Source organism: Mesoplodon mirus (genome assembly GCF_964341445.2).
Source record: "Mesoplodon mirus genome assembly, chromosome: 10".
Lineage (NCBI taxonomy): Eukaryota > Metazoa > Chordata > Mammalia > Artiodactyla > Ziphiidae > Mesoplodon > Mesoplodon mirus.
In genome coordinates this window covers 22461834-22606012 of record NC_138986.1, presented here as the reverse complement: position 1 = coordinate 22606012, position 144179 = coordinate 22461834, and the positions used below count along the sequence as shown (strand labels likewise).

The following is a 144179-nucleotide window of genomic DNA, read 5'->3' as shown; positions in this document are numbered from 1 at the left end:
ACCCTATGCCAAGCAACTAGCAAGGCAGGAAAACAACCCCACCCATTAGCAGAGAGGCTACCTAAAAACATAATAAGGCCATAGGCACACCAAAACACACCACCAGACGTGGACCTGTCCACCAGAAAGACAAGATCGAGCCTCAACCACCAGAACACAGGCATTAGTCCCCCCCACCAGGAAGCCTACACAACTTACTGAAACAACCTTAGCCACTGGGGACAGACACCAAAAACAACGGGAACTACGAATCTGCAGCCTGCAAAAAGGAGACCCCAAACACAGTAACATAAGCAAAATGAGAAGACAGAAAAACACACAGCAGGTGAAGGAGCAAGATAAAAACCTACCAAACCTAACAAATGAAGAGGTACGAGGCAGTCTACCTGAAAAAGAATTCAGAATAATGATAGTAAAGCTGATCCAAGATTCTATTTCCAAGATCCATAATCTTGGAAATAGAATAGACAAAATGCAAGAAACAGTTAACAAGGACCTAGAAGAACTAAAGATGAATCAAGCATCGATTAAAAACACAATAAATGAAATGAAAAATACTCTAGATGGGATCAATAGCAGAATAACTGAGGCAGAAGAACGGATAAATGAGGTGGAAGATAAAATAGTGGAAATAACTGATGCAGAGCAGAATAAAGAAAAAAGAATGAAAAGAACTGAGGACAGTCTCAGAGACCTCTGGGACAACATTAAATGCACCAACATTCGAATTATAGGGGTTCCAGAAGAAGAAGAGAAAAAGAAAGGGACTGAGAAAATATTTGAAGAGATTATAGTTGAAAACTTCCCTAATATGGGAAAGGAAATAGTTAATCAAGTCCAGGAGGCACAGGGAGTCCCATACAGAATAAATCCAAGGAGAAATATGCCAAGACACATATTAATCAAACTGTGAAAAATTAAACACAAAGAAATCATATTAAAAGCAGCAAGGGAAAAACAACAAATAACACACAAGGGAATCCCCATCAGGTTAACAGCTGATCTCTCTGCAGAAACTCTACAAGCCAGAAGGGAGTGGCAGGACATAATTAAAGTGATGAAGGAGAGAAACCTGCAACCAAGATTACTCTACCCAGCAAGGATCTCATTCAGATTTGATGGAGAAATTAAAACGTTTACAGACAAGCAAAAGCTGAGAGAGTTCAACACCACCAAACCAGCTTTACAACAAATGCTAAAGGAACTTCTCTAGGCAAGAAACACAACAGAAGGAATATACCTACAATAACGAACCCAAAGCGATTAAGGAAATGGGAATAGGAACATACATATCAATAATTACCTTAAATGTAAATGGACTAAATGCTCCCACCAAAAGACACAGATGGGCTGAATGGATACAAAAACAAGACCCATATATATGCTGTCTACAAGAGACCCACTTCAGACCTAGAGACACATACAGATTGAAAGTAAGGGTATGGAAAAAGATATTCCATGCAAATGGAAATCAAAAGAAAGCTGGAGTAGCAATTCTCATATCAGACAAAAGAGACTTTAAAATAAAGTCTACTAGAAGAGACAAAGAAGGACACTACATAATGATCAAGGGATCAATCCAAGAAAAAGATATAACAATTGTAAATATTTATGCACCCAACATAGGAGCACCTCAATACACAAGGCAAATACTAACAGCCATAAAAGGGGAAATCGACAGTAACACACTCATAGTAGGGGACTTTAACACCCCACTTTCACCAATGGACAGATCATCCAAAATGAAAATAAATAAGGAAACACAAGCTTTAAATGATACATTCAACAAGATGGACTTAGTTGATATTTATAGGACATTCCATCCAAAAACAACAGAATACACATTTTTCTCAAGTGCTCATGGAACATTCTCCAGGATAGATCATATCTTGGGTCACAAATCAAGCCTTGGTAAATTTAAGAAAATTGAAATTGTATCAAGTATCTTTTCCGACCACAATGCTATGAGACTAGACATCAATTACAGGAAAAGATCTGTAAAAAATACAAACACATGGAGGCTAAACAGTACACTACTCAATAACGAAGTGATCACTGAAGAAATCAAAGAGGAAATTAAAAAATACCTAGAAACAAATGACAATGGAGACACGACAACCCAAAACCTATGAGACGCAGCAAAAGCAGTTCTAAGGAGGAAGTTTATAGCAATACAATCCCACCTTAAGAAACAGGAAACATTTCGAGTAAACAACCTGACCCTGCACCTAAAGCAATTAGAGAAAGAAGAACAAAAAAACCCCAAAGTTAGCAGAAGGAAAGAAATCATAAAGATCAGATCAGAAATAAATGAAAAAGAAATGAAGGAAATGATAGCAAAGATCAACCAAACTCAAAGCTGGTTCTTTGAGAAGATAAACAAAATTGATAAACCATTGGCCAGACTCATCAAGAAAAGAAGGGAGAAGACTCAAATCAATAGAATTAGAAATGAAAAAGGAGAAGTAACAACTGACACTGCAGAAATACAAAAGATCATGAGAGATTACTATAAGCAACTCTATGCCAATAAAATGGACAACCAGGAAGAAATGGACAAATTCTTAGAAATGCACAACCTGCCAAGACTGACTCAGGAAGAAATAGAAAATATGAATAGACCAATCACAAGCACTGAAATTGAAACTGTGATTAAAAATCTTCCATCAAACAAAAGCCCAGGACCAGATGGCTTCACAGGCGAATTCTATCAAACATTTAGAGAAGAGCTAACACCTATCCTTCTCAAACTCTTCCAAAACATAGCAGAGGAAGGAACACTCCCAAACTCATTCTACGAGGCCACCATCACCTTGATACCAAAACCAGGCAAGGATGTCACAAAGAAAGAAAACTATAGGCCAATATCACAGATGAACATAGATGCAAAAATCCTCAACAAAATACTAGCAAACAGAATCCAACAGCACATTAAAAGGATCATACACCATGATCAAGTGGGGTTTATTCCAGGAATGCAAGGATTCTTCAATATACGCAAATCAATCAATGTGATACACCATATTAACAAGTTGAAGGAGAAAAACCATATGATCATCTCAATAGATGCAGAGAAAGCTTTTGACAAAATTCAACACCCATTTATGATAAAAACCCTGCAGAAAGTAGGCATAGAGGGAACTTTCCTCAACATAATAAAGGCCATATATGACAAACCCACAGCCAACATTGTCCTCAATGGTGAAAAACTGAAAGCATTTCCACTAAGATCAGGAACAAGACAAGGCTGCCCACTCTCACCACTCTTATTCAACATAGTTTTGGAAGTTTTAGCCACAGCAATCAGAGAAGAAAAGGAAATAAAAGGAATCCAAATTGGAAAAGAAAAAGTAAAGCTGTCACTGTTTGCAGATGACATGATACTATACATAGACAATCCAAAAGATGCTACCGAAAAACTACTAGAGCTAATCAATGAATTTGGTAAAGTAGCAGGATACAAAATTAATGTACAGAAATCTCAGGCATTCCTGTACACTAATGATGAAAAATCTGAAAATGAAATCAAGAAAACACTCCCATTTACCATTGCAACAAAAAGAATAAAATATCTAGGAATAAACCTACCTAAGGAGACAAAAGACCTGTATGCAGAAAATTATAAGACACTGATGAAAGAAATTAAAGATGATACAAATAGATGGAGAGATATACCATGCTCCTGGATTGGAAGAATCAATATTGTGAAAATGACTCTACTACCCAAAGCAATCTACAGATTCAATGCAATCCCTATCAAACTACCACTGGCATTTTTCACAGAACTAGAACAAAAAATTTCAAAATTTGTTTGGAAAAACAAAAGACCCCGAATAGCCAAAGCAATCTTGAGAACGAAAAACGGAGCTGGAGGAATCAGGCTCCCTGACTTCAGACTATACTACAAAGCTACAGTAATTAAGACAGTGTGGTACTGGCATAAAAACAGAAAGATAGATCAGTGGATCAGGATAGAAAGCCCAGAGATAAACCCACGCACATATGGCCAACTTATCTTTGATAAAGGAGGCAGGAATGTACAGTGGAGAAAGGACAGCCTCTTCAATAAGTGGTGCTGGGAAAACTGGACAGGGACATGTAAAAGTTTGAGATTAGATCATTCCCTAACACCATACACAAAAATAAGCTCAAAATGGATTAAAGACTTAAATGTAAGGCCAGAAACTATCAAACTCTTAGAGGAAAACATAGGTAGAACACTCTATGACATAAATCACAGCAAGATCCTTTTGGACCCACCTCCTAGAGAAATGGAAATAAAAACAAAGATAAACAAATGGGACCTAATGAAACTTCAAAGCTTTTGCACAGCAAAGGAAACCATAAACAAGACCAAAAGACAACCCTCAGAATGGGAGAAAATACTTGCAAATGAAGCAACTGATAAAGGATTAAGCTCCAAAATTTATAAACAGCTCATGCACCTCAATAGTAAAAAAACAAACAACCCAATCCAAAAATGGGCAGAAGACTTAAATAGGCATTTCTCCAAAGAAGATATACAGACTGCCAACAAACACATGAAAGAATGCTCAACATCATTAATCATTAGAGAAATGCAAATCAAAACTACAATGAGATATCATCTCACACCAGTCAGAATGGCCATCATCAAGAAATCTAGAAACAATAAATGCTGGAGAGGGTGTGGAGAAAAGGGAACACTCTTGCACTGCTGGTGGGAATGTGAATTGGTACAGCCACCATGGAGAACAGTATGGAGGTTCCTTAAAAAACTAAAAGTAGAACTACCATATGACCCAGCAATCCCACTACTAGGCATATACCCTGAGAAAACCATAATTCAAAAAAGAGACATGTACCAAAATGTTCATTGCAGCTCTATTCACAATAGCCCAGAGATGGAAACAACCTAAGTGTCCATCATCGGATGAATGGATAAAGATGATGTGGCACATATATACAATGGAATATTACTCAGCCATAAAAAGAAACGAAACTGAGCTATTTGTATTGAGGTGGATAGACCTAGAGTCTGTCATACAGAGTGAAGTAAGTCAGAAAGAGAAAGACAAATACCGTATGCTAACACATATATACGGAATTAAAAAAAAAAATGTCATGAAGAACCTAGGGGTAAAACGGGAATAAAGACACAGACCTACTTGAGAATGGACTTGAGGATATGGGGAGGGGGAAGGGTAAGCTGTGACAAAGCGAAAGAGAGGCATGGACATATATACACTACCAAACATAAGGTAGATAGATAGTGGGAAGCAGCCGCAGAGCATAGGGAGATCAGCTCAGTGCTTTGTGACCGCCTGGAGGGGTGGGATGGGGAGGGTGGGAGGGAGGGAGATGCATGAGGGAAGGGATGTGGGAACAGATGTATATGTATGACTGATTCACTTTGTTATAAAGCAGAAACTAATTAAAAAAATAACATAAAAAAAAGAAAAAACATTTCCAGATTCACTTGGGTTGCTGAAGGTTGTGTTTAAGAACCACAGGGAAGGAAGGCATAGGAAACCATCTTAGCAGATGTTCAGTAACTCTTGATCTCCTTACTCCTGATTCAGAGGCCTATGTCTGGTCTCAGAGAGAGCCAGAGCAATGGATCATCTGTATGCCAGATTACCATTCTCTCACTGGGTATGTCTCATATTCATGCTCCCCAAGTGTCAGAGTGGGTTTCACAAGAATGGACTTTGAGATGATGACATGTGTGCAGAAGGTTTAATGAAGAGTGCTCTCAGGAGTTGACACTGTAAGGAAATGAGGAAAGTAGGACTGAGCAGATGAAGAAACACTTGCAATGTGGTTGCAACTGAAGTCTCCATCAATCCCAAGGGTTTCTCCAGAGCTGGAGTGGCCATTTAGAGTTGTTCTGAAATAGGATGGGAGCAGGCCTTTTAGCTCTGCATCAGCCAGTTTCTGGCCACATATCCCTTCGCTCTGGGAAGGGACACAAGCTTGGGTGAGGCATTTCCCTGCAATGGAGGGCTGTGTTCGGTGAAGAATATATGCATTCCCACCAGCCAATGTTCCCAGCAGCGGGGGTATGGTGGAAAGGCAAAGGGCCATAGCGTTCACCACCCCAAGAAGAGAGCTCTGACTCAATCAGGTTACTTCCACTAAATAACAACACGTCATTAGGCATGACCTTCTCTACTATACCTACTCATGGCCAGTTTCAGCTGGTGCCCTAAGAGCTTGTTCGGTCTGTTGAAGCCAAGTAAATTGGCCTGCTTTCACCCAAAACATAAAGCAAGGATTCTAGCAAAATTGGTACTTAAATGTTTATAGACTCATCTTCAGTACAACTTCTCAATAACAATCACATCAACAACAGTAATAAAATAGTATTTTACGTTAATTTGGTACATACAGTTCTAGGTACCATGTTAAATACTTCTATTTAATCTATCTTACTTAATCTTAATTGCAACCCTATGAGATGTGTACTGTTATTTTTATATTACAGATGGAAAATTGAAACCCAGAAAAAAAGACTGACAAATGTAATTAATATCACATGACTGATAAGTCATGGAACTTAGAGTTTCACATTCCATCACTGTAAGAACTTTACTAAACTATCTACACAACTTGACTTATTACTAACCATATACTACTTGACACTTGAAAAGAACTCTGTTGACTTCTTAATTTTAAATGTAAAGTTAGATCTACTGTGTTACAAAGATTGCAAAATTGACGTTATACTTATTCAAAGCTCATATGATCTTAACTCTTTGGAACATTGTCAAGAACCATGAGACCAGTGTAAAAGGTTTTATGTTCTGGTAGAAATGGAGTAATGAGGATTGGATATTCTTTTCTACTTTCTGCATAACAACAACTAGAAAACTGGATCATAAAAGGTAACCATCATTGTAAAATATGAGATAGCCATTGGAAAACAAGCAGCACAGGACTATAATCACCGAGAAGAGGGAAGCAAACCATGGGAGACTTGAGCACAAGAACTTACTTCCTCGAGGCAGTTTTCAGGCCACTGATCAGGAAGTGGAAACCCTAATAGAGCCCAAAGTCCTCACTGAATTTAGGAACCAGAGGCAGGATCTGAGGAGGTAGAGATGGCTAGAATTTGGAGGGCAGTGTACTACCGAGGTGGGAGCTAAACAGAGAGAACTTCAGAGGTCTGCAGGGGGTTCCACTTAAGGCTTTGACTCAGTACTGATCTGCTTATGCATGAGAAGAAACTTCCCATGGCTAGAGAAAGAACCACCCACTAAGATTTAAAGTACAAACCGGGCTGAGAGTAATTTGTGTCTCCACATGAGAGTGGAAAGACCTTGTAAAGCAATGTGTACCCTGTAGAATACTTAGAAACATATTATTTGAGTTGTGAGCCTAAATACGCCATATTCTACAAGTTAATCTAAACTCAGCTTTGCAGTGCTTTGATCAGGCCTCAAGGGTATACAACTGATTCCAGTGACCTACCTGCATGCCAGAACAAATTCTAACACTATTGAAAGTATGACAATACAATACAGCAACCAACAAGTCAAGCATCCAGTATTAAAAATTATCAGTTATATAAATACCAGGAAAATATAACCCATAATGAGGAGAAAATTAATCATTAAAAAGAGACATAAAAATGACAGAAATGATGGAACTAGAAAATAGGACATTAAACAGCTATTAAAATATACTCCATCCTCAACATCACTCATCATCAGGGAAATGCAAATCATAACCAGAATGAGAAGTCACCTCACACCTGTTAGAAGGGCCATCACAAAAAGACAAGAAATAACAAGTGTTGGCAAGGATGTGGAGAAAAGGGAACACCTGTGCACTGTTGGTGGGAAAATTGGTGCAGCCTCTATGGAAAACAGTATGGAAGTTCTTCAGGAAATTAAAAATAGAACTATCACGTGATCTACCAACTTCATGTCTGGGTATTTATATGAAGGAAACAAAAACACTAACTTGAAAAGATATATGCACCCTTATGTTCACTGGATCTGTGTTTACAATAGCCAAACATGGAAACAACCTAAGTGTCCATCAGTGGATGAATGAATAAAGAAAATACAGAATATATATGCAATAGAAAACTATTCAGCCATAAAAAAAGAAGGAAATCTTGCAGTTTGTAACATGGATGGACCTTGAGGGCATTACACTAAGTGAAATAAGTCACTGAGAAAGACAAATATGATATGATCTCACTTATAACTGGAATCTAAATTTTTTTAAAAAAACTGAATTAATAGATACAGAAAACAGATTGCTAGTTGCCAGAAGTGGGACATGGGAGGTAAGTGAAATGGGTGAATGGGGTCAAAATGTACAAATTTCCAGTTATAAAATAAACAAGTCATGGGGATTTAATGTACAGAATGGTGTCTGTAGTTAATAACAATGTATTGTATATCTGAAAGTGGCTATGACAGTAAATCTCAAAAGTTTTCATCACAACAGAAAAAAATGTGTAACTATGTGTGGTGATGGATGTTGACGAGACTTGCTGTGGTGATCATTTCACAATATACAAAAATATCAAATCACTCTGCTGTATGCCTGAAACTAAAATAATGTAATGTTATTTGTCAATTAAGACAAAAAGTGAAATAAATATATATATATATTCCATCTACATTTACAAAGGTAGAGAAAAATATGAACATGATGCTCAGAGAAATGGAAGACTAAAAAATGACCCAAATAAAACCTCTACAGCAGGGCTTCCCTGGTGGCGCAGTGATTAAGAATCCGCCTGCCAGTGCAGGGGACACGGGTTCAATCCCTGGTCCGGGAAGATCCCACATGCCACGGAGCAACTAAACCCGTGCACCACAACTACTGAAGCCCGCGCACCAAAAGCCTGTGCTCCGCAACAAGAGAAGCCACTGCAAAGAGAAGCCTGCACACCGCAACGAGAGTAGCCCCCGCTCACCACAACTAGAGAAAGCCCATGCGCAGCAACAAAGATCCAACACAGCCAAAAATAAATAAAATAAAGTAAAATAAATACATTAAAAAAAAAAAACCTCTAGAGCAGGATTGGCTCTGGAAAGATTGGCAATTTTTTTCTTAAAGGGCCAGATAGTAAATATTTGGGGCTTATGGGCAATACGATCTTTACTGCAAATATTCAACTCTCACAAAAGCAACCACAGACAACACATAAATGAATGAGCATGACTACATTGCAATAAAACCTTATTTTACAAAAGGAATGGACTGATCCATGGACAACAAATAGTTCACTGACCCCTGTCCTAGAGATAAAAATATCAGAAATGAAAAATGCCCTGAATAGGATTAGCTTCAGATAAGATTCTGTACAAGATCAGGGAAATTAACATAGTGACTATTCACAATGAAACACCATGAGAACAATGATTTATAGAGAGAATCAGGTATGTTTGGCAACATATCAAGCAGTCTTGATATATATACATATTCTTAGTCCCAGAACAAGAGGTGAAGGAGAAAGAAAAAATATTTGAAGAAATAATGGCTGATTTGTTTTCCCAAATGTGTTAAAAACAAGTCTACAGATACAGAGAGCTCAACAAATTCCAAGCAAATGAAGAAACTGAGGTTTAGAGTTGTTAGATAATTTTGCCAATGTATTTTCATTACAAGCTATGATTCAAATTCATGTTTGCTGTTTAAAGAACCCGAGTTTTTACTTATTTGGTAGGCTTCCTCTCAAACTTGATAGAATGACTCTAGTCTCCATAATAAGAGCAAAGCTCATATTTATTGAGAAGCCAAATATGCATCAAGCACTGCACTCCATGTTATCGCATATATTCTCTCATCTAATTACAGTATCTCTATTAGATAAGAATAATTTTCCTCATTTTACAGATGGAAAAACTAAAACTCACAGTTAAGACAGAATGTTTAAATAACAACCAGTAACGGTAGAAAAAGACATGAACTCAGGTCTTCTGGATTTACAGGCTGTGTTCTCCTATAGAGCTTGGCTATATGGATGGAGTATCTGAAAAAAGAAATAAAGCATATGTATTATATAACTAGATACCATGTATTTTAGGAATATTTAAAATACAAACTCATTGATAAAGATGGAAAACAAGGCCTTCAATTTAACCATTAGGTCAAGTAATTACTGGCATCATAAAAATTACTGGCAATAAATCTCAGAGCTAGTACAATAGCTCCAAGTATGGTTATAAGACTTAGAATTTAAAAAAAAAAGCATAGATTGTGAAATTATTTACAAATCATAGAATCCAGTCTTTTCATTTTGGAGAAATGGAAACACACCCCAGAAGGTTAAATAACTTGCCTAAAATAACATCATTGGTTACTGACCCTTTATTCTAAGCCATTCCCAATTCCATTCCAGAAAATATAAATTATTCATGCAGAAGGATAAACCCAATTTTGGCAGGTCAGGGATTTCAATGAGATGTGAATTGGTTAAGGATTGTGATTTATGAATTGAGGCAGCTATCCAGATTGCCTTATCTCAGCTGTCCTTCTGTGAAGCACACTGTTGTGAGCACCTAAATTGACCTCTAGTCCATCCCATTCAACAGTCATTGGATAGCTCATGTGGAGGAGGGTAAATACTGTAACAGTGCAAAACTTATATAGAGATCATTTCTTCTTGTTTGACAGATATAAAATAACCCAAGATAGTTTACGACACTACTCTGAAGGATTTAATGTCATGCCTTATTTTAAGCAAGTCCTCAGCAGTATACACATCAACTACGTGCATGTATACAAATGTACGTATGTACATACATACAACACGAGCACACATGCTCTTATGTAAGCCCTATGAAGGCAGGGGCCACAACGTTCTTACATACTACCAATACCTTACACAGCAGTTGATACTGTAGGTGCTCAATATTTATTGTATGAATGAGAAAAATGTGTGAATAAGCGCAAACACATAGAAAAGCATAGATCTAGAACAATACATATAATTCAATTTTAAAGTACTAATTTAGAGCAGATTATTAAATAGTAATAATAATTAATGTATGGATTGATTTTCATGTGTAAGCTGTCATGAATAGTGCTTTTCTACACTTTGAATTTATTCAATACTGTCTTGGGTTCTGCACAGAATTAAAGGTTTATCCCCCTTCCGGGTTAGACCACAAAGGTCTTAAATGTTTTTAATCTCAGAAATTTTAGGACATCAAGAATATGTGTCAAAGATTATATGTGACCTCCAGGGTTTAGATTAGTACTGGAAGATAACAGCCATCAATAACTGCCAGCAAAAAATAAATAAATAAATAAATAAATAAATAAATAAATAAATAAATAAATAACTGCCAGCAATTTGTGTGTATGTGTATAGTAGTAGTAGCAGAAGGAGTAGTGCTAAATCCGAGCTTGCCGTCACCCCACTATCTGAAGTTAAGAGCTTTAAGCAAGTTTGAGCAAGTAAGCTGGGATGGTTGGCTCAAATTCTTGGTCATTTACTCAGGAAATTGATAGAGGTGTCCTGGTCATTTTTAAAAATCTTTGAGGCTTGGAGAGCAGAGGTAGCTTTTAATGATTAAATTTACTCAAAGCCCACTGGGGTTCAATCCCACTAGTCCTTGCTGAGCAAAAGTCCATATCTTGCCGTCTTAGTAATAGACCCTAACAGAAGAGACACGCCTCCCAAATAGATTAAACAGAGAAGAAGAGAGAGACACTGAAAATAGACATGGCATTTGCATGTTATTTATCCTTCCCTGAAACATTCTTACTCTGGCCAACTCGAAGTTTCTTTACATTGAAGAAAGTAGTGGTTCTTCCTTGTTTAAGAAAGATTATTAATATATATTAATATTATATTAATATATAATATCCTGTAGTCTCCACAACAAGGAAAAATGAATAGAAAACAATTGATGGTTCAAGCTCTCATTAAAGACAGGAGGAATAGTCCTCCAAATGCTTTAATAATCCACATGCAACAACCCTGTGAGGTAAATACTATTGTCATCCCCAGGTAAAGAAGCTGAGATTGAGATAGTAAATTTTCCTGAGATCTCAAATCTAGCCAAATGGTGAAACCAGTGTAGATTTTCTGACTCCAGAGCCCCTGATCCCAGATACCATGTGGTCATTTCGCCTTACACTGAGGCCAAATGGGAAAGAAACATTAGCTAAATTCATTCTGTGGAGTCCTTCATGTTTCTCAAGTACTCTCCCAGCATGTATTATACTTGGTTAGCTCTCTTCGTGGCCTTTCATATTCACAATGAGATCTGGCCAGGAGCATGGGATAAGGGCCAAGCTCTGCAGAACCATCCAGCTGCTATGTGCCCTGATAACTCTCTGAGCTCTTCTCAGGAGAAAATAAGAATGTCTGAGCTTATTTCCCCTTCATTCCCTGTGTTTCAGGATCCTAGCAATCAACCTATTAATATCCTCAATAATATCCTTTAGCTTGTCATTTAACAAGTAATTCGTTCACTGTCAGTCCCTACCTGGTTTTGCCACTTACTAACTGTAATTTTGGATAAATTGCTTAAACCCTCTAAGCCTCATCTGCAAAATAGATCTATAAGAGTACATACTTTACGGAGTTGTAAGAATTTAGAGAGATAATTTGTTTAAAACACTTAGTAGCAAATAGAAACCGTTGAATAAGCATAATACATTATTATTAGCTTTTAACTACAGGAGAGTTCTTTTCCCATCTCTTCTAGTCCTTCTCATGTTCCTTTCAGGGCTCAATGTAACAGCACACAAGCCTGACCTCAAACTTTAGTTCTCATAAATCGATTCTAGGATTCTCTATGAAAGAAAGTACATATCCATGATTCTCAAATTGCATTTTCAAACAGCCAAGATTCTTGAATATTAGATTTACTCAGTTTATGCCCCCAGTCATGTGGTAGATTGTAAAATTACTGCAAATTCTTCATCTTTCCACATCCATGCCACTGGAATGTGACTTCAGATCTTCCCACTAAAAGGTGGAATCTAAGTTTGCAGTGACACTTGCTTTGGCCAGTGGAATGTTAGCAATCATGAATCAAGCAGAAACTTGAAAAGCTCTTGCACATTTGGGCTTTTCCATTACTTGCTACTTTGGGAACTCTGCAATCACCACCATAATAAGAAGCCTGGGCTAGTCCCCCAAACGACAAGAAACATGTGCCATAGTCACCCTTATCACTCCACCCAAAGCCTGCCAACCACCTGACATGAGTGAAGTCATTCTAGATAATCCTCCTGGCAGCTTATCTGCATACTGACCACACATACACGTGAGAATCCAGCAGAGGTCAACTGAGCCAGCCCAGACAAGGAAAAATAATCACCCAAACCATAAGCTAAATAAGTGTTTGCTGTTTGACCATTAATTGAGTGGCTTGCTATGAAAAAAATTCTTAACTGATATAGATATTGGTACCAAGGATCAGGGACTACTATAACAAATACGTTAAAAAAACATGACATCATCTTTGGGACCAGGCAGGAGGCAGAAGGTAGAAAAGTAACAAAGAAACTATTACTAATGTCAGGGAAAGCAATGAGAAACTCTTAGTGAAGGCTGGAAAAGCAGTGAGGAAACTACTGTGACAGGCTGGAAATATGGTAACCTTTATTATATGTAGTGAGACAATTAGCACAACAGTCACCTGTAATAACTTGGAAGGTAAAAAATGTATTAATTAAATGTTGGATTTGACTAAGGAACATCCCAGAGAGAATACTAAAGGTAACAGTTTGGTACTCCTGGCCACATTTTATAAGGTATAAGAAGAGAGAGATTACCTAGTGAAGGAGCCTAGAAATGAATTTGCAAAGAAAATTTGGGGAAAATATAGAGGGATCAGGACTTGCTACACAGGAATTCCTTTCCTTTATTTTTTTTAAATCCCTAGTGTTGGCCAGTAAAACTTTCTCATGTAAAACATGGTTTGAGGGTAAAAACCAAATCATTCATGTGACTATAACAGCCTTGATAAGACCCAAATACTTAAGGCATAACTAATGATCATCTCAATCAATTAGACAAAAGTTTTCTAAAAATCTTAAAAGCATGGTCTCAGAGAAGCTTAATCCAAAAATATCAGCAAATAAATAAATAAATATCTGTAAAATAATTGTGGGTACAACATTTTTTTCCAAATTAATTGCATTAAATCTAATACATAGAAAATTCAAAAAGTGATTAAGAGACTTGTACAAGTAAAAGAACTACTAATTTCAATTAAAATAAAATAGTGGTGAAATTGTAGAAACGACTTCTGGGGCCCCAACTTTCTTCTAACAAGAAGCAGTTTGAGGAAGATAATCAGCTTCAAATATAGTCATTCTTTTAAATGCAAAAGGGAAGATATTTTCAGCCAAGGACCCACTTCCATTAAGCAGTAGAGTACACTAAACTAGGGAGTAGCTTTCAGGGAATAGTACTATACTGTAATCACGGACCTTTTCTGACTCCAGAAGAGGAAGAACTGGCAACATTTCCCCTGCAAGATTTCAAAATTGTTGTGGACCAGTGACAGTGTTGTGCCTCCTGTTGGAGTAGAAGCATCTATTGGAATCATCCTACCCCTTATCATCATTGTATATTGACTTTGTATGGAAAATAACTTTTCCTTTTGTTTCATTAGATTCTGGATCACCAAGAGTCACCTCTGAGCCACATCCAGATTTGCACATGAGACAAATCACAGAATCCTGGACTCAAACTTTAATGCTATAATTAGATGAGAGTTCTGACATCCTGGGATTAAGGTGAAGACATGTAGGAGAGATATGAATATATGTGATCATAGGGCACACTGTGGTAGAATATAAAGTTGGCCACAGATTTTTTTCTATCCTTGTACCCACAGCTCTGCAACATGACTTTGCAGGTCCATCAAGACATAGAATCTATTTCTTGAATCTGGGTTGGGATTGTAATTCATCTTGCCTAATGTAACATCAGCAAACATGAAGCAAGCAGAGGCCTAAACAATGCTTACACACTGGGGATTGCCCTCTTTTGCTGTTTGGAAACTTGCAACTATTAACATGTAAGGAAGCTCAGGTTGTCACCCTAATTAACAGCCCTACCAAGTATCATACATGTGAGGCCAACCTATCTTATCTGGTGAGTTCACCTTACATTTGGAAAGTAAAATTTGGCATACATCATTCATTTCTTAGCATCTTCCCCTTGGGAGCAGGTTGCCCACAGAGATCAATAGTTCTATTCTGCTCTTTTCATGCATAAATCTTATACAGGAGGGGGGCGCTCCATGCTGGAAAGGCAGCCATGATACAGCATTGACCTAGCCTGCACCTGTGTCTGCCTGAGAGTCATGCTTTCCCAAAGAGTTAAGCTATGTCCCTCTTCCAACCACATCTTTATGGTAGTAAGAGTGTAACAAAGGTGACATTTTGGCACCCATCTGCCTTATTCCTTTGTCTTATGATTCAGTCGGGTCATAACCCATAAGAGGAAGACCAGTATTATTTATTTTGCCTCTCATAGATCCCAACAATGGAATGATGCTGCATTTTCCTCTTCTTCACATGCAATTAAGGTTCAAGACAATTTCATTCATCTCTGGGAAAACACAGGAAGAACTCGGATGATTTTTACAAGTCTGACACTTGAATATATTTGTCTAAACAAAAACATTTACTATTGTACAATGGTAGAAGTCAAAGCAGGATTCCTCTCATGCAAATGATTGTTTTGGCTTTTGGATACCCCTTCGAAGGAATCAACACGTAGCGAACCTGGAATTCTCTTTCACAGAAGATGAGAATATATACCGATTTCTCTTACTCAACAGTTCTGAGGGGTGATTACATTGCCCATTTTTATTTTTTCCTATCCAGTACAACAGTCTGGTTCAAAAGGCCACTGCCTCTTGCTCATTGGTTATAACTACATGTGTTATGCAATCACTTCTCCACTTGCTGACAAGAGCAATGAAGTCAATTGGAGTTATCACTTTCACAGATTGCAAACAAAACAAAGATGAGAAAAGCAGGTGAAGAAATCAAGTTTGATCAACCATTAGCTGAATAGTGTTATAGGTGGCTGGAAGGTAGCAAGCAGATGTATTATCAGTTAGAAGGCAGCCACTTGTTCTTGGCCCCTGCTCCTTCTCAGTACCCATAACCATCTCTAGCAGATGATGTGTCTACTGAGGACAAAAGAAAGGGAGGGTGGGGGCTTCCCTGGTGGCGCAGTGGTTGAGAGTCTGCCTGCCGATGCAGGGGACATGGGTTCGTGCCCCAGTCCGGGAGGATCCCGCATGACGCGGAGCGGCTGGGCCCGTGAGCCATGGCCGCTGAGCCTGCGCGTCCGGAGCCTGTGCTCCGCAACGAGAGAGGCCACAGCAGTGAGAGGCCCGCGTACTGCAAAAAAAAAAAAAAAAAAAGAAAGGAAAAAAAAGAAAGGAAAGGTGGGATTATTCACAGGATTTATGCTAGATCCAGGTCTTATCTTGGTTAGCAGTATCCTATCTTTTTCCTTAGAATCAAGATCTAACTGCAGATTTTTCCATGTCTGTGGTAAGTATTCATCAAAAAGACAAAGATAGTAACACATTAGTAATATTCAGTGATGTAATAGCTATCATAACCTGCTTCACAGTTCCATAAACTTCCCAGAAATCAGTTTTATTCCATGGAAGTAAACAAGAAAGAACCAGGAATATTTCCCACATACTTATCTTTTCAGATATACCTAAAAGGAAGCCAAAAAAAAAAAAAATCACTTGACATTTCAGAGAAAATTCTAAGCTAAAGAGTCCACTGCTTTACGCACAGGCATTTCTTAGGTAACTAGAGGCACTGAGTGTCAGAACCCTTGCCGGCCTGGCCTCCTGCTTTACTGGCACTCCTGTCTGGCTGGCTGGCTATGCTGACAGTGTAAATCAAGGGATTATCAGATTGACCACATGCCCTACTCTTTTGTTTCTTTGTTTTTGTTTTGTTTGGGGAGGGAGAGAGGAAAGTTGACTGGAGCCCCAGAGATCTATGAAAAAAAAAAAAAAAGAAAAGGAGGAGGGGAGAGAAATGTGCAGTGATAAGTGCTTTCTGTTGTAAAAGTTATGACAGAAAATAAGAGTTTGATTCTGGCAGAAACAAACTGGCAATGTGGGTCAAGGATTAACCCACAGGGATGCTGGGATAACATCTCCTGAGACATGTCTCTAAATTACATCAAAAACTTCTATGAAGGATGTGTAAGTATCATACAAGCAGCAGCAACAACAATTGTATGAGTCCTATCTGTTATTTTAACCTGATTTGCATGAGTGCTGATGAATAAGGTCCTCTACATGTATGGAGAATAATATATATATCAACCATTTACTTCAACATATTCTGAATTTAAATAACTGTAACTAGAATAATTCAGGAAGTACTTTTAGCTGTTGGTGCTTTAAAGCTGATCGCTCTCTCAGTTTGATAATTGAGAAGAGAAGCTGTAATGACAACTAAATAAATATTATTTGCTTATTAAGATAGTGTGTATACTAATGAATTTAATGTTGGATTTATTATCCAATTTTTTAGAAAGGTACTAGATATACTAAGATTACCTTGATTTTATTGCAGAAGGATTACAGGGGTAAGGGATATTAATCAAATTCAAAGCTTTTTACAAGTTTCCAAAATTATTTATGTCATTAGCAACAAGTCCCTATTTGACTTGCACTTCATATTTTCAAAGTGAAAAGGGTAAGAAATCTCAAAATGCAGGATTTGAATTTGGCTTGATGATCTCTAAGTTTCTGTCTTTCTTCAAAACTTTATGAATCTTAAATTTTTTTAAATGTGATAATGAAAACATACTTTAAAATATCCCCCTTTAATATTTGTTTTCAAAAGTTTTTTTTTTTTTTCTCCTAAAACTGTAACAGATGAAGCCTCCCACTGTGATCGGTCAGTTCCACACCCTTTTCTTTGGATCGGTCCGAATGTTCTTCCTCGGGGTGTTAGGCTTTGCAGTCTATGGGAATGAGGCTTTGCACTTCAGTTGTGATCCAGACAAGAGAGAAATAAACCTCTTCTGTTACAATCAGTTCAGGCCAATCACTCCACAAGTAAGTATTTCTGTGTGCACAAATGTAAACCTTACTCCACACCAGATAAAATTGTTTTCTTTTTAAATGTAAAATAATGTCATAATAAGATGAAGAATATTCTAACAGGTATTATTTCTAGAATAATTACCTTTTAAAAATATTAGCTGTATATTTCAGGTAAATTAATTTGAGTTGGTCAAGAGTTTCTTCCAAGTCCAGCATTCTATTATCTATTGATGTTAGAATTATACTCCAGGCTTGTAATTAGAAATGGAAATTGAGTAGATACTAAAATAACATATTTCATCATTATTAGTAATTGGTAGGTGATGACAGTAAAATATGACTACTTTTCACAAATACTAAGTGTTTACAATTTTAAACTCTAAACATCTTGGTAATTAAATGAGATTATGTCCAGCATTACCACCTTCATTATATTAATTTTATCCTCATAAGACTTACAAAACTTAGAATTTTTAAATTAGCCTCTATTGAGGGTCGGTGAATTATTGGGGTTTTTTTTAGTGTATTTTTTCATTACGTGTTGACTGATTTGACTAAGATATTTCTGACATACTTTAGGTGTTCTGGGCATTACAACTAGTGATTGTCCTGGTTCCTGGAGCTATTTTTCATCTTTATGCTGCATGTAAAAGCATCAATCAAGAATGCATTCTTCAAAAGCCCATCTACACTGTGATTTATATCCTCTCTGTTTTATTAAGAATTAGTCTAGAAGTGGTAGCATTTTGGCTTCAGATTCACCTCTTTGGTTTCCAAGTAAAACCTCTCTACCTGTGTGATGCTGTGTCTCTTGGGAAAAAATTTACTACTATAAAATGCATGGTGCCAGAACACTTTGAGAAGACCGTTTTTCTTATTGCAATGTATACATTTACTGTAATTACAATAGTTTTATGTGTTGCTGAGATTTTTGAGATAATATTTAGAAGATTATGCTTTCTAATTAGGCAATGACCAAAAGGTTGATTACCTACTGTCATGCCACAATTATTTATCAACCATTTTTATTTAGTTTTATCTCATTCAGTGAGTATCTCAATTTCAAACATAAATATCTGTTCTTCAAACTAACGTCAGTGTGTCTAAAATTTATGTCTAGTATAAAATACAATACTCAGTTCTAAGGCAGGGATTCTTGAACAAAACCTTTGTTCCATTTTAATTTTGTCACACATTAGGAAACATACATGGAACTAATGTTAACTCTTTTTTTTTTTTTTTTTTTTTTTGCGGTACACGGGCCTCTCACTGTTGTGGCCTCTCCCGTTGCGGAGCACAGGCTCCGGACGCGCAGGCTCAGCAGCCATGGCTCATGGGCCCAGCCGCTCTGCAGCATGTGGGATCCTCCCGGACCGGGGCACGAACCCGTGTCCGCTGCATCGGCAGGCGGACTCTCAACCACTGCGCCACCAGGGAACCCCAACTCATTTTTAAATAGTACTTTTACAGAGTTCTTTCATATACAACATCTTAATCAATCACAGTATTTTATGGCCAGAGAAACTTTTATTAACTCTTTTACATAGAGTAGAAAAATGAGGCTCAGGGAGATTAATATATGCAATCCTAGGATTCAGCTTTCCTAACTATAAAGCTATTTCCCTTTCCATTTAACTATGCAGCATAAACTTTGAGGATGTAATTATTGTTGTATTCATGTAAAATATAACTTATTTAAGTGCAAAAGTTGTCAATTAATTATTAAAAGAGTCATTCTATAATTTGATGACTAACTTGAAGAAATGGAGCACTTACATTTTTAATATTATACTCATACTGTTTTCTTGAAATTTTTAATATTAAATGATATGGTAATGTGGCCACCAAATAAATAAAAAATGCTATGGAAAATACTGTGCATGGTTTCCTTGTTGCTTGTTGGAAAAAAAAAAACCCTCTGTGCTCATAGATATCCTACAACTATAGTTTCTATATTCAAGACTATTGAAATAGTAAGTTATATTTATATTAAGCTAGACTTCCTAAATAGCTATGAAATGATTTCAAAGGCAAGTTTTTAAACTTTTTATTTTATAAAGGAGTATAGCCGATTAACAATGTTGTGATAGTTTCAGGTGCACAGCAAAGCAACTCAGCCATACATATACATGTGTCCATTCTCCCCCAGACTCCCCTCCCATCCAGGCTACCAAGAACATTGTCAAAGGTAATTTTATATTAATTCAGTGCATTTCTTTTTATCTGCCTGTCTTACCAAGAATCATGTCCATATGATATCATTTAAAAACTTTATGTATGACTGCCTTATACTGGTGCTTTATTAGGGAAATAAGTATAGTCAGTCAAAAACTGAGGTTTTCAATTTTTTCTTAAGCATTATTCAACCTATGGTTGATATCATGAATTTCTACATTAATTTTTAAGTCATTGAGGCTTTCTCCACAGAAAAGCACAAGAAAAAATCCAATTTACCTTCATTCAACAAATAGTTGCATAGTATCGATTATTAAACATGTACCACATTAAAAGTTCAAATACAAAGATAAACAAGATGTAGTACCTTTATAAGATCATATTCTAGTGAGGGGCACAGTGACATGACAAGAGGCTAGGGGCTGTTGGAAATAGCCTCCTCTGAAGGGAAAGACTATTTGCTCATTGTTTTTGTTTAGAATTACTGGCCCTTAGTGATAATAAGCAGCAACAATGTCTAGTATGTTTTATTCTTATTTTTAAATTATCTGTAGATAATTTACCCTTTATTGCCTGTACCTAGGGTGGAATGCTCCTACCAATTCTCCCACAAACACATACATCTTCAATATGGGTCATATTTTCCTGCATCTTTAGAAGGCATGTAATTTTTTATTGGATACCAGACATTGTGTGTTTTACCTTGTCGGATGCTGAATATTTTTGTCTTCCCATAAATAATTCTTAAATTTTATTCTGGGGTACAGTTAAATTACTTGGAAACAGTTGATCCTTTGTACTTCCTTTTAAGCTTTATTAGATGGGACCAGTGTAGCCCTTACTGAAGGGCTAATTTTGCCCCGTTACTAAGGCAAAATGTTTCTGAGTGCTCTATGAGATGCCTCTTTGGTGCTTTGGAGATGGTATCTTTCCACCATTCTCAGATTCTTGAATTCCTTCCTCAAGGTGGTTGACTCATTGTCTTAGTCCATTTGGGCTGCTATTACAAAATACCTAGACTGGATAGTTTATAAACAAAAGAAATTTATTTTTCATAGGTCTGGAGGATGGAAGTCTGAGATCAAGGTGCTGGCATGTTCAGGTTCTGATGAGAGCCGTCTTCTGTGTTACAGACTTGTCATTGTATCCTCACATGGTGGAAAGAAGGCCAGAGAGCTCCCTAGGATTCCTTTTATAAGGACACTAATCTCATTCATGAGGGCTCCCTCCCCATGACCTACTTACTTCCCAAAGGTCCCACCTTCTAATACTATCACATTGGAGGTTAGGATTTCCAAAATATGAATTTTGGGGGACACAACATTCGGCCCATTGCACTCATGGTTACAACAGAAATTGCTGTAGCTACAGGAAACAGGTTTTTGCTGTGCCCAGGGAAAGAAGGGAGAAGGAGCAAAAAGACATTCTTCTTGTTTGCCTCTCAAGATTTTTCTAAGGGAAGATCATTTTTTAAAAAAATCAACAGGCTTCCCCTAATATCATTGCCCATTCACAGGCAAACAATTTGATTTATTCTTATGCTGATTCATCCTAGGACATTGTCAAAGTATGCTCCTTTTTAAGGGGATTTCTACCCTAGCTGTTGGAAAAAGTAACTATTCTCAGTTCTGTGTGAATCTTGGGTATTGTTTCTTTTAATCCTTTCAGGTAGCTCATTTTCTGCAAAGATGTTTAAAGATGTTACACTGATCAGGACTCAGTCGAAGACCCTTTACAGATCTCTGGAGCTCTCATGCTTTGTAGCTTCTCCCTCACAGTAGTCTGTCCTATGAAAACTAGCCTCTTTAGCCCTGGACTCTCTCTCCTCAACTCACAAGGAGGAAGGATAGCATTTCTAAGCCACTAGAGGAACCCTGGTCACCCCTGCTTCTTTTAAGTACCCAGTCCATATTGTTATGTGTAAAGATTCAGATCCTGTGAGAGTTGGTTTGGACAGTCTTTTCAATTCCTTAATGATCTATATTATTCTACGATTTCATTTTGTTAGTAACTATATCAGGATTGTTAGCACACAGCTGTATACTCCTGGATAATAAATGCTACATAAAAATATAGCATTTATAAAATATAAGATATTTAAATATATGTAATATAGTTTAAAATATAAAAAGTGATTTTTCTAACTAAACTGCAAATGTAGAAAAATTAATAAGAATGTCAAAGCTAAACAAATAACTAACCACTTGAAAATATATTTAAACTTATTCCATAAAAAGTTGTTGGGTCAAATAAGGTAATTCAACCAGAAGTTTTTCAGTTTGTTTATAAATGAACAACAGTCAGAATATTACATATTAAAACCTATAAGATATTGCCAAAATTGCAGTGCATGGCCAATTGACAGTGGAAAATATATTTCTTTTTTAAAAATAAACAATAAATGTAATTCAAACAGCAAATGTAAGAACTTCAAACTAAAACTAAGGAAAACAAAAATAATTTAATAAGGATAAAGACAGAAAGTAATAAATTAGAAAACAAACAGCTTACGATGGATAAATCCAAAATTGTTCTTGAAAAAACTATGTGTGGCATATCAAATCAAGTGTGGAAGTATATCCTTATAAGATTTTATAATATATATGAAGTTATATATTATCACTTGAAGTACACTGTGATAATTTAAAGATGTATACTATTAAATACAAGACAACCAGAAAAACAAAACAACAAAAGTTTAGCTACTAAACCAACAAAAGAAATTAAAACATTCAATTAATCCAAAAGATGACCAAAAAGACAAAAAGGAAAAAAAAAAAAACAGATGGGACAAATTGAAAACAATAACAAGGTAGTAGAACTAAACCTAAAAATATCAACAGTTACAATAAATATAAAGATCTTAGCAATCCAAACCAAAACAGGGATTTCTGACTGCATTTTTTTTTTTCGGTATGCGGGCCTCTCACTGTTGTGGCCTCTCCCGTTGCAGAGCACAGGCTCTGGACGCACAGGCTCAGCGGCCACGGCTTACGGGCCCAGTCGCTCCGCGGCATGTGGGATTCTCCCGGACCAGGGCACGAACCCGTGTCCCCTGCATCAACAGGCGGACTCTCAACCACTGCGCCACCAGGGAAGACCCACATTAAAAAAAAAAAAATCCAGATCAAATTATTAACAAGACCCCACTTTAAATATTTAATATTTAAAACATTTTAATATTTTTACAAATAAATAATAATAAAAGTGGAAAAAGATATATCATGCAAACAGTAAGCATCAGAGAGCTGAATTAGCTGTATTAATATGAGAAAACTCAAGAAGATTTCAGGGCAAAGAATAATGATGGGGATAAAAGAGACATTTCACAATGTCATTAGGAAGCATAACAGTTATAAATGTGTATGCCACCAGTGCCAAAATAGAAGAAGCAAAGCCTGCTAGAACTGAAAAGAGAAATAAATCCAATTATAATTAAAGATTTCAACATTCCTCATCAGAAATCAATTGACAAAGTAGAACATCAGGAAGGGAACAGAACACTTTAACATTACCAATAAGCAACTTGAACTAATTGATATTTAGAGAACACTCTTACTAGACAACAGCAGAATATACATTTTTTTCAAGTGCAAGTGTAACATTCACCAAGAAAGTTCATTTTCTGGGTCTTGATAAAGTCTCAATGACTTTGTTTAATTCACAATAGAATTAAACTAGAAATTAATAAAAATAAGATATCTGAAATATGCCCAAATATTTGAGAAACTAACAATACATTTTTATTAACCCATTGATCAAAGAAGAAATTACATGGAAAATTTTAAACTACTTTAAACACAATTTATCAAAATTTGTGGAAAGCAATTAAAACAGTTCTTGACAGCATTTTAAAAGTTCTATATATTATGTTAGAAAAAAAGAATTTTTAGCTTCCATCTCAAGAAATTATTTTAAAAAGCAGTTTAAAAACAAATTACGTAGTAGGGAAATAAAAATAAGAGCATGAAACATTGAAATAGAAAACTGAAAGACAATAGAAAAATCAATGAAAGGAGAAGCTGGTCTTTGAAAAGATTAGTAAAACTGACCAATTTCTAGCTAGACAGATTGAGATAATAAAAGAGAAAATGAAAATTACTCATATCATAAATGAAAAAAGAAAGAAACATCACAACAGAACATTTAAATGATTATAAGGAAACACCATGAATGATATTACACCAATAAGTTTGATAGTTAGATGAAATAGAAAAATTCCTTGAAAGACACATATTACTAAAAACTGACTCAACAATAAACAGAAAACATGAATATCTCTATACCTATTAAAGAAATTGAATTTAAAATCAGAAGCTTTCCCAGAAAAAAAAATCAGGCCCAGATAGCTTCATTGGTGAATTCCTTCAAATGTTTAAGAAATAATACTTCACAACCTCTTTTAGGAACTAGGAGGGACTATTTGCCATGTCATTTAACAAAGCCAGCATAACCGTGATATCAAAACTTCTTAGCAAAAATAGGCTATGTAATCCAGCAATATATATATAAAGATAATACATCATGTTCAAGTGGGGTTTATCCCAGGAATGAAAAGTTTTTTTAACAGTCGAAAACCAATTAATGTAATTCAACTAGATTAATGGAATAAAGGAGAAAAATCACCTAGTCATCCTAATAGATGCGGGTTAAAGCATTTGATTACATAACATCCATTTATAATGAAACAAACAAACAAAAACCCAAATCTCTCACTGTAAAACGGAAGTAGCTAAACTTGATAAAAAGCATCTAAAAATACCTACAGGAAATATCCTATTTAGTAGTGGAAGAATGAATAATTTCCCGTATAATCGGGAAAAAAGGTAAGGATGTGTACTTTTACCACTTTTGTTTAACATTGAACTGAAGGCCGATAAGACTAAACAAAACAAAAATTATATATATATTTAATATATACTTATTCAATAAATGCAGTAAGACAAAAAAATAGAAGATATACAGATTAGAAACGAAGAAATATTATCTTTAGTCACAGACATAATCATGTAAATAAAAAATTCTAAAGGATGTGCTAAAAGTTACTAGAATTTGTAATTAAGTTATCAAGATTAAAATTTCTGTAGAGCAATAAAAAATGAAATTTAAATTTTAAAATAAGATTTATAATATTATTCATTAAGTATGAAACAGGTAGAGATAAATTTTACAACAGATGTGCTAAACCTGTACAATGAAAACTACAAAATGGTGTTAAGAGAAATTATAGATGTTAGGGCTCCCCTGGTGGCTCAGTGATTAAGAAGCATCTGCCAATGCAGGGGACACGGGTTCGAGCCCTGGTCCGAGAAGATCCCACATGCTGCGGAGCAACTAAGCCCGTGTGCCACAATTACTGAGCCTGCGCTCTAGAGACCGTGAGCCACAGCTACTGAAGCCTGCACACCTAGAGCCCACGCTCCGCAACAAGAGAAGGCCCATGCACCGCAATGAAGAGTAGCCCCCGCTCGCTGCAAATAGAGAAAAACCCACACACAGCAATGGAGACCCAACACAGCCAAAAATAAATAAAATAAAATAAATAAATTTATTTTAAAAAAGAAATTAAAGATGTTTTAAATAGGTGGAACAATAAACCAAGTTCATGGTTTAGAGGCCTTAATCTTTTATAACTTCGGTCACTCCAAATTGATGTGTAGATCCAATACAATTCCAGTCAAAATCCCAGAAAGCTTTTGTAGAAATTCATAAGCTGCTTTTAAATTTTATATGGGATACAAAAGACCTAGAATAGCCAACATGGTTTTGAAAAAGTAAAAGTAGACGACTTACATTATCTATTCTCAAAACTTACTACAAAGTTACAATAATCAAAACAGAGTAGGGTTGGTATGCAGATAGGCATGTTGATTACAGGAACAATAGAGACCAAAAATAGTTCAGCACATATATAGTTGTTGTTTTTTTTTAAATTCTCCAATTTAATTCAATGGTGCTGGAACAACCAGATATCCATGTTGAAAAAATAAAAAGCAATTTTTTACCTCTACCCCTGTCTCAGCCATGGATGTGTAATGGACCTGACTAAGTCATTGGTCTTCTCTTTCAGTCTTCTGCTAGTAACTGCAGGGAAAAAAAACAACTCTATTTTAGGGGATGCTAAACAATCAGAATGTGAGTGTCATATACTGGAAGACAAATTTCTACCATAGAGAGTGTACCCAAAAGAGACAGCTATAGTATATACTACCCTTATTACATTGGTTGAGCCCTGTCGTTTCCCATCAAAATATTGGTGACCACAATTAGAACAGAAAGTTTTGCTGTGAGAAGACCACGAGTACACTGGAGTCCAGGGAATGGTGCAGAACATTGAACTTTTCCCACCAAAACACCAGTCAGTTCTGGTCTCTCTCCCTTTTCTTCTTCCTGTGGTTGCTCCTATCCCCTATCTCTGCCCTCCCCTAACTTGCCAAGATTCTAGTCCCAACCTGGAGGGTGATATCAGGTCCTTCAGCAACTGATCAGAGTTGGATGGAAGAGAGTTAGGTCTTTCTTCATAGCAAAATATCAGTAAATTCTTAATTGTAAATCATCAACTGGAAAAATCAACTTCATGTTGTTAATATTTACTTTGTTTACACTCATACTTACTAGCTGTGACCTGGTGCAAGTTAAATAAATTCTATGTGTCTCATTTTTCTTACCTGTAAAATAATGAAAATGATAACACCTTCTTTGCAGGGTTGTAGTAAAAATTAAATGAGTTGATTTAAAGTCACTAGAAACATGCTCGATACACAGTAGATACTTGGCAAACTGCTAACTAGTTATTATTGCTTTGTTGTGGCAGGGAAGAGGTGAAACAACTCATATTTGGTGAACTTAACTTCAGTAGCAGGAAGTGCAGTTTCTGACCAAGGCAATCAGGCTAGAGGGTCTGACTTGAAGAGAGTGGAGAAGGCTTAAAACATCAGCCATGTACTGATGATTCACTAGGGCACTGGCCCTCAAACTTGAGTTGAGATCTTGTTTCTTGGAGATGGTGTGATTCCAATGAAAACCAGTTTTAAGATGAACTCTCAAAACTGGGGAGTGAGATAAAATAAAGAAATAAAGATTAAGGTTACTGGAGGAGGTAAATAAAGTGTAAAGTCCTGATAGCATGGGCTGGAGAGGCGAGAAAAAGAACTGATGACGTCACTGATGGTAGAAGGAAAAGTTGATGCCTACCTACAATGGTATGAGTCCGCAGCATTGAGCAAGAACTACAACCTGAACGCCTTATCTGTGCATTGACAAGATAGTAACTGTCAAATGACTTTGCAAATCGCTCATTACTCTCCAGAAACAAACGATCTACAAATTATTCATTCACTAGTGTATACGCTCTCCAGCTCAGAACAAAAGCTCAATTTTCTTTAAGCTTAATGTGTTAGTATTTATGTTGAAAAAATATCTGGTTGTTTTATCCAATGTGCCCATACAGAAGAGTGTAATTTAAAACTGAAACACATCATCTCTCATCTTACGCAAGAATTAAATTTAAAGTTTCTGAAATTAGAAAAGCTTCTATGGACGCTATTAATATAATCTGAGGTACTGGAAACGATAATTCCTGAAGGATACCAAAGGCAATTCATGTCTTTACCTTTTCTCCCAATCGACAAACATTATTTTCTTTTTGTTTTTCCCTTTCTACCCATCCTTCAGCCACAAAAGGCGGGTAGAGGCTGGAAACAGAAGAGAAATAAAACAAAATCTCTTCTCCCTCCGGCCAGCGGCCAGCAGGGAGCGCTGGTGCCATAGGCGGTATCACAGCCAAGCTGCTCCACCCACTCTGGGCTCTATAGTTGCTACGAGCCAGGAGCGCTGAGGTTGTCCCTGCTGGGAACCCGTAGTTGCCTCGATCTCGCGGAGCAACGGGAAAATGGGCGGGATTTGCCTGCGCGTTAGTGCGCGCACCCTCCCAGACGGAAGCGGAAGTGTCGGCAGCCGGCGAGTAAAAAGGGCTTATTCCTGGAGTGGAGATGGCGGCGCTTGCCCCGCTGCCTGTGCTGCCCCCGCTGCCCCCACAGTTTAAGAGCATACAGCATCATCTGAGGACGGCTCAGGAGCATGACAAGCGGGACCCTGTGGTGGCCTATTACTGTGAGTCTTTCCGAGTCGCCGCGGCCCTACTTACCCTCCGGGGCCCACACACCGCCCCCTGGTTCTTAAGGCAGGCCCCGCTCCCCTAGCTTTAGATCTGAGCTTTGACCTCTGACCTGCCCTGGGAATCCCTTGGGGCCCCTCCCTCCTCAGGGATCTCCACCTCTCTCCGCCCCCTCGAATGCCCCAGAAAGGCAAAACTTCACAAGGACCATGGTGTCCACCACCTATCCAGTCTTGTGCTTAAATATTTTTAAACAGAATACTTGGTCTCATGAACTCCGGAACACATTGTTCTAAGGGTTTTTTTTTTTCTGCGTGTACACACAAGAGCCTCCTGTTGCCACCAGGGAATCCTGATAATAACCTGGGTAGTTAAGTAATTGAGTTGGAGCTAAAACGAAGGTAAGTGTCACAAAGACAGTAGTGATGTGGACAAAAGGAAGATTGACTAGTTGAAACTATAGTAATAAGTGCAGGTGAATTAGGACAACATGCAAGCCCATTCAAAAATTCATAAAGAGAGAGTAGCTGCTACAAAACAAGTACTTGGATTTGTCCATTCCCCCTTCTGCATTCAAACTACCCTGTCCCACCAATGAGAATTTATAGTCTTGATTTTGAATAATACCTGGGGTTGAGACATTTGGTAGCAATAGTCTCACTTTGGTTGACTGTGATGCTTATAATCCACAGGTGATGAAAAACACAGATTAAATTTGTTGACACTTTTTCCTTTGCAGTGAAGAGGGTAGGTCCGGTAAACTTTATTTCCTATTCCATACTCTAATGTTACTGCAAATAAAACATGTGACTAAGCAACTATAAAGCTTCTGAAAAGGATTTTTAGCCTTGAGAAGCTCAATATAATGTGTCCTCTATTATGGACGTTTTAAGATTATCTAAAAAATGGTCCACTGTCATCCCTGCCATACTCCAGGTGACCCCATTTTCATTTCTCAAATTGCAAGGCCCTTTCAAACCTCCACGTTCTTCACTGTCTTGGACCGTCTTCCTTTTTTCTCCAATTGGCAAACTCTTTATGATTCAGGGTCTAACTCAAATGGCACCACTTCTGTGGGCAGTAAGTTGATTACTCTCAAGGCTTTACCTCAGCTTGTTCAAATCGTAACAGCATTTTCCCATTATACTTGTTTTTGAGGTTCCTCAAGTAGGGACCATTAGTCTTTCATTCAGCTTGTATTTATTGAGATTCTACCTGTATGAGCCTTACCAGACACTGTGACTACAGTTCCTGCATTCATGGAACTTACATACTATGGGGTGGGGAGATTAAGCAATAAAATGAGTATATTATATAGAATATTAGAAGGTTACAAAGAAAAATAAAGCAGGGAATGTATAGGGAGTACCAGGAGTAGGGTGGTAGGAAGTGAGGAAGGGATTTCATTTTTAGACTGGTCAGGGAGAGCTTCACTGGGTTTACATCTGAGCAAGACTTGAAAGGAGTGAAAGGCAGGCTTTGCATCACCGGGGAAAGAGTACTCTCCATAGAGGGGGAAACAAGCACAAAAGTCTTGCTTGAAGGAGGATCAAGGTGACCGTTGTAACGAGTGATAGAGCAAGGAGAAAAACGATGTGATTAAAGTCAAAGAGGTTATCTCTTATAACAATGAAATAGGAACCCTTGATTCTGTGTAAAGCTAATCCCTGTTTATGGGTTTTGTATTATATACCTTTGTGACTGCCCAGAGACCCTTTATTTCCCGTGTCATTATCTTCCCTCTTTTGGTATTTCTTTCTAAACTTGCCCCAGTTTCCTTTATTTAAAAAATAAAAGGAGCTCTCACTGTGACATTCCTCTAAAGTTGCAGTCCTGTCTGCCCAGCCTCAAAGATAAGCTTGAAATAATTGTCTGTAGTTGTCTTTACATCCTTATCTCATAGAACTTTTTCAGCCCATTGCGGTCTGGTTTTCATGCCCATTATTTCACTGTAATTGCTCTCAGCAGGGTCATGAGCAAACATTTCTATTGCTAAATCCAGGTGACACTTAAAAAATATTTTTGTTATGAAACATATGCATGTTAAAGAACATATATAGGGGCTTCCCTGGTGGCGCGGTGGTTGGGGGTCCGCCTGCCGATGCAGGGGACGCGGGTTCGTGCCCCGGTTTGGGAGGATCCCGCATGCCGCGGAGCGGCTGGGCCCGTGAGCCGTGGCCGCTGGGCCTGCGCGTCCGGAGCCTGCGCTCCGCAGCGGGGGAGGCCATAGCGGTGAGAGGCCTGCGTACCGCAAAAAAAAAAAAAAAAAAAAAAAGAACATATATAATGTATGTAAGGAACAGTAAAATGAATGCTAATGTACTCAACCATATTTGCTGCTATTAGACTTAAATTTTTGCTGATCTGACGAGTGTGAAATGATGTCTCATTCGAGTGAAATTTGCAATTCACTGAGCCTTAATAAAGTTGAGCATCTTTTCATATTTTAATTAACCATTTGTGATTTCCTTTTGAAATACCTATTTATTGCTTTTGACCGTTTTTCTATTTCATTGTCTTTTCTTAATAATCTATCTACTGATCCTTTGGTATATGCGTTGTGATTGTCTTCTCCAAGTTTATAGTTTGATTTTTCACTCGATTTATGAAATCCTTTGATGTGCAAAAGTCTTTAATTTTAAAATATGGCCAGTTTATTAATCTCTTCCTTATGGTTCATGTTCTGATTTTCTAGGCCTTGATTTCTTTTTGTGTACCTTATTTGGCACTTTGGCTTCCTGAGTTTGTAGGTTGGTGTCTTTCATTAAATTTAGAAAATTTTCTACTATCATCTGTTCAAGTACTGCTTCTCTGCTATCTCTATTCTCTCCTGCAGTTTTAATTAGGTATGTGTTGCATTTTTCTCCTTTAGCTTCTTTGTCTCTTAATGCTTTCATAGTTTGTATCCATTTTCTTTCTGTGCTACATTCTGTATAATTTCTTTAGGTCTGTGTTCACCTCCACATATCCTATTGTAGAACCCATCTGTTGAGTTTCTATTTCCATTTTTTATTTCTAGATGTTCTCATTTTGTTTTTAAATCAGCTAGCCATTTCTGATAATCTTTTGTTAACTGTGTTTTTAAAACACTCTTACTTCTTTAAATGCTTTAAAAAATATTTACGTTTATATTTGCTGTCTGATAATTCCTGTGCATGTTATATTTTAGGTGTGATTCTGCTGTCTAACAGAAGATGGCTCATGATGACTTTTCTCCTTGTAATTTATGCTCTAGACGTACTAAACCAGTGTTCTTCAAACTTCAGTATGCAAATAATTCTACAGGAATCATTTTCACAATTCTCAACTTCTGTATGTTTCTTTCCTGACAAACTTCCTTTGGTCAAGGTAGCAAAGTAGTATGCTTCTTTTTTTTTTTAATCATCTCCTGTTCTCAATTGCCCTTCTCCTACTTTAAAGAAGAAGGACATACTCTGATGCCTCATTATCATTTTTATGGTGTATTTCCCTGGAGGAGAAGGTGGAAAATACTCCAGGGTGTCCAGAAAAAAGGGACAATTCAAATAAATGACTGGTATTAGTGAAACCTCCATTAATTAAGGTATTAGGTAGAGCTTCCTATCTTTCTCTGTCTTATTTGGAAGAAAACCAGTCAGAGCAAAGAATAAGCTTTTATTTTAAAATGCTGGGCATGAGAAAGAAAGGATGTCAAAGGAACATTCTAACATATAACTTTTTATAAGGGGAGCAGTCAATAATGAAACTCAGAAGAAGAAGAAGGAATTGTTCTTAGCTATTAGCAGCCATTGTTTGGTCATTTTGGATTTTATCCAGAGGAGTGCAGAGGGACAGTGTGCGACCAGGATCAAGTGCAAGATGGTGTGGAGAGGGTTAGCTGTGGGGACAAGGACATGAACGTAGCACAGTGGAAACTTCTTTGTATTTCAGAGTCTCTTACACTTGTATGTATATATATTAAGGGTAACATCTCATGTTCAAAATTGGCCTGTGTTGAGGTGTTCTGAAGTTTCAAAATGGTAAGAGTTTTCATTATATGACCTTACCTTTTTGTTCTCTGTTCCTTACTAAAGTGTCATTCCGGAGGTACGAAACAAAAGGGAAATGATGAAGTGGGGCAGTGCCTTACTTCATCCAAGTCACAAGCTCATGTAAAGGTCTGTAGGTTATCAAAATTTTAGAATTAGAATTCAGAAATGAGATGGGGCTTGTGGGGACGTGTGAACATATTTATTCAAATTAGAGAAGTCATATTTTTCTGAAAAAAGTAAACCTCCAGTGGCTGATTGGTTTGGCTTTAACAACTGGTTTTGTCATTTATGTAAAATGGTGGACATTCTCCTTAAATGAGGTAAATCTTTAGCTCTGAAGTGTTTTGTTTTTTCAGAAATACATTTAAAACAAGTGACAAAATTAAAATATTAAAAAAAAAATTTTTCCTGCCAGCGGATGTTGAAATGAACAGTATTTCCGTTTTCCCAATCCTGTGTCACTGTCTTAGGATAAAAAGAAGCCTTTGAAAGAAAATGTTGAATCTTTCTTTATAAGATCTTTTCTGAATACTTCACAGGAATTGAGAAAATGAATACTCTAATGATGGGGTGACAGATTCTTTTCTAGTCTTAAAACAAATTTTGAGGCAGACCTAATTAAAATGTCAGCTAAGAGAGATTATTAACAATATTATTTGATAAGTGATGATGTGGTTTTTAGCCTATAACCCAGAAGGAATTTAAAGAATTCAGTGATTTTGCTGTGACAGAGCTTCCATTCTCATCTGCTGCTTTATATGAATGAATTTTCTCCCTTGTTAGAGTCATAAAAATGAAAGTAGGAATAGAACCAGTACTCTACCCTGGTTCATTATGAGGATAAATCATATTAATTCATAGATAGGCAGTTTAACTCATTATTTGATGCATTTCCAAGAAAATTGTACTATTTATACTTAATGATTATTAAAATAAATAATCATGTTGTCTTGATCAATTATACATAATAATAATTGCCAAAACTCAGTTCCAGAAGAAATATTTTAACACATAGTACCTTCTCTCACAGGAAATTTTGTCAAAATTTCAATTTTTATATCCTTTCTGTTGCAGAGCAGTATGATAGGATAATCAAGTAGGACTTTTAAGCATACAAATACATTTTTTATAATAAAATTCTATAGGATAAGTAAATAGAAATATGGGTTAAAAGAAAATACAACAGTGTATTATTTCTGACTCTTAAAAAAAGAGCTTTTTGTATCTTAAAATAGATTATAATAGATACCAAATTGCTATGGTATTTACAGTTGAAAGAGTGATATAATTTTTAGATGTCAATATTTGATGTAGTACAGAAATTACATTTTTTTACCTGTTTAAACTTCTGATGAAAAGTGGTAGATGTCAACTGAAAAATGTGTGAAGGGATACATTTCTATAAACTTAGAGCAAATGAAAATATTCTAAATCCCTAGAGCAAGGAAGAATTTTTTGTGAGAAAAAAATTCAAGATTATTTTGCTAAAGTACTTGCCGATTTATAAAAGTTCCATATTCTCTTATTTCTGAGGCTTTATATATGTTGCTCTCTGCTTGGAATCCCCTCTGACTTCCTCTTAATCTAACTAATTTATGCTTACGGACTCAGTACTTTTTGCAGATTGGTTTTCCTGACCTCATAGAATGGTCTAGAAATTGTTTCACATATGTCCCTCATCTTGATCACGTTGTGTTATAACACTGTTATCTTTCTGTCTCCTGGATTCTCCTGGAAGACAGGGATTGGTACCTTTTTTTCACCTGGCACATAATTGGCATTCATAAATATTTAATGAAAGCCATTGTTCTAAATATTATGAATATTCCATTCTTACTAGAATGTAAGCTCTGTGAGAGCAAGAAGTATGTCTTAGTTGAATCTCTTAACTCCTAATACAGTACCTAAGCCATGGTGGATAATTTAAATTATGTAATTTACATGTAATATCTGTTGATTGAATTAATGAACTATACGGTAATTCTTAGTTTTTTCACATGCTCTTACTCTACAGTAAGGAAACGTAATGAAAAGAATTTCAAAACACAGTATTTTATGACTTGTGGGTATTAGATTAAGTCATAGATATGTCATAGGATGTGCTCATTGTGCCTTCTCCTTTCCAGTATTTTGTGATTTCCAAAAATGATTTATATCTGGCCTTAATGGGAATACTCTAGTGTTTTATCTTTTTTTTTTTTTTTTTTTTGCGTTTCGCGGGCCTCTCACTGTTGTGGCCTCTCCCATTGCGGAGCACAGGCTACGGATGCGCAGGCTCAGCAGCCATGGCTCCCAGGCCTAGCCACTCTGCGGCATGTGGGATCTTCCCGGACTGGGGCACGAACCCATGTCCCCTGCATCGGCAGGTGGACTCTCAACCACTGCGCCACCAGGGAAGCCCCTGTTTTATCATTTTTTAAATTGTTACCTTAATATTCCTACATTTCTTAATTGATCTTTTATTTTCTTTTTAAGTCAGGAATGAGTGTTGAAACACTATAGATCAAATTATTTTTTGACTAATATGCTTAGTGTTTACTTCTCTGAACCTTTTAATGTAGTAAGTAATAACAAATTATTAAATTTACTCATATTTGGAACATCTCATTCCTGGAAAGAATTCCATTAGATTTTTTTTATTAAACTTTTTTTTTTTTTTTTTTTTTTTTTTTTTTTTGTTGTTGTACGCGGGCCTCTCACTGCTGTGGCCTCTCCCGTTGCGGAGCACAGGCTCCGGACACACAGGCTCCGCGGCCATGGCTCGCGGGCCCAGCCGCTCCGCGGCATGTGGGATCTTCCGGGATCGGGGCACGAACCCGTGTCCCCTGCATCGGCAGGCGGACTCTCAACCACTGCGCCACCAGGGAAGCCCTATTAAACTTTTTATTAAACTTTTTATTAAACTTTTTATTAAACTTTTTATTTTGAGATAATTGTAGATCCACATACAGTTGTGAGAAATAATACAGAAGATCCTGTGTGCCTTTTACCCATTGTGCCCCAATGGTAATATCTTGCAAAAATATATATCTTGCAAAATTATACCAGAATATTGACATTGACACAATCCACTAATCTGATTCAGACTTCCCTAGTTTTCCATGTATTCATTTGCGTGTGCGTTTTTAGTTCTAAATAGTTTTGTCAGGTGTAGGTTCATGTATCCATCACCATAGTGAAGATAGCAGTTTCCTAAGAAGAATCCTTCATGTTACCCTGTTATAGCCAGAACTTTATGTTTTGGGGGGAAGTTATTTCTTATATTTGTCAATTTCTTACATTTAAAAAATTCGACTTAAGCTAATATTGATGTATTAAAGTCTTCTAGAATATCTTTCATATCTGTCAGATTTTCAAATTTATTAGTTAAAAATTACAAATTTAACCTTCCCATCCTTTCCTCATACCTGTCACAATCAACCAGTCATCAAATGTTTAAAATTTTACTTATCTCCTTAGTTTGTCTGATATCATCCCTTCACCTTATATCTAAGCTATTGACGTAGCTTCCTACCTTCTACTTCAAGCAGGTAATCCCTGTTGCTGCTAAAAAGTTCTGCTTTAAATGTTTAGTGGAAAAAAACACAGAATAAAAGAATGATAAAGTTAACTAAATATTTAGGAATTATATGTGACACAAACAGTACAATTTATAAAGACATTGCATTAGGAAAAAATATTTCCAATAGATGAGAGACAAAGGGCCAATATCCCTGATATATAAAACACTCACATAAATCCATTTAAACAAAAACAAAACTAAGATCCCCATAGATAAATGGACAAAGAATATGTATGTACTACTAAAGGAGAGAATACTAGTTATTAACATTCAGGTAAGTTAAAATGGCATACCTTTTTTGGACTATAAAGTTATAACTCAGTGCAAATGAGTATATGGTGAAATTTTCATTGACATGGCTGTGTGAGTTGATTCATAGTTTTAGAAAGCATTTTGTCAGAGTGTATGGAATTGTGAAACTATCTGATGTTCAGTAATTCCAGTTTTGAAAAGCTTGTGCTTAGGAAATAATCACTAATATATTAAGAACTTTATGCAGAATTCTCTGAATGATTATTTATACATTTGTGGCAAGCTCAAAACAACCTAAATATATATCATTGTGGAAATGGTTAAGTAAGTTATGGTATATCCATTAGATAGAAAGTGATGTAATCATCTAAAAATTAGAAAGCATCTTTTGTAACATGGGAGAAAATTGATATAAAAATACAGGATATAAAATTATATATATACTACGATTTGAACTTTCTTATATGTACATACATACATACACTTGGAGAAGAAATTGTAGCTTTTAGGTTTATGTATGGTTTTCTTTTGATTGTCTTTTTTTTTTAATGTTTTCTGTTCTGTAAGTGGGCATGTCTCGTAAATACTAAAAAACAAAAGCTTTATTAAAAGCAAAAATTTTTTAAAGGTACTTGTGGTAGCTCCATCTGACTATCAGAAAAAAATATAAGTGCCTTTAGGAACCACTTACGATTTGAATGTGGCATCATCTTTTGTAGTTTTAATCAAACTGAATTTCATTCTGTTTCTAGAACCTTACTGGATTTCTGTTGTCTCCAAGCCTTCCAACGTTTTCTCTCTCCCTTGGTCCCTCTTCCCTTCCCTACCATCCCCGCTTCATTTTTATCCTTTGGATACTAGCTTGAATGTCACTTTTTCTGGGAGACCTCTTAAACTCCCTAGTTTTAAGGTGCATCATCTCTGTGTCCTCATTATGCCTGTATGGCTTTACCTAATTGCTTTTCATTTGCCTATTGTGTTTTCTAGGTGGTAAACTTAAGAAGGCTGCACCCTGCTGGGAGCTCTTTATTCATTTACTGTACCAGGTAGTGCTAGGCCACTAGACATATTTACACAATAAAGAATAAGTGCTCCAAAAATGTTAAATTGATCTGAATTTTAAGGCAACTATGGTCCCTACAGGGAACTTTGGCCTTACAGCTGTCACTGAATAAAGAGGCCAGATGACTAACATTTATGTAGCTCTTGGCATTAATAACAATACTTTTCTTCAGGGCGTCTGATTTGAACCTTATAGTTATCCTGGTCCTTTTATTAGTAAGTGATGGAGCCAGGACCTGAATGACAGATACTAGATGAGAAATGGTTATATGTAAAATTGTTGATAGTAGGTAGTAATTAGAATACCACTTACAGAGTGAAGGTAAAGGGACTAGTTAAATTGGTGAAAAAGAAAGGGGGAGCCAATGCAGTAATCTGGAAGATTCCTAGTAAGTGGAGGGTAGAAATGGAGGACAGGCTTGATGTTATTAACATATCTCTGAGCTCTGTATGTCTTTCTCTTGTTTTTTTTCCTTAATGAAGCCAGAAAATACTTGAGTCTCTACTAAGCATGGGCACCATATGATAACTATTTTGATTCTGTGAAGTTTGGTGTTGTGGATAAAAGTAGAAAGATTCCTTCCTTATAAATTTGCTTAAGTAACTAAATACATAAAGTTTCAAGTTTGTTTTTTTAAAGTTTCCTCTAGGGGGTGATATTGTACAGTCAATAGACATTCAGTGAAAGTGTACAAGTGTTCTTTCAGAGTCATGTTTATGTGATCATAGGAAAATTAAATGTAGTTTTCAGGAAGTTGTAAATACGTATGGTATATTTCATATACAAGATGTTATAAGATGCACAAGTGTAAATTTTTAATTTAGTTTAAATAAAGGCTGGAAAATATTGGATTTTTTGCTTGCTGGTGGATATTAGGATTAATAATCAGTTGCCTGTTATTTTTTTGTTGTTACACAGAAATTGGATTTTTTTAATGACAGATAAGCTTAACTAAGCCAATGAAAATAAGCAGTGGCTTTTTTTTTTTTTTTTTTTTTTTTTTGCTGATTTCTGAACCTGTAACAATTAATTTGAGCCCATCATAGTCCTCTAAGTACTTATCATTTTTTATTATAAGCTGACTCGGGATACTTTACTGTAGCAATGACAGGTTAATAAATTTGCACAGAAAGTTGGACTACTGGCTTATCCATTAGTACTCCATTCTTTTTGTTTTTGCAAATATATATGCGGACATGCATTTTATATCGTAAAATAGTCGTTTTAATAATTACTCTTTTTTGTTGTTGTTGTTGTTCTTGTTGTACAGGGGCCTCTCACTGTTGTGGCCTCTCCTGTTGCGGAGCACAGGCTCCGGATGTGCAGGCTCAGTGGCCATGGCTCACGGGCCCAGCCGCTCCGCGGCATGTGGGATCTTCCCAGACCGGGGCACGAACCCGTGTCCCCTGCATCAGCAGGTGGACGCTCAACCACTGCGCCACCAGGGAAGCCCAATAATTACTCCTTTTTTGAGTAAAGTAAATCATTTTGGTTTTAGACTCTTTCAACCTGTTTCTAAGGTTGAGGGGACAGGATCAGCGTAGTCAAGTAACTTGTCCTTATCTGTCATTGTCTTATGTTTGGCACCCATGCAAGTTTAAATCATCTTTGATAAGATTCCTTTTCTTAATGACAGTTATGATTGTTCAAAGTGAAAGCTTACATCCTCTGAGCAGCACAGGTTTCAGTGCTTGATAAATTCTCACTTTAATTCAATTCATCATGTATTTTTCTGTGGCTTGCCCAGGTTTTTTGGTTTTTAGGTGTTTTTTAATCCCAGTTAATTGTTTCTCTTTGGAAACACTTTGGAGTCCATTGTACCTCCACTGTGGGCTTATTAGATATTCCTCTTTGTTTTAATTTTTTTAATGGTTGCTCTAGCATTTACAGTAACTTATCACAGTCTACTATCATATAACACCTCACATATAAGTTAAGAACTTCGCTTTCTTTTGTCCTGTCCTTTGCCTGTAGTTGTTATGCGTTTTATTTATACATATACCATAAACCCTAGAATATATTTTTTATTTTTTAACCATCCTTTTTAGAAAGGTTCATAAAATGAGGAAATACAATTTTTAATATATTCCCACATAATTACCATTTTTAGCACTCTTCATTCCTTTGTGTAGATCGTTTTAAATCTGGTATCATTTTCTTTCCTGTTGAAAAGTTTATCATTTCATTTGTAGGATTGCCACCAATTCTTTCAGCTTCTCTTTTGTGAAACAAGCTTTTATTTCATTCTCATTTTTGAAAGATATTTTTGCTGGTTAAAAAATTTTAATTTGTCAATTGTTTTTGCCACACCTCCCCACCTTTGGAGGGGAGGATTCCAATTACATGTATGTTAGAGCACTTGGTGTTTTCCCACACCTCACTGAAACTCCGGTTTTGTTTTTGTTTCTCTTTTCAATCCTTTTTCTCCCTGCTTTAAGTAGTTCCTATTGCTGTGTTCTGAATTTCACTAATTTTTTCTTTTATGGTGTCTAAACTACTATTAATCCTGTCCGGTAAATTTTTTATTTCAGATAGTGTATTTTTCATCTCTGGATGGTCCATTTGTGTTCCTTTGTGTATGTTCCATTTCTCTACGCGTTTTATTCAGGGTTTCCATTAAATATACTTTATAATAGTTCCCCAGTATTTTAATGTCATTGTCTGCTATTTCCATTATTTTGTCATTGTTTTATCTTATCTTATTGTTTTATCTTACGTTCACATTCTTCTGCTATTGCCATCATTAGTCATTCTTTTTTTTTTTTTTCTTTTGCGACATGTGGGCCTCTCACTGTTGTGGCCTCCCCGTTGCAAAGCAAAGGCTCTGGACGCGCAGTCTCAGCTGCCATGGCTCATGGGCCCAGCCACTCTGTGGCATGTGGGATCTTCCAGGACCGGAGCACAAACCCGTGTCCCCTGCATCGGCAGGCGGACTCTCAACCACTGCGCCACCAGGGACGCCCCCATTAGTCATTCTTGATTGGTTGCAGGACAGAGTGAATTTTAAGTACTTGAATGTCTGTTCTTGAAGGGATTTAATGTGACCAACAATTAAGTTAATCACTGTTCAGTTAGATTCTTTTGTGCTTTGTTTTGTTTGTTTTTAGCTTTGTGGAGCAGGTCTAAAGTAGTCTTTGCTTTAGGGACAGGTTAATCCTATCACTAAAGCATATCCCTTTGGGGGTCTCTACTGAATATCCTGGGTAAGCATCTGGGGCTCTCCACTCCTTTTGGTTGGAACTTGAATACATCCCAGCCCTGTGTGTGCTCTGGGGACAACCCAGCTCACAGCTTCTGCTCATTCTTTGGCCGTGTGGAGTTTTCTCCTTCACATGCACTATGGTAGGGTTCTCCTGAGCCTCAAGTTTACCCCTACACAGATTTCTGGATTTCTTTTCTTCATAGCTTCATCCTGTTCAGAACTCTGCCCCTCAACTTACAGCTGCCTCAGTCTCGGTGAACTCCAGTCTGTTTTCTCAACTCAGCTAGAGGACTGTGCTCTGCTTTGTACTCCCCTCCTGCTCCTTAGACTGGGATGTACCTCCAGGCAGAATGCTAGGCTGATATTGGTGTCACTTCATATATTTCCTTTCTTCAGATGTCTTGGTCTTACCATGTTTGTTTCCATTGTCTGAAAACTTGTTTTGTATATTTTGTCTAGTTTTTTGGTTGTTTACAGTGGGATAGCAAATCTCACTACTCCATGTGGTCAGAATTAGAATCTGTGTTCTCATTTTAGTAATCAAATCATCACTTAGTGTTCGCTAAGTACCAGCATGTTCTTTTAGTAGGAATTCAGAAATAGCTTTTTCTTAAAGCTACTGTATTATGACAGAAGCTCTAAAAAATTTGTTTAAGAAGGAATGAGTGAAGTAAATACCCTTTATTAATATATATTCATTCATACTTTGTTTTTATTCTTTGATTTGGAAGTCCATTCACAAAAGATAATAAAATCCCTGCTTTCACAAAATCAGGGATTTATAATATACTTATGAGTAGAGTAATATATTCAGTTCTATTTATTGGAATAAAATTTGCCTTTATACATCAGTGTATAGCATAATGATTCCTATTTGAGTGCTACATTAATTTAACCTATTAACTCTTAACCTATTAACCTATTAACAATTGCTTTTATATACCTTTTGTGTGTTTATATCATGCATTTCATATTTTTAGATTTCTCATGTATAAGCAAGGGTGTGTTAGAATGTTAATGTTTAGATTTAATGTTCATACCTTCAGGATTAGTAAATGTTTTTCTCCTAAATGTTTCACATTAAAGTTAGGTTGGAAAGTATTTAATCCTTTTGCAAATATGCCTCATTACTCATCTTCAAATAATATTTATTCATAAAAAATAAACATATTTCCCTGATGAAATAAATCAAATATATTTTCTTATACATGATTCTAGCTACATATTTATTCTGTTTCAGTAGGTAACTTTCCATGTTAGACATTAATTTTTCGTCGTACTGCTGCTGCTACAATGAATTACTTGTCCTGAACAGAGTTCTAGATGAAAGTGATGCTTTTTTCCATCCATTATGAAAAGGATCTTGTTGGTGTGTTTATTAATTTTCATAAATAGATTTAATGTCTTTTCACTTTTATTAATATTAGAAAGTGTATCTTGTGATACAGCTTAAGAATTGTAAACCATGTAAGATATTCAAAAATGTAAAAGGCCAACTTTTATCCTAAATCTTTCTGGGTCTGAGATGATTCTTTCCAGTCCTTCAATTAAAGGTGTTGCTTTATAATGATGTCCTTGTAATTGCAAAGACTGAATATGCATGTAAGCCAAGAAAAGAATGCATGTAAGTGAAACCATTAAACTGTATTGTCATTAAACTATATTTTGAGTATCAGCCATTTGTATTAAGGTTAACTTTTAAAGAACAAGAAGCTGACATTTGTTTATATTTGTGTTGTGAGGGAGATTGATGATGGTCGTGGTGATAGTGAATTGGGAATAATTTGATTTTTGCTTCAAAGGAGATACAGATAATCTTCATCGCTTGGTAGCAAGAAATTACTGATTAATTTTCTGCATGTTTGCTTAATGGGCTGTTACCTATGCTGGATAGCCATTTATGCCCAAAGTTGGTCCACTAAGTAGCTAACTACACTCCATAGATGGTAGGATTCATATATTGTTCACTACTTTGATAAAGTAAGGAGAAAGACCTCCTAGGGAAATGAAACTGTCAGTACTGTATTTCCTCACATTATTGTGTTATTGTGTTGACTAATAGTATATATAGATATCGAGTAATTAATTAATGTCTACTAAATTTTCTGTGTGTGTGTTTGGGTGAGGTTTTGTTTGAAAGATGTTTGAAAAAGTCATTTGAGAGGTTGGGAAGGTAAGGAAATCAGTCTTACACAGTTAATATAAAATGTCTTCAGAGAATGGAGAAAACAGGAGAGAAGATGGTAAACAAAATAGAGAACTTTAATATTTTCAAACCAAATGTTTCACATAGGATGCAAAATGTTGGCACATCATAAAAATATGGATGTTTAAACAACTGTAGCTTGTGCTCAGTTTATAGTGATGGAAAGTGTATTTTACTTTGGTAAATGTATAATTGAAATATTCAATTATAACAAAAGGTATTAAGCTCATTTGAGGTTGATAATTAGGGTATTTATAGTGATGCTGATCTGCCCGTGGTCTCTGTTGCTAGTATGTAGGCATAGGGAGAGAGGATAGTTGGGCTTATATATGAGTGTGCTTTTGCCAGAGGAATGTAATGAAAAGATTCAGGGATAGGAGATAGGACAATAAAGTTCAAGAAAAATCTATCATAAAATCAAAGCCGGTTGCAGAGGGAAGTTAAAGGAGAAAAGACTGGTTGTAATGAAGAAGTAGGGCAACACCAGTGAACTGGAGGAGGCCTGTTGTAACAAGCAGAGTTTAAAATTGGAAGAAAAGGAATTATGCTTAGAGTGAGTGCTTGATATACTGATATTGACAGTACAGCAGTTTGAGATGGTAATTTAGTTATGGGGTGACTGGCATGTAAAGGAGAGTATGTACAGTTATTGGAGATCATTGTATGCATAAGAAATAGATTTGCTTTTTCATCACAGAAAATTCAAAATTACGATTGCTAAGTAAAATAAGGATTTATTCCCTCATTTAAAGCAAAGTCTGATGTTGGCAGTACCCAGTACCAGTGTGCCAATTCCATGAAGTCATCAGGGACCCAAGCTCTTTCTAATTTCAAGTCTACAAACTAGCACGATTACCAAGGTCGCCTTGTGGTCCAAGATATCTGCTAAAGTTTCAGTCATCCCATTTCTATTCTTGGCAGCAGGGAGGAGAAAGGGGAAGGAGTCAGTAAGGTCTTTCCCCTGCTGTCATTCCCCCTTTTAAGGTCCAGAAGTCTCTCCCAACAGTTTCTGTTTATATGATATTTGTCTTAGGTAATAACATGGCCATATTTTGCTTTGAGGAATACTGGGAAATATACTGTTTTGGCAAGCCACATTACAACTCCCTAATAATGTGTAGGTATCTAGTTTGTAAAGAACACGGGGAGAAAGGATGCAGGTAGACAGCTAGCAGTCTTTGCCAGAAGTATTGATTATCCATGTGAACAGCGAAATTTTCAAGATAGTGGAAAGACAAGGAAAGACCCTGAGGTCCATGGGCAATTACAAGCATAACAATCCAATGGAAGAGAGTGGATGAGCCCTAGACCAGCGTATTTAGAAAACATTGAGAGAATACTGTAATAGTGGGATGCAAAGAGAAAACCAATCATACCTGCCAATTCTCTTTTTCTATTCTCTTATGCACTAGAAGGAATGTAAGAGAATTAAAACTCATTACTTGAGAGGACTGCAAATAAAATGATTTCTTCAAGTGACATTCAGGTTTTAATTAAGACAAAGAGGAAGAAGGAATCTGAGGAGAGGTAGGGGAGTTTGCTGATTCTGAAACAGTAGTTCCAGGGAATATGGTAGAAGGAACAGGGCTGTGTGGAGAAAATACAGTATACAGTTGAGAAGAGCAAGGATGCAGTGAGCAGTGATTCTTAACCTTTTGCTCATCTACCCACAAGTTAAAAATAATTAAACACAAATCTCCAATATTATGTAATTATTTATAAATAACTTTTCTGTATTGATGTACTAATACTATATATGTATTATAAAAATACTATATGTGTTATAAAAGATATGTAAAAATAGGAACTTATAAAGAATGAGATAGATGTATCAATAGAAATGCTGATATCTTCTTCCCCACACTCCTGCCAATCCCTGGGATCTTAGAGGTCTCAAAGGCTGCAGCCTCAGTATAGCTTAGGGTGGGGACTATTAGGGGAAATAGGAGCAGCCTAGCACAGAATTGATCCCTACACTCAACTAAAAGCCTTCCCCTTAAAAATAAGAGCAAGGGGCTTCCCTGGTGGCGCAGTGGTTGAGAGTCTGCCTGCCGATGCAGGGGACACCGGTTTGTGCCCCGGTCCGGGAGGATCCCACATGCCGTGAACCATGGCCGCTGAGCCTGCGCGGCCGGGGCCTGTGCTCCGCAACGGGAGAGGCCACAACAGTGAGAGGCAGAGCAAGAACACTTAAAATTCTTCAGAAAAATATTTGTAATACTGTAAGACATAGTAAGATTAAATATGGAGGAAAAAATCATATTATCAGTTACAGGTATTATCATGTGAGATGACATTTAATCTGTGATCTCAGTGAAATCAAATAGCCAAGACATATAAAAAGCAAAAACATATTAAGGAACCACAAATCATTAGAGAAAGGAAGGATTATTTATTGAGTGTATTTGAGACAGATGCCAGTAACTGAGGTGGATGCATGTTATTAAAAGTTAAATTCAAAAAGGAATTTAACTGGAAAAATCATAACTGAATATCCAGTTTCTTAGAGATAAAAGAGCTTTCCAAGCTTAGAATTGATCAGGGGAAAAAATCGCTTTGGGTACATAAATATTTTAAGCTTCTGTGTTTTAAAACAATATTCAAAAATTGAAAGATGGCACAATATTTGCAGCCAATATGTTTATTTTCCAAAGAGCTCATGTGATGCACTTTTAATTAAAAAAAAAAAATGCAACAAAAATGCTGGAAGACCAGAACAACTCACAGAGAGGAGGTGTTGGGAGTTCAGTCACAATTATAACAACAAAAGCTGACTAAAACAGGTACAGAGCTTGAACAACTCAAGAGATATGACTGGTTTGAAGAGGGGAGGGTGTTCAGCCATGCTTTAAAAAGCGTGGAGTGGGGAGAGGTGATTAGAACCTGGTACTCAAATGGGTAAACGACCTGGACATGTTGTTAAATATGACTGGTTAAAAGAAAGAGAAAAAGACAAAATTTAGTCACACTTGTGATTAAAGCGATGGATAATAAGTGCTTTTTTTGCTTCTCAGAATTTTTTTTTTTTGTCAGAGTGATATCCAGTGCTGGTTACTGTGCAGTGAAAATGAAAGCATCGTGCTTTTTACACTGTAAGTCAGTGTAAATCTATACAGTACTTTTAGAACTCCATTTTTTTCCTCTCATTAATACCTAGATAGATCAAACCCTTAAATTTGATATGGAAATAAATGCGTTAATTAATTAAGCTTAAAGCTCTATATCATGAGATAGCTCTAAAAGCCTAAGCCTTCAAAAGTAGTTCCCTCAGATACAGCTATTGAAATTAAAAATACATGCAGAATACGTAACTGTATTATTTGTATATTAATACATCTTTAAAGAAGATATGATTGGGTTGACATAATTGAATTGGAAATCCTGAGAGTAGCTAACATACCAAACCATGTTCTAAAGCTGCAGTAAATAAAGCAATGATAGACCAGTAGACTAACAAATAACAAAGCAAGATAGACAATATAAAGAATTAGGCCCTTTTATCCCATGAAAACTTAATATATGCTAATGAATGATAAAAGTGGCATTTAAATCAGTGGGGCAGAATGCGCTATTCTTTCATTCATGTATTTATCTATTCAGAAAATGTTTATGGAAGGCCAGGCACTATCCCAGATGCCAGGGATACATCAAACCAAGTAGACTACAATCGCCATTTTCGTGGAGCTTAAGTTGGAGTTGTAGTAGAATCAGAGGATAAAAAAATTGAAGATGATTACCTGCTGAGGAGAAAAAAAGGAAGGAAGGGGGATAGTGTTCACAAGATTCCATTTGGTGGGGGAAACATGATCTCCCTCCTTCCTACTGTATAAAGAACTGCCAAACAGCAATTTGTTAAAAAGCAAACAACCCAACAGAAAATTTGGCAGATTTTTTTCCTTTTATTTTGATAGCTATTCCTAATTCATAAAGGAGGATACAGAGCTATCCAGTAAATCTCTAATACCTTTTGAATAGTGAAAATGCAGAATCAAACAGTGAGATAACACAGTTCTGAGATTGATAAGTTTAATATCAATTTTTAATTTAATATCAATTTTTTGTGAGTTTAGGAGAAATGGGTGCTTGCATGTGTTATAGATATAACTGCATAGTTGTAATTCGTTTTGGAAGACAGTTTTAAGAGTACCTCTTAAAGTGGGAAAGGTACTACATACACTATGAGCCAGCAATTCTCATTCTTGGTATCTCCCTCAGGGAACTCTTGAATGTGTGCTCAAGAAGGTCTGGTAAGCGCAACATGGTTTGTAATGATGAAAATCTGAGAACTACCCAAATGTGCTTTAGTTTGTTGTGGCCATAGTGTGGAGCACTGTAGTGCTACAGAGATCTCCTTAGCGTATTGTTGAATGTAAGAGGTTAATTATAGGCAATATATGTACATACCAGTGGTAACAACAAGTACCACCAAACTTTACAGCTCTTACCACTGGGAAAGCTATTAGGATTGTGGTAGCAGAGAGGTTTTTAGCTTCAGCCTTATCTCTAATATTTCTATTTTTTTAAAGAGATGGTATACCTATTTTTATTTCTATATATAAAAATGACCAAAAAAATTCTCCCTGTTAGCCTCAGCTCGAGTGGCATTTCCCATTGTCCCAGCCCATATTGTGGATTTTATCAGAATTACTTATCTTGCCCTTGGCAAGTGCTCCTGTACATGTGGTTGTTTTTCTGAATGCCCTCACTTACCTATTAAATTGCAGGTCCCTTTGACAGCTTAGGACTTAGTCCTTTTATTTTTTAAACATAATGCCAAAAGAGAAGGCCTTATTTCATAAAAACTTGTTATCATCATCATTCATCTTGCATTCTTTGGATAATATTTTTGTGTTCTTTATATTTGTGAATAAGAGCCATAGTAAATCAAAGTTTTATTTCTAAATTCACTTAAAATTTGAACTATTAATTAGACAAAACATATTTTAAACATTCAGTCCTGGAAATTGTTCAAATCGTATTTTTCTTTGTAGGTCGTTTGTATGCGATGCAAACGGGAATGAAGATTGATAGTAAAACTCCTGAATGTCGTAAATTTTTATCAAAGCTAATGGATCAGTTAGAAGCTGTAAGTTGAACACTGAAAATTTATTTTCTGATTAATGTTTAAAATGCCGTTTTATTTCATTTGTGCGTTGTCATTTTAGTTCTTCCTGTTGGCAGCAATCAGCAATGTCATAGCTGAGGAAAAATGAGACACATTTTTTTTTTCATTTACATCATACTGCTTAGGGAGTTGTAAGTAGGTATAAGTCGGTTTCAATATCTTTACATATACATTATATCTTGTTCCAGGTTACTGTAGATGACCTTTGAGTCATTCTTTCGTATGACAAACCCTTTCTAACCTTCCTTCATGCAGTCACATGGATGATTGATTTGGGAATTCTTAAATGGCTCTTGTAATAATGAAATCGGGGACTTCCTTGGTGGTCCAGTGGTTAAAACTTTGCACTTCCCCTGCAGGGGGTGCGTGTTCGATCCCTGGTTGGGGAACTGCGATCCCACATGCTGTGAGGCATGGCAAAAAAGAAAAAAAAAAAGAAAGAAACGGGCTATTTATTTAGTGAAAAGGACCATGAAGGAAGTTGCCTGTTGTTTCTTCCTCCTACTCTTGGTCCCATAACAAGATACTCTTATGGTCTAGGCATTTTCCTCTGCTAGCAGAAATGTGGTAGGTGACTAATAAGTCATCTTGAACTATGATAGAACTTCACAGGTTATGTAGAAGCACGAATCCAGGGAAAATTGAAGGATTTGATTGGGTGTCAGTGCATCAGGAAGTCAGCGTTAAACCATAGTAACCTTACTTAGTAAGCAGGGCTCCACCCTGTGCCTCCCATGCCCAGCCATCCCAGTTTCTTTTTTAACAATGTCAAGGTTTACTTCTCATTAATGCATCTCCTCCGAGGCAGTTATATTCATAGCTGTGACTTACTTTTTATTTGCTTATTTGGTTATGTGACCTGCTCAAGAGAATTAGAATCCTAAATGTTTATTTGATCAGTTGCATTATTTTGTTTAGAGAAACAAAATTCAGACATATTAAAAATCAATACACTTATACCAGTCAGCCCAGAACTCTTTTTAAATGTTGAAAGTTATTCAGATCAAAGCCTACTTGTATTAAGCAGCCATGGGCAATAGTGTTCTCTCTAACTTCGTATGGGTGCCTGGCCTTCTGACCCAGAATCCTGTCATCTGCTACTATTAACCATCCAAGGTAGCCTGGTGGCACCACTGATGACAACTCAGCTGCCCTTGGAGTCTGTCTGGCCTTCTACTTCTAACACTGCTTCTGTGGATGCAGGAAGAATTTGAGTACCCTTCTTTTGGAGGGTGGGGTTAGGAGACGGGAGGAAGAATGTGTCTGACACGCAGCAATACATCTGTACAATACTGTCTCTTACAGACATTTTATATAGAATATATCTCTTTATTAATTTTACAGCTTAACAGTAATAGCTAAAATAACAATAGCTTATGGATAAGACAAAACTCAAACAGTTCTTTATAATATGCAAAATGTAAAATCACAGTTATAAAGAACTTACCAGGAATTTATTATTATCTACGTTAAATAACAAGGAAGTTCATTCCATGGTGAGAACATATCTGCTTGTGCTATAATGTTTATATTTATAGTTGGAACACTTCAAGTATATTATGTCTTTGCTGCCAGATATTTTATGCTGAAGGCGAGATGAAATGACATGCTCCCACTAAATTTTTCTCGAAATAAATTGCCTCTACAATTAAATCATTTCACAGTGTGGATACAGTAAACCAGTGTTATATGTGGGGCTTTTTTTCTGTTTTTGTTCAGGATAAACGTGCCCAGATGTCCTTAAATTCCAGTATTCAAACTCTTCTGGGCCTTAATTATGAGAATATGTACTTTGCTGATTTTATGAAAAATCCTCTTGCTTTCTCTAAATTTAATTTGTTATTTTATAATGTTCTTTGAAAAAAGCAATTTTTAAACAGTAGTGTGGTACTCAGATCTAATATTGCAGAAGGTCATTTTACTCCAATGTGGCAGTCTGAGTAAAATGTAGGAATTCAGTTTGTTGTTTTTAAGATACTTTAAATTATTGTATGTGTAGGAAAGGGATGTACTGACTGGAAATTTACATGGTTGTAAATTGTGTTGATTTGAGATATATATTTGTCTAAATTTTTAAAACTTCCGTAATCCTATTCTAAGTTTGTTTTCTTATACTTTACTTAGAATTAGATCTCTAGTGCAATGTGCTCTGAGAGATACTTTTTTAGGATATAATGATCTTTCTCATTGTATTTTTCTACACTTGATAGAAGAAATTGAAATAGGAATAAATTAAAAATTTAAATTATGCATGGTTAGGAAAGAATTTCTTAATCCCATTTTTAGGATACTTGTTAGTACATTTGAAATATTTGTCTGATGCTTTACATAGATAGTTGGATGTTTTTTATTCTTGATTATTTTGATATTTAGAGCTAAGTTATACTTTCACATTATCATGAGTGTCTTTCTTCAAAATTTTGTGAATGTTGGATTTGATTATTGGGAATTTTTATACTTAAGTATACACTTCTGTGAGCCCAGAATCATAAGTTCTGTATCTCATTTTATTTTAGCTTAAGAAACAGTTGGGTGATAATGAAGCTGTTACTCAAGAAATAGTTGGTTCTGCCCATTTGGAGAATTATGCTTTGAAAATGTTTTTGTATGCAGATAATGAAGATCGTGCTGGACGATTTCACAAGTAAGTAAAGATAGATAAAATAAAAATTATAGGTTTAGTTACTGTATAACCAGAATTTATCCAGTTTTCTCTTGATTACTCTCAGACTTCCTGATTAACGATTTAGATTTTTTTTTTTGAATCTCAGAATGAGTTTGGGTTACAAGAGTGATCCTGGCTTTTTAGAGAAAATGGCTAAATGAAGAACACCCAGAGCAGATTCATTTTCTTAGTAAATATACCCTAACTAGCCATTTAGTAAAATCTGTGTTGATTTTAGCCAAAAACAGCCTGGTCCAATGATACTGATTTTAAAAATTCCCACCCCTACCGATTCAAATGATTTGTCATTATTATAATAAGACTTAAATACAGAGAAATACACATGGCTTGATATGGATTCAGATAGTACTGTCATTACATTTTCTAAAATCAGACACATACTATGAAACCTTGTTGTAGCATATTCACCTGTTATATGTGTTGTAACTTTCTCCTAATAACAGATTACAGAAGGAGCTCCATTGTACTCTTGAAATCTGATTTTATTTAAAACATTAATTTCAGAGTGCTTTTATAAACATTGGAAGTTTTTGTCTTATAGCTACAAGACTAATTCTTACATTTTTCATTTGAATTAGATGAACTTTTCTTTTCTCTTCCAGAAACATGATCAAGTCCTTCTATACTGCAAGTCTTTTAATAGATGTCATAACAGTGTTTGGAGAACTCACTGATGAAGTGAGTGTACATTCTTTATTGTCTTATTAGCTGGAGATCAGTATTGTTGCTTTTTATTAGTCTTATTATTGCATTGTTTATTTAGAGCAGCATGTCCATCAGAAATGTAGTATAAGCAAAACGTGTAATTTTAAATTGTCTACTAGCCACATTTTAAAAAGTGAAAACAAAAGATGGAATTATTTTTAATGATAAACGTTTTTTTTTTTGTAATAAGTTCTTTAAATCCAGCATGTATTTTATACTTAATGAGTACATAGCTACTGTATTGGTCCCTGAACCCCAGGATCAGAGTTTGATTTTATTAAGTGTTTAAGTATTACTAATCCTGGATGCTGTTAAATTTCTGTACTGTTATTTGGTAGACATTACTGGAGGCAGAGACTTTTTAGTGCTGTTTTTTTCCTATTTTGTTTCTAGCCAGAAATATTATTGTTAAAGATTTGTCTCTATTGTAAAATACATATAGAACTAGATATTTTACAAGATACTTCCTATGCATTTTATCAGTTTGTTTCTCATAACCACTCTAAGATAAGTAGAGCACATATTCATTTTATATATGAGCAAACTGAGGCTAAGTGACAAACTTGTTGACGTGAGTTCGGTGTTGTTTTCACTGTAGCAGGCTTTACCATTGACATGGAAAATGTGTTTTCTGAGAGGGGAGATATTAATCTAGAAAGAGAACAAAAGAGAGAGAGAGGGCAAGGAAGAAGGGAGGGAAGGAGGGAGGGAGGAAGAGAGGAGAAAAGAGAGTTACAAATGAGACTGATAGAGGCATGTCATATTAGTGATTTGAGATCTATGAAGACCACTGCTTTCTATGAAATGATTTTTTCAAAATGGTGAGCAGCTCAGTGTATCATTCCAAACAAAACAAAGGACAATCTATCTATGAGATATTTTACATGTTCGTAAAACAGTACATCAAAACTGTGCAATAAATGCTTTGTTTATATGTAAAATGTAGTTAAGCTCTAGGCCTGATGATCATAAGCTGAGTTTTTGAGTTGGCAGAGGTGTACAGGACATTTCAAAATTGTGCCAAATGAGGGACACTTTTTTATTGTGTGTGACTGTCCCTTTTCTTTCAAAACATCATCCTGTCTCTTGCCCACACAGCATTCCCCAGTCAGATGACTAGAAACCACCAACAGATATTTCCAAACACCCGCGAGGGTATGGGGCAATGCCCAGTGAGAGCCACTGCTGTTAACTTTTCTTGAAATAGAGAAATATAAGAGAAAACTGAGGCCTGGAGTGTGAAAACCACAAATGCTTCTCACTTTTTTGCATTTTAGAGGCCCTGTGGATCCACTCTTTAGCTCCCTTTCTACTCCTGTCTCCTGTTACTACGGATCTGGATTTTTTTCCTGTTTTACTAGTATGGGGCTCTATACTAAACAGGACATACAGAGGACCTAGAGGTGATTTAATCATGACATTATGGAAAACTGTAGATAGGTAGTCAGGTTTTGGCGAGTACCAGGTGGCTGAAGGAGAATAATGAGACCAGATTAGAAAAGTAAGTCATAAGCCAGATCAGACAGATGATAAAAGGCCTGGCGTCTTCAATTAGGGGATTTATTGAATAAAGAATTATGCTTTGGGGTGCTTGGTATGATAAGACTCTATAGAATGAACTGGGGTAGGAAAGAACTACAAGTCATTTGGCAAAAGAACTAGTTAATGATTACTGTGGAACTTCGTACAAAGTGGGTTGTCATTGACCTGAGGAAAAATAATATGTTTAGACTTAAATTGTAAAGTGTGAGGTGCAGGTATAGCCTACAAAAATAAATCACCACAAGACACTTGGAAAGAAAAAGACAAGAAATATGCAAAATAGAGATGAAAGTTCAAGTTAGGAGATTAGACAAACCCTCAGGTAAGAAGATAGTTTTGAAAGAAAGAGAAGATGATCAGGTAAACATCCTGATAAACACCTGTATTTAAAAGGCTAGAGGAAGAAGTGAATAAAGAAACACAATTAGAGAAGTGGATAGAAATGTAAGATATCAGAAGAGAAGGTCATGATAAGGCACAGTAGCAGATAAGTTTGCCAGATACTTCTGAGATGGCTTTTCTTGCCTCTCCTACTTCTTACTTAGAGGAGCTGCTTTTGCCCACATATCTCAGAAGCAAGCACACAGTTCTTTTAAGTTATAACTGCTAACAGTGGGGAACCCAGATAAAAGGTAAAGTAATAGATACAGGAAAAAGAACAAAATGTCCAGAAGTCTTAAGTGAGTAATGTAGGTTTGGTTTTGTTTGTTTTTGTTTTTGTTTTACTTAAGGGACACATAAATACCTCCACACATAATTAACATGTCATTCATCTGCATTTCAGAAGGAAAAAAAATCTAAGTTTACATATAGGTATCCTTAACAAAGAACAGCTTTCTTAGTTATTTGAACATAGTAGCTAAGGCAAGGACTCTTAATGGGACAAATGAGAGGGCTTCAAAAGGAGTTGGGGGAGAGATGTTTATATACTGAGGATACTAAAGACTACATGTAGCCCAAGAGTGAAAGAGACATTTTTCCAAAATGTTTACACTCTTTTCTTTCCCTGTCTAGTCACCCAACCTGCTACCTAAGTTTTTCTGCCTTGCATTGGCATTAAAGTAGGAAATAGCATCTGTGTTGGTGGTTAAGGGATCCAGAGAGCAGGAGGGGTCTGAAATGGTATGGAAAAAAGAAATTAGGCATTGTAAGGCCAGCATGGAAAGGACGTCCCTATAATTATTTGATTGGGCTGAGGTTTATTCTTTGGGCCTTTATGTAAATCCTGCATTTTAAATTAGAAGATGTATGTACACACATTTAGTGTGTAATTGTATGTGGGTGCTCTTCACTAACTTACATATGTTTGTTATAACATGCAAAGTTTATACATCCAGTGAAAGTTGTATATATCAAAAGTTATAATTTGTTGGGCATACAATACTGACATTTCTCATACCCATTATTATACAGTGATCTTATCCTTATATAACTAGTGAACTGGTTTTTGGCCATTGAACTAAGGTTGACTAAATAAAGGCAGCCGACAAGGAAAGTGAAATACTGGCAAGACTGTTCATACACCAATAACATAATCCCCCAGCCAGGCAGTTTGATCAGCCTAGTTTCAAATTCTATTTTCCCTTAATTTTAATTCTGGTTTTTGTTCCATCATTTTCCATTTCTAGAAGTGGCATATTCATCATTATCACTGAGATACAGATTTTTCAAAATAATGATTTAAAATGTCATAACTTTAAATAATGCTCCACTTGAGTGGAATAGGGAGGAATACACTCTAGCTGTGACTTTCGCAGCTCCTACCAAAACAGATAAGCAAAGTATCATCGGCGTCAACCCTCTCTGGTAGGTCCTCATTGTTGTCTGAGGAAATCTAAGGCTTGTATTTCTTTACTTGTGATTTAAGCACTCTATGCCTAAAACAAGACACAAACTAGCAGAACATTTCTTATTTCACAGTAACTATTAAAAACATGACATGTTTTAAAAGCTGGGTATAACTGGTTACTCAAAGCATTGTAACTCATTCCCTCCTTTCCACTTTCACTTTAGTTTCATCCTATACTTTGAAAACACTAGCAGAGACAAAGACAGGAAACAGAAAGGTGGGAAAAGAATAAGTTTAAGGATTTCAGGTAGGGAGATTTTTTTTTTTTTAATATGTACTCCTGTAAGTATATTTCAGGAATTGCTGTTTCTTATTTGTTCATTTATAAAGGAAATGTGGTGGTGTTATTACCTGCATAATATCCCATAGCTTTTTAATAAAGCTGGAACTTTCTTCAAAAAGAGTTGTTTCCCTTGCTTCTCAAAGAATGCTGTATGAGAAACATTAAAGTCTACAATAACAGAAAATGAAGAAGGGAAAGGCATTATAATTATCTTATAGTTTTTATTTGTGTATTTTAAAATTATCTTTTAATTTTATCATCTTTATAATCAAGATAATGGGGTTTTTTTAATTATATTTTTTAAAGTTTAAAAAATGGCGTGGTTTTTTCCTGTCAGTCCTGAAAACTTATTTAAAAGAACAGCAACAGTGGTTGTCAGCGCCAAGCCTAAACTCCAAAGCAAGAGGTCATTTTACATCTCAGGACTTGGTTTTTCTTCTGTAAAATGGGAAGCCTAGTCAAGCAGATCTCTGAGGTCCTTTGCAGCTCTACCAGTCTATGATTATATGTTCCATGCATGCAAGAAGAGATGGGAAAAGGAGAATAAAAAGCAAAGATGAAAAAGCAGACAGAAAAAGAAAAGGAGAGAAGCAAAAATAGTTTTAGATTAGAAGCTCCAAAAGGAGGGATGAAAAATTACCCATTTAAGTTATATAAATGATAACGAAAAGTAGAGCCACCAGAAACTATTGACAGCCAAGCACTAATTTCTAGTAGGAAGAAAGGAGAAGAAACATGACATGGCAATGTAGGGGCTGTCAGTGTAGGGAGGGAGCAAGACGAACATCTGGGGCCTTCTTATGGCATTTGTACGTAAAGATGTTGAGTCTTCTAGTTAAATTCCTTTTATTTAACTTTCCAGCCATTTTTTTTAAAGGTCGTTGGTTCACAAGCTACACTACTGCAGTTTACCTAATTAATTTTCCTATTTTAGGCTCTTTTACCCTGGAACCTATTCTCCTCTGTCATTGTTTTATTGAAGAACCTAACAGGGACTTTTCCTTTCCTGGCTTTGCAAGTCCAGACTCCTTCTTGTGCTACTTCTTACCAGTCCCATTGTATGTTTGTCAGACCATTCTGCTTACCTCCCGCACTCAGCTCTCACTGTTGTAAACTTTGGATTTTTAGCCTGCTTTGTCTAAGTCTTACCTTCTCTTCGAGTCTTAGCTCCATTATTCTAGCCCTTATATGCATTTCTCCATTCTCTCAACTCATTTAGGATCTTAACTTTATGAATGTTACACTATAAATGTGTTGACTTAAGATTTTGGGGTTTTTTTAATTATTTTAATTTTTAATTTTGTATTTTAAAGCAAGCGATGTTCAAAATATATATATAGGTTATTTTTCTACTTTAACATCTTGTGTTAACTACTTATGGCCAGTATTGATAGGCTTTCTTTTATCATATTTTAGATCTATTTCACTTCTAGCAGTGTTTGAGGAGCAGATACCATTTTGCCTTTATCTGTTGAGTTTCTGCTAATTTGGGGGAATCAAATGAATATGGTATGTTTTCCTGCCCTCACAAGGTTTGTGTTCCAACTTGGAAAGGGAAGCAGAATAACTGAGTATGATGATATATGGTGTAGTAATGACAAAATACAGTGACGCGATCCAATCCTACCATTTGCCTGGCACTGTGCTTAGACACTTTAGATATATCTTGTTTCACTTTCACAACCCTGAATTACTGTGAGAAAACAGAATCAGAAAATAAAAGTTCCTTGTCCCCAGATGCTATGGCCCTGAACAGTATTAACAAACTCTGTGTAATAAAGGTCTAGCATTTTTTTCTTCTTAATTCCCATTCTGTTGCAAGCTGATTGTTTTGTAAAATATAAATAATGATTAACTAGAAAAATAAAACCTTAAAAAGACATATAAAGTACAAGCCTAATTTGCTGTAAGTTTCCCAAATGCTGTCAATTTCTGTACTGTCTTGCCACAAAAGTGGTAAACAGTTTGCAGGCCAGCTCTGGTTCTGGGACCATATTTTGATTGGCACTGATCTACATCCCTCTATGGGAGCTCCCAGAGAATCCTGTTTGTATCTCAATCAGGGACTCTCCCTACTCGAAAAACAGGGCTGCAATATAACTGGAATAATAATGTACATGAATAACTGTCTGCAAAGGAGGTAGTCTATTTAAGGTATCCATTTGCACTGTAAGGTTCAGAATTAAGCAATATCTTCTTGCTAGCCTAGAAAACCATGGTAGATCAGGAGAAATTCATCTACTTACAAAATTGTGTTTTGTACATACACCATACCTTAAGTTTTCATGCTCTCACTGTACACTGAAAGTCTCATTCTTAGTAATTGTAATAATAAATAGAAAGATATGAGGGTAGTATTGTCTGTCTTATTAGAGTAGGAATTTCATGTATCTTGTATTCATTTCTGTATAATAATTGCCAAGAACGGTGTCTTGTACATGATCTTCAAATAGTTGTAAATGAATGAAGTATTTTTGCATGCAATGTTAGTATAATGTGGTTCAGAATACTGCAGGCATTGGCCTCAAAATCCCATATGCCACTTCATAACTGTGTGACTTTGGGTAAGTTATTTGACTTATGTAACCCTGTTCCCACATCTGTAAGATGAAGAAAATTGTAACAGCTACTTCTTCAAGGTGTTTTGGATTTTAAATGAGAAAATACATGTAAAGCCTTTAACAAAGTACCTAGCATATAGTAAACGCTTAAAAAACATTAATTTTGCTTTTATTAGTTGATGGATAATGTTCTAATATCCTGTATTTAGAGAGGACATCCACGTAAAATACATGAAAATTTTAATGGAAACTATCCTCATCTACTCAATCTTATATATTAAGATAAATTTATTCAGAAATAGGCATATTATATATTATTACTACTATATTTGGAGGTCCAGCGTGTACAATTGGAGTCTCACAAAAGAGACTAGAAAGAAAATGTTGAAGAAATGACCATAGATTTTCTAAATTGGGTGAAAAAAACAGTTATGGAGCCAAGAAGCTCAGTGAACCTCAAGTAAAATAAATGCAGAGAAACCATACCTGAGAGCATTTACTGGTTGTGATAGTCCAACCAGTAAAGTTCAGTGATGGAAGAGGAAATCTTGAAGGAGCTGTCTTGGGAAACGACACATTACGCACAAGGTAACAATGCTTTGAAGGATGGCTGGCTTCTCATTTTTTAAAAAAGTTGTGGCAAGAAGATAATGAAATTGGCATATTTAAAGTACTGAAAGAAAAAGCAAACAAGCAAAAGAACCTGACAGCTCAGACTTCTCTGTAGAGCAAAGCTACCCTTCAAATAATGAAGGTAAAATAAAAGACATTTTTAGATAAATTAGTTCATTACTAGCAGATCTGCACTAAAGATCTAAAGAACTAAAGAACAGCAGAAAGGAGGTTTTTCAGGCTGAAAGAAAATGATACCAGATGACAACTTGGATTTATAGGAAGGAATAAAGTACACTGATACAGTGTGTAAGTAAATACATTAAAAACTATATATTTCCTCTTTTATTTGTTTCTTTAAAAAAATATATATGCCATTTAAGTAAAACTTATTGTAACTATACATATATATTTGGTAAACCACCCCCAAAAAAAGGCAGGGAAAGGGAACAGAGAGAAACAGAAGCAGATAAGACTAATATAAAACAAATAGCAAATTTTAGGCCTACATACAGCTGTATCAGTACATACTATAAATGTAAATGGAGTAACACTCCGATTTAAAAGTAGAAAGCAAGTCCCAACTGTATACTATTTATAAGAGACATCCTTTAAATACAGAGACACAGATATTTTGAAAATGAAAAGATGAAAAAATATTCAATGCAAATACTAAGTTAGCAAAATCTGAGGTGGCCATATTAATATTAGATAAAGTAAACTTTAAGATGATGTTTTACCAGAGGTAAAATGGGACATTTTGTTATCAAGAAGATATTACAGTTCATTAAAAAGTTACCACAGTTATAAATGTCTATGTACCTAATAGCAGTTTTAAACTTTATGAAACAAAACGTGATAAAAATAAAAGAAAATACAGAAAAAAAGTCATAATAGTGGTTGGAGATTTTAACACCCCCTCTCAGTCATTTGTAGGATAAATAGTTTAAAAGCAGTAAAATTATCTAAAATGAATAAAGACTGCCCACATCAAATATTGGCTAGAATGTGTGAAAACAAGAGCTTTCGTACATCGCTTGGTGAAAATGTTAGATGTCATAACCAGTTTGGGAAGAGATTTGGCAGATTTTTATGAAGTTAAACATACACCTACCTTTTTACCCAGCAATTCCTTGGTGTTTATCCAAGAGAAATGAAAACATATGTCCAGAAAAGACTTGTTCAGGAGTGCTCATAGCAACTTTATTCATGATATCCCAAAGCTGTGTAAACAGCCCAGATGTCCACCAGCAGAGGAACTGATAAATAAATTGTGCTGTTACTAAGGTATAAAAAGAGGCTACTGATATACCCTAAAACATGGATCAATTTTGTAGACATGTTGAGCAAAAAAAGACCCAAAAGAATACAAACTATATGATTCCCTTCATATAAAGTACTACAATAGACAACTTGATTCTAGTGAAGAAAATTAGGAGTTTTTTGGTGTATGGCAAGGAGAAATTGATCCGGAAAGGGATATAAAGGAGCTTCCTGGGGAACTAGAAATGTTGTATGTTGATAGGAGTATGTTTTACACAGGTAGATCTTTTTGTCAAAACTCAAACTATACACTTAAGATTTATACATCTCAAGGTATATCAGTTTTACTGCAAAAAAAGTTAAATATTGAACTGTTGTTTGTAGGTTTAGTTTTTCTTGATGATATTAGTTGGCAATTCTAAAACTGCGTACTCTATATTCGAGGATTGTGCAAATGAGTAAATATATTGAGGGAGCCAGATTTCTCACTTCTGGGGAAAGAAGTTACAGTGGAGGGTGGGAGAAGACTAGATTGTATTATAGTGTTGGATTGGAGTTGGAGATGTCCATATTAACTCATGCTTTTAAATATACAAATAAGGCAAAATAGATATATTTCTATAAACAGTATGTATGTATACTATAAATGTGTGCATATACAGTATATGCATGTATTTGTATATACAGCATATATACATAGGTGTGTGTGCACATGCACATAAAACATAGTTCCTATATCTCTGTACTGAAAACCTAGAAGCAATGATGCATCAGTAACAGTGAGCACCTCTAGTGCCTGATTTTGGGTTCTAAATACCCCTCATCTATAAAAGGAACCAGGACTCTTATAGGGCTGGGTATCTAGGGCTGGGTAAGGGAAAGTATTAAATGAAGCTGGACCTTCTTACTGTGCCAGAAAATAAAGAAATGGTTCACATAATCACAGGAACATGTCAGAAGGATCCAGAAGCCAACTTGAAAGGGTTCCCACTGTCAGCATCAGGGACAGTTTGACTATCGAAATATGAATGATATTAATAGGTAATGCACTGAATAAAATAAGAATTCATTGGTCCCTACTGAAACATACAATGGAATAAATAAATGAATGAATAAATAAATAATGGAAGGACGGAGAAAGCTCCTTACAGTAGCGTTCTAACTAATAAATAGAGAAATGACAATGAAGTTGGAAATCATTAATGGGATTTAAAACTAGTGGGCAGAAAATTTGGTGACGAGCAGGATATTTACATTAGTCTCTAAATGTCTCCCCTCAGATTGCTTATTAATTTTAAAGGGGAAAATAGTAAGCCAGTAATGGAAAAACCTGTCTGACACCACTTTAACCAACTCGTCAAACCTAACACAAGCAATATTGGGACCAGCTGATATTATGTGGCTCCTAATAAGATGAAGTGAGAAAGGCAAATATCACTTCAGTGCAAATCCTGTGGAAAATGCATAATCTGAACCTAATCATGAGGAAACATCAGACAAATCCAAACTGAAATGTCAAGGTCAAGAAACACTAACAAAGGCTGTTCCAGATTAAGGGCTAAAAAGATAATGACAACTAAATAATGTATGCTTTTTAAGTTAAATAGACCCAGGGGAGGAACTACCAAGGACATCATTGGGCCAATTTACAGAATTTATTGGGACTGTGGATCAAACAGTATTCTTGTGTAAGTGTTAAATTTCCTGATTTTAATAACGATTGTGTGTGAGATTGTCCTTGATCTTAAAAAATGATTAATGAAAGGGTAAGGGGGCAGAGTGACTTCCAACTTACTCTTAATTGGTACAGAAAAAAATGCAGTAAACATTTTACATATTAATATGTGCATAGTAAGTCCATGCATATATGAGTAGATTGATAATACAAAATGTAAACAATTGGGTGATCTGAGTGAAAGGTACTGTGTACTAGTTTTAAAACTTTTCTCCAAGCTTGATGAAATTATATAAAGTTCTTTCACAAAACTATATATGTATATTTTTTCCCCCCAAAAGATAGCATTGGCTTCTTTTCTTGCCCTGGTGGATTAAGTTTTAAATAGTTAATGTTCATACCTTCTTTGGATATCTTTCAGCTAATTGGAGTGTACCTTTCAAATATTATAGAAATAGAGTAAATTTAAGTATTTGTGTATTATAGTTAAGACTTTTTGGTACAGTTTTACTCTCATTTTTAAAATTTGTTTTATAAAATTCTAGTTGCTTTGAAAAATATAAAGGTATAAAAATTTTGAATAAGTCTCCAGGAAATACATGTTATTTGTGATAACACTTTAATATTTGAATCATGATAGTAAGTTTGTTGAATATGTATTTTTAAAGTGTTTCTCATTGTGCTATGTCCAGTGTTCCTGGGAGTTATATAGAGCCCTTGTTGTTTGTGTAATATACTTGGGATAATTGAGGGCCTAAGAGTATAAATGTGTTATCTGTGATGTTACCACCAACTTAGAGATTCTTATTTTCTTTTGTGTTACTAATTACTTTGAAATGTTATGAAAGCTGTGGCTTCTCTCCCATGCATATGTGTATTGCTTTTTTTTCATATAATTCAGGGGGTTTCAAGGACACCCTTCACCCTATCCACTGACCCCTCCCTGCAAGCTTAAGTGAAACTGTGTACTGAAGTTTAATGTTCACATTTATTCGTTGGCAAAAAGTGTTTCACTCCAGTTCAGTGTTTTTCTTAGTGCTGTTCTAGGACAGCCAGCTTCAGAATCGTTTGTGGTACTTGATGTAAAAAAAAAAAAGGATTCCAGAATCTACTGTCCATTCATTCATTCACCAAATATTTGTTAATGTCTACTACATGCTAAACACTGTTCTAGGCAGTAGTAATACAGCAGTGGATTAAATCCCTGCCCTTGTGGTAATCACATTCCTCTGGTGAAGACAGACAATAAGCAAATAAACACATAAAATGTATAGTATATCATGATAAATATCATGGTAGGGATCCCATGGTAGGGATAGGAAGGTCAATTTAAATAAGGTATCTGGGGAATGTCTCACTAAGAAGGCAACATTTTAGCAAAGCCCTGAAGAAGTAAGGGAGTGAATCATACAGATGTTCCAGGAAGAGACAAGAGAAAGTGCAAAGATTTGTGAACAGCACAGTTACCTGTTGAAGTTCAAGACATAGCAAGGAATACAACGTGGCTGAATCTAGAGTGAGGAAAATGCTGGCAGGTGACGGTGGGGTAGGGGAGTTCAAATAGAGTTGACAGGATTTGACTGCTATCTTTAAAGTGTTATTACTTGCATTATAATGGACAAGGGTGGAAATAGGGGCACCGTTAGTATATTATTAATAATCAAAGTGAGGGCAGTGGTGGCTCAGACCAGAAATTGCAATAGAAGACATGGTGAGAAACTGGATACATTTTGAATGTAGAACTGACAGAATTTAAGATTCATTGGTAGAATATGAGAGAAATAGAGGGCTCAAAAATGACTTCAAAGGTTGGGGCTTGAACAACTACAAGACATTTACTGACGTGGAGGAACGAATTGAGTAGCGGGAAGATCTGAAATCGGTTTTGAACTCTGGATGTTTTGAGCTATCAGATGTACAAGTGAAATACTGAGTTGAATGTATACAGCCTGAAGTTCAGAAGAGAGGTCTGAGCATTTGGGAGTTGACCGCACAGTATTTAAAGCCATTAGACTGGAAGAGGTCGTCAAGGTAAAGTGTTGAAAACAAGATGAGAAGTCTAAGAACTGAAGTCTGTGGCACTCCCCACCCTGGAGATGAGAAAGAATCACTGTGAAGGTCTGAAAAGGAACACCCAGTGAGGCAAAACCAGAAGACCTTGATAACCAGGAAAGCAAGTGAAAAGGGGGTTGCGAGGAGGAGGGAGTACTCAACTTTCCACCTTAATGGGGACAAGTAAGATGACATCTAAGCTTTGGATTTAGCAAGAGAAGTAATCCGTAACCTTGACAGAAACAGTTGCAGTGCATGCTAGGGATAAAAACTTGACTAGGATGGGTTCAAGAGGAAGAATTGGAGACAGCTAATGTAAAGCATTCTCTAACACACCATTGTAAAGCAATTATACTCCAATAAAGATGTAAAAAATAAAAAATAAAGTATTCTCTTTCAAGGTGGCTTTTTGGTATGCTAATGGAGAATGATTTATATCAGGTTTTCTGTAATTTGGGCCAGGAATTTTTTTTTTCATGTGGACCGTTTTTTTTAAGTCTTTATTGAATTTGTTACAATATTGCTTCTGTTTTATGTTTTGTTTTTTTGGCCGTGAGGCATGTGGGATCTTAGCTTCCCAACCAGGGATCAGACCCGCACCCCCTGCATTGGAAGGTGAAGTCTTAACCACTGGATCACCAGGGAAGTCCCAGGAATTTATTTTTTTATTACACCCTAATATGATTCTTACATGCACCAGGTTTGAGAACCCCTGTTTTAACGCATGATTGGTGTTTGCTGGCCAGTCATTCTTCAGTGTAGCAAGTGCAAATGATTTAAAAATTTAATGAAAATTCTTATTTAACCACTGCTGACTTAGTGGCTAAAATTTGCAGTTGTCAGTGACTCTCATCAATCCAGTTACAAAACAGGAACATAGAGGCCAGGGACAAAAGTAAAAGTTCTTTTTGTAATTCCTGTTTCCCAGAAAGGATGTCTAATCAGCCAAAAGAAGTTAAAAGATTTCAAAAATATTGACATCTTGAAATTCTCCTCTTCAAATATTATTTAATATTTAGCATCCTTTATTTGAAAGAAAACAATGAAAAGGTGAATTAGTTTTGAGTTACAACTGCCAAAATCTGCTCAAAATTTAAGCACCAGTTTCTAGGGGTGTCTTGGAAATAGTGTGGAATAAAAATCAAGCTGTTGTGTTGATTTATCTGCTTTGGGGAAATTTTTTTTTCTTTTTTTTGGTACGTGGGCCTCTCACTGTTGTGGCCTCTCCCATTGCGGAGCACAGGCTCCGGACGTGCAGGCTCAGCAGCTATGGCTCACAGGCCCAGCTGCTCCGTGGCATGTGGGATCTTCCCGGACCAGGGCACGAACCCGTGTCCCCCACATCGGCAGGCAGACTCTCAACCACTGCGCCACCAGGGAAGCCCTGGGGAAATTTTTTTTAATGTATTTATTAAAATGAACCCATTTCAGGTTAGAGTAATGTTTTTTTAAACTTCACATACTAATGAGGAACCCAACGTGGTTTAAATGTCTCTACACTGTTCGTACTATGAAATTAGGAATGAAGGAACCTTCTAAAGTCATTACAATATGACTTACCCAATTAAGTCTTTAGACAATGTTAAATTATTTCAGACGAAAGAAAATCTGTCTCATTTTTAAAAGACTCCAAAAGAAGGTAACTTAAACTTTCCTAAGCAATTTATTCATTTACTTTCAAAATGATTCTCTTTATATTTAAAGTACCATTTAAAAGCCCATTTTCTGGTTCTGAAGAACCTAGGAGCAGGACAGGAATAAAGACTTAGTTGTAGAGAATGGACTTGAGGACACGGGTAGGGGGAAGGGTAAGCTGGGACGAAGTGAGAGAGTGGCATGGACATATATACACTACCTAATGTAAAATAGATAGCTAGTGGGAAGCAGCCGCATAGCACAGGGAGATCAGCTCAGTGCTTTGCGACCACCTAGAGGGGTGGGATATGGAGGGTGGGAGGGAGACGCAAGAGGGAGGGGATATGGGGATATATGTATACGTATATCTGATTCCCTTTGTTATACAGCAGAAACTAACACACCATTGTAAAGCAATTATACTCCAATAAAGGTGTTAAAAAATAATGTTAAAAACACACTTTCCCTTATTGTATACATTGCTGTCTAAATTGCAAATTGCAGTTTGCTAATTGTAGCTTACCAGAACAGCCCTAAATTGAATGGCTAGGTTGATTACTAGTGTGACATGGGGTAAGTCATTTTACTTTTGTAATGCCACTTCCTCATCTCTATAATGTTGGGACTATAGAATCCTAAGAGAAAAAGATGAAGAAAATATTATGGACTTCAGATAATACAGGTGTCACATTTAGTGATGGAAGTTATTGCCTGGCTTTCACATTGGACTCCAAAACTCATGCCTAACTTGTTCATCCCATTACCTCTAGCACTTAGCATGGTGCCTGACTTGAGTAAATGATATATAGCTGTTGACTTGCTGGGAGTCAGGGTAGCTCATATGGGAATAAACATTTGAACTGAACCTAAGAGAAGAGGAGACTTTTGGCAGAAGAGGAGACCGTATGAGACAAAGAGAATAGCACGAGAAAGACTGCAGGTGAGGTAGAATCCCAGCTGGATTGAGGGAGATGGTAGGAAATGAGACTGAAGCCATGGCCACAATGTAGAAGGCCTTGAATGCCAGGTTAATCTATATTTACATTGAGTCAGTCTTTTAATGTCTCAGAGTCTTACTGTGAGTAAAACATGACCTGCCTAAATTTCAAGGTTGTGGTAAGGACCAGGTAAGGGGAAGTGGAGCAAAATATAATTGTACCTGGAAGAAAATGAGAATCAACGTATGGAACTTTTTAAAAAATGGAATATATGAGAGGATTGTTTTAGAAGAGAAGAGAAGTTAAATATACAAATTCAGTAATTTGAAGGGTTACTTTTTCTTTAGGTTTCTGTATATTGTACTACTTATCTATAGTAGTATGTAGAGAATCTCACATTACAGAATACTCAACTAAGTATTTGGACTGTATGCAGTACTTGTAGTTATTGATGACTTAGTGGATCTTTACAAAAGGCAAATTACAGTTGTTTTCAACATAATAAAGCGATGTGTTCTCTCCAACTTTAATGTGCATACAGGTCACCTGGGGGGTCTTGATGCAGTGCAGATTGTGGTTCAGGAAGTCTGGAGTGGGCTATAGAAGAGTCTGCATTTCTAACAAGCTCCCAGGTGTTAGCACTGCCACTGGTCCATGATTACAATAAAGGTCAAATGAAAATATAAACTGAAAATCAGTAGTCCATCCTAAATTCTAACAGATTTTACTCTTGTATTTTTAAAGCAAATTTTTGTCTTATTCTATAGCATGTAGCGTAAATTTTAAGTCAGGAAAGAAGAAGAGGCAACTAGCAGATTCTTCACTGATTTTCCATTTCTCTTTACAGCAACCCAGTGATGTATTATTTTCCCCTTTTTAGAACCGAGGTAACTGAGATTTAGAGCTGGTAAATAACATAAGTTAAAAGGTCAAGTTTGTGTAGCTGTCAGTCTAATGTTCATGTGTTTGCTGTAACCACTACAGCATCTTAGTTTTTTGTTTGTTTGTTTTCATATATTTGTACAGATTAATTTTTCCCTCTTTAGTGAAAATCGTTTAGTATGTTGTTATTTTATGTTTAATTTTAAATTCAATTTAGCCTATTTCTGTCCTGTGCATAAAAGTTGCAAGTTTTGCTGAAAGGACACTCCTATAGTTCCTTTGTAGACCTCTTCTGAAACATAAAACCACAAAAGAGAACTAGTTATGTGTCTTGAGGAAGATGGCTTTTCATGAAGTCTGTCAAGCCCTAGGCAGTTGGTAGAATCCTGTGATAAGGTGGGGAGATTGCCAGAATATGTCAGAGCTGTACCGTGCAAAAATAGGTTTTATCACAGAAGTATGATGTAGGTCATCAGAATGTATATTTTTATTTGACTTTTTTACTGCAGTCTAACATTGACATAAAAATATTTCTTTTAGAATGTGAAACACAGAAAGTATGCAAGGTGGAAGGCAACATATATTCACAATTGTTTAAAGAATGGAGAGACTCCTCAAGCAGGGCCTGTTGGGATTGAGGAAGATAATGGTATGTATTTATCTAAGTAAAATGATTTAGTAGAATCATAATTGCTCAATATATTATTATTCAGAGTTTTTAGAAGGAGTGATACAATTTTGTTTCCTTCATCAGGTCCAAAATCACGTGTAAAATTATAAACTTAGGGACAAGTGAAAAATTAAGGCCAAACTGTTCTAATATCTGTCTGTGTCAACTGCTCTGTCTCTGGCCTCTAATCAGATTTCTTTCCTACGTGGGACAGGCAATCCTTTTTTAATCTGTAAAATGTTTCCAAACTACAAAGAACACTGAATTTATTTTGTATATACCTGAGGTGGGTTTTTTGGGGAGGGGGGCAGGTAATACTTTAACATGGTTAAAAATTTATACAGTATATAAGAAATAAGAAGTGAAATTCTCCTTCCCACCACACCCTTTATCTTCCCAGATTCTACTGAAACCCAAATAAGTAAATGTTTTAGTGTTTTGTGTATTTTTACAGAGATTATTTTTTATAAATTACTAGTAAATAGGAATATATACCCTCACTTTTTTTCACACAATTGGTAATACACACACTGTTCTACATCTGGTTGGTTGGTTTATTTATTCATTCATTTGGAGGACTATTTAGAATTTTATAATACCACTCAGTAAAAAAGCAACACTACAGTTCTACATATAAATACTATGTATAAACTGTTTTTGCAGCTCTTCTCCTAGAGAAGCAAGCTTTTATGCGTTATTTCAAATGAATTTTTTGCTATCTATTCCTGAAGGACACTTCCTGATATATCCTTGTTTAATCTTGAGGTAGCCTTTTTCACATAGAATGCTTCTTGCAGTCATATAATAAATGCCTTGCATTCATATAATGCCTTAAAGCTTGCAGATCATTTTCATGTATCTCATACCCTCAGAAATCTCCAAGAGACAGTTGATGTTATTTCTGTTTTACAGAAGAGGAAATTGAGGTTCTGGGTTTTGGCCTGCCTAATGTCATAGAACCACAGAAAAGGAGAACCAGAAGTTAAATTATACTCAAAGTCCTTTGTTCTTTTTACTAACACTATAGCATGAATACTGTAATATTAAGTTGTTATTAACTGTTTAAAGTTAACTATTCTAAGACATGGTTAAGTTTTGGAGTTATTTACATCATGGCGGTGAAATTGGATTTTTTCAAGTGTATTGCTACAACCTTATTTTTCACTTTTTCATTTAATATTTTGGAATGTTTTACATACTTCCTTCGCTGCTTTAATACTGACCACAATCAGGCATGTTTTATGTTAGTCCTACTGTTTACAAAACCATTAGTCACTTCCAGTTTTCCAAAAGAAAAGATCCAAGGTCCTTAGCCTACCAAGCAAGACTCACCACGATCTGGCACTGACCAGTTTTATTTCCTACTCCTATCTCCTATGGTCTTAGTCCTCTAGGGCTGCCATAGCAAAATACCATAGACAGGGTGGCTTAAACAAAAGGCATTTATTTTCTCACAGTTCTGGAGGCTGGAAAATCCAAGATCAAGGTCCAGCAGAGTTTGGTTTCTGGTGAAGATCTAATTCCTGGCTTTCAGAGGACCACCTTCTTTCTGTTCTCATATGGTGGAGTGTCAAGGAGAGGGGGCAGAAGAGGGGGAGAGGCACAGATCATTCCTGTTGGATTAGGGCTCCTCCCTTATGACCTCATTTAACCTGTAGTTACCTCTAAAAACCCTGTCTCCAGATACCGTCACATTGGGGGTTACGGCTTCATCATACGAATTTTGGGGGGACAGTTCAGTCCATAACACCTATATAAACCCTTTATTACATCCATAGAAGTTAACAGCAAGAAAGTACCTTTTTCTCTTTCTTTAATTAAAACCATTTCTCCCTCCTAAAATGTTCATCTTTCTTTACCTGTCTGAATCCTGCCTATCTGTAAAAGTCTTCCTTCATGTGAATTTCTGCAGAGCTATTTTATGTATGTATGTATAGTTTCTTATAAAATATATATTGTTTAATAAAGTGAGTATTTTCATAATTTATGATAATATTTATAATTTATAGAGCACATGCTAGGTGTTAGGCACTGTGATAGACATTTTACATATATTATCTAATTTAGTCCCCATATAATTCTGTTGGTAGCTGGGCATCCTTATCCAAGTTCTAATGACTAGTTAATGGAACCTAGGATTTGAACCCAAATCTTTGTAATTCTAACGTCTATGTTAGATGTCATAACATCTAACAGTGTCTGCTCAGAAATGGCTTACAGCTCTAAAAGAGGATGTTATTAAATCTGAATATGTATGCAAAAACTCTTCCTTAAAACTGATTTTTCTTTTTCTCAATGTAGCATTATATTCTCTTGTGTTTTTTAATTGTATAAGATATTCTCGATGTAAAAGATATTGTTTAATAAAAGTCTAATTTTCTGTCATTCTGGAATTCTAGTAAAGCTAGTAAAAAATAATAGATACTATACCTTAGTTAATTTAGAGTAAGAAAAAAAAGAAGTATACTTAATTTTTGAAAACAGTACTGTGTCACCGTATTGTCAGAAAATACTTAAGCCATATGATTGATACAAAGAAGTGTTCTAGAAAAAAATTTAGGCTCAACTGAAGGGATATGTGTTAACATTCAAACTCTAAGTTTCCATATCCACTTGATTTCAGTATCTGCAAAATGGTATTGTTTTTAGGTGATCAATAATAACCTATACCCCAGCAATAAAAAAATAAAAACTAATGAAGGTGGTAATTGTTTCTTTCAAATTTCTAGTGATTTAAAGTTTCCTTCTTTTGGAAAAGCCTGAGGTATAGTTAACATCAACATTTTTTAGTCTCAGTAAATATTTGTTATTAAGATTGTTGGTTAGATAATATGGGAGATATAAAATAAGTCAATACATGGTTAATCTAAAACTTAAAGTGTCATAATCTAGTGTTAATGTCACAACTTTTAACAGTATCTCCTTGGAAATGGCTTACGGTTCTACAAGAAGGTATAACTTTACATATATAAATTTTTTTGAAGTATTTGAAAATAAATTGGAGATATGCTCTTTTACTCGAAAAGTACTTCATTCAGCTTTGATTAGTTGATTCAGTAATGCCCTCTGTAGCTTTTTTTTTCCTCCTCCAAGATCCAGCCTGGGTTCATGCACTGCATCTAGTTGTCATGTCCCTTTAGTTCCTTATTAATCTGAAATGGTTCCTCAGCCTATCTAGGTGTTTCTTCCCTTGACGTTTTTGAAGAGTACAAGCTAGTTTTAGACTGTCTCTCAGTTTGGGTTTGACTGATTTTGCCTCATAGTTCTATTAAGGTTGTGCATTTTTAGCAGAAATACACCCCAGTGATATAGATTTCTCTCTACCCCATATTGGAAGTATGATTCTGTTGAAATATTGGTGATATTAACTGATCACTCATACAACGTGGTATCATCTACATCATTCCACTTTAAAATTATTTTTTCCTTTGTTATTAATAAGTAGTTTGTGGAAGTTACTTTGAAACCATGTAAGTATTCTATTTTTTATGACACTTTATCCACTATGTTTAGCATCTCCTGATGATTTTCTAATACCATCCTTCCTTATGTATTAATTGGCATTATACTGTAAGGAAGAGCTTTTTGTGTTTCCTCCATTTGTATATTTATTCATTTAATTATGTTAGTATGTGATCATGAATTTATATGCAGTGATTATAACCCAGTACTATCCATTCTTATTATAATGGTCAAATTGTGCCAGAATCATACAGTGGGAGTTTTCCAAACTGGCTTATGTGTCTTTTTTTATATATTCCTATCCTTCTTGGAGATTTGAACTTCCTTCCTTGCTTTCTAACACTTCAGAATGCTCCAAGTACATCTAGTTCTTTCTTTGCCCCAGCCCCTAGAATGAGCCTTTCTTTAAAGAGCTCTGAGTCCTTTTTTAGTGAAGAATGATATTTAGAAGCCAAGTCCTGGGCACTAGCTGTACTCATTGTTACTGGTATATCATTGCTTCTGGTCCCTGTCAGAAGACAGAACAAGAAAGTATTCATTCATTCTTCAGCACTACAAATCCTTATCTTTAACTTATTCACTCATTTGTTCATGTCTGGAAAACATGATAGAGTCAGAATCGTTAATTCATACCACTGTAAAAAGCAAACATACAAATTAGTTTCCTGTTTGCTTAGTTATTATTTTTTTAATGTAAAACCTCATGCATCTTAAATATGTAATGCAATGACTTGACACACAGCTCTCTAAATATAGAACATTTCCATTACCCCTAGAAATTACCTTGTACTCCTTCCCAGTCTATTCCCACCTTGAGAAGCAAATGATTTTGTTGTTTGTTTAACCAAAAACTAGTTTTGCCTGTTCTAGAGCTTTGTATAAATGGAGTCATAATGTCAAATGAGCCCAGCATTTTTCTCTAAGCATTATATCTGTGAGATACACCCATGTGTTATTTATCAGTAGTACATTCTTTCTTACTGCTGAGTAGTACTTCATTGTATGGATACCACAATTTGTTTATCACTTCATCTGCTAGTGGACATTATTGTTGTTTACAATTTGAGGTTATGATGAATCAAGCTTCTTGACATTGAAATACATATATTTTTCAGACATATTTCACATGCTATATGTGAACACATGGCATATTGTCAATTCCTCTGGGTCAATAGCTACAGCAGAATTGCTGTTTAATTTTTAAGAAACTCACAAACCATTTTCTGAAGTTAGTGTACCATTTATACTCTCAGCAGCAGTGTATTAGTTTCTGTTGCTCTGTATCCTTGCTTACACTTGGTATTGTTGGTAGTATGTTTAAATATAGCCATTCTGACCCATGTGTAAGGGTTCTACATTGTGATTTAAGGTACATTTTCCCAGTGACTGTGATACTGAGCTCTGCGTGTATTGGCTTTTTATATATATTTATGAAGTATCTGTTTAAATCTTTTACCCATTTTTTGTGGTAAAATAGACATATACTATAAAATTTACAATTTTAACCATCTAAAATGTACAGTTGACTGTCATTAAGTACATTCAGACTGTTTAGCCTGTAACCACCGTCCATCTCCAGAATGATCTTCATCTTCTCAAACTGAAATTCTGTGTCCATTAAACAATAACTCCCCTTTACTCCCACCATCCCCAGCCCCTGGTAACCACCTTTCTCTTTTCTGCCTCCATGAATTGACTACTCTAGGTAACTCATCTGAGTGGAATCATACAGTATCTGTCCTTTTGTGACTGGCTTTCTTTTAGCATAATGTCCTGCAGGTTCATCCATGTTGTAGGATGTGTTGGAATTTCATTTCAAAGCCTGAATAATACTCCATTGTATGTATATACCACATTTTGGTTATCAGTCATTCATTGATGGGTATTTTGGTTGTCTCTATCTTTTGGCTATTGTGAATAATGCTGCTATGAATATTGATGTATTTGCCCATTTTTAATGGGTTGTTTGTCTTTTTATTATTGAGTTGTTTAAAATTATGAATAAAAGCCCTTTGTCAAATACATGTTTTGCAGATATTTACTCCCAAATATTTATTCTGTTGCTTGCCTTCTTATTTTCTTAACTATCTTTTGATTACCAAAAAGTCTTTAATCCTGATGAAGTATAATTTGTAATGTTTAAAATTTTATGGCTATTGTGTCCTAAGAAATCTTTACCTGGACTTCCCTGGTGGCTCAGTGGTTAAGAATCCACCTGCCAATGTAGGGGACACAGATCGATCCCTGGTCCGGGAAGATCCCACATGCCGCGGAGCAACTAAGCCCATGTGCCATAACTACTGAAGCCTGCGCTTCTTGAGCCCGTGCTCCACAAAAGAGAAGCCACCGCAATGAGAAGCCCACAAACCACAACGAAGAGTAGTCCCCGCTCGCCGCAGCTAGAGAAAGCCCACGCACAGCAACAAAGACCCAACGCAGCCAAAAAATATATAAAAGTAAATAAATAAAAATTAAATTAAAAAAAGAAATCTTTACCTAACTCAACCTCAAAAATTCTCTCTCATGTTTTTAATCTAGAAGATTTTAGTTTGAGCTTTTACTTTTAGACCTTGATTAGATCTTAAATTTTTTTTTTTTTTTTTTTTTTTTTTTGCGGTACGCGGGCCTCCCACCGCTGCGGCCTCTCCCGTTGCGGAGCACAGGCTCCGGACGCGCAGGCTCAGCGGCCATGGCCCACGGGCCCAGCCGCTCCGCGGCATGCGGGACCCTCCCAGACCGGGGCATGAACCCATGTCTCCTGCACCGGCAGGCGGACTCCCAACCATTGCGCCACCAGGGAAGCCCTCAGATCTTAAATTTTTTGTGCATAGGGTGTAAGGTAGGAAATCAGGATTCTTTCCTCCATAAGGATGTCCTGTTATTCCAGCATCATTTGTTACACACTTTCCTTTCCTTCTTGAATTTCTTTAGTTCCTTTGTCAAAAATTCATTAACCATGTAAGTGTGATTTTATTTCTGAACTCTTTTCAGTGGCATTGATGTATTTTTCTGGCCTGTACCAATATCACACTGCCTTCCTCCTTGTTATAGTAAATCTTGGAGTCAGACTATTTAAGTCCTCCAACTCTTCTCTTCTTTTTCAAGATTTTCTTAGCCATTCTATGTCCTTTGAGTTTCCACATAAATTTTAGAATAGGTTTCCCAGTTTCCATTAACAAAAAGCCTACTGGAATTAGGATCAATATTGCATTGAATTTATAGATCAATTTAGGGAGAATTCATATCTCAACAAAATTGAGTCTTTCAATATATGAACATATCTTTCCATTTGTTAAGCCTTTGTTAATTTCTATCAGCAGTATTTTGTATTTTTCAGAGTAGAGATTTTGTACCTCTTTTGTTAAATTAAGTATTTTATGAAAATGAATGAAAAGTTCTCTTATAAGTGGAATTATTTTAATTTCATTTTCCAATGTTTACTTTTAGTGTATGAAATACAAATTGATTTTTGTATAATCTTACGTCTTGCAACCTTGCTACATTGACATGAGTCTTGATGGTAGTTCTGTAGATTCTTTGGGAGTTTCTATGTAGATAATCATCTCATCTGCAAGGAGAGAGTTTTGCTGCTGCTTTTCCAATCTTCATGCCTTTTCTTTCTTTTTCTTGTCTGTTGCACCAGTCATGATAAATATGTGCATTGTTTTGGTTTGGTTTTTTTGCCCTTCTGATACTGAAGGATTCCCTTTATTTTCCTAGGGTGCTGAAAACTTTTGTCATAAATGGATGTTAAATTTTTTTAAATACTTTTTATGCATTTATTGAAATTATACTGTTTTTTCTCTTACATTCTATTAATATGAGTTACACTGATCGATTTTCAAATGTTAAATCAACCCTACACTCCTTGGTGAACCCCACTTGGTCATGAGGTATATTATCCCTTTAATATATGGCTAGATTTGATTCTGATGTTAAGGAGTTTTGTGACCATGTTCAAATCTTTGTGAGTTTTGCTAACCAAGGTTACACTGGCTTCAGAAAACAAGTTGACAGTGATTTTTCTTCCTGTTTTCTTAAAGTGTTTGCATGAGATTGGTATTATTTCTTACATAGAATTCACCACTTATTGAGGCTAGGTGTTTTCTTTGTAAGAATGTTTATAGCTATGAATTCAGTTTCTTTAATAGATATAGACCTATTCAGATGATCTTTTTCTTGGGTGAGTTTTGATAGTTAGTGTCTCTGTTTCATGATGATAATGATCCTGCAGACATTAAAAGGATGAAGACATTTCACTTAGGTTTTCCAGTTTATTGGCTTAATATTTCTTTGTTGTCCTCATTATCCCTTAATGTCTGTAGGATTGGTATTGATATAACCTCTTTAATTCTTTTTTTTTTTCCTTCTTCTTTTGCGGTACGCAGGCCTCTCACTGTTGTGGCCTCTCCTGTTGCAGAGCACAGGCTCCGGACGTGCAGGCTCAGCAGCCATGGCTCATGGGCCTAGCCGCTCCGCGGCATGTGGGATCTTCCCGGACTGGGGCACGAACCCGTGTCCCCTGCATCGGCAGGCGGACTCTCAACCAGTGTGCCACCAGAGAAGCCCTCTTTAATTCTTAATATTTGTAGTATCTATTTCCTTTTTTTTCTAATCCATATTATTTTCAATATTTTTTATTGTTTCAACAAATGCTCTTCTAAGATTTTTTGTCTTATTTTCTATTTCCTTTATATTTGCTCTTATTTTTTTCCTTCTCTGTACTTGAAATTTAATTTGCCTTTTTTTTTTTTAAGCTTCTTAAGGAGAAAATGTAGACTTTTTGAAATTTTAAGCCTTTTTTTGGGAATTCCCTGGCAGTCCAGTGGTTAGGACTCAGTGCTTTCACTGCGGGGGCCCAGGTTTGATCCCTAGTTAGGGAACTAAGATCCTGCAAGCCTCGCAGTGTAGCCAAAGAAAAAATAAATAAGCCTCTCTTTTTTTCTAATATAAACATTTAAAACTATCAGTTTTCTTCTAGGCACTGATTTAATGTCATCCCACAAATTGTGATATCATTTAATTCAAAATAATTTCTATGTTCTTTGTGATTTCTTTTTTGGGGAATGGATTATTTAGAAGTATACTGTTTAATTTTAAAATATTTGGGCTTTTCTAGCTGTCTAAATTTAATTCTGTTTTGGTCAGGGAACATTTTTTTGTAAGTTTTCAGTATTTCAAAGTTCATTAAGATTTATTTCGTGGCCCAAAATATTATCTGTCTTGGTGAATGTTGCATGTACATTTGAAAAGAATGTATTCTGCATTTATTAGATGTGGTGTTCTGTGAATATGAATTATATAAGGGTATATTTTAGTTAATATTTTAATTGATATTTTATTCTCCAACTATGGGGATTTTACTAGTTCTGTCAGCTTTTTTTTCACTAGAAACTTTATTTTATTAGGCACATACACTTTTACAATAGCTTTTTTTATATATATGTATATTTATTTATTTATTTTTGGCTACGTTGGATCTTCATTGCTGCACGTGGGCTTTCTCTAATTGTGGCGGGTGGGGGCTACTTTTCATTGCGGTGCTCATTGTGTTGCGCCGGCTTCTTATTGTGGTGGCTTCTCTTGTTGCAGAGCAAGGACTCTAGGTGCGTGGGCTTCAGTAGGTGTGGCATGCAGGCTCAGTAGTTTTGGCTCGTGGGCTCTAGTGCTCAGGCTCAGTAGTTGTGGCGCATGGGCTTAGTTGCGCCGCGGCGTGTGGGCTTAGTTGCGCTGCGGCGTGTGGGATCTTCCCGGACCAGGGCTCGAACCTGTGTCCCCTGCATTGGCAGGTGGATTCTTAACCACTGCACCACCAGGGAAGCCCTACAATTGCTTTTTTTTTAAATTGACCTAACCTTTTTATCATTATGAAACATCCAATTATATCTCTGCTAATATTCCTTGACATGAATTCTGTTTTGTCTGTTACTGAAATTAGCCACTTTCAGCTTTTGCCTCTTGATATTTACATGGTATGTATTTTCATCCTTTCAGTTTAAACGTATCTGAGTCTTAAAGCACATAAGTGTGTCTTTTATTTTTCAGTCTTTCAACATCAGCCTTCAAAATAGTGTTTAGCCATTTACATTTCATGTAATTATTACTATATTTAAGCCTACTGTTTTAGCCATTTGTTTTCTCTTAGTCCCATCTGCTTCTGTTCCCTCTTACAGTTTTCTTTTCTCTGGTGAATTTTTCTTCTTTCATTCATTATGACTACATTTTTCTCTGTGGCCTTGAATGCATTTATAGTACCTGCTTTAAAGTTATTTTCTGCTAATTTCAGTATCTGGGGCATGCTGGGGTCTTTTTTTTTTTTTCCTCTCATCGCGGTACGCAGGCCTCTCACTGCTGTGGCCTCTCCCGTTGCAGAGCACAGGCTCCAGACGCGTAGGCTCAGCGGCCATGGCTCACGGGCCCAGCCGCTCCGCGGCATGTGGGATCCTCCCGGACCGGGGCACAAACCCGCGTCCCCTTCATCAGCAGGCGGACTCTCAACCACTGTGCCACCAAGGAAGTCCTGGGGTCTTTTTCTATAGGCTCTCTTTTTCTACTGACTCTGGTCACATTTTCTTCCCCCCTGCCCCCATATTTCTAATAATTTTTATTATTGATAACATCTTGTAGCTTTGCATTCAGTTATCTTCCTCTGCAAAGTCTTGATTCTTGTTCTAGCAGACGGTTAACTTGCCTGAACTCAAACACTGCCCCTCTTTTCTTTCAGCTTTAAGGCTGTTGCTTTCTTCAGGCCCCTTAGAATCTTCCCTGAGTGTGCGTGCATAGTTCAGGGCCATATAGGTATTTAGTTGAAGTTCGTACACACATTTCAAGGCTCACTTCTCTGCAACTCTTTCTTTTGCATAGACTTTTGGGTGCCCTCAGGTGAAAAACCACATGAAAGCAGACTTTACCTGGTGAGATTTCCTCTCTCAAGGGCCATCTTCACTTTAATTTCTACCAGCTTTTGATCACTTGCCAGTATCTTTAAAAAGTGTTGGGGGTTTGTTTGTTTGTTTGTTTGTTTGTTTGTTTTTTCCTTCCCAGGATGTACTAGTGTTAGAGTTCTCTAATATGGGAGAAAATGATATATATATAAAGTATACTTACATCTACAACTTTACTTAGTAAAATTCCCAAAAGTGGCTCCCTTATTACTTCTTTCTACATAGACAGCTCAATGTGAAATTTTATTCCTTTGTTTTTGTTTATTAATTTGTTGAACAACACACAGGTAATCATTTAATAGCTAGTAAACAATAAATATTGAGTAAAAGAGCTGTCAGAGAGTAAAGTTCTTATGGAGAGCATAAATGTGACATGTTTTGCCAAAAATGTCCTCCATTTTTCATAAATTTAAAGAATGGGTTTAAAGAAAATTTATTTTTAAGAAAAATATAATATATGCAAAGATGTTACAGAGTTGGAAAGTATTAATTTAAAGAAATGTTGATCATACTGCCAGGCACAACTAAGTGTTTTAAGGAAAGGAAAAAAATTAAAACAATTATTTTAAGAGAAGCTGCTTATCAATTGCATTAAATAGAATTACATTCAAATGTCTGTCACGTCCGTATAGCAAAATAAGAATATTTGGCATTTCTATTTCAAAATACAGATCTTCCTCAACTTACAATGGGGTTATATCCTGATAACCCATCATAAATTTGAAATGTAATTTGAAAATATATTTAATACACCTACCCTACTGAACATCATAGCTTAGCCTAGCCTACATTAAAAGTGCTCAGAACACTTACAGTAGCCCACAGTTGGGCAAAGTCATCTAACACAAAGCCTGTTTTATAATAAAGTGTTGAATATCTCATGTAATTTACTGAATAGTGTGCTGAAAGTGAAAAACAAAATGGTTATAAGTGTATCGGTTTTTTACCCTTGTGATTGCGTGGCTGACTGGGAGCTGTGGCTGCAGCTGCCCAGCATCACAGAGAGTACTATACCGCATATCGCTAGCCTGGGAAAAGATCAAAGTTCAAAGTGTGGTTTCTACTGAGTTCCTATCACTTTTGCACCATCGTACAAAAACCCCGTGAATCAGGGACTGTGTGGACCTCATTTAACATTGCATGTATATTATATAATAGATGTTGAGGAAAATGAAGACGCTGGAACAGCCTCTCTGCCCAGTCAGCCACCTCAGTCGTCATCTTCAACGTATGACCCAAGCAACATGCCATCGAGCAGCTATACTGGAATACAGATTCCTCCCGGTGCCCACGCTCCAGCTAATACCCCAGCAGAAGTGCCTCATAGCACAGGTAGGAAGTTGAAGCTTAACGAGTGTGAACTCTCCTTTCATAAATAACAACTGCACTTCTCGTATGTGTGTCTCATAATGATGGTCCTAAAGCGTGATAAGATCTTTTAAGTTCCACTTGAACCCACCAAAAAATTACATCCTTTTTGTTGAAGTTTTAATATTAGTTGTATTTTAATTTTTTAAGAAATGACAAAATATATTTATGTGCAATTGATTACTGTTGACCTTATGTTTTATTAGTAAGTAAAGTTCCTGTGCTTTTCGTGTGTGTGGCTGTTTTCTTTTTCTTCACCTCCCTTTCTTTCCCCTTCACTGTTCAAGAATAGCACTGAGGTGAGTGGGGCTTATTATAGGATGTGTCTGTCAAGTTCCCACTGTGATCGCAAGATTCATTTTTCTTGACTTATTCCCTTAGGACCCTGTCTCCGCCCTCAACATGGGTATTATTGATGAAGGAGCAAGCTTTGAGGCACAGAATCTCAATAGCAGTGGATTCACAGACAAGTGAAAGGAGGGGGGTTGGGGTTTGTTTGGTTGGTTTTTTAATATTACAAACGTGTCTAAAAATAAACCACAGAAGTGATGCCTGCTATCTTTGAATAAATTAGTACTATATGTCTGTGTTTTCATAGAAAAAAGATCTGACAAAACTAGTCTCCAGGGATAAGTCAATGTCATAAGATAAACTTTTGAAAGTTTCAGATACTCTTGTTTACTTGTATTGTTGACAAAGCATCACCCTTACTTCCAAATAGAGGGGCATTTAAAACCATAGTTTAAATAAATCTTAAATTTAATTAATTGTAATTTTTTTTCCAAAAATTGTTTTTAAACTTTTATCTCAGCATAAGGGTAATCTATGGTAGTAACCTATATATTTCAAAATATTTAATTAATAGAATAAAAGTTGTCTTTGTGCCTTGATTTCTACTATTGCGGTTATTCACCATTACTTCATTGACTTTCAAATTTTCAGCCTCAGTTTACCCAAACCATTTAGGTTATTTTGCATGAGTTGAACAACATTTAAGAGTTTTCTGTTTTGACCCTTGTAGCAGCAATTATGATTAGTTTCTTTCCTCCTATCTTAAAGCTTTCAACTTCATATCATCTACAAATAATGCAAACATTTTTGTAAGCATGTTGATGAACATGATAATTTTAACACTGATCTCTTTAGTATCATCATTCTGTATACTTTACCCTGCCTGACTTTTCATTGCTTTAAGGTCTATGTGATGGAATTAATAGGCCAATTTCCATTAGTTTTGCAAGTAAAATTTCATGGAACACTGTTTTTAATATTTTATTATCTTTTGGGAATATTCAGTATTTCCAGGGTAAAATGAAGTAAGCAAAACCAGCTACATATTTAGATGTATTTGCCTTTGATAAATACTGCTCAAGTTATACTATTGGTAGTAAATTTAAAAACTGACCAAGAGCCTCCAACACAAGCATCCTTACAGAAGGGTGAAGTGAGAATAACATACACTTGGGAGTCACATAGTATTAGTTATTAGTTTCTACTCCTTGCTAAACCACAAACTCAACTGTTACTCAGTTTCTGACTGAGGTTTTTCCCTCTTTTAAAATGAAATTAATCATACTTCTCATAGTTGTTTCATTAAAAGGGAAGAAGTATGAAAATTGACTACTATTCCTAACACAAAATCAGTGTTCAGCAAATTAGCTTCCTTTTCCTTTTTTTTTTCTTTTTCTTTTCCCATATATTTTATTACAGAATATTGAGTAGAGTTTCTTTTGCTATACAGTAGGCCCTTGTTGGTTATCTTTTTTTTTAACATCTTCATTGGAGTATAATTGCTTTACAATGTTGTGTTAATTTCTGCTGTATAACAAAGTGAATCAGCTATATGTATATATATACATCCCGATATCCCCTCCCTCTTGCATCTCCCTCCCACCCTCCCTATCCCACCCCTCTAGGTGGTCACAAAGCACCTTGGTGATCTCCCTGTGCTATGAGGCTGCTTCCCACTAGCTATCTGCTTCCCACTAGCTATCTGCTTTATGTTTGGTAGTGCATATATGTCAGTGCTGCTCTCTCACTTTGGCCCAGCTTACCCTTCCCTCTCCCTGTGTCCTCAAGTTCGTTCTCTACGTCCACATCTTTATTCCTTTCCTGCCCCTAGGTTCATCAGAACCATTATTTTTTTCTTAGATTCCATATATATGTATTAACATACGGTATTTATTTTTCTCTTTCTCACTTCACTCTGTATGACAGACTCAGGGTCCATCCACCTCACTACAAATAACTCAATTTCGTTTCTTTTTATGGCTGAGTAATATTCCATTGTATATATGTGCCACATCTTCTTTATCCATTCATCTGTCGATGGACACTTAGGTTGCTTCCGTGTCCTGGCTATAGTAAATAGTGCTGCAATGAACATTGTGATACATGACTCTTTTTGAATTATGGTTTTCTCAGGGTATAGACCAATAGTGGGATTGCTGGGTCATATGGTAGTTCTATTTTTAGTTTTTTAAGGAACCTCCATACTGTTCTCCATAGAGGCTTTATCAATTTACATTCCCACCAACAGTGCAAGAGGGTTTCCTTTTCTCCACACCTCTCCAGCATTTATTGTTTGTAGATTTTTTGATGATGGCCATTCTGACCGGTGTGAGGTGATACCTCATTGTGGTTTTGATTTGCATTTCTCTAATGATAGTGATGTTGAGCATCCTTTCATGTGTTTGTTGGCAATCTGTATATCTTCTTTGGAGAAATGTCTGTTTAGGTCTTCTGCCCATTTTTGGATTGGGTTGATTGTTTCTTTGATATTGAGCTGCATGAGCTGCGTGTATATTTTGGAGATTAATCCTTTGTCATTTGCTTCGTTTGCAAATATTTTCTCCCGTTGTGAGGGTTGTCTTTGTCTTGTTTATGGTTTCCTTTGCTGTACAAAAGCTTTTAAATTTCATTAGGTCCCATTTGTTTAGTTTTGTTTTTATTTCCATTTTTGCATCTATGTTCATCAGTGATATTGGTCTGTAATTTTCTTTTTTTTGTGACATCTTTGTCTGGTTTTGGTTTCAGGGTGATGGTGGCCTCATAGAATGAGTTTGGGAGCGTTCCTCTCTCTGCTATATTTTGGAAGGGTTTGAGAAGCATAGGTGTTAGCCCTTCTCTAAATGTTTGATAGAATTCACCTGTGAAGCCATCTAGTCCTGGAGTTTTGTTTGTTGGAAGATTTTTAATCACAGTTTCAATTTCAGTGCTTGTGATTGGTCTGTTTATATTTTCTATCTCTTCCTGGTTCAGTCTTGGAAGGTTGCGCTTTTCTAAGAATTTGTCTGTTTCTTCCAGGTTGTCCATTTTCTGGGCATATAATTGCTTGTAGTAATCTCTCATGATCCTCTGTATTTCTACAGTGTCAGTTGTTACTTCTCCTTTTTCATTTCTAATTCTGTTGATTTGAGTCTTCTCCCTTTTTTTCTTGATGAGTCTGGCTAATGGTTTATCAATTTTGTTTGTCTTCTCAAAGAACCAGGGTTTAGTTTTATTGATCTTTGCTATTGTTTTCTTCATTTCTTTTTTATTTATTTCTGATCTGATCTTTATGATTTCTTCTGCTAACTTTTGGGTTTTTTTGTCCTTCTTTCTCTAATTGCTTTAGTTGTAAGTTTAGGTTGTTTATTTGAGATTTTTCTTGTTTTGAGGTAGGATTGTATTTCTATTGACTTCCCTCTGAGAACTGCTTTTGCTGCATCCCATAGGTTTTGGGTGGTTGTGTTTTCTTTGTCATTCGTTTCTAGGTATTTTTTCATTTCCTCTTTGATTTCTTCAGTGATCTCTTGGTTATTGAGTAGTGTATTGTTTAGCCTCCATGAGTTTGTATTTTTTACAGATTTTTTTCCTCTAATTGATATCTAGTCTTCTAGCGTTGTGGTCGGAAAAGATACCTGATATGATTTCAATTTTCTTATATTTACCAAGGCTTGATTTGTGACCCAAGATATGGTCTATCCTGGAGAATGTTCCATGAGCACTTGAGAAGAAAGTGTATTCTGTTGCTTTTGGATGGAATGTCCTATAAATATCAGTTAAGTCCATCTTGTTTAATGTGTCATTTAAAGCTTGTGTTTCCTTATTTTCATTTTGGATGATCTGTCCATTGGTGAAAGTGGTGTGTTAAAGTCCCCTACTATTATTGTGTTCCTGTTGATTTCCCCTTTTATGGCATTTATGGTTAGCATTTGCCTTATGTATTGAGGTGCTCCTATGTTGGGTGCATAAATATTTACCATTGTTATATCTTCTTCTTGGATTGATCCCTTGATCATTATGCAGTGTCCTTCTTTGTCTCTTGTAATAGTCTTTATTTTAAAGTCTATTTTGTGTGATATGAGAATTGCTACTCCAGCTTTGATTTCCATTTGCATGGAATATCTTTTTCCATCCCCTCACTTTCTGTCTGTATGTTCCCTAGGTCTGAAATGGGTCTCTTGTAGACAGCATATATATGGGTCTTGTTTTTGTATTCATTGAGCCAGTCTGTGTCTTTTGGTTGGAGCATTTAATCCATTTCAATTTAAGGTACTTATCGATATGTATGTTACTGTTCCCATTTTCTTAATTTGGGGGGGTTTGTTATTGTAGGCCTTTTCCTTCTCTTGTGTTTCCTGCCTAGAGAAGTTCCTTTAGCATTTGTTGTAAAGCTGGTTTGGTGGTGCTGAATTCTCTTACCTTTTGCTTGCTGTAAAGGTTTTAATTTCTCCATCGAATCTGAATGAGATCCTTGCTGGATAGAGTAACCTTGGTTGTAGGTTTTTCCCTTTCTTCATTCTAAATATGTCCTGCCACACCCTTCTGGCTTGCAGAGTTTCTGCTGAAAGATCAGCTGTTAACTGTATGGGGATTCCCTTGTATGTTATTTGTTGCTTTTCTCTTGCTGCTTTTCATATTTTTTTCTTTGTATTTAATTTTTGATAGTTTGAGTAATATGTGTCTGACATGTTTCCCTTTGGGTTTATCATATATGGCACTCTTTGCACTTCCTGGATTTGAATGACTGTCTCCTTTCCCATGTTAGGGAAGTTTTTGAGTATAATCTCTTCAAATATTTTCTCAGACCATTTCTTTTTCTCTTCTTCTTCTGGGACCCCTATAATTCGAATGTTGATACATTTAATTTTGTCCCAGAGGTCTCTGAGACTGTCCTGAATTCTCTTCATTCTTTTTTCTTTATTCTGCTCCCTGGCAGTTATTTCCACCATTTTATCTTCCAGCTCACTTATCCGTTCTTCTGCCTCAGTTATTCTGCTATTCATTCCTTCTAGAGTATTTTAAATTTCAGTTATTGTGTTGTTCATCACTGTTTGTTTGCTCTTTAGTTCTTCTAGATCCTTGTTAAATGTTTCTTGTATTTTCTCCATTCTGTTTCCCAGATTTTGGGTCATGTTTACTATGATTACTATGAATTCTTTTTCAGGTAGGTTGCCTAATCATCTTCATTTATTTGGTCTTGTAGGTTTTTACCTTGCTTCTTCATCTGTAACATATATTTTTGTCGTTTCCAATTAAAAACATTTTTTTGATGGGTGGGGCTTTATTCCTGTCTTACTGGTTGTTTGGCCTGAGGCATCCAGCACTGGAGTTTGCAGGCAGTTGGATAGAGCTGGGTCTTGGTGCTGAGAGGAGGACCTCTGGGAGGCCTTACTCCGATTAATATTCCCTGGGATCTGAGGTTCTCTGTTAGTCCCGTGGGTTGGACTTGGAGCTCCCACCACAGGAGCTGGGGCCTGACCTCCAGCCTGGGAGTGAAGATCCGGCAAGCTGCGTGGCACAGCAAAAAAAAAAAAAGAAAGAAAGAAAAAAAAAAGGGGGGGGGTGGGGGGGAACAAGCCAAAGGGAGAGAACAATAACAAACTATAAAGAATAAAATAAATTTAGAAAAATTAAAGCTTTATTAGGAAAAATAGAAATGTAAATGAATCAACAACAGTGAATCCACAAGGTAAAATAGAACCCCAATCTAAAAGAGGGGGAAAAAAAAAAAGCCTTTGTATGGGGCAGAATTTAGGCGGGGGTGGAACTTAGGCAGGGGTGGGGTTTAGGGTGGGGTGGGGCCTAGGCGGGTGGGGGGTGACATTTGAGCGTGGGGCGGGGCCTCTGCTCAGTACCCAGCTGGAAAAGGCCCTGGGGACGGGGCCTCTGCTTAGGACCTGAAGGGAAGGCGAGAGGCAGCATGTACAAAGGAGGGCCTCTGGAGTGTGGAGTTCCGGAGTTTGGAGGTAGGGCCTGGGTGAGGGTGTGGGAGTGGGGCTCGGGCTCCACACGGCAGGAGGTTGGCTCTGAGGGCAGAGGATTAGGCCCAATAGCCCAGCAGGCTCCCCGGTAGCTAAGTGGACAGGGAAAGCGCTGGCCCCATTCCCTTCTTTTCCTCAGAGCGCCCCCTCTGCCTTCCCCCGCCAGGGTCTCCCCCATCCCCACGGGACCTCTAACCGTGTGTGGGTCACTGGGTGTAGGAACTCCTCCCCTCCCTCAGCCACCCCTCAGGGGTGCTGGTTCCTGAGGTCCAGCCTTTACTTTTGCTCCCCCTTCCTTCCCTCCCGCTCCCTCAGGACCCGCATGGCTGGAGGGGGCCTTGGTGGGCAGAGGATCAGGCCCAGCATCTCAGCAGGTTCCTGGGGGCCCAAGTGGGCAGGGGAAACCTGGCCACGCTCCCTTTTGATCCTCTGCCCTCCCAGTGGTTCCCCAGTTTCCCCCTTCGGGCATGGGATCCCTTCCCCTCCCCCAGCCCCCCCCCCGCCAGGGGTGCCAGTCCCTCCCACATCCACTTCTCCTCCCCCTTCACTCCCCCCCCCACTCCCCACGTCCTATCCGGTCGCTGGGGGTTCCTCCCGTCCCCTTAGGTGTCCATGGTCCTCCACAGGTGCCTGGTACATGCCTTAGTTATGCTTCCTTTTTTTTTAATGTTCCTTCCTATTTCTGTGCCAAAGGGTATTTAATAGCAAGTTAATGAACACTTTAAATCATTTTGTGAATCAAGAAAAGTGTCACTGTTAGGGTAAGACATTGACCTTACAAAAAGATTGCCTAAGGGGTATTGCTCAGACAGTGTATCTTAGGGCAGAGTTGTGGTTATAGGTCCATATACATATATTTTATATGTAGGCATATTGTATGTATATACGAGAGGGAAAATATGCTTGTAGTAGGAGGGTTGTAATAGGTTGAACCAAACAAAGTGTCTTTTTGTACAACAAAAGTGATAAAATATTAGTAGTTTCATATGTTCAAGCTAATAGACTCCTGCTCAGAATATCCACACATAGAGATAGATAGCAGGAGGTAGTCTTCTATTTCTGTTAGGAAGTTTTCTGGCATGAGCAGTTCATTTTGATCCATTTAAATCTGGCATGAGCCTTATTTTTTTTTTTCACTCTCATGTTCTTCAGAGTGGGACATAAAACTAAAAACTTTGGAACTGCTTTAGGGCATCAGGTGTACATTCTTATAGACTTAGCATTTAAATAATTATCACAGCTATTTCATAAACTTATTCTAACAGAGCTATATTAGATATTGCTATCCCTACTTTCCAAACTAAAGAAATTAAGCAGTTATCCCAAAAAAAATACACGTAGAAACATACCTAATAAGTAACAGTACTAGAATTTGAATCCAAGACTTTTGGATTTCATGTTTTTGGCACCTGTCTTCTGTTTCCCTTCCAAGGAACTAAAGTTCTATCAAATCAAAACCTACATTTCTCATAATATTTTTCCTCTTAAGGTTGGCTTGAGATATGGGAATCTCCTCTTTGCTGGCAGATTTTTTTTCTATTATATTTAAAACAGTAAAAAAAAAAATAGTCCATAGTTGCCTAATAGAAAGTGAAATAACATTTTTAGTTTATAAATATAGCAGATGTTTCCCCTTTTACTCACTTTAAGAATGATTTACTTTCTCTCATATAAAGGTCCAGGATGCACTTTTATCAAAGGGAAATCCTTAAGATAGCTGAAAAGAATAGTATGTACTAATATACAGTTTTTAGTTCTTCCACAGAAAAGCAGAGGGTGCAAGGAGGGTGGGGATAGTGATTGTTTGAACAGCCAAGTGTTTACCTCTTTGTACTTTTACCACTGTGTAATATCAGATAGAGGCAATACAGCCTAAGGTTTTTCTTTCTCTTGAAACATGCTTTTCACAGTCTGTAAATATTGAAGAAGATGTCAGTAATAAATCTAAATAGATTAAAAGAGTTATTTTAGAATTAATGCTAGCCTTTTAATTATAAATGCAGCTCACCTCATAAGTAAATCAAAAACTTAGCTCTTTTATTGTTGTTCTTTTAAGTGACAGAAGTACTGCATTTGAATTCTGCTGTACAGCTTTCAAAGTGGTTAATATTCTGGCCTAACCATTTCTATCAGTGCTATTTTCCATGACTGTTCTGAGGTTTATTTAACCCAATCTTCTTACATTGCTTACAGTGTTCCTCATAGTTAGCATGTCTTTCTCTTTCTCTGCCTCTTCAAATGCTACTGACCTTCAGGGTTCTGTTTAATACTTTTTACAACGTCTTCTAGAGTTTTCTAACTAACACCCATTTCTCCCTTTTCAGAATCCCCACACCACATAGTCAGGAGAACAATTTAGTACTTAATTAGAAATCATAGCATTTAATTCTTGAATATATATTAATCTCATCAAATAGCCTGTGTAACAACCATCCGCTAAAAAATTAACCAGAAGTTACTTGTTAACATTTCTTTATGTTAAGTAATAGAAAGAAAGAAATTTCTAACACAGTTCTGCTTTCCCCCAGGAATGTTTTTATGGTGACATTATTCCAACATACTGTAGTCCAGGGGGCTGCAGCCCATTCACAAATTGACAATTGAAATCTTTCCAAATCAAGAAAGAAGGAAAATTAACTAGATTTGGGAATTTCAAAAAATAAATAACATAAACTAAAAAACATTTTTACTGATTTAACAGATATTTATGCACTTAGTTGAACCTGTATGCTAGGCCCCCATGGGAACATGTCATGATGGCTGCCAAGAACACAGGCCTTGGTCCTTGGGCATGGAAACAAATGAGAAGCAGCATCTCTGACTGCTGCATGAGGCGTGTTGAGCAGCCTGTGCTGTCAGTTCAAGTCTTGGTTGAATGACTGTGACCAGAATTCTTAATAAAATGCAGATTACCTGTGTTTTTCTTTTAATATCGCTCAAGTAAAATTTTACTACATAAGTAAATTATCTCTCTGTAAATTCTGTTTTGTTCTTGTTAAGTAATATTACCTACTTAATTAATCATCTGGAGATGTACAAATAAGCATTTAAAAATTAATGCAGGAGGCTGACCAAAGAAAGTATGTCTTCTCCATAGAGAAAAGGGTTTGTTAGGAGAATTTTAATTTAGGCAGAAGCACAAATTACTTAGTAAGGAATGGCACTGATATCCAGATTGTGAGACAATTGTCAACTTATCCTCCTTTCTAAAGATCTGTGTGAAGAATATATATAGTCACCTACCTGTGTTTTTATGCTCAGCTGCTTCAAATCACTGGACTTCACCAGGTAGTCTCAAGAGCCCTCTCAAATCTTGCATTCTAACTTAAAAAAATATATGTTATGTAAATTATGTGCCTTTGAAAGTTCAAGTTTTGTGGGGAGAATTATGTCATATTTTTACAGTTTAATGTATTTTGTTAGTATTTATAAAAATCAAGCAAAAGATAGTCATTGAATTGGTCAGTTTAAATTTGTATGTCTCCTGACTTTGCAGTTATACTTCTGTAATTTTTTCCTGTAAATATATTCATGCATATATATGTATTCAGTGTATAAAAATATTCATGTAGTATTAGCTGTAGCAACAAAAGTTTGGAAACAACATAAATGTTCATCAGTAATGGATAGCATTATAAATTGTGGTTCATGCATGGAATAGAACACTATGTAGCCATTAAAAAGAACAAGGAGGATTAGGGACTACCCTGGCGGTCCATGGGTTAAGACTTTGCCTTGCAATGCAGGGGGTGCAGGTTCAATCCCTGGTTGGGGAGCTAAGATCCCACATGCCTCACAGCCAAAAAACCAAAACATGAAACAGAAGCAGTATTTTAACAAATTCAATAAAGATTTTAAAATGGTCCACATCAAAAAAAAAAAAGGCGGATTTAAATATGTTTAATCTGGAATTATTGCTAAAGCATATTAAGTGAAAAATGCACAGAATAGTACAGTTTGCAGACATATTACCATTGGCAAAACATACATACCAAATAATGCATTCTCCATAGAGAAAGGAGTTTGTCCGGAGGGTTTTGATTTAGGCTAGAACACAAATTTCTTAGCAAAGTACGTTTATTTCCTTGCGCACGCACACACACACACACACACTGGCTTGGACACACACATGTTTGTATGTGCATAGAAGGGTATCCTAAAACTAGTGATAGCCCTCAAGTGACCTGGAATAGGAATGAGAGGCAGGCTTTTCACCATTTTTTTTTCTCTCTCTCTTTTTTTTTTTCTTTTTTTTCACTATTTAAAATTTGTACTTGACTTTTCATCCATACCCCTTTGTACTGTTAAAATTTTTGTTAGTTCAATTTTTAGTTAAAAAAGTAAGATTTTCATGAATTAATAGCACCAAACCTGTAAAGTGAAACTAGTTTGTCCTAAGACAAAATTAAATGAGATAAAATAGTATACATTTAAACCATTTTTTTTTCCTTTGGATAAGGATTGAGACGATCCTTCACAGTCAAGACTTCATAGCTGCAGAATATATTTCAGAACTTCAGTCAACCTTTGTGAAACCATAGCTCTAGAACTCTCATTGGCTATGTATCCGTGACCCTGAAAACTTCACAATTTGTTTTCTCCCTCTCTTCTGTTCCTGTCTTCTTGTCCTAGTGTCTATCCTACTTTACCTTTACTACAGATTGCCTGTTCAGATTTAACCTCTTAGCTTAGGACAGAAGAATCCTGTTTTCTATTTGAGTCCATTAATCAAGAGCAATCAACTTTTCCTGTTCATTTGCTTTCTTGTTAATTGAATCACCTAAGTCTCTTTTGGGAAGTTTCAACAATTTGTGTTAATTTTTTAGATGATTAATAATCTTCAACTCTAGTATATTACTTAATATTAGTCAAGAATGCTAGTTATCCACTGAATATGACAGACATGACAAGTTCTAATAGGAAGTCAAAACTAATTGCTTATTGGATATATAAAAATATTATATTAAAAACATGTAAACTGGAAAACTGGAATATATAATTTATAATTTCATTCATAGTGATGAAATGGGACTCATCCCATTAGTTAAACTAAATCATAATTATATCCCACCTTATCCCCCAAATTAATTATTTATTTAAGAAATTAAAAGGTAGCAAGGGAGTCTGTTACTTCTACAGATATTAGGTAAGCTTTACTTGAGAAGCAACTTGAAGTATTAGACATGATAGAAAATGCAAAATACATAATAAGAAATGTGTGGCCAATACATGTGTGTAAACACTCAAAATGTATTTTTCTGCATATTTCCTGTAGCAGCCTCCACCATCAAATAAGTATATCAAATTTCAGTTCATTAAGGTTTCAAGAAAGTAATTAAGTGAAGTAATGAAATTCCTCCATGATCCTTTGAGCGCTTTCCTAGAATGTAATTGAGAGGTGTAACACTTTTATACCCATTTATGGTTTTCTTATTTGCAGGTGTAGCAAGTAACACTATCCAGCCTACTCCACAGACTATTCCGGCCATTGATCCTGCACTTTTCAATACAGTTTCCCAGGGTAAGTCAGCTGTTTTATGAGATATAGTGTTTCTGCTGTTTGGGGCCGTTGTTTTGTACTTTTATCTTAGGAGTGCAGTGTATTTGAATGTCTAGGTAATTTGAAACACATTTCTTTGAATGCCTTTATTCACTAGATTCTCCAGTAAACCAAGATTGTTTCTTATTATCAAAAATACCTAAATCCGGGCCTCCCTGGTGGCGCAGTGGTTGAGAGTCCGCCTGCCGATGCAGGGGATACGGGTTCGTGCCCCGGTCTGGGAGGATCCCATATGCCGCGGAGCAGCTGGGCCCGTGAGCCATGGCCGCTGGGCCTGTGCATCCGGAGCCTGTGCTCCGCAACGGGAGAGGCCACAACAGTGAGAGGCCCGCATACCGCAAAAAAAAAAAAAAAAAAAAAAAAAAAATACCTAAATCCAAAGGCATTTTCTCTTTTTTTTTTTTAATCTTTTCAACTTCTTTTTTTTCCCCCCACTTGGTTGTTCTGTTTGTTTAATTTGGTCATCCTTATTCAGAGTTTTCTTCATATGTCTGCTGAGATTAGTCCTTTTATATTTAGAATGAAGATGTTGATTGGTTATTTTCAGTAGATGTTATTGAATTTCCCCAGATACTATGTCTGCAGGTCTGTTTCCCACTTGATTTTTCTGTTCTCCCCTGTGAGTGGGAACAGGCCATTCAGCTTCCTCCTGCATCTCAGCCATGGATGAGGAGATCTTTTCTTGGAGGGGGATGGCAAAGGGTGTACCACACATGCCTTGTCAGTCCTAGCTCTGTCCAGGAAGTTAATTCCACAATTTTGGAGAGACATTCTCTATCTTTTTTTGCCTAAGGTCTCATGTGAGAGATGGCAAGCCATTAAGGCTGAGGGTGTACAGGTATGCAGAGGTTGATAGAGGGGGGGAAGGATGTGAAACTAGTGCAGATAATTGTTTTAGACTGACTCAGTAAAGATCCCCCCAGTCCCACTCCTCATACAGCTAGACCCTCTCTGAAGTTTCTCTGGATAGGCTCCCCAGTTGCCTCCTATATTACATGTTCTGAGTTGGGATTTTTCTGGATACTGTTTTATCTAACAGCATACCTTCACTTAATTTCTACTTTTCTAGAAGTTTCTTTAAATCTCTTGTCAATTATCCTTTCCAGTTTTTACACTCTTTTCTCTTCTCTGCTTTTCCTTCAGTTTTAGAATTTTATTTCCTTTTGTTTTACCTTATCATTTTAATATAGTTTCAGAAGGAAAAGTAGTCAATTATATATGCTTAATCTACCATCTAGAACTAGAACCCTGGAATTCTTTACCCAACCAAACTGTCAGGTGTGAAGGCAAAATAAATATTATTAAATATTTAAGGATTCTGAAGTTTTGCCTACTGTACACCATTTCTAAGGAAGTTATCAGAAGTTACTCCATCAAGAAAAGAATGATAACCAAGAAAAGAAATATGAGATATAAGAAACGGTGAAATTAATCTTAGGTCACCTAAAGAAAAAAATTCCATTGACAGCTTTTCCATAGGCTTGAAAAACAATTGCTCTAAAATTAGAACAGAAAATCAGAGCTCCCCTCCTTTAAGAAAAATCAAGCAGATTCTATGCAATACATAGAATAAGAAGCTGTAGAATGGGAAAGAAATGGATAAGAAGCTGTAGAATTCCTTTCCCAAGAACGAAAAGATCCAAGAAAACATTTTAAATCGTACAAGTAGTTTCAAGTAAGAAGCAAACTGAAATATGCCATGATTTTGAGCAATAATAGAATTATGAAATATAAGAAAAGGGATTTTGTTTGACTTGGACACAAAGAACATTCTCCTTGCAATGGCATAGGCTTATCACAAACAGAATACTTTATTCAGGGCAGAATATAAATCAGCACTGACAAGTGAAGGTAGAGAGATATTTCTGGAAGTTGAAAGGTAGAATAAAAGAAAGCTGTTATTAGGACAAGTGTCCAGAAGTGAAATGTTGTGATTTTTTTCTAGAGTTGATGGAATGGGAAATAGAAGACAAAAGTAAGCAACTAAGAAATTTAAAAGCACTAATAAATTTAGAAGGAGATAGGGCAGGAGAGGAGGAAAGTGAGATAAATTCTTTACCTTTCATAGCAGAGTGTCAGTAGATAAAGCCTAAAAACTGATAAATCAAGAAATGGTGGTATAAGCTTATCAACTGGGGTTAGGGAAGTAACCTAGAGAAAACAAAAAATAGAAATAATTCAAATGTGAAGTGGGGAGGGGCAAGGTAGATGACTTGTTTAAGTGTATGAGTTACGTTAAGTTTATTCTACTTTTCCTGGTTTTATTAAAAGCAAATAAGTTATAAAACCTAAAATCAAGAGCTGCAATGGCCTTTGAATCCTGAAAGGCCTAGTTTAAGAGTATGTATATGGGGCTTCCCTTGTGGCGCAGTGGTTGAGATTCTGCCTGCTGATGCAGGGGATACGGGTTCATGCCCCGGTCCGGGAAGATCCCACGTGCCGCGGAGCGGGTAGGCCCGTGAGCCATGGCCGCTGAGCCTGTGCGTCCGGAGCCTGTGCTCCGCAACAGGAGAGGCCACAACAGTGAGAGGCCCGCGTACCGCAAAAAAAAAAAAAAAAAAAAAAAAGAGTATGTGTATGTTTCATGGGGGAACATAGTGCTAAGGTAAGAAGAGTAAAGAAACTATAATAAACTAGCAAATTACCCAAGAACATAGTGGAAAATGTCTATTAGTAGACAGATAACCTGCCCAGCAAATGCTATATTCCTCTGTTAAACTTGTTTTCCAGATTCCTCTCTACAGTCCCATGTACCTGTAAAAGCTCTCCCTAAAATATGATGTGAAAAATATCTGAAGCAGAAATAGACAGAACAGTGAAACAGAATAAAGAATCCAGAAATCAGGCCACACAGTATGGGAATTAAAATAATGACAAAAGTGGCATTTGGATCAGTGTGGCAAGAAAAACAAAACATCAAAACTGATGTTAGAAAAAATATATATTAGATACTATCCCCCAATTCCTGTATCTCATTTGATTGTATCTTAACAGGTTGGACTAATGAAGAGTAATAAATTGCATACAGAAAAAGATTTCCTCTCCCCATTATATTGTTAAAATGCAACTAATAGACCAGGAGGAAATAAATACTTAAAAAAATAAAGAATTACTGTTCAGAGCATACATAAACAGCTCCTGCAAATAAATAAATAAAACTTAACTCTATAGGAAAAAAAAAACCAGAAATAAACATAGGGAATGACTTGTATGCTGTTGGTGGGAATATAAATTGGTAAAGCCTTCTTCAGTAGCATTCTGTCACTGTCAGAATTGCAGATGTTTTTTTGACTCAGCTATTCCACTTTAGGGAATCTATCTTAGAGAAATATTTAGACATGAGCACAAAATGTATTTACAAGGATATTTTATTTCAGCATCATTTGTATTAGTAGAAAACAATTTTAAATGTCTATTAATGAGAAATTATGGTCCATCTGTCCTATGGAATACTGTGTACATGTTAAAAAAGGTTAAATACTTTCATAATGAATTTGTGGCTCACTCTGAAGAGAAGAATGGAATTGGGAAGGTAGATATTTGAAGTACAGCATTTACTTTTTTAACTTGTGTATACCTGATAGTATTAGAGTGCGAATAACAACTTACCTCTTAAAGGTTTTTTAAAAATTAAATGGAATATATGAAAAATATTTAGCATGGTTCGTGACATAATAATATTCTGCCTCTTATCATTACTATTGCTGTTGCCATTATTAAGTGATGTGTCCTGGCGATGCCTGGATTTAAGGGATCAATACTGTACCTTATATTTACCTCCAAGAGTTACTTCAGGGAATCAGCTGATTCCCATATGATTTTGCCTATGCTTTCCATTCAAGTCAGAGGATAATTGAGTACACTAGGATCAGATTATCCAGGGTCCTTCACGTGAATTTCTAGTTAAGTAGGAAAAAATCTCTAAAGACCCATTTCGGAAATATTTACAATTAAGTATTCTATATTCTGTCAAGGTTAGATAAATCAACCTTGAAAATGGATGCTTCTAGCAACTGAGCATGCAGGGATTTCTCTTTATACCAAATAATGTTACCTTTGATCCAGTGCTGACCCAGGCTCTTTCCCCCGGAATAGAAAACTTAACTGATGGCTCTACCTCTCCTCTGCCCGGTTCTTGTCCTGCCCTATGAAGGGGAGAAGCAGCTCTGTGATAAAGACAGTCTTCTTGAAGGCATCTGGAACTTATAAGCACAGATTTCAAAAAAGAGATATTATATTAAATTAGACAACTTCTCTAGTTCTTTTTTTTTTTTATGGTTGGATTAGCTGTATGTGATCTTGCTTTTTTTTTTTTTTTTTTTTCCTAATTCTTCAAACACCTTTTAGGTCCACAGTGTGCTCTCTCTGGTTCTGATTATGGCTTCTGGTAAATTTTAATGATAGAAAAAAAAAAACAGCTTTCATTTAGGTGCATTAAGTAATAGTTACTATTTTGAATATAAAATCAGATAAACTGAAATTGAAGTTGTTCTCTTCCTGAAATGTGTTTTCCTTTGTTATGTCTTTTTCACTTTCTCTATTTAGTTTTTAAATGCTAAGTTAAAAGAATCCTAACTAGGAAGCAGATTTCATTTTTATTTAATTTAAAATTTTAATTCGTGCATTTTATTAATGACTTATAGATAATATTTTAAAAGGAAAGAAAGCTTGAAATATTACAGAATAGCAGAAGTAACTATTTGACATGGCTTTTTAAGTTCTTTATATATTTATACTATATATTTATATAGAATATTTTTATATATTCTACATATATATATATTTACTTATGTTTATATATTTATTTAATTAGTAAAAATCTTAACATCTATATAAATCTGTAAATTACATTTTGCATCTAAATCTAAGTTGGTTCTTATCATCTAGTTATTACATTTTATAAGATAGTTACATAATTTGTCATACATGCTGTAAGCTATATATTATGTATCTGTAATTATAGTTTTCTAAGATATATTATTCACATTTTATAAATATTGAAATTGTTATTCCATGAAAAAAATGCAATATTTATGTTTTAAAATAGTTTTATCACTAGTAGATAAGTTTAGTTTATAAAAACTAAAATATAGTAACAGAGTTCTTACTACTATACACATTTTTATCTTATTAATAAATAAGTGATATGTCAGCAAAACAGTGTTAAAGCTGATGCTGTAAAAAATAAAATTAGTCCTGAGCATTAGGGCTTTCCTCCAGCAAGTCCAGTAAATTCTGGATAGATGTCTTACATATTTAAATGTTGCCTGGAGATAGAAGAATAGACTATTAAAGCACAAAATGAGTAGTGTTAAGGTAAACTTAATTTTCATAGATGTCTCACTCACCTAGATAATATGTCTCACTCACCTAGATAATAGTATACATCTAGGTGACTAGAGCCTCTCAATATACTTTGAAAAAACATTGATGAATCTTTCAGTAAAAAAAAAATAAGCAGAAGTGTGCCTGACTAAATTGTCCAAAGAACTGCAGGACAATTGTTTTTTAGGTTTAATGGGTAACAAATGCCAAGTCACTAAAATACTAAAAATAGAACTGTGGAGAAACTGTTTTTTGTTTTTTAAATATATAATTACATTTTACTAGTTTATTCATTTGTATTTCTTACGTGTAGGCAAGACCAGAATTCAGGGAAATTAAAATAAGTTCTGTTAAAATTGGAATGTGTAATCTCTGATTCACAACAGTAAGGACCAACTCTTAATATAAGCTTTAATAATATTAATTCAACAAATATTTGAAGGCTTGGTATGTGTAACACACTGGGCTAGTTACTATATGTAGATGTATAAGTGCATTATCTTAAAATCTGAAATTTAATTAATGTTTAATTCTGTGTGAACTTTTATTCCTTTTAAAATGTGGGAAAGAATTTAAAGTACAGACAGTTTTTTTATATTCCTTTGTTGAAGTTATTCAGCACTTACACTGGGCTAGAAACTTTAGGATACATTGTTTCAGTATTCTTTTTTGAAAGTTTTTAGAAAGTAATAATTTGGATAAGAATTTAGTATCAGAGTACCTGGAATTGCTACATAATTTCAAGTCCTTGCCTAGGGAATGTCAAAGTTTTCATTTAATGCTGTACTATCTGGCAAAGTTAAAAGCAACTAAAAAAAGTAATTATATTTATAACTACAAGCTTATAAATAGGATCAAAATATATGTTCATTTAGAAACAGAATCAAAATATATTATCTTTTCGTTATATTGTATGCCCCGAGCCTTCTGACCAGTTCTCCTTAGAATCCGCATAAAAATTTCTAAAGAAAATTGTATTTATTTCCAAAGGTAAGACACAAAGTCAGTTTTAATTTCACCTTTAGAAATATATATTCAAGTATGTTCAAATCTTAGATTAAATGAAATGTTTTCAGTGTGTTTTTTTTGCCCAAATTATTTAGTTGGGTTTATCCATATCAATCATATGTGTAATTAGAAAACTTGCTGGAAAAAATTGTGGACAAATAATTGGTAAGGGTTGTTTACATGTTTAAAAATTGTGTAGTGTAATGATATATCTTAGTTAAACCTTAGAGTTTTGTATATGGACAGCACAAAAATGAAAACTATTTTCATGCTTAAAAAAAGATGACTTATGTAATTTTTTAACATAAAGTTTGTTATTTAATTTTTTTTGAGTTATATTTATATTCTAGTTCAAATGAGGGTTGAATAGTTTAGTCTGTGTGTATTTATTGTTCCATGAAAAGAGAGTCTCAGCAATTCTAACATACACACCAAAGCAATTTTCCTTGTTTTATACAGAATATAATTTTTTTGCAGTTAGTTTGCCAAAATATAAAGGCTTCCAGTTTATGACTTCTGGTAGGAAAATCTTGCTCATATAAGTTGTTATGTATTGACATCTGTATGGTTTATGTTAGTAATTTAAAAATTTAAAAGCATAAAGAAACTTTATTCAAATACAACTGGGGATTGGGGGAAAAAACCTTCATTTTTAATATAGCATTAAACATTTTCTGTAATCTTGAATATAAGCATGTACCTAGCCTAAAAGAACGCTTCCTATATTCTTTATAAATATCTTAATTACTCTGTATTTCTCTTAGGAGATATCCAACTAACACCAGAGGACTTTGCTAGAGCTCAGAAATACTGCAAATATGCTGGCAGTGCTTTGCAGTATGAAGATGTCAGCACTGCAGTGCAGAATCTACAGAAGGCCCTCAAGTTACTGACTACAGGCAGAGAATGAAGCCTTTGTACAACATCCATGCATTTTTGGCTTAAAGAACTAACAGTCCACTACTCTATCTTCAGCCTATCAGGAGCATATTTTAAGGAAGACTTCAGTTCCATTGACTATAACAATGGAATCTGTGTCTGTGTATCAGATTCCTGTTGAAGCATTCATCAGCAGCCTCAACCAGTTTTCATTGTCCATTTAGTGGATTCAGTAGTCTCTGGGTGTATAGGGCTGATGTGAGCAAGGTCCTAAAAATGCCCATTTGAACCCTGCTTGTTCAAAAAATGAGAACACACTTCTATAAAATGTATTAGGAATTAGCTTTGTATCTTAATCTACATAAATTAAGGAATTTTTTAATCTATAATTTGGACAAACACCATATTACTTTGCTATAAAATTCTAAATTTAACTTTTAATAAAGATTGCCAGAATAGTCTAGAAATGTTTTTGTTTTCCTCAGGACTTCTGAAACAGATACGAACATCCTAAACTGTTAGTTGAATCTGAAAGAGATTATGTTCAAATTTCAATTTATATTCATATTAAATATAGCTACATTAAAAGTTAAAATGTTCATGGAAGGAAATGTAATAAGGTAAAGAGGTAGAATCAGTTTTAGACATAAGAGTAATGTTGGTTGCTCAACTGTTTTCCCTTTTTCATTTACGCTTAAGGTGAATTGGTATTTGCTTCCTAGGCAGTTTGACTGCATGTGTTAGAGAATGAAAACAAGACATTTGTAATAATGCCTGGAAACTTGGTGCTTTGAGTTAAGGTTCTCCTCTGCTGCTATGGAATGGATTCCATAGAGTGAATAGTTATGAATGATGCAGAAGATTATAAAAACATAGACTCTCAGTTGTTAAGTTTATAAGTTATGTGGGAATTATGGACTTCCTATGTCACCTGCATTTGTGCTGTTTAAAAAATAAATACAAGGATTCTTTTAACTAATTCAGTTTATCACAGAGCCAAATGTCTGTTTTGCATGCTAAAATTGTCACTTTTCTAAAGTCATTATTTTTAGTTATAAGAATATAAAGAGAGAGAAATTTGGCAGATTTACCTGAAATTATCTGGTCCATTTCATTCATTCCACTAATATTGGGAATCTTTTAACATAGGAGTCAGCAAACTATGGTCCATGGTCTGGCCATTTGTGTAAATAAAGTTTTATTGAAACCAAATAATAGCCATTTATTTATGTTTTGTGTTTGGTTGCTTTCCACGATGGCAGAATTATATGGCCTGCAAGTCTAAAATATGTACTACTTGGTCCTTTAAGGAAAAGTTTGCTGACCCCTGTTCTGACAGTCTGTTTGAAAGGAAATGAATCATTATCTCATAATCTCTTATGTCTTTCTATTTTTCTTTGCATAAGTGTAATGTTATTTATATAGAGTTCGATAGAATGAATATTGACAAAATAAACTGTTCTAAATTATTGCAAAAACAAGCCCCCCAAAAACATGCCTCCTGAAAAACATTTTCATATCTTTCACAGCTGAATTCTTAAAACATTTGCAGGGTTCAACATTGGCATCTGGAATTCCAGGACTCTGATATAGTTCTATAGAAGTTTATTGAAATAGAAAAATGACTAGGGTGATCTTTCATTTTATAAAAGGTAAATGTAAAATACAGTTCAGCAAATTTTAATTCAAATCCTAACATGTCTGGCCACTAGGAAGAAAACTGTCACCTCTCATTTCACACCCTACCTGTTGCTCCCAGTTGGGAGAGCACATGGAGGGGAGAAGATGCTGTGGAAGCCACGGAGTCCACTGAGAAGTGAGCTGTGATGTAACACCCCTTACCTGTAAAATGGAGGTGACACCACTAGCCACCTCAGAGTTTGTTTTGAGCACTAAGGTACTACACATGAAGTGCTCAGCAAGTAGTAGCATTCCATAAATGTTTATTGTTATTAACATTAATATTACAATAATAATGTAAATTGTTAATCATTTGTTTCCTGACTATCGGGAAATCCCAGTTGTTTCTGTGGCCCATTACGTTAAAATGCTTTCTTGCATGAAGGGATTGAACTATAAAGACTTTTTAGCTTTGTACTTCTGCATATAAAATCTGACAGGAGAAAGTTAGAATTTTTCTGATGTAACACTAGGGTAAATAGTTTTCATTTCGTCAGTCAACATGTATTTATTGAGCAGCTACTATGTGCCTGGTATTGTCCTTTGCATGAGGAAACAGCAGAAGACAAGAAAAAAAAATCCCTGCCTCATAGAGTTTATTCTAATGGGGAGGAAATGGACAAACTTAATAAAAAGTATATCATATATTGTATTCAACCAGTGGTTTTGAACATGTAATTGTTAAAAATGTAAATCTCAGTCCCTACCCCAGTCCTACCCAATCAGAAATTCCAAGGGTGGGGCCCAGCCTTCTGAGTTTTAAGAAACACTTTACAAAACACTTCTTGTAATCTGGTGGTCCCTCGAGTCTGAGTGGTTTAGCCCCACTCCCATCGGAAAGATTGAGAGTCTGGGAGGAAGATTCGCCAGAAGTGTGCCTGGATGCCCAGCATCAGTGTCACGTGGGATGGGAATCACACTTCAGGAACTTCTGTAGTAGACAGTGATAAATGCTCTGGAGAAAAGCACAGTATGGGATAGGAAATGCTTGGGTGTGTGTGGGCCTGTGCAAGTTTAAATAGGATGGGATAAGCCTCACTGAGGTGACAGTTGAGTGAAAAGGGAAAGGGAGGAAGAGTATTTGTGGCAGAGGGAGGTCGACAGAGGAGGGAAGAGGGGATAAGTGAGGAAGGCGGTGAAGAAGCGAGAAGCTCAGGATTATACAGGCTTTTTGTAGAACACTTAGCTTTTCCTCTGAGCAAGATAGGGAGCCACTCAAAGGTTTTGAACAAAAGAGTAGCCTGATACAACTTTTAAAAGTTTCATATTGGCTACTGTGTTGAGACAAGACCATAAGGTGGGCAAGGGTGGAAGCTAGGAGAGGAGTTAAAAAGAGTACTGCAACAATTCAAGGTGGAATGTTATGATGGCTTAGATCAGGAGTAGAAGTGGAGGTTATACAGTGTAATGGGTTTCTGTAGAGCCACAGTATTTCTGATAAACTGGATCTGAGGTGTGAGCATAGAAGTAGTGAAGGTTGACTCCCCAAATTTAACTTGAATGCTTGGAAGGAGCAAGTAGTCATTAATTGCAGTGGGAAAGTCGTGGAATTCTGCTGACATTTAGGCTGAAGTACAGTGTTCCCAAGTTCTTGTGAGCATCCCAGTAAAACTATTTGATAACATTGTTTTGTCAATACAGACAGAGGAGGAAGAAGAAAAGATAAGTTCTGTCTACAGTGATTGTCACAGACATCTCACCAAATCACTGCTGAACTGGACCTAGAAGCCAAGAACGGTTCCCAAGGTGATGGTCAAGGAAGTTTGCAGGCTTTAAGATTATACCCATGAAAAAGACCCCAGTTACAGGTCTTGAAAATTAACATCCTAGTATTCATAGAATTTATTTATATATAACTTGTACTTCTAGAAATGTGACATCACTGTGTATGGGTTAAGAAATGGTTATATACTGTCGTTTCTAAAGAAACTTAAATCCTAATAGCATTGTTACAATTATCTTCAACTTGAAAGGAGCAATAACTGACTCAGGGTTGAATGGTTTTGGTTTTCTGCACAGCTTTCTCTACCCATCCCCATTTTTTGTTTTAACTTTACTCATTTTATGTTCCAAAGCAATTGGATCAGATCATCTAGTTTGGACAGTACATAAACCTCCACCAGTAGAAAAGTTCTATTTTCAAGAGATCACAGAATTTTAAGGCGTCCCTCATATGGAAGTATGCTCACCTGGTTGGTTGTAATCTTTGATGTCCATGCGGGATTCTGAGACTAAAAGCTCATTTAATGGAGTATACTTAAGTAGGACTAATTTCAACTGAGTGATACTTTAATAATAGTAAATATAATAACTAACATTTGAGTGTTTACTAAATCTCAGGCACTATTCTGAGTATTTTACATGTATTCATTTAATCTTGCCAGCGATCCTGAGAGGTGGGTCCTACCATTGGTCCCTGTTTACAGATGAGGAGACAACCACAGGGTAATAGATTTGCCTGAGGCTACACAGCTAATATTGAAATTTTCTAAGCTCAGGCTGCCTATTTCAGGCAATAATATTATCATCCATGTAGGTAAAGGATCAGTTAAATTATTATGAGAAAAGTGAGATGTTATCAAGGTCACTGGACAATTCCTTTTATTAGTGGGACGTGTAGCAACCAGATTTTTTTGTTATCTGGACAATATGTTCCAATTAACTGTGGGTGCTAGGCAGTGAATACAAGGCATGATCACACACGCTGGAGCCATGGCCTGATAGCAAATGGAGTTTGTGTCCAGAGAGAAAATAGGCAGATTTGGATGGCTGGTGCAATGGATTAATATGTCATCTGGAGAGAGTCCCACATCACTAGGGAGTCCTGGGTTTCCCAGACACACCCGTTTTTTTCTCTTTATTTTAAACAACATAACTATTTTTCCTAATTACATAGCTGTCACAGGACTTCAAAATAATAATGTTTATAATTAGTTATTTCTTTAAATTTTTGCCTAAAAGTATGAGACAAGAACACCTATCCCTTACTTTAGATACCCCTTAAAATTGGGGGGAAAAGAAATGAATGCATAACAATAATCCATGAATATAACTTTCTGGAGAACTATCTTCATAGTGAGCAATATTGGGAGATTTTGTAAAAATGTTAGTATCATCCATTTGTTGAAAAATACTAATATGTATTGAGCGTCTACCATAAATTAAAGTTTAATGTGATAGTGCTGTACCGTATGAGAGGTTATGTATGAGACACAGTCATTCTTCCTGCAGAAAGTCAGGGAAGGCCTGGGAAAAGAGATTGACCTGCAGGTTTGCCAGACAGAGAAGCAGGGAGAACTTAGCAAAAATAAAACATGATCAAAAACATGGAGAAAAAAATGTTAGAAATTCAGGGAATTTGAGAAATTTAGTGTTGCTATGGCAGATGGCTTATCAAGACCAAGAATTATAAATGTGAGCTTGCATACGTGGGAAGATGTTATGGACTAAATAGTCTCCCCCCGAAACTTCACAGGTTGAAGCCCTACCTCCCAATGTGACTATATTTGGATATAGGACCTTTGGGGAGGTAATTAAGGTTAAATGAGGTCATAAGGGTGGGACCCTAAGTCCATAGGGCTGGTGTTACTGGAAATAAGAGACGCCAGATTTCTCTCCATGGTCACGCGAGGGCACAATGAGAAGACGGCCACCTACAAGCCAGAAAAAATGAACTCACCAGAACCCCACCCTGATGGCACTTTGATCTTGGACTTCCAACCTAAATTTCTCACAGTTTAAGGCTTTGATCGCCTCAGATATGCTCCTAACATATTGGTTGCTTGCTTTATATTGGTAAACCATCAAGTTGGTTTTTTCTTTTTGACCCCTCAGCTGTGTTATTTGTGTTGTGATACAGGAGCCATTCAAAGCCCCTTGAGAAGGAAGAAGAATGTTTAGATTTGTCTATTGTGCTGTGTTTTTATACTTTTTTTTTTTTTTTTTTTTTTTTTTTTTGGCTGCATTGGGTCTTCGTTGTTGCGTGCGGGCTTTCTCTAGTTGCAGCGAGCAGGGTCTACTCTTTGTTGTGGTGCACGAGCTTCTCATTGCGGTGGCTTCTCTTGTTGCAGAACACGGGATCTAGGATGCACGGGCTTCAGTAGTTGCAGCACGCGGGCTCAGTAGTTGCAGCATGCAGACCCTAGAGCACATGCTCAGTAGTTGTGGCACACGGGCTTAGTTGCTCCATGGCATGTGGGATCTTCCTGGACCAGGGATCGAATCCATGTTCCCTAAATTAGGTGGATTCTTAACCACTGCACCACCAAGGAAGTCCCTATACTTTTTTATATAAAACTAATACCCCTCTAACAACCGTAACTTGGCAAAATTACTATTTACGTCTTCACCTTATATAGCATGTAAGTTAAATATATATATATATATATATATATATATATATATATATATTTCCTTCATTAGATCATTAGATGCTAAGTATGGTAAGAGCTATTTATACATCTGTGAATCCCTAGTATTTCACATGATGTCTGTTGCATATTAAGTATCCCTAACTGGCAAAATTAATAGATGAATGGGTGGAAGAATAAAGACATTATACTGAACTCATAAATGTTAATTCTGTTCAGAAACCTCAAATATTGTGTTCAAAGTTCTCAAATATTGAAGTGTAAGATAAATTTATAAGGATGATTACATCCAAAAGTTCTGAAATTATTTGTTAATCATTACTATCTAAGAAACCCCCATTCCACAATATCAGAATATTGGAATATTGGTAGAATCCATCTATACCACCCAGTAAGTCTTGATTCCTAATTCAAATACATGGTTCTTTATCTGTTGAAAACATGAAGGATAACAGTGACTTAGATATGCTCAGAACATTCTTATAATATATACTAATAACATCTTTGTAACAACATACATGTTCCCTGCTGGCAGCTTATAGGTTCTCAGTCTATCTATACTCTAGCAGAAATTAACATGTTCAAGCCCATTGGAGTTATTTGACAAAAAAACCTCTGTTTTAAAAATAGGGGGAAAAAATACTCAGGCCACAGTGAAAATTGGAAATAATTGTAATGTCTGAGGAAATTGTAACTGAAAGATTATTTTTACAGATGAATGGGCAAATAAAAGTTTAAAATTTTAGAAGCTGCCACTGAGACCTGAACATTTTGAGAAAAGTCAGAACTCATTTGAATTTTTTTTCTCAGTATATACTACTTTATTCTATCCACTGCTCCAAAGACAAGCAACGGAAGGAAAGGTGTGAAGATTATAAAACCATGGGCACAGGGTGATATAACGCAAAGTGTTCTATTCTGAGTCAGGAACCGTGGTTCCGGTACCCTTGTTGCTGTAATCTTTTCTGCCCGTTGACTAGAGAAAATTTACCCTCCCTGACCTTCCTCTGAGCATTAGTCATCCCACATGTAACATAAGCATCTTGGGTTAGATATCTAATGTCCCTTAAAGATCTAAGATTCCTTAAGTCTCTGACTACTCCATAGATTTCTGTAGGCAAATTTTGAGGTTAGGTCAGTGGTCCTTGAATTAGTCTTCATTTGAACTTAACACATTATACCATGTTTTCAAAACTTAAATTCTGACATCCATCCTATTTAATGAATAAATATCCCCTGAATATCTTATATTAATAAGCCAAGAATTCAGTAAATAAATACTTTTGAACAAAGTTGAAACCAAGGACCAAGAGAGCAAAATAATTGTTGTTCCTTTGGGCAGGGAATTTTCTACTCCAATGCAAAGATTGCCATTGAGCAAAAATCTGACAAAGAATATTACCAGGGACAAAGAGAGTCATTTCATAATGAAAAAGTGGTCAGTTAATCAAGAGGGCATAACAATCCTAAAGGTTTATGTACTTACCAACAGAGCTTCAAAATGCATGAAGCAAAAACTAGTATAATTTCAAGGAGAAATAGAAAAATTCAGAATTATAATTGGGGACTTTAATAGCCATCTTATTAATCGATGGAACAATAAGAAAATATGACCCTTAAAATTGGTCTATGACCCTGAATAAAACCAATGTATCTTTTTTTTCTTTTTGCAGTGGGTTTTGTTTGCTCTTCTTCTTTTGTAGTGACTCCTACATAGGATGATATGAGAATAATCTTCTGACCCTGTTTGTCAAAATTGGAGATTTTATTTCTACATGTGTGAAGACTGCAAGCAATATGTCTGCTTTTTTTTGATGCTGAATTTAAAGGGAAATGCATGGGTGTGCTAAGTTATTTACAAATGAGTATATATACTTACTGAGAGTGTGTGTATATATATATATATATATATATATATATATATATACTTATTCTTTTTTTAATATTGTCTTGAGATACTGTCTATAAACATCCCCTGATTTTCTATATATTTCCAAATGTCTGCCAACCAAGCAGCATAGAAAATATTTCCTCCAAGTCACTATTACAAAAGCTCTCTAATTCTTTATTGGTATCATATATGAGAAAACTCTCAATGTCACAGGTAGAATAACATAGAAGATCCTGTTAAATAAATGTGTGTAGTGTTTGTGTATATGTAATATGTAATTATATTTATATTATATAAATTACATATATAATTACATATATTACATATGTATATATAATTAATCTGAGAGCTTCTACTATAGTGACTTGGAATAAATTTTTTCCAAGCTGCTTGTTTGGCAGACTTTTGAAAACACTTAGAAAGTCAGGAGATGTTTATAAACAGTGTCTTAAGACAATATTGGAAAAAGAATGAAATTGCTTCATGAATGGCAGTAATCCTTTTGAAAATTATTTTTAGAATTATATGGAACAAAAAGCAAAGAAAATCATAAATAATTTATTTTCTATTGTAATTTCATTATCTGCTAAGACTGGAGGTGCATTTTTGTTCCTACCCTACTGGGTAGTTATTTCTCCTCAAAATGGAGTGCAAGAGATGATCCAAACATTTCTAATGAATGATCTTTGATCTGAGGAACAGATACTGTAGGTTTTCAATCTACTTCAGTTCAACAAGCTTTGCTTAAGAAGTTGCAAAGTACAAAGACCTGAGTTGTGTAACCTGAGGCACAAAGTTTCCTTAGAAGTCTCTGCTACCCACAAGCTCAGAATCTACTTAGAGATGCAGAGGTACACAAATAAACATAATTGGAAGCATAGTTTAAAGTGCCAGAAAGAAAACATTCATGAATTGCTATTGAACTTAATTTTTTTTTCCAAACTGGGGGAGCTGGAGCAGACATTTCATTGAACTGGTGACATTGAGTTGTACCTTATTCCAACAGAGAAAATAAGGTGGGTAATTAAGATAACAGGGAAGCATCTGAAGAAAAAAAATTATAGGAAAGCACATGATAACTTTTTTCAGTTACAGCACACTAGCCATATTCGTCCTAAGGAGAAACTGCGTAACAGGATGAGTATAGTCACATGGTCCCAGTGAGATAGACAGCAATCTCTTAAAGATGGAATTGGTAAGTCGAACTGAAATATTTGTATTTTTATCCTTTCTGAAGCTGAATGTGTACCTACTTGTAGATCCCAACCTTGTACAAGCTCTAGCTCTCTTCATGATCTTCAAACACCCTGCCCTAAACCAGACACTATCTATGCCTTACATCTCTCAGGCACCTAAAGATCAAAGTGAGAGAAGCGTTCGCCACGTAAAGCAGAAAGGGCTGGACAGGGCTAGGAGAATAAAGTAGAGGAAAGAAATGGGAAAAGGATGGAATATTCTACGCAGAGCTTTTTTTTTTTTATATAGACATCTTGTTTATTTACTTCTTTATGTATTTTGGCGGCATGGGGTCTTAGTTGCAGCGTGCAGGAATCTTTGTTGCAGCATGTGGAATCTTTAGTTGTGGCATGTGGACTTCTTAGTTGCAGCATGCAGACTCTTAGTTGAATCAAACCCAGGTCCCCTGCATTGGGAGTGCGGAGTCCTACCCACTGGACCACCAGGGAAGTCCCCTACTCAGAGCTTTAAAAGGCAAAAGTAAGGGTGTAACTCTTGTAAGCCCCAACAATTGACATGAAATATCACTAAAGTTCTGCTCAGAGAATCACTGGTTATTTTGTTGCCATGGCCATCTATCTGATCAAAAAATGCTTAGGTAAGTCATTGGGATGCTACAGTTTTTATAAGAAAATTGTTGAAAAGGTTACAAAATGCTTTCATAAAAAAGTTTCCAAGGAACTCACCAATGAACCCCTCTTTCATCTAGGTATGAAAGAATTTGACTAGAATTGGAACTAGCATATCACTCCAAAGGAGTCTTTTGACAAGAAGGAATGAATCTTATTAGGCATGTGTTCGATAAAATTCACCTTCTCAGGTAAGTCTCAGTATTAGGCATTTCAATTCTTAAACTACTTGAGGAAGCTGAATAATACTAGAAACTTGAATTCAGTCCTAATGAAGTGTTAAAAACTTTAATAATGTTGATGAAGGTGATATAAACTCTTTGATTCACAAACTCTTAAAGACGGTAGAGGTCCCCTAGAGGTAATCTAATCCAATCCTTCCATTTTTACTAAGGATGGAATTGAGACCCAGGAGAGATGCATTTACTTGCTCAGGATCACAAAACTGATGAGTGAAAGAGGAAAAAAGAAGAAACTCCAACTTTCAGAGCAAGAATCTTTTCATATAATAGATCTTGTTCTGAGGACTAGCTCAAAAAGACTAAGCACATTCTTGAAATTTGTCATTTTCACCTAAATATGTATGTAAATACAGTGTGGATCATTAATTGATTAACTGGTCAATCACTTCATACATATTCACCCATTACTACTCTTAAAAGCTCTCAAAGCTCCACTGAGGAACAGAGATGTGTATTACTTTATAGAGATCCAAGCTCATCAGGGTGGTAAGAAACATAAGCATGAAAGATATATAACATCTCAAGGCAATATATGATAAAATGCCAAATCAGTGAGAGAGAAAATAGTCTCTTGATTGAGAAAAAAAACATATTTACTGTTTTAAACTCTAGCTGAAATTTACCATTCTTTGTAAATATAAATATAAACAACAAACCACAGTGGTATGAGCAATTCCAGTGACTCTGTTACCAATAAAAATTACAGATATTTTCATCACAGTCATTGCAGTTGTTACTGATACATTGAAAAATCATTTACACTCACCACTATTTTGAATTTATGGACATGAGTAGACCTGTTCTAGATCATGTTATTAAATACACATTATTATAGGACAAGTTTGTTTTTTAATATATTTTTATTACTGATTTCCACATAATTATTTTATCCATAATCCTAATTATGTAGAATAATGGTCCCCAGAGATCCCCAAACCCTAATCCCCAGAACCTGTGAATATGTTACCTTACAGGGCAAAAAGGACTTTGCAGATGTGATTAAACTTAAGAACCTTGAGGTGGGGAGGGGATCCTGGGTTATCTAGGTGGTCTCCATCTACTCACATGCATTCTTTAAAAAAAGTGAATCTTTCCCAGTGGTAGTGAGAAAGGGGGACATGAAAAGAACTTGATTTGCCTTTGCAGGCAAATGCAAAGACGAGGAAAGGGAAGATGAGGAAAGGGAGCCATGAGCCAAGGAATGTGGATGGCCTCTAGGAACTGGAAGAGGCAACGAAACAGATTCTCCCCTAGATACTCCAAAGAGGAACACAGCCCTGTCAGCACCTTAATTTTAGCCCAGTGAGACTTCTACCAGACTTCTGATCTTCAGAACTGTTGGATAATAAAGTTGTGCTATTTAAGCCACTAAGTTTGTGGTAAGTAGTTATGGCAGCAATTGAAATCTAGTATATTATTTATATTATTCATTTAAAATATTATTCTGAGAACTTCACCAAAGATGTTCATGCACAAGTACAGGTTAAAAACCTTGCCTAGTAGTAGTGTCTGTTGCTACAGTTAAAAGGAAAACCTTAGGTAATCTGACATTGACATCAGTCAGTGTCTACTGGGACCCCAAAGGTAAATATATATATATATATTTTGACAATTGTCCAAATGTTCCAGTAAATATTTTTGTAACAAAATCACAAGTACAGTTCTCCTTCAGACTTGGCTTCTTCTCAGTACTTTTCTTTCTCAGTGGTTCTTATTTTTTCTGGCTTCCACCATTTCCGTGTCTGGATTACATTCACATACGAAACTCATTCATGCAGGAATGAGAGCCAAGGGAAGAGTGATTTTAATCCTTTTAATCGACATTGTTACTTCACAAGCTTCCAAATGAACCCAGCAGCTACTAAAATATCGTGCTAGGGAATTGTTGTAAAAAAATGAAAATCCAGTAAAGAGGACATGTGCCAAAGGAGATGTGTTTCCCATTCCCAGTAGTGATAGGGTCTCCGATGATTCCTTTGTTGGAATTCTGGGGGTCCATTTCTAATCCTGGTATAAAATGTTGATGCCAAAATGACTTTAAAAAGTGTTTCCATTTTCCTACTTGTTAAGTGTAAATATGCACCTTTTGAATTATCTTGTTAATTAAAATTGATAATGATATTTGTGTTCTGTAAAGTTCTAGGGAAATGCCTGATACAATTTTACTGGTGCATTCTTATCTGTTGCTTTGGAGTCTATCAGAAAAAAAAGAAATTCTTATTCCAAAAGACCTGTTTCTTCCCTACGTAAAACCACACCATGAAAAAAGCAACAAGTATACCTATGTCAACAGCAGCATGGTTTATCTGATACTGCTGGTTAAAACTTACAAAACACTTATCAGCACAGCCTCCACATGCTCTTGTAACAAGCAGTCTTGTTAAATGTGTACGTGTGGGTATTTAAAAAAATTTTTTTAAATTAAAACCATCAATGCAAACATTATAAAATTGTAAATCACTGATCAATTTGCTTTTGAAAATATACATATAGTAATCTAATCATTACTTCCCAGGACTCACTTCTTTGGGTAATGAAAGACAGACATGATAGTTTTGTTGAAGTCAAGAACATACAGTGTATAATAAAGTATAATATCTGGACCTTGGACAAAATGGAATGCCAAAACAGTAATGTTGCCAGCTTTCCACTGTGCAAGGTCTAAGTTAAGTGATACATCTGCTCTCCGTACTTTATGAACCTTGATGCATTTGCAGGAATTCAAAACTAATGTTTCTCATTAATAGAGATGCCCATCCGGCCTCAGGTACAGAAAGTTGTGTTAAATGACATCTATTATCACATGGGAGATTTTCAGAATGTCTTGCAGGGAGTTTTCTAAAATGTAGAAAAAGTAAAGTGATGCTAAAATGCAGCTGAAAAATCAAACATTTAAGTTGTGCTTTCTAAAGTTTGGACTTACTTTTTCACTAAAGCAATTATATACTCTCACACCTGAAAAATATCTCACATCTTTAATAGCAACCCTCAACTGAGACCAGCATTTTATTGGTATTGTCATATAACTAAAAACTTCCTAAATGCTGGGCATTGTATGGTAAGTGGTGACAAAAGAGAGGAAATACCTATTGGAGATACAAACAGTGCTTCACCGTTCTGATTTTTTAAATTAACTTTAATATAATAGAAAATAATGTACTACAAAAAGCAGACAAGGAGCCTCAAGAAAAAAAAATACAGGCCAATATCACTGATAAACATGGATGCAAAAATTCTCAACAAAATGTCAACAAACTGAATTCAATTAAAAATATCATACACCTTTATCAAGTGGTATTTATTCCAGGGATGCAAGAATGGTTCAATATTCACAAATCAGTCAATGTGATACACAACGTTAACAAAATGAAGGACAAAAATCATATGATTATCTCCATAGGTTCAGAGAAAGCATTTGACAAAATTCAATATCCATTTATGAAAAAACTCTCAACAAAGAAGGTATAAAGACAATGTACCTCCACATAATAAAGGCCATATATAACAAGCCCAGAGCCAACATCACAATCAACAGTAAAAAAGTTGAAACCTGTTCTTCTAAAATCAGGAACAAAACAAGGATGCCCACTCTAGCCACTTTTTTTCAACATAGTATTGCAAGTGGTGAGTGATGGGCCCAGGCTGATTCTGTCTTGTGGCTCTCTCATCCCCCAGAGGCTTTTTATCATCAATATCCAGCTGGAGGAATGGGGAAAAGAACTTGGAGGTGATACACCCTCTTCTTAAAAGATTTTCCCCAGAAGTTGTACACATCATTTCCACTCAAGTTCTATTGAAAGAATTTGTCACATGACCACACCTAACTGCAAAGGAGGATGAGAAATGCAGTATAGCTTGTGTGCCCAGGAGGAAGAGGAATCAGCCTTTGTGAACAAGCTCTAGTATTCAAATCATCATAGGTTGATTTTCACGGATATGAGATGTATAGCTTCTTATTTTGGAAAAATAACTCATTCTCAGTGGGAAAAAGAATCCAACATTGTAGGGCAGAACAAAGTAGTAAGTGAAAAACCACCTCAAACCCCAGAGATAATCACTGTAAGCATTTTGATAAAGATGCTCCCTTTCTACAGGATTATATATTTGTAAGTTCTTTATGTCATGTAATACCACTCATGTAATTCTATATCCTGATTCTTTTTATTTAGCAATATCTACTATATTTTTTCAAATCACCACAATAAAAGTATATGTCATCAATTGTAGTGCAACATAGTACTCAATTTTATGTGTTTGTTGTAATTTAATTAATATCTTCCCTGTCTGCTGTTATAATTGACAATTATTCAACAAACATAAATGTGGGTATATCTTTTGGCATTTAGGTGTTTATTTTGGGGGTAGATATTTATGTGGGTGGGATTGCTGGATCAAAGAATTTGAATATTTTACATTCTTAAATATATTTTCTATCTGCTCCCAGAAAGGTTATGTCAAGCCACAGCCCCATCAAGGATATGTAATAGAGCCCTTTTCCCAATGTCCTCTACACTGCAGCATTTGGTATTATTCATATTTTTACCTTTGCAAAGTATATTTCTTTACTTTTCTTTTTTATTTTTGACTGCACCCCACATCTTGTGGGATGTTAGCTCCCCAACCAGGAATCAAACCCAGGACCCCAGCAGTGGAAGCCTGGAGTCCCAACCACTGGACCTCCAGGGAGCTCCCCATTTCATTTTTAATTGGCACTTCTTTTATTATTAGTGAAGCTGACTATTTTCAGTTCTTTGGGAGCCCATTGTCTTTCATGTATGGTTCAAGTATGTTTCCAGCTTGTATTTCATCCTTATCTGTGCTTTCATATGTATATAGTAAGAAAAGGTTTAAATTTTAGATGAGTCAAATTTGATTTCTCTTTATCTTTCGTTGCTTTTAGGCTTTGTGAAATGCTTAGAAAGCCTTCTATAACTGAGGCTTATAAAAATATTCACTACAACAGATTTTTTATTTCGGATATTTAAACTTAGTTGAATCCCAACAACAGAACAAAGTAAAAACCCCCAGTTCTCACTCTTCACGCTGCTTTAGCAACAAACATCTGTGAAAAGAGAGACTAAGGCTAATAAACTAGTTTATTAAATTAGTCCCAGGGAAACATTGTCAAGGCTGGGAAATGTTCACTAAATTTGCTGTTTGTTAACATAAAGTCAAACATCCAGTTTAGCTGATTATTTTCTTTGAACTGATCAAGAATTTAGTTATGAAATAGAATAGAGCTTTTGTATTACTGTAATGCCACATTTATTTAATAAAGATGATGGTAAAAAAGAACCTAGAAGGACCTTCAAGATAGCAGAGGAGTAAGACATGGAGATCAGCTTCCTCCCCACAAATACATCAAAAAGACATCTACATGTGAAACAACTCCTACAGAACACCTACTGAACGCTGGCAGAAGACCTCAGACTTCCCAAAAGGCAAGAGCCTCCCCATGTACCTGGGTAGAACAAAAGAAAAAAGGAAAAACAGAGACAAAAGAATAGAGATGGGACCTGCACTTCTGGGAGGGAGCTGTGAAGGAGGAAAAGTTTCTACACACTAGGAAGCCCCTTCACTGGTGGAGACGGGGAGTAGGCAGGGAGAGCTTTGGAGCCACCAAGGACAGCACAGCAACAGGGGTGTGGAGGGCAAAGCAGAGAGATTCCCGCACAGAGGATCAGTGCCAACCAGCACTCAACAGCCTGAGAGGCTTGTCTGCCGGGGCGGGTGTGGGCTGGGAGCTGAGGCTCCCGCTTCAGAGGTCAGATCCCAGGGAGAGGACTGGGGTTGGCTGCATGAACAAAGCCTGAAGGGAACTAGTGCACCACAGCTAGTTGGGAGGGAGCCCAGGAAAAAGTCTGGAACTGCCTAAGAGGCAAGACACCATTGTTTTGGGGTGTGCGAGGAGAGGGGATTCAGAGCACCGCCTAAACAAGCTCCAGAGATGGGTGTGAGCTGAGGCTATCAATGCAGACACCAAAGACAGGCATGAAACACTAAGGTTGCTGCTACAGCCACCAAGAAGCCTGTGTTCAAGCACAGGTCACCATCCACACCTCCCCTGCCAGGAGTCTTGCAGCTCGCCACTGCCAGGGTCACGTGATCCAGGGACAAATTACCCGGGAGAACACACAGCATACCTCAAGCTGGTGCAACGTCACTGGCTTCTGCCGCTGCGGGCTGGCCCCATAACCTGTACCCCTCCCACTCCCTGGCCTCAGTGAGCCAGAGCCCATGGATCAGCCACTCCTTTAAAACCCTCCTGTCTGGGTGAAGAACAGACACCAGAGGGCAACCTACATGCAGAGCCAGGGCCAAACCCAAAGCTGAACCCCAAGAGCTGTGCAAACAAAGATGAGAAAGGGAAATTTCTCGCAGCAGCCTCAGGAACAGCAGATTATATCTCCAAAATCAACTTGACGTACCCTACATCTGTAGAATACCTGAATAGACAACAAATCATCCCAAAACTGAGGCGGTGGACTTTGGGAGCAATTGTAGACTTGGAGTATGCTTTCTGCATCTAATTTGTTTCTAGTTTTATGTTTATCTTAATTTAGTATTTAGAGCTTATTATCATTGGTAGATTAGTTTATTGATTTGGTTTCTCTCTTCTTTTTATATATATATTTTTTCTTTTTCTCCTTTTGTGAGTGTGTATGTGTATGCTTCTTTCAGTGATTTTGTCTGTATAGGTTTGCTTTTACCGCTTGTCCTGGGTTCTGTCTGTCCGTTTATTTTAGTATAGATTTTATCGCTTGTTATCAGTGGTGGATTTGTTTATTGGTTTGCTTGCTCTCTTGTTTCTTTTATTTTTAATTACATTTTTATTTTTTTATGTTAACAATATTTTTAATAACTTTATTTTATTTCTTTTTTCTTTCCTTCTTTCTTTCTTTTTTTCTTTTCTCCCTTTTCTTCTGAGCTGTGTGGCTGACAGGGTCTTGGTGCTCCAGCCAGATGTCAGGCCTGAGCCTCTAGGTGGGAGAGCGGAGTTCAGGACATTGGTCCACCAGAGACCTCCCAGCCCCATGTAATATCAATTGGTGAAAGCTCTCCCAGAGATCTCAGTCTCAATGCTAAGACCCAACTCCACTCAACGACCAGCAGGCTCCACTGCTGGAAACCCCATGCCAAACAACTAGCAAGACAAGTAAACAACCCCACCCATTAGCAAAGAGGCTGCCTACAATCATAATAAGTTCACAGACACCACAAAACACACCACCAGATGTGGTCCTTCCCACCAGAAAGACAATAAATATCCAGACTCATCCATGAGAACACAGGCACCAGTTACCTCCACCAGGAAGCCTACACAAACCACTGAACCAAACTTAACCACTAGGGACAGACACCAAAAACAATGGGAACTATAAACCTGCAGCCTGCAGAAAGGAGACCCCAAACACAGTAAATTAAGCAAAATGAGAAGACAGGGAAATACACAGCAGATGAAGGAGCAAGGTAAAAACTCACGAGACTAAACAAATGAAGAGGAAATACACAGTCTATCTGAAAAAGAATTCAGAGTAATGATAGTAAAGATGATCAAAAATCTTGGAAATAGAACAGATAAAATATAAGAAACATTTAACAAGGACCTAGAAGAAATAAAGGGCAAAAAAACAATGATGAGAACACAATAAATGCAATTTAAAATTCTCTAGAAGGATTCAATAGCAAAATAACTGAAGCAGAATAACAGATAACTGAACTGGAAGATAAAATAGTGGAAATAACTACCACAGAGCAGAATAAAAGAAAAAGAATGAAAGGAATTGAGGACAGTTTCTGAGACCTCTGGGACAACATTAAACACACCAACATTTGAATTATAGGGGTCCCAGAAAAAGAAGAGAAAAAGAAAGGGACTGAGAAAATATTTGAAGAGATTATAGTTGAAAACTTCCATAATATGGGAAAGGAAATAGTCAATCAAGTCCAGGAAGTGCAAAGAGTCCCCTATGGGTTAAATCCAAACAGAAACATGCCAAGACATATATTAATCAAACTATCGAAAATTAAATACAAATAAAAAATATTAAAATCAGCAAGGGAAAAGCAACAAATGACATACAAAGGATACCCCATAAGGTTAACAGCCTATCTTTCAGCAGAAACTGCAAACCAGAAGGGAGTGGCAGGACATATTTAAAGTGATGAAAGGGAAAAACCTACAACCAAGATCACTCTACCTAGCAAGGATCTCACTAAGATTCTACAGAGAAGTTAAAATCTTTACAGACAAGCAAAAGCTAAGAGAATTCAGGACCACCAAACCAGCTTTATAACAAAAGCTAAAGGGACTTCTCTAGGCAGGAAACACAAGAGAAGGAAAAGACCTACAATAACAAACCCAAAACAATTAAGAAAATGGTAATAGGAACATACATATTGATAGTTACCTTAAATTTAAATGGATTAAACACTCCAACCAAAAGACATAGACTGGCTCAGTGGATACAAAAACAAGAACCTTATACATGCTGTCTACAAGAGATGCACTTCAGACACATACAGATTGAAAGTGAGGGGATGGAAAAACATATTCCATGCAAATGGAAATCAAAAGAAAGCTGAAGTAGCAATTCTCATATCACACAAATAGACTGTAAAATAAAGACTATTACAAGAGACAAAGCAGAACATAACATAATGATCAAGGGATCAATCCAAGAAGAAGATATAACAAATGTAAATATTTATGCACCCAACATAGGAGCACATCAGTACATAAGGCAAATGCTAACAGCCATAAAAGGGGAAATCAAAAGGACCAAAATAATAGTAGGGGACTTTAACACCCCACTTTCACCAATGGACAGATCATCCAAAATGAAAATAAACAAGGAAACAAAGGCTTTAAATGACACATTAAACAAGATGGACTTAATTGATATTTATTGGACATTCCATTAAAAAACAACAGAATACACTTTCTTCTCAAGTGCTCATGGAACCTCCAGGATAGATCATATCTTGGGTCACAAATCAAGCCCTGGTAAATTTAAGAATATTGAAATTGTTTCAAGTATCTTTTCCGACCACAACACTATGAGACTAGATATCAATTACAGGAAAAATCTGTAAAAAATACAAACACATGGAGGCTAAACAATACACTACGCAATAACCAAGAGATCACTGAAGAAATCCAAGAGGAAACAAAAAATACCTGGAAACAAATGACAAAGAAAACACATCACCCAAAACCTATGGGATGCTGCAAAAGCAGTTCTAAGAGGGAAGTTTATAGCAATACAATCCTACTTCTATAAACAAGAAACATCTGAAATAAACCATCTAACCTTACAGCTAAAGCAATTAGAGAAAGAAGAACAAAAAAGCCCCAAAGTTATCAGAAGGAAAGAAATCATAAAGATCAGATCAGAAATAAATGAAAAGGAAATGAAGGAAGCAATAGAAAGGATCAATAAAATAAAAGCTGGTTCTTTGAGAAGATAAACAAAATTGATAAAACATTAACCAGACTCATCAAGGAAAAAAGGGAGAAGACTCAAATCAATAGAATTAGAAATGCAAAAAGAGAAGTAACAACAGACACTGCAGAAATACAAAGGATCATGAGAGATTACTACAAGCAACTATATGCCAATAAAATGGACAACCTGGAAGAAATGGACAAATTCTTAGAAAAGCACTACCTTCTGAGACTGAATCAGGAAGAGATAGAAAATATAAACAGACCAATCACAAGCACTGAAATTGAAACTGTGATTAAAAATCTTCCAGCAAACAAAACCTCAGGACCGGATGGCTTCACAGGTGAATTCTAACTACCATTTAGAGAAGAGTTAACACATATCCTTGCCAGAATCTTCCAAAATATAGCAGAGGGAGGAACATTCCCAAACACATTCTAAGAGGTGTGGCCACCATCACCCTGATACCAAAACCAGACAAAGATGTCACAAAGAAAGAAAACTACAGGCCAATATCACTGATGGATATAGATGCAGAAATCCTCAACCAAATACTAGCAAACAGAATCCAACAGCACATTAAAAGGATCATACACCATGATCAAGTGGGGTTTATCCCAGGAATGCAAGGATTATTCAATATATGCAAATCAGTCAATGTGATAAACCATATTAACAAATTGAAAGATAAAAACCATGTGATCTCAATAGATGCAGAAAAATCTTTTGGCAAAATTCACCACTCATTTATGATAAAAACCCTCCAGAAAGTAGGCATAGAGGGAACTTACCTCAACATAATAATGACCATGTATGACAAACCCACAGCCAAGATCGTTCTCAATGGTGAAAAACTGAAACCATTTCCTCTAAGATCAGGAACAAGACAAGGTTGTCCACTCTCACCACTCTTATTCAACATAGTTTTGGAAGTTTTAGCCACAGCAATCAGAGAAGAAAAAGAAATAAAAGGAATCCAAATTGGCAAAGAAGGAGTAAAGCTGTCACTGTTTGCAGATGACATGATACTATATGTAGAGAATCCTAAAGATGCTACCAGAAAACTACTAGAGCTAATCAATGAATTTGGTAAAGTAGCAGGATACAAAATTAATGCACAGAAATCTCTTGCATTCTGATACAATAATGTTGAAAAATCTGAAACAGAAATGGATGAAACACTCCCATTTATGATTGCAACAAAAAGATTAAAATACCTAGGAATAAACCTACTTAAGGAGACAAAAGACCTGTATGCAGAAAACTGTAAGACACTGATGAAAGAAATTAAAGATGATACAAACAGATGGAGAGATATACCATGTTCTTTGATTGGAAGAATCAACATTGTGAAAATGACTATACTACCCAAGGCAGTCTACAGATTCAATGCAATCCCTATCTAACTACTAGTGGCATTTGTCACAAAACTAGAACAAAAACTTCACGATTTGTATGGAAACACAAAAGACCCTGAATAGCTAAAGCAATCTTGAGAAAGAAAAATGGAGCTGGAGGAATCAGGCTCCTTGTCTTCAGACTATACTACAAAGCTACAGTAATCAAGACAGTATGGTACTGGCACAAAAGCAAAAATATAGATCAATGGAACAGGGTAGAAAGCCCTGAGATAAACCCGTGCACATCTGGTCACCTTATCTTTGATAAAGTAGGCAAGAATATACAATGGAGAAAACACAGCTTCTTCAATAACTGTGCTGGGAAAACTGGACTTCTACATGTAAAAGAATGAAATTAGACCACTTCCTAACATCACACATGAAAATAAACTCAAAATAGATTAAAGACCTAAATGTAAGGCCAGACACTATAAAACCCTTAGAGGAAAACATAGAACACTCTATGACATAAATCACAGCAAGATCCTTTTGGACCCACCTCCTAGAGAAATGGAAATAAAAACAAAAATAAACAAATGGGACCTAATGAAACTTGAAAGCTTTTGCACAGCAAAGGAAACCATAAACAAGGTGAAAAGACAACCCTCAGAATGGGAGAAAAATTTGCAAATGAAGCAAATGACAAAGGATTAATCTCCAAAATATAGAAGCAGCTCATGCAGCTCAATATCAGAAAAACAAACAACCCAATCCAAAAATGGGCTAATGAAGATGTGGCACATATATACAATGGAATATTAGTCAGCCATAAAAATAAACAAAATTGAGTTATTTGTAGTGAGGTGGATAGGCCTAGAGTCCGTCATACAGGGTGAAGTAGGTCAGAAAGCGAAAAAGAAATACCGTATGCTAACACATATATACGGAATCTAAAAAAAAAAAAAAAAGTTCTGAAGGACCTAGGGGAAGGACAGGAATAAACACGCAGACATAGAGAATGGACTTGAGGACATGGGGAGGGGGAAGGGTAAAGTGGGACGAAGTGAGAGAGTGGCTTTGACATATATACACTACCAAATGCAAAATAGGTAGATAGTGAGAAGCAGCCGCATAGCACAGGGAGATCATCTAGGTTCTTTGTGACCACCTAGAGGGATGAAATAGGGAGGGTGAGAGGGAGAGGCAAGAGGGAGGGGATATGGGGTTATATGTATATGTATCGCTGACTCACTTCGTTATACAGCAGAAACTAACACACCATTGTAAAGCAATTATAATCCAATAAAGATGTTAACATAAGTAAATAAATAAAATAATAATAATAATAATAAATGCTGTGTAAATAGTTGCTAACACAGCAAATTCAAGTTTTGCTTTTTAGAGCATTCTGGAATTTTTTTTCAAGTATTTTCAAGCTGTGGTTGTTTGAACCTGCAGATGAGGAGCCCAAAGATATAGAGGGCCGACAGTGTCTATGAGTTTGGGGGGTTTGTTTGTTTGGTTTTGGTGTTTTGGTTTTATTTTTCAGATTCCATAAATAATTGAGGTACATATTTGTCTTTCTCTTTCTGACTCACTTTACTTAGCATAATGCCCTCCAGGTCCATCCATGTTGTCACAAGTTTTCTTAGTTTGAAAAGCAGTTGCATATTTTTTTATTATTGTAAAATATTATTAAACAGAAACTTCCATTAGAGTTGGGAGACCAGAAGGGGGAGCTCTCAGGCCCTGAGAAGACAGCAGAGCCCAACAGGAAGAAGTATGACTCCTCTTCTTTCCTGGCAATAATTCAGCCAATGAAAAGCCATGGACTCTTTGTTTACAGTAGTCCTCCCAACTTCCTTTTCCCCTCTATAAAAGAGTTCTTCTTCCCTTGTCCTGCAGGACTTGCATGTGGCTTGCCAGGGTTGCATACACTGAATTGCAACACTATGCTGATCCAGAATAAACCCTTTTTTTTTTTTTTTTTTTTTGCTGGAGAAATAAATGGCAGTCTATTTGTTTTACGTCAACATTATTCAGTTTGAAAATCTGCAAGAATTTTTTCAAAAGGATGAAAGTGTTTTCGATTGGTTTTTTTTTAAGACAAGGAAAATCCATACTTGAAAAAATTTCTAATCTGCTCAAGTCTTAAAAGAGTCCCAGTTCAGTTTGCTTTCTCCCACGCAGCTGAGGTGCTTCAAACCTGCAATCGGAATAAGATTGAAATGAGCTGAGAATAATGTTGATGGTAAAGGAGAACTTTCCAGTTTTACTTTTATTCGAATTCCTGATGGATGAGGCTGCAGCACAGTTGAAAGAGGGAGGGGGTGAGGTTGGCCACTGTGTAGGCTGAAAGACTCCTGCAGTGGAACAGAGGAAAAAATCAGAAACGAAGCCAAATCTACGTGTCTTCTATATACTATTCCCCCAGGAGGCTTACAAATATAAAACATGTGAAAAAAGTAATTGAGTAGCTATAAATTCCATCATAAAATTTTCCCAGTGGGACTAGGCAATAAGTCCATTAAAAATAAACCACAACAGGAATTCTTGATGGTGGAAAACATTATAAATAACTCGCAAGCTGGCAAGAAATTACAACCAATAAGCGTGTTCTAAGAATAGTATTCTGGAGGAGGGAAACTACCTACAATAAATGATTTCCAAAGGAAATTCCAATTATTAGAAAAAGGCCAACAAAAGAGGTGGAGATGGCTTGAGTTTTAGCATGCAGATCTCTGTCTCTTTCCATTGGCTTCAGTTAAAAGGAAGATTTTTTAAAAAAAAATTTTTTTATTATGAGTGGTTCCCATGCTTTAATATAGTCAGAAGATATATTTGTTTTCCCCACAATGTAGAAGGGTGCCTCATTCTTTAGGAAAATAATGAGAACTGCAAACAATTCTCACCCTGACTCTGTCTAGAGAGGTTTATATTTCTGTGTCTTGAAGAATCATCTACAGAGTTTACAAATGAAGCTAGATGGTGTCCATAAATTCTAGTCCTTTAAGAAATTTACCCATATAAAGAGCACATGTGTCATTGCCACACGGGAGATTTAGAGTCAAATAAGACCTCAGCCTTTCCTTCAGTGATTTTGTTTGACCCAGAGCCTGACATTAGCAAAAATAACACAAGCTACTAATAAACCACTAAGCGAAATCAATGACAAACCGGTTAATGAGTGTTGGCAATTTAGTGAGCATTTAAAATAAGTCACTAGACAAGAAAACTTTAAACATCAGAAATCCCACAGCTTGTATGTGAAAAAGGAAACCTGATAAAATTTCCCCGGATTTGACATGAACCCTAAAAATTTATGACATTATCATTTCAGTTTTGAAGCTGAAAGTTTTCTAAAATATCAATAACTATAGTTATTGAGTAACAATATTAGTCTTTCATAATAGTGGAAACACTGAATTTTCTTTTCATTCTCACAAAAGAGTAATATTATAACAGTTGTTACATATACCAACATTATATATATATATATAATGTGTTATACACACATTATAATGCGTGTCAGCAGTTAATTAATAAAATTCTTTTTTCTGTATTTTCTGGTTTGTGGTGTCAGTTTTTGGAAATTGTAGTTATGATTTTAAAATAATAATTTAGTAATTAATAACATAAATAATAATTTTAATAAATATTTGTTTTAATATCTAATGCATTATTCTCATTAAAGAGTCCCACACATTGTATAAGGTTAGGGACCCACAAAACTTGGATTTGTCCCCATTTCCAGCCTATTATTTTTTAAAGCCATTCTCTTTTGGATGAAGGCATTGCCTTTGTTATATGGATTTCAAGTTGTCTGATGTTGCTTTATATGAATGTTTACTTGAAGAGACAGCAACGTGCACTGGATGGAGCTCTGGCTGGGAGTGAGTAGAGCAGTGTGCCAGCCTGCTTCTGCCCGGCTGCACAAAGACTAATATCAGACTAAAATCAGAGTTGGATTCATTTAGTAAAAGAACTTAGTTAAATATAGATCTCCCTAAAAGAAAAATATTTTAAGCTGTCATTAGTCACTTACACTTTAGTGCAGTCCTGTCCAATAAGTGGAACTTTCTGTGATGATGGAAATGTTCTATATATAGTGTGCTGTCTGACTCGTAGCCCAGTAGCCACATGTGGCTGTTGAACGCTTGAAATGGGGGTAGAAAAACTGAGCAACTGAGTTTTTATGAATTTATTTTATTTTATTTTATTTATTTTTGGCTGTGTTGGGTCTTTGTTGCTGCACACGGGCTTTCTCTAGTTGTGGTGAGGGGGATTACTCTTCGTTGTGGTGCACAAGCTTCTCATTGTGGTGGCTTCTCTTGTTGTGGAACACGGGCTTTAGGGCGCACAGGCTTCAGTAGTTGTGGCACTCAGGCTCAGTAATTGCGGCTTGCAGTTTCTAGAGCACAGACTCAGTAGTTGTGGCACACGGGCTTAGTTGCTCCGCAACATGTGGGATCTTCCTGGACCAGGGATCAAACTTATGTATCCTATATTGGCAGGCGGATTCTTAACCACTCTGCCACGAGGGAAGTCCCAGCAACTGAGTTTTTAATTTTAACTAATTTAAATGTAAATAGCTACATGTGCCCAGTGGCTCCTCTATTATAGGTCAGTGCAGTTCTAGTGTAAATGACTGATGAGTGAAAGGTTAGAGGATAAAGGTACGGAATACTGAGAAAAGGAGGATGGAAAGACAGGACAGAATGTGGTTAGGGCTCACTGTAAAAATTCATTCCCTGGGAAGTGTAGGAGGCGAGGCCATTCCAAAATGTAGCTTTGGAATGCCTGTCATTCTCTATGTCACCATCAGATAATGTTGAAGAGGAATTTCTCAGGAGATGACTCTGGCTGTCATCTGTCCTACTTCTCTTCTACAGTCCAGGGTCCACACAAATAGATAAAGCTCATAGAATTCTTGTATCTCTTATTAGGAAGGCAGCAAAGTGTAGTGGAAAGAGTACAGCACCTGGAATCAGGAGATCTGACTTTGCATCTTGGCTCTGCACTCAAAGCTAAAAATATGTTGCCTTGTATCTCTGAGTCACTGTTTTTTGTTTGTTTGTTTGTTTGTTTCATTTATAAAGCACAAGTGGTAATACACGAGGGAATACAATCTACTTGGCTTCATTCAACATATGTGATAGAGTAAGGTCAAGTAAACCACTGTTAATGGAAACCCCTTGGACCCTAAGAAGACCACTTAAATATTATTGATCATTCCTGTGGATATACAGGGAGTTATGATATACAGGGACCTGGGGCACCACACACCACCCTCCATGCTGCAGGGAGAAGTACAAGAAGGACATCTCTCCCTATGGGTAACCCCGTAGGAGCTGGTGGGGGACTGCCTTTGGAGGAGAGTTGGAGGGAAGCACCTCCCCCTCTATTAACTCTTGAGAACTGTTCTTTGCCTCCAGTCCCTACCTTATTCCAGAATGGGGGGATGGGGGGTTGACCACATCAGTTTCTGAACAGTAGTATTTTTTTAAGTTGGCAATGTGCATTGAAAATGGGTTCATCTAGTTAAATAATTCCTAGTTAAATAACTAGTTAGGGATATTTCGGTCTTGTATCAATCCTCAAATCAGTTTTATATTTTTAATGATACTATGGGTCAACCATTTTAAAAATAGGCAAGTAAATATATTTCTGTTTTATATTGATAACGGTCCCAGAGAGTCTTGGCATACATTTTGATAGAAGAGTGAAAGAGTTTCAGAAAAAAAAGAAAAGAAACAAAAATAAAACAGAGGGAAAGGTAAAAGTAACAACAAGACTTGAATAGAAGTGACGGTGTGACCATTTGTAACAACAAAGAGTATATCTGGCTGCCCTTCACAACACACCACAGAGTCGTTAACAAAACGTCTTGCACTTCGGCTTGACCTCTGGTAGTCTATTTCAAATACTGATGAGAGTAGATTTAATATAATTGAAAACAACATATTTAGGATCAACAAAACCAAAAATTGTCTACGAAAATCAACAAACCTCTGATAAGAGTGATCAAGAATAAACAATATAAAAGTGTGTAGGGGTGGACTATATGTAATAGAGTTTTTTTAATCAAAGAAACTTACATGAATAACTTGATATTTGGTCAATTTGAACACAGATAAAATGAACAATTTCTTGGACAAATACAACATTAATACTAATTGAGAAATTTGAATTTGTATTTAAAGGTAAAAAAGAAAAACATCAGGTCACAATGTTTTACTTGGCAAATTATGTGCACTCTTCAAGCTACATATTATATCTATCTGAAACAAAAACAAAAACTGTTCCAGAGGATAAAGGTATGGCAAAATTCCCCAAGGAATTAGGAGTGGAATGGGAAATGGGTGGGAGAAGTGAAACATTCCAGAGTTCTCATGGAGGTAGGAAGGAACAGTAAATGGAAGGGGATAGTGAAAGTTTTCTAATATTCTTCTGATATTAAGATGGCAGAGAAGCAGGGGGAAAATAGAGTATCTTGAAGGGGAAACTGAAATTCACTGGACATATGTTTGTGCTGTTTGTGACTCATTACATGAACAGAGAAAGGAAATCTGATCACTGATAAAATGTAAAAACACAGTAGAAATTCCACAACAAGGTAGTGAAAAATGAAATGAATAAAAATTTGATCAAACTGTAAAAATAACATGCAAGAACGAGATTAAGAATCTAAAGTTAAGTAATACATTTAATGGAAGGAATAAATAGAAATAAATGGACTTATAAAAGAGAGAAGATCAGGTTATATTTTACAAGGTTTCCAAAAAGTTGTGAAACATAGACTAAACTTCTTGTTAAGCAGTATGTTCGTTTATTTGAAAATTATCTTCAGTATTCTTTAAAACAAAAATCGTTCAGACAGGTTTTCAAATGAGGTATCTCTAGATTTAAAGCAATGACTTCAATTTTGAATACTGCATGGACTGTCCAAAAAGTCCATGGAAACACAAGAAAAACTGTGTGCTTATTGTACTTTTTCCAGATTAACAATTGAGACATAGAGGCAAAATGTGAAATGAGTATAGCTTTGTAGGACAATCCAGAGGAGTCTGTGTAAAACATAGGGGTAGAGAAAATCTTCTTAATATTGAAAATTCCAAATTGTTTAACAATCTCAAAATTAAAAGTTTTTAGATGGCAAAAATGTTACAAATAAAATGAGGAGGTAACAACCATATAATGGGAAAATATTCGTAATGTAGATGCTAAAGAATTAATATATATGATATACAAAGATACAAAAATTTACAAGAAAATGACAGACAACTAAATAAAGTATCCAATAGTACAGCCTAAGAGTAAAAAAATATCGCAGAGGAGTCATCTAAATGGGCAAGAAACACTTGAAAGAAATGGTTATTTGGAGAAAAAAAAAAAGCTCAAAAAACCCAGAAAGATATCACTTTGTACCCACCAGACTAGTAAAAATTAACAAGATCTATAAGACCTATTGTTGGCAGAATGAAGGGAAATATTACTTTCATATATTTTCTGTGGAAATATGATGCGTTATAACCACTTGGAAGGCAATCTGGCAATAAACACTAAAATTAAAAATAAACACATCCTTTGAGGGGCCATTCCTCTTCTGGGGCTCTAACCCAATGAAATATAAGTACAAACATGTAGGGACATATGCAAAAAGCTATTTGTTGCAGCCATGTTTTAGCTGCAAGAAAACAAGCAAAATGTTAACATCCATTAATAGAGGAGTAGATGAAGAAATTATAGGACACTTTTTCAGCATTTTATGAACATTTATTCATATTCATGAGCCCTTGTGTTATTCAACCAATAAAAAATTACTGCTCTACTAATTTACTTGGAGATATTCCCAGAAGTAATGTTGAACAGAAAAAGCAAGATACACAAAATATATTTAATATAATCTCATTTTTATAAAATGATTTTTTAAAAATCCTTCTGCATGTGTATTTATATTATGTACATATATATTATGTAATATTATGTACATAGAGGGAAAGAAAGGTCAATTCTCAGCTCACTCTTCTAGTCCTATATTCTAGCATAAATGGGAACTTGATGAATTACAACTCAGAAGGGCATTAGAGTAGGCATTAAAGATCAGTAGGGAAACAGTGGATATTTAATAAATGGTTCTGGGACAATTAGCTATAGGAGAAAAAGGTGAAATTAGATCTGTAGTGCACATCAAATACTAATAAAACACCTGGAAAGTTTTGAGAAAAACATTTTTTTTAAATTTTTAATTAAAATTTTTGCATGAACATAGGAAAATTGTTACCATATCTGGGGAAAGATTTCTTTAAAAAAAGAAAAAAGCACAATCCATAAAGGAAAAATTTAACAAAAATGGCTATTTTTAATTTGACACTTCTATACACCAAGAGATATTTAGGAGTGGAGAAAAACAGGCCACAGATTGGGAGGAGGTATTTGAAACTTTATATATTCATTGAATATAAGAAAACTACTAAATATTAATACAAAAAGACAACCCAACAAACAAGTAAAGGATTTGCATTACTTAAGGCAATGCTGCTAGCATGTCTAAAATTAAACCTCCAAGTTTCCTTGGATTAACACAAAAGTTCATTTTCCATTCATATAATAGTTCAAAGAAAGTATTCCTGGTTAATGGCCAGCTTTCCTCCACATGGTCCTCAGGGATTCAGATTCCTTCCATCTTGGAAAGCTCTCCATCTCCCAGGGCTTCAGAGGCCTCTGCAAACAAATAAAAGAGAAAAAGGAGTAGAGAAGGCATACTTCTTATCCACCTCAATCCAGGTGTAACACATCATTTCTGCTCCTAATCCACTGGTAAGAGCAAGTCATCTGGTCCAACTGAGATGACAGGGGTGCCTAGAAATATTTCTAGATGATATCATTTATCAGCAACAAGTCCACAAAACCATAGGGGAGCATGAATCTTTGGCAGTGCTCTCTGCCACACGTTATGAACTGGCTAGTGACGGAAGAAACTGGAAAGATCTAGAAACAAATAAAATAAACTTAACCTCAGCATTCATCAAGAAATTATCAATTAAACAATGAGACATATCAACTTTTACACTAAATATGGCTTTTTTTAAAAAAATAAAAAGACCTGAGAATATAAAGTTAGCAAGATTGTAGGGAACCATTTTTTTTTTTTTTTTTTTTCCTTTTTGCGGTATGCGGGCCTCTCACTGTTGTGGCCTCTCCCGTTGCGGAGCACAGGCCCCGGATGCGCAGGCCCAGCGGCCATGGCTCACGGGCCCAGCCGCTCCACGGCATATGGGATCCTCCCAGACCGGGGCACGAACCCGTATCCCCTGCATCGGCAGGCGGACTCTCAACCACTGCGCCACCAGGGAGGCCCAGGGAACCATTTTTAAACCATGTGGTTGACAGCTTAAATTGAAAGAAGCAATCTGGAAAGTAATTTCACTATCAAGTAAAAATGAAGATTCCATTCCCTATGGCACAGTAATTCCTCATTTAAATGGACTCTCACATTTGCAAAAGAGGAAGTTGTAGGATGTTCATTTGAAGCACAGTTTGTAATGTCCAAAATGTGGGAAAATGCAGTAGGAAAATGGCTACATATAAATGGTGTTTCTTCATTTAATATAATTTATACTGCATTATATTAAATAAACAACGTCTGTATAGATCAACATAGAAAAACTAAAAAATATAAAGTTGAGAAACAGATCAAGTTGCAAAAGAGTACGTTTGGCAAGCCTCCATTTATCCAATGTTTTGAAATATAAAAAACATAATACATACTGCTTGTGAAGACTTACAAAAGCACTACATATATAAAAACAAACAGACATAAAACCCCCAACTTTAAGATAATGGTTACCTCAGCAAGTATGCTGGGAAAAGGAATGGGGTTGAGGGAAATTTTAGTTTACAGATCTGAAACAAAAATGGCAAAATACTAATGTTTAATGCCAGTGTTGGGTAAATGTATATCATATTATTTTCTGTGCTCTTTTCTGTGTTTCAAATTAAAATTATAAAATTTTCAAAATTGAAAATTTATTTATTGTTAATGAAATAAAAGCTTTGTCATCAGTCTGGGGCAGACTTTTGGAAATAGTTGATAGGCAAAATTCTTGCTGTCCAAAATCAGATTATAAGGTACCAGATATCTTTAGACACTTTTACAGGTAATTGAAAGAATTCAGCATTATTTTGTAATGGAAAGTAATCCATATTTATTGTTTTTAAACAGAATACTCTTCTACTCTATACTATACTATATTGTAGTACAAATTACATTAGTCTACCAAAATATGCCCATACTTAAAAGTTTATGTACAGTTATCTCTGATAATTGCCATAGAAAAAATTGAGGACAAAAATTTGTTCTTTTAAAATATAGGACAGTGAATAAGAGTAAAATAACTATTACCATATATTAACAAAATAGTTCATATTTGTACTTACATTTTCATCTCTAAGTATATTTGACAAAATCTCTATAGCTTTAGCAAAAATATGAGGTAGGAATTATTATTCTTACAACTAAATATTCACATAACTAACTGGAGGACTTAAGTGGCAACTAATAAATAGTGAAATTGATAACTGAGTCCAGGTTTATCTTGTTTCTAATTCTTACTAATAAACACTAAGAAACACTCTCTTACTTTCCTTATTCCTAATGTAGAAAAGGATCAAATGAGAAAAATCATTGAAAAGATACATCACAGTTTTTGAAAGTAGGTGATTGCTTTGTTCTCCTTTGTCAATTTATAGTGATTGTTCTTGCCCATAGTCTTGATAAAGTATACAGGCATGGGCTCACTTCGATCTAATTTTGTGCTGTAAACAGGAAAGATGAGTACATTCAAAGATACCATTTTGTTGTTAAAATTTTGTACTCAAGTTTATTTTGTGTGAGTGTGAACTTCCCAGGTCAGCCTCCCTTCTTGACTACTAAAAAGTATAATGAAATTTTTAAAAAGAAATACTCTAAAATGCTAGATAAAAACATTTCCTCATATGACTCTAAATGATAGAGCTATATTCTCTTCTGTTCAACTGATTGAGAAGACCAGCCCCATCTTGACATTCTTCATGTTTAAGAGTGTATGAGAAGAATGTGTAAGAATGTTCAATCTTGCAAATAGTGTCCTGTTCTCCCATGAAGTACATCTGTCAAGGAGAATAGCTAACAAAGAAAATTTTGAATTTAGAACAGAATTTTGATCAATGAAATGTGACAGAGCAGTCAGAGGATTGTCATGAAAAAGCTGAAGATATCAATGTAAGGGCAACTTCATACCAGAAAATGACCATATCTAAAAAAAGACCACCTTCATCACCGCTTACTAAACTCATAGTTCCAGCTAAATAGTAATAGTGGTAAACTCTGCAAAATTACAGATTAAACAAATTTAATTAATTTATTATTATTATTATTATTATTTAATTAATTATTTTATTTTTGGCTGCTTTGGCTCTTCGTTGCTGCGCGCGGGCTTTCTCTAGTTGTGGCGAGTGGGGGCAGTGTGTGGGTTTCTCTTGTTGTGGATCACGGGCTCTAGGCACATGGGCTTCAGTAGTTGTGGCATGTAGGCTCAGTAGTTGTGGTGCATGGGCTTAGTTGCTCAGTGACATGTGGGATCTTCCCGGACCAGGGATCAAATCCATGTCCCCTGCATTGGCAGGCAGATTCTTAATGACTGCGCCACCAGGGAAGACCCAGATTAAACAAATTTAAAGGTTTCTTTGTTACAGGACTTCTCAGAGCCTTTATTTTGTTAATCAGATTAATTATTGTTCAAGAGAGGGGTTTATTATACATGACTGTGTGATCTTCCATTTTATTCAGGCTGTCTAACTCAATAAGTGGTTCCAGGAAAACACGTTGAGGACTCCTGCCCCTGAAACCTATGTCTTTCAGTGTCCTGTCTTTCATTTTACTCAGTACACATTTGTTTATTGCATTCCTGCTCCGGACCTTGTACTATGGTGGAGGCTAGAGACCTCATGAAGTTCAAAGGCTAGTTGGAAAAGCAGATATGCAAACAAATTGTTATAAATAGACTCAGTTCAAGGTTGGCTCCAGGTTAGAAAGATACTATAAGATAAGAAAGAACAAGCTTTTGCATTAACAGTGCAGTGGAGAACAAAGATCCCAACTGCTCAAAGTCAGAGAAGTAAAATTTAGGACTCTCGCACACCAGACTGAAAAGTAGCCAGGTCATCTTTAGTATACACCATGACACTGGACCTCCACGGGGAAGGAATATTGACTTTTTTTTTCCTTTTCAACAATATTTTTAAAAGATCTAGTACAGACTAGACACTTATTTATTGAATTAATTATTGACTGAATGTATGTCCCCCACCTTAAGCCCACATCCTTGCCAAGAACTCACCTAGAATACTCTTCTCTGGAGCCTGTGACTCTAATTCTTTGTTTTTAAACTCACTCCTTAATTTCCCAGCTGGATATCTCCTGAAGCTCTGTTCTCTCTATCCATAGTTGAAGAATTCTTTACTGAACCAATTGAAAAATGACTTCTTTTAGTTTCTCCAGAAATTTACTTGTTTTCCTATCTTATTTCTCAAAGCCAGATTTTTCATTTTTATTTTTTTTTTCTTTTTGCGGTATGCGGGCCTCTCACTGTTGTGGCCTCTCCCGTTGCGGAGCACAGGCTCCGGATGCGCAGGCCCAGCGGCCATGGCTCACGGGCCCAGCCGCTCCGCGGCATATGGGATCCTCCCAGACCGGGGCACGAACCCGTATCCCCTGCATCGGCAGGCGGACTCTCAACCACTGCGCCACCAGGGAGGCCCAAAGCCAGATTTTTCTATCTTCCAAGGAAACAGTTACTATATCTGATGCACTCATTCTTACCCATGTGCTAATGGGAGTGTGTTAATTTTAGACCTCCAAGAAGTAGATGGGATTAGGAGGGTAAGAGAGTTCTGGGGGGAAATACTCATGAAATTTAAAGAGAAAGGAATAGGAGAGGACAAGGAATCCTTCCATCTGCAACGCAGTTCCGACATCTGTGAAGGAGAGGGTGAAGGAAGCAGGATTGGGGAGGAGTTCTCAGACTACAGCACAGTTCTGAGAAGATTTCAGCCAGGCCAATGGAGAGTGCTTGAGACAAAGTTACACATTACAAGAGACTCAAGTTAGGTGGGAATGGCTGTGGCGCTCAGCCACAGATGGCCTGGAAGGGGAAGATTGGCCTTGAGGGGAACAGCGGGTGCATGAAGTGAGGGAGCAGCAGCTGCATCTGTCAGTCAATTATGTTCTTTGCAGAGGATCTGAGTGGTGTGTTTTTATGACCATGACCGCCACAGGGAAATAATTTAGAAGTGCCCCTTTAGTGTTTCTCTCCCTGCCCTGGTAACAATTGGGCATTTCCTAGTGCTCTCCGAAAACAAGGCTCTGCTCTTATTTACTCTTGGGCTTCCCGTTCTCTGTGGGCACACACAGAAAATGCTCATATATCGACAACACATTGTAGTACATAAAGAGAGGCTCAGGGGCTCCAGCAATGCAGAGGACTGATGCAATCTGTATCCTAAACTTTCTTAACCCATTTGAAGCACAGTGTAGGGAAATTGTGATCTAACCCATTAGTTATTTTTGGGAAGGAGGCTTTCTGCATTGTGATTCTCAACCCTGGCTGTATATCTACAAAGTGCAACTCCCCTTACCTATGATGTGTTTGCACAGTGACAGAGTTCTATAGGAAAATCAGGATGCATGTCTGTTTCTTTTCCTTTATTTACCCGTTCTCAAAATAATCAGTCAGTTACACAGTATTCTCTACCTTTTCTTCTTCAGCCAGGCCACCAAAACATAAAAGCTCCTAGCTATATGTGTTGATTAAATATGTGTCAGACATCTCTAAAAAGTATATTTTTCTAAAAAACATGGCTCCCTCTTAAATGCCAAGGCATGGGAATAACTTGATTTTTAATCAGGAAAATGTGTTAGGCGACATTTTTAACCAGCCACATCTTTGTTTTCTAAGTATTTTGGCAAGCCTGAGTGGATTTGTATGCAATTTCACCCAATTAAGAGATTTTCATTTATAAATTGCAAAATTCAAGACCCAAAGATGCCTCTCTTGGGTGGGAACTGAGACCCAGACACCAATATTTCCATGTGATATACAGAGATTTGGGGAAGTGAGAAGGTGGTGTCAGATGTGAACAGAGTCAGCTGATGTGGAAGGAAAATAGATCAAAGGTCTGCCCTCAACTCTTTTGCTCTCAAAGGCCAGAGGAATCCCCTTTAAAAAGTTTCTGAGTCATATATGTTGAATTTAATGGGCATGTCCTTCCTCAACCCTTTAGTTGGCAGGATGAAGCCCATAATGCACACACTGAACAGATCTTTTATTGGTTGCCCTTGTGTTCCCAGCAGGTTACTAGGGGTCACAAAAAAAGAGAACAGGAAGGCATGGATCCTGTTTTAGGGGTTTACATTGCAGTTGAGTACAACTGAAATGATTCTTCCCCATGGGCAGGCTTGCAACGCTCCTTGCTCAAGAACAGAGAAGCACTTAATATAAAGTCCAATGCATGTAGACCCTTAGATGATGAAGTGTGGTCATGAGACAGAAGGAGAAGGACACTTGGATATAAATTTGAGAGACCCGGACTTTTGGTCTTAGTTTGTCTCTAACTTTCTAGGTCACCTAAGTCAATCAGTGTATTTATTCTAGCTTTTGATTTTTTTTTTTTTGTTAATAAATCCTGGATTAAATACTCTTTACCTCTCTCAGGAGTATGTTTCTAAAATACTAAATGGTGGTTATATAATCTAAGGAAAAAATATTATAGGCAGGAACCTCTGTGCACTGTATCCACTGGTATGAAAGACTGAGGGAAAAACAAGTCATAGACCCTGCAGGCAAGGGCCACTTTCTACTGGGAGAACTACCCAGTTCTGTTGTGCATCCAGTGTGGAGCTGTGACTATACAATAAAGCGGGCAGCATGCTCTAGCAGAGGTCCAAGAAAGGTAAGATAGGAGTGTCTAGACATATTCATCGATTTTAAATATTTTACTTTCAAAGTCAGCGGTCCCAAAACTTTTTGGCACCAGGGACCGGTTTCACGGAAGATAACTTTTCCATGGACCCGGCGTGGGGTTGGGGGGTGGGGGGAGTGGCGGGGATGGTTTTAGGATGATTCAAGCGCATTACATCTATTGTGTAGTTTATTTCTATTATTTTTACATTCTAATATATAATGAAATAATTATACAACTCACCGTAATGCTGACAGGAGGCAGAGCTCAGCCGGTAATGCGAGCGATGGAGAGCAGCTGTAAATACACATGAAGCTTTGCTCACCCACCCGTGCCTCACCTCCTGCTGTGTGGCCCGGTCCCTAACAGGCCACGGTCCGGGGGTTAGGGACCCTTGTTCTCAGGCATTGAAAAAAAGTCAAAAGACCTCTCATACAAGATGGATTATTTCTTCTCCCTGTTTTGTTTGTTTGTTTGTTTAGGCTGTGCCACGTGGTTTGTGGAATCTTAGTTACCCAGCCAGGGATCGAACCCAGGCCAGGCAGTGAGAGCACCGAGCACTAACCACTGGACCGCTGGGGAAATCCCTTCTCCCTGTTTTAAAATGTTCCATAAAATTTGGGTATTATTGTTTCCTATTCTCCTTTGAATTTGCCATGCTAGACAGGTAGACCTCATGATTCTTATTTATTTCTCCTGCGGTAGCTTCTGAATGGTGGTACCTCTGCCTATAAATATATGTGTCCTTCTCCTTTTTTCACATTTATCCCATTCCTACCTTCCTTTGATGCCCAGTTCATCTTTCTTTTTCTCTGTGATGCTTTCCTCAGAACTCATCTTGTGTCTGCGTCACTCACTTTGTTACCTACTTATCCTTTACTTTGTAATGTTATTGTGACTGTTTCTTCAGGAGTCTGGGGCTTGTTTTCCTGATGAGGCAGTAAAATTTAATCAATATCAGGGAGTGCCTACTTTGCACAAGACACAGTGTTAGAGACTTCCGACTTCAGGGTAGAGTAAGATAGCCCCAACCTTCAGGAAATGTATAGTGGAATTGGAAGATGGACGTCAGCACAGTTTAAAGAAGAGAAGATTTTAGGAAGAAGTTAGCACCTGATGATACCCTTCCTCATCAGGAAATAATGGGGGAAGTTGGGCCAGACAACAGGAAGGGCTTTTAGGTCAGAAGGGAAATCAAAGGAAAAACACAGATGTGAATCTCATCTTTCACTTCTTTTTAACTTTCCACAGAAGCTGGTCAAAGTGCTAAGTACATTTGTGGGAACTCAAGCACTAAGAATTGAATTTCACAGAAGGAAGGAAAGTGGGGAAGTAACTCTATCTGAGGAGTCAGACAACTCAATATTCTGGGCTGTCTCTTTTTAAAATCAAATCAAGCTTGAATATGTATCCAACTATTTAAGTTCAGAATGTTCATGGAACAGAGATCGCAGTGGTCATGGAGTTACTCATTACTTGTCATTTATGTCCTGCTCAGAAACCTGGGGACCTCCATGAGCTCTTTGTATAACTTCCCAATATGCCATCAGCATCTCTGATGAGAGGCAGTATCTTCAGTATATACTTTCATTTTTTTAGTTAAGAGCTTACGAGGTAGAGGAAGTCAGAAATCTAACCCTTTAACTCAGCAGTGAACACAAGTAATCAATCACAGCAAAACAAAAATGTTAATGGGGGTCATGGGTTTCATGTCTTTGTATCCAGGTAGTACTGTACTTGAATGATGATCTATACCAAGATCATCCTTCTTATTTTTAAAAGCAAGTAGATTATTCTACTTTCATCAGTAATTTATTCATTTCACTGATTTACAAATTTAGCTCAATTACATTTTATGCTTTCTTCTACCACCTTTGGTGGTTTACATTTTAAGCTAAACCACTAAAATCTCTGCTCCGAGGTGACATTAAATTAACTTTATTTTTGCTGTAGAAGTTCACTGCTTAACAGAGTCTTTATATGTTTTTAACTTTTAAAAATGCGCATAGTGTTTTCCACAAGGAGCTTTTCAGTTTGCTCTGGTTTCCATTGTGACCACCTCATTGTACTGACCACCCACCAGTTCCTTGTTTTTCATGCATAATAAATTTTAAAACGAAGTTTCAGCCAACATTTCTGGTAGAAACTCCTACCTCAAGGGAGGGAAACTAGGTATTCTTTTGATTTATTAATTGACCATTAAGCATAGGCATTTAAATGCCTGCAAAGAGATAAGTGCTGAAATGAAATCTAGGTGGCCAAAGAATAAAGTTTCCTGTAAACAAAATAAAATGAAACTCAAAGATACCCTGGAGAAATCATATTTAGGGAAGTTTCAGAGGGCATATTTTTATTAGCCTCAAGTACAGAGAGAGTATACAAATTTCTAGTGGAATTCTGGGCACTTATCAAAATATTCCCCTTGCTCAACCAATGGGGCATTTTAAGGAGGAATTTAATAATGACTTGGAAATGACAACTGCTGCCCAGAAGCCAATTTAATATTCAGGTTTCTCAACAGTTCAAATATCAAGTGTACATGATTTGCATTTCTATACATCTGGGAGGTACATAAAGGATTTTTTTTTTTTTGACCAAGTGATTTCTCTAGGTACAATACAAGGAAAGACATTTCTGTTGTTTTTTTTTTTTTTAACAACTTTTTACAAATTATTTGGGTTTTGGTGTGCTGTACAATAACAAGGTGCTGCTTTCCTTTGATGTTTTTGAAGATCCGCCCCCCCCAAAGTCACATTCCAGTTGCCATTCTGATATCTTTCTGATTCGTGTGATTGGAATGTAGCTGCAGATCACAGGCCACTTCACATCGATGGACAGAGCTGATTTTCCAGCTGTTGGCAAAGGTCTTCTCCTGAATATTACCTTTGCTAATATTGGAAATTCCCTAAATTCTACCATTTGATATTTATTAATTTTGTCCCCTATATTTTAAACTACAAATACCTTGGGACAAAGGTAGCATAATGCTCCTAGTTCTGATTCTTATTTACAGCCTTCTCAACTGTTCAGTTGGCAACAGATTTTGATGGAGGGATAGAGCAAGAACAGAAAGACCACGAGGAAGCCTGACCCTGAGGAGTTGGGGGAGATGCTATAAAAGAAAGAAGAGACAAGCAGGGGAGCATTGTTGGGAGATTAGGCATGAAGATTCACATTTTTAACAGCCAATTTAATGTCACTTTCTCCCTGAAGTCCTCCCCATGTGTGTGATCAGAAGCAAAATGACACCACTCTCCTATCAAATCTAGGAGGACTCAGCACCAATGTCCTGATAATCCCACATACTCCCTTGCACTATGGTAGTTTTTACAAATGTTTAAACCCCTGTTTTGTGCATAGATATATTTTATAAATTTCTCTGATCCTCTTTTATTGTCCTTTTATTTTTTTAACATCTTTATTGGAGTATAATTGCTTTACAATGGTGTGTTAGTTTCTGCTTTAAAACAAAGTGAATCCGCTCTACATATACATATGTCCCCATATCCCCTCTGTTTTGTGTTTCCCTCCCACCCTCCCTATCCCACCCCTCTAGGTGGTCACAAAGCACGGAGATGATCTCCCTGTGCTATGTGGCTGCTTCCCACTAGCTATCTATTTTATATTTGGTAGTCTATATATGTCCATGCCACTCTCTCACTTCATCTGAGCTTACGCTTCCCCCTCCCCATGTCATCAAGTCTATAATATACGTCTGCGTCTTTATTCCAGTCCTGCCCCTAGGTTCTTCAGAATCTTTTTTTTTTTTTTACATTCCATATATATGTGTTAGCATACGGTATTTTTTTTTCTCTTTCTGACTTACTTCACTCTGTAGGACAGACTCTAGGTCCATCCACCTCACTAGAAATATTCAATTTCGTTTCTTTTCATGACTGAGTAATATTCCATTGTATGTTTGTGCCACATCTTCATTATCCATTCATCTGTCGATGGACACTTAGGTTGCTTCCATGTCCTGGCTATTGTAAATAGTGCTGCAATGAACATTGTGGTACATGCCTCTTTTTGAATTATAGTTTTCTCAGGGTATATGCCCAGTAGTGGGATTGCTGGGTCATATGGTAGTTCTTTTTTTAGTGTCTTGAGGAACCTCCATACTGCTCTCCATAGTGGCTGTATCAATCTACATTCCCACCAACAGTGCAAGAGGTTTCCCTTTTCTCCACACCCTCTCCACCATTTATTGTTTGTAGATATTTTGATGATGGCCATTCTGTCTGGTGTGAGGTGATACCTCATTGTGGTTTTGAGTTGCATTTCTATAATGATTAGTGACGTGGAGCATCCTTTCATGTGTTTGTTGGCAATCTGTATATCTTCTTTGGAGAAACGTCTGTTTAGGTCTTCTGCCCATTTGGGTTATTTGTTTTTTGATCCTGAGCTGCATGGGCTGCTTGTAAATTTTGAAGATTAATCCTTTGTTAGGTGCTTCATTTGCAAATATTTCTCCCATTCTAAGGGTTATCTTTTCATTTTGTTTATGGTTTCCTTTGCTGTGCAAAAGCTTTTAAGTTTCATTAGGTCCCATTTGTTTATCTTTGTTTTATTTCCATTTCTCTAGGAGGTGGGTCAAAAAGGATCTTGCTGTGATGTATGTCATAGAATGTTCTGCCTATATTTTCCTATAAGAGTTTTATAGTGTCTGGCCTTACATGTAGGTCTTTAATCAATTTTGAGTTTATTTTTGTGTATGGTGTTAGGGAGTGTTCTAATCTCATTCTTTTACATGTAGCTGTCCAGTTTTCCCAGCACCACTTATTGAAGAGGCTGTGTTTTCTACATTGTATATTCTTGCCTCCTTTATCAAAAATAAGGTGACCATATGTGTGTGGGTTTATCTCTGGGCTTTCTATGTTGTTCCAATGATCTATAGTTCTGTTTTTGTGCCAGTACCATATTGTCATGATTACTGTAGCCTTGTAGTATAGTCTGAAGTCAAGGAGCCTGATTCCTCCAGCTCCGTTTTTCTTTCCCAAGATTGCTTTGGCTATTAGGTCTCTTTTGTGTTTCCATACAAACTGTGAAATTTTTTGTTCAAGTTTTGTAAAAAATGCCATTGGTAGTTTGATAAGGATTGCATTGAATCTGTAGATTGCCTTGGGTAGTATAGTCATTTTTACAATGTTGATTCTTCCAATCCAAGAACATATCTCTCCATCTGTTTGTATCCTCTTTAATTTCTTTCATCAGTGTCTTATAGTTTTCTGCATACAGGTCTTTTGTCTCCTTAGGTACGTTTATTCTTAGGTATTTTATTCTTTTTGTGGCAATGGTACATGGGAGTGTTTCCTTAATTTCTCTTTCAGATTTTTCATCATTAGTGTACAGGAATGCAAGATATTTCTGTGCATTAATTTTCTATCCTGCTACTTTACCAGATTCATTGATTAGCTCTAGTAGTTTTCTGGAAGCATCTTTAGGATTCTCTCTATATAGTATAATGTCATGTGCAAAGAGTGACAGCTTTACTTCTTCTTTTCTGACTTGGATTCCTTTCATTTCTTTTTCTCCTCTGATTGCTGTGGCTAAAACTTCCAAAACTATGTTGAATAAGAGTGGTGAGACTGGACAACCTTGTCTTGTTCCTGATCTTAGTGGAAATGGTTTCAGTTTTTCACCATTGAGAATGATGTTGGCTGTGGGTTTGTCATATATGGTTTTTATTATGTTGAGGTTAGTTCCCTCTATGCCTACTTTCTGGAGGGTTTTTATCATAAATGAGTGCTGAATTGTGTCAAAAGCTTTTACTGCATCTATTGAGATGATCATATGGTTTTTATCTTTCCATTTGTTAATATGATGTATCACATTGATTGATTTGAGTATATTGAGGAATCCTTGCATTCCTGGGATAAACCCCACTTGATCATGGTGTGTAATCCTGTTCGTGTGTTGTTGGATTCTGTTTGCTAGTATTTTGTTGAGGATTTTTGCATCTATGTTCATCAGTGATATTGGCCTTTTAGTTTTCTTTTTTTGTGGCACCTATGTCTCATTTTGGTATCAGGGTGATGGTGGCCTCGTAGAATGAGTTTGGGAATGCTCCTCCCTCTGCTATATTTTGGAAGAGTTTGAGAAGGATAGGTGTTAGCTCTTCTCTAAATGTTTGAGAGAATTCACCTGTGAAGCCACCTGGTCCATGGCTTTTGTTTGCTGGAAGATTTTAAATCACAGTTTCAATTTCAGTGCTTGTGACTGGTCTGTTTATATTTTCTATCTCTTCCTAGTTCAGTCTCAGAAGGTTTAGGTGTTTTCTTAGGTGCTTTCCTAAGAATTTGTCCATTTCTTCCAAGGTGTCCATTTTATTGGCATATAGTTGCTTGTAGTAATCTCTCATGATTCTTTGTATTTCTGCAGTGTCTTGTTACTTCTCCTTTTTCATTTCTAATTGTATTGATTTAAGTCTTCTCCCTTTTTTTCTTGAGGAGTCTGGCTAATGGTTTATGAGTTTTGTTTATTTCCCAAAGAACCAGCTTTTATTTTACTGATCTTTGCTATTGCTTCCTTCATTTATTTTTCATTTATTTCTGATCTGCTCTTTATGATTTCTTTCCTTCTGATAACTTTGGGGCTTTTTTTTTCTTCCTTCTCTAATTGCTTTAGCTGTAAGGTTAGATGGTTTATTTCAGATGTTTCTTGTTTATTGAGGTAAGATTGTATTGCTATAAACTTCCCTCTCAGAACTGCTTTTGCAGCATCCCATAGGTTTTGGGTGGTCGTGTTTTCTTTGTCATTTGTTTCTAGGTATTTTTTGTTTCTTCTTGGATTTCTTCAGTGATCTCTTGGTTATTGAGTAGTGTATTGTTTAACCTGCATGTGTTTGTATTTTTTCCTGTAATTGATATCTAGTCTCATACTGTTGTGGTCGGAGAAGATACTTGATATGATTTCAATTTTCTTAAATTTACCAAGGCTTGATTTGTGACCCAAGATATGATTTATCCTGGAGAATATTCCATGAGCACTTGAGAAGAAAGTGTAATCTGTTGTTTTTGGATGGAATGTCCTATAATATCAATTATGCCTACCTTGTTTAATGTATTATTTAAGGCTCGTGTTTCCATATTTATTTTCATTTTGGATGATCTGTCCATTGGGGAAAGTGGGGTGTTAAAGTCCTCTACTATGATTGTGTTCCTGTTAATTTCCCTTTATGGCTGTTAGCATTTGCCTTATGTATTGAGGTGCTCCAGTGTTGGGTGTGTAAATATTTACAATTGTTATACCTTCTTCTTGGGTTGATCCCTTGATCATTATGTAGTGTCCTTCTTCCTCTCTTGTAATTGTCTTTATTTTAAAATCTATTTTGTCTGATATGAGAATTGCTACTCCAGCTTTCGTTTGATTTCCATTTGCATGGAATATTTTTTCCATCCCCTCAGCTTTCAGTCTGTATGTGTCCCTAGGTGTGAAGTGGGTCTCTTGTAGACAGCATATATATATGTCTTGTATTTGTATCCATTCAGCCAGTCTATGTCTTTTGGTTGGAGCATTTAATTTATTTCCATTTAAGGTAATTATCGATATGTATGTTCCTATTACCATTTTCTTAATTGTTTTGAGTTTGTTATTGTATGTCTTTTCCTTCTCTTGTGTTTCCTGCCTGGAGAAGTTCCTTTAGCATTGGTTGTAAAGCTTGTTTGGAGGTGCTAAAATATCTTTAAGTTTTGCTTTTCTGTAAAGGTTTTAATTTCTCTGTCGTAATCTTGGTTTTAGGTTTTTCCCTTTCATCACTTTAAATATATCCTGCCACTCACTTCTGGCTTGCAGAGTTTCTGCTGAAATATCAGCTGTTAACGTTATGGGGATGCCCTTGTGTGTTACTTGTTGTTTTTCCCTTGCTGCTTTTCATACTTTTTCCTTGTATTTATTTTTGATAGTTTGATTAATATGTGTCTTGGCATGTTTCTCCTTGGATTTATCCTGTACGGAACACTCTTAGCTTCCTGGACTTGACTGACTATTTCCTTTCCCATATTATGGAAGTTTTCAACTGTAATCTCTTCAAATATTTTCTTAGTCCCTTTCTTTTTCTCTTCTTCTTCTGGGAGCCCTGTAATTCGAATGTTGGCATGTTTAATGTTGTCCCAGAGGTCTCAGAGACTCTCCTCAATTCTTTTCATTCTTTTTTCTTTATTCTGCTCTGTGGTAGTTATTTCCACTATTTTATCTTCTAGGTCACTTATCCATTCTTCTGCCTCAGTTATTCTGGTAATGATTCATTCTAGAGAATTTTTATATCTTTTACTGTGTTGTTCACCATTGTTTGTTTGTTCTTTAGTTCTTCTAGGTCCTTGTTAAACTTTTCTTGTATTTTCTGCATTCTATTTCCAAGATTTTGGATTGTCTTTACTATCACTAATCTGAATTCATTTTCAGGTAGACTGCATATTTCCTCTTCATTTGTTTGATCTGATGGGTTTTTACCTTGCTTCTTCATCTGCTGTGTGTTTCTCTGTCTTCTCATTTTGCTTCACTTACTGTGTTTGGGGGTCTCCATTTTGCAGGCTGCAGGTTCGTAGTTCCTGTTGTTTTTGGTGTCTGCCCCCAGTTGCTAAGTTTGGTTCAGTGGGTTGTGTAGGCATCCTGGTGGAGGGGACTGTAGCCTGTGTTCTGGTGGATGAGGCTGGATCTTGTCTTTCTGGTGAGCACGAACACGTCTGGTGATGTGTTGAAGGGTGTCTGTGGCCTTATTATGATTTTAGGCAGCCTCTGTGATGATGGGTGGGGTTGTGTTCCTGTTTGCTAGTTTGGCATAAGTTGTCCAGCACTGTTGCTTGCTGGTCGTTGAGTGGAGCTGGGTCTTAGCGTTGAGATGGAGGTATCTGGGAGAGCTTTCGCAGTTTGATATTACTTGGAGCTGGGAGGTCTCTGATGGACCAGTGTCCTGAACTTGGCTCTCTGACCTCAGAGGCACAGGCCTGACACCCAGCCGGAGCACCAAGACCCTGTCAGCCACACGTCTCAGAAAAGAGAGAAAAAAAGAAAGAAAGAAAAATAAAATTATTAAATTAAAAAATAAAAATATTATCAAAAATTTAGAAAAATTAAAATGTAATTAAGAAAAAGAAAAAAAAAAAGTCAGACAGAACCCTAGGACAAATGGTAAAAGCAAAGCTACACAGACAAAGTCACACAAAGAAGCATTCACAAATAGAGAAAAAGGAAAATAATATAAATATATCTCTATATAAAAAAAAAAAGGAAGAGAGCAACCAAATCAATAAACAAATCTACCAATGATAATAAACTAAGATAAACATAAAACCAGAAACAAATTAGATGCACAAAGCAAACTGCAAGTCTACAATTGCTCCCAAAGTCCACTGCCTCAGTTTTAGGATGATTGATTTTCTATTCAGGTATTCCACAGATGCAGGGTGCATCGAGTTGATTATGGATATTTAATCCGCTGCTCCTGAGGCTGCTAGGAGAGATTTTCCTTTCTCTTCTTTGTTCGCACAGCTCCCGGGGTTCAGCTGTGGATTTGGCCCTGCCTCTGCGTGTCAGTCGCCTGAGGGCATCTGTTCTTTGCCCAGACAGGATGGGGTTCAAGGAACAGCTGATTCAGGGGCTCTGGCTCAGTCAGGCCGGGGGGAGGGAGGGGTACGGATGCGGGGCGAGCCTGCGGCAGCAGAGGCTGATGTGACGCTGTACCAACCTGAGGCGTGCCGTGCATTCTCCTGGGGAAGTTGTCCCTGGATCTCGGGACCCTGGCAGTGTCGGGCTGCATAGGCTCCCAGGAGGGGATGTCTGGAAAGTGACCTACACTCGCACACAGGCCTCTTGGCGGCGGCAGCAGCAGCCCCAGCATCCCACGCCCGTCTCTGGGGTCCGCGCTTTCAGCCGCGGCTCGCGCCCGTCTCTGGAGCTCCTTTAAGCGGCGCTCTTAATCCCCTCTCCTCGCGCACCAGGAAACAAAGAGGGAAGAAAAAGTCTCTTGCCTCTTCGGCAGCTCCAGCCTTTTCCCCGGACTCCCTCCGGGCTAGCCGTGGTGCACTAACCCCTTCAGGCTGTGTTCACGCCGCCAACCCCAGTCCTCTCCCTGCGCTCCGACTGAAACCCGATACCCGAGCCTCAGCTCCCAGCCCCGCCCGCCCCGGCGGGTGAGCGGACGAGCCTCTCGGGCTGGTGAGTGCCCGTCGGCACTGATCCTTTGTGCGAGAATCTCTCCGCTTTGCCCTCCGCACCCCTGTTGCTGTGCTCTCATCCGCGGCTCCGAAGCTTCCCCCCTCCGCCACCCGCAGTCCCCGCCCGCGAAGGGGCTCCTAGTGTGTGGAAACCTTTCCTCCTTCACAGCTCCCTCCCACTGGTGCGGGTCCCGTCCCTATTCTTTTGTCTCTGTTTGTTCTTATTTCTTTTGCCCTACCCAGGTACGTGGGGAGTTTCTTGCCTTTTGGGAAGTCTGAGGTCTACTGCCAGCGTTCAGTAGGTGTTCTGTAG

General features: G+C 36.5%; 2 protein-coding genes across 2 annotated transcripts; both read left to right on the top strand.

Moving 5' to 3' along the window:
• Nucleotides 1-17126: 17126 nt before the first annotated feature.
• Nucleotides 17127-18992, top strand: GJE1 (gap junction protein epsilon 1; the record flags this gene model as incomplete). Its single annotated transcript, XM_082633885.1, has 3 exons — nucleotides 17127-17165; nucleotides 17847-18029; nucleotides 18597-18992. The coding sequence occupies 3 exons, from the start codon at nucleotides 17127-17129 to the stop codon at nucleotides 18990-18992; spliced, it is 618 nt and encodes a 205-aa protein (XP_082490011.1).
• A 9140-nt stretch (nucleotides 18993-28132) lies between these two features.
• Nucleotides 28133-99090, top strand: VTA1 (vesicle trafficking 1). The gene is made up of 8 exons (XM_082633529.1): nucleotides 28133-28304; nucleotides 47595-47689; nucleotides 50245-50372; nucleotides 51017-51092; nucleotides 66952-67060; nucleotides 78646-78819; nucleotides 90544-90624; nucleotides 97761-99090. Exons 1-8 carry the CDS (start codon nucleotides 28184-28186, stop codon nucleotides 97904-97906), a joined length of 930 nt encoding a protein of 309 aa, XP_082489655.1. The 5' UTR covers nucleotides 28133-28183; the 3' UTR covers nucleotides 97907-99090.
• Nucleotides 99091-144179: the final 45089 nt, after the last annotated feature.

Coding starts and splice junctions, on each gene's coding strand:
- VTA1 (XM_082633529.1), top strand. CDS start 28,184: ATGGCGGCGCTTGCCCCGCTGCCTGTGCTGCCCCCGCTGCCCCCACAG. Junction 28,305..47,594: donor CCCTGTGGTGGCCTATTACT/GTGAGTCTTTCC, acceptor TTTTCTTTGTAG/GTCGTTTGTATGCGATGCAA. Junction 90,625..97,760: donor TTTCAATACAGTTTCCCAGG/GTAAGTCAGCTG, acceptor TATTTCTCTTAG/GAGATATCCAACTAACACCA.